This window comes from Pseudopodoces humilis, chromosome 21 (genome assembly GCF_049639895.1).
Source record: "Pseudopodoces humilis isolate 2021_Gansu_Grassland_sample_001 chromosome 21, ASM4963989v1, whole genome shotgun sequence".
NCBI lineage: Eukaryota > Metazoa > Chordata > Aves > Passeriformes > Paridae > Pseudopodoces > Pseudopodoces humilis.
In genome coordinates this window covers 7,683,358-7,825,938 of record NC_142220.1, presented here as the reverse complement: position 1 = coordinate 7,825,938, position 142,581 = coordinate 7,683,358, and the positions used below count along the sequence as shown (strand labels likewise).

At 45.6% G+C, this 142,581-nt stretch overlaps 1 protein-coding gene and 1 pseudogene across 11 annotated transcripts; one reads left to right on the top strand and one right to left on the bottom strand.

Moving 5' to 3' along the window:
• Positions 1-29,486: 29,486 nt before the first annotated feature.
• On the top strand, positions 29,487-127,133 carry TNRC6C (trinucleotide repeat containing adaptor 6C). Of its 11 annotated transcripts, XM_088065611.1 has the most exons (25): positions 29,487-30,077; positions 30,231-30,886; positions 49,879-49,978; positions 50,805-50,826; positions 72,870-73,205; positions 89,958-92,543; positions 99,558-99,767; positions 100,974-101,140; positions 101,773-101,877; positions 102,320-102,400; positions 103,024-103,081; positions 103,289-103,434; positions 107,782-107,955; positions 109,204-109,350; positions 109,775-109,897; positions 111,247-111,330; positions 111,647-111,878; positions 113,496-113,663; positions 114,729-114,920; positions 115,060-115,203; positions 117,914-118,030; positions 120,243-120,437; positions 121,733-121,803; positions 122,520-122,659; positions 123,885-127,133. In XM_088065611.1, the coding sequence occupies exons 3-25, from the start codon at positions 49,916-49,918 to the stop codon at positions 124,243-124,245; spliced, it is 5,922 nt and encodes a 1,973-aa protein (XP_087921737.1). In that variant the 5' UTR covers positions 29,487-30,077; positions 30,231-30,886; positions 49,879-49,915; the 3' UTR covers positions 124,246-127,133. The 11 variants fall into 11 exon arrangements, with proteins under 11 accessions (XP_087921737.1, XP_014111343.1, XP_087921739.1 ...); XM_014255868.2 differs by having other exon boundaries at positions 29,487-30,886; positions 99,561-99,767; XM_088065613.1 differs by having other exon boundaries at positions 29,487-30,886; positions 107,806-107,955.
• An 8,581-nt stretch (positions 127,134-135,714) lies between these two features.
• LOC102109485 (GTP-binding protein Rhes pseudogene) lies at positions 135,715-137,230 on the bottom strand (annotated as a pseudogene).
• Positions 137,231-142,581: the final 5,351 nt, after the last annotated feature.

Genomic DNA, 142,581 nt, shown 5'->3' with positions numbered 1-142,581 from the left:
ATGGAAAAATGCCTGTCCTTCCTTGGGTAAATCCCACCTCACCTTTCCCATCCCTCCAGCCCAGGTCTGAGCTGTCCTGTCGGGGGGCACAGCCTGGGGGACTGGCAGGAGGTGAGGAAAACCCTGCACAGCTGGAGCCTGACATGAACTCCACAGATATGAACTGTGGCTCTCTGCAGGGGTTACACAGTGCCCAGAGTGTGTTTAACACCCAGAGCTGGGACAAGGGCAGCAGGACCCCCAAAGCCATGCCCAGGCAGGGTCAAACCCTGTTTGCTCACTCTGGGTCTGCAGGGATGAGGTGCTGAGGCTCAGACCTTGTTCCTCAGGTGTTTCCTCCTGGGGCAAAGCAGGGAGAAAGGAGCTCCAAGGTGCCTAGGGCAGGGATGGACATCACCAGCCAGCCCTGCCACGCTGCCTTCCCTTGTGGCAGCCCCAGTGCCAGGTTTGTCAGGTAAATTTTAATTGTCCACATCCCTCTGATGCCCACTTCAATAGGCTGGGTAGGCTGCCCCAGGATCCAGCACGTGAGGAAGGTGAGATGATCCTTTCTTAAAAGGACATTGCCCAGTGATTTTTCACAAGGCTTTGAACAGTTTTGCTGATTCTTTTATTTTTAATTGGTTCCCCTTGGAAAACTCGTGCTGGAATTTGTGTCCTTTCATGGTTTTGTGCTGCCACTGATGCCAGCAGTGCACTTGGAGCTGTGAGGGGCTGGGGTCACCTCAGACATCCTGTCCACAAACTAGGTCAGCACCTGACAAAGGGATTTTAGCTGGTGCTGCCATCCCAGTGCAAAGCCAGTGGGGGTGGTTATGGGGAGGTTTGATTTGAAGAGCTCCATGGGAAGGTTTTCCTTGCCCTGAGCAGCGTTCTTCACCTCTGGGGTGGGTGGTGTGGGGTCCTGGGGGTCTGCAGCCATTCCCTGGCACCAAACCCCAGCCTGGAATGACTGTGTGGATCTGCTGTGTGGTGGGGAAAGGGAAAGGCAGAACTGCCAGCCTGGTGCTGGGGTTAAATGGGGGCAGAGCTGGGACAGCAGCACCTGGCGCCCACCACCCCCTGGCAGGACCCTCCAGCCCAGGAAAAGCCCTGGGGCAGCATTTTGGGGTTGTGTCACTGGGTCTCCTTCCCCCTGGGCTCCACATGGGCTCCTCTGGATGCCCTACCTGCAGCATCCTCACCAACCTCAGTCCTGGCCTCAGGGCCACAGTCTGTGGGTTCCTGTCCCCTGCCAGGCAGGAGGGTCACCCACAAGAGCAGCTGGAGCCTGGCACAGGAGGAGGGAGAAAAAATACAATGAGATGATTTTTTTAAAAAAAAAAAAATTGTTTTTAGAAGACAATGGTACACAAATGCCCGATTTCCTTCACTTGTGGTCGGGTCAGTGCCATGTGGGTTTGTGTGGCTCAGCAGTGATATCTCCATTACCTGAGTGGGTGCAATGAGGCACCACCCACACACCAGCACTGCCACTTTGCCTTTCCTTGAGCTGAGAATCCCACCTGGGCAGTGCTTCCCTCATCCCCTTCCCCTCACTGCTTCACTTGTTCCTTGCTCCTCAGAGCTCTCCTCTTATTTAACCTCCCACCCTCTGAGCTTCACCTTTCTCAGGCTGAAGGGCTCAGTGCAGCCCTGTCCTGGGGAGCGTGGCTGGAAGGGACAGATGGGAAGGGGGTGTTGAGGTTTTGGAATAGAATCACAGAAATCCCAGAGTTGTTTGGGTAGGAAAGGAACATCCTGTTCCATACCCCTGCTGTGGGCAGGGACTCCTTCCACCAGACCAGGTTGTTCAGGGCCACATCCAACCTAGCCTTAAACACTTTCAGGGAGGGGAAAGGCACAGCTCCTCTGGATGGTTTGTACCTTAGTAAATGTAATAAAATATTGCTGGCAGTCAGGAGTGGGCCAGTGGAGAGAGCTGGGCAGTGCTGCCCATGCACACGAGCAGAGCTGGTGTCCCACACCCTGCTCAGCTTCAGAGAGGAGGCTGATGTGAGGCTGTGCCAGGGCAGGGCTGGTTCCTGTCCCTCTGTCAGCTCAGCAGTGCCTGGGTGATGGGCTGGGGGCTCAGACCTTCACCCTGACCCTGGTGTAGTCACCACCTTCAAAAACAGCTTTATACTCCTCACTCATTCCTCAAAATAATACAGTTTGTGGCTTTTTGGAGTCCATTAGGGGAGCTGTAGATGTTTTCCAGCACAGGGGAAGTTTTGGTGGGTCACAGCAGTGCCAGATCCATCGGTGTGTCCGGGGATGCTGCTCAGAGCTCAGGGATTAAACTGGGGTCAAACCCAAGGGGCTCAGCACCAGCTGCTGTGAGCAGAGACCTCTGGAGGGGCAGCAGCAGGGAGCAGAGCACCCCCAGCACCTCCCAGCAGGGCTGGGCAGCAGGAACCCACCGAGGGAAGGCATCACCCCACAGACACAGAGCGGGGGTGACTGTGCTGCTCAGGATGGCAGCCTGGAGTGGAGGGAAGAGCATCCTAAAACCCAGCAGGAAAACAGAAATCCTCTGTACAGCAAACCACCTCCACTTCCACCCTCGCTCCCTCAAGACAAAGGGGATGGTGACACTTGTCACTTGTTTCAGCTCACCAATGCTCCTCTTTGCTCGGGGCAGGAGGAGGTGAAGGGTGTCCCAGCAGTGGCTCTGGAGCTGGCTGGGGATGGAGCCTGGAGCCAGGAACATCTCCGTGCCCCTCCACCTCCCCCAGGCAGGCTGCCTGCCTCCGTTCTTCCTGCTGCCACAGACCTGCCTTTTACCAGTCTTTAAAGATAATGAAAGGACTTCCAAAGCTTAATATGAGTCAAAGTGTTTTCAAGAAATGTCAGCTGCCACATGTCTCTATTTAAATAGGGAAAGGGGTTTTTTGTTGGGGTTTATTTTTTTCCCATCTGTAAAGCACAAAACCACACCGCTGTGTTAATTCATGAAAATGCCATGGAATGTGGTGGTGAGGAGTAAAAAGGGAAAAATGACCAGGTCAGCTCCACTGCCAAGGATGAGTGAAGTGCTGAAAGGCTGAACAGAAAACGCGGTGTTTGAAGAGATTTGGTGCCTGATTTAACGCCGTCCTTCCCTCTGTAGTTCCTGTGCTATTGTATCGCACAGGATGGGCCCTGGAGCAGAGGCTGTGCTCCAGCCAGCACTTTTGTACCTTCAACAGGAAAGAAATATGCAAAAAAGGATCTTTTTTTTTCTTTTTTGGGGGGGTGAGTGACATTTTCCTTTAATAGTTTTTATCTCCTGTCCTTGTGCTACAAATCTTCTCATGCCCAGCTCAGACCTGCCCGAACTCTGCAGCCTCTGGGTGTTTCCCAGCGCAGACCTCAGACCACAGGGCTCCCTCCGGTTTTGTTTGCACGTGGAAAAGGGCCTTGCATCTCCTCCAGGGAGACTGGATGTTCCTCTGAGCAGGAAAAGCCCCTCTCTGTGGCAGGAAGGACCCTCAGTCCCCACCAGCTGTGTGCACTAGCTGGGATCCGGAGCTGGGATGCAGAGCTGGGATCCAGAGTGGGATCCAGGAGCTGGGATCCAGAGCTGGGATCCAGAGCTGGGATGCAGGAGCTGGGATGCAGAGCTGGGATCCAGAGTGGGATCCAGGAGCTGGGATCCAGAGCTGGGATCCAGAGCTGGGATCCAGAGCTTGGATGCAGGAGCTGGGATGCAGAGCTGGGAGCAGCAGCTGGGATCCAGAGCTGGGATGCAGAGCTGGGATCCAGAGTGGGATCCAGGAGTTGGGATGCAGAGCTGGGATCCAGAGTGGGATCCAGGAGCTGGGAGCAGGAGCCTGCAGCCCAGTGGCTGTTTGCACAGTGAAATTCTATTAGCTGAGTTACTGCTGTAATTTCCTGATGGGACGGGGAGCGTGCAGGAAATGATAGAAGTGTGTAATTAAACCAAGCCTATCTGAGGATCTTCCATTAGGCCATGGTAATTTCTGGGTCTCAGCATCCTTCTCTCCCTTTTTTAGAAGTGGGAGAGAAGGGAGGTGTGAGCATGGCGCTTTTCCCTTGAAGCCGTAGGTAGCGCACCTTTATGGTCATAAATCCCTGCTTATTTATGATCCAGGGAAGTTAACCTTCCAAATCAGATTACACAGATAATTCTGTTCCTTGCCTTTGCCTGGCTGGCAGGAAGAAGAGCTGCCAGGGAACAGGCACTTATTCCAGCAGTGGAATCTGTTGTGTATGGGAATTTAGCAACATCTTTCTGAATAAATGGAGAGCTCTCCTTTGGGACTCACTGTTTTTTATTGCAGGAGCTATTAAAACACTGTGAGAGCAGCAGGGATCAGGGCAGCAGGTTTGGTCTATTTGTAGAGGGTAGTTAACCTGGTTATTTAGAGTCCAGCTGTAGATGTTCCTCCATATTCCTGCAAAGACTAAAAGCCAGAGCAGTTTGCAAATTCACCTTCCACGCTCCACTTCCAGGACTTGCTGTTCTCTGCCCTCTGCTCAGGGACCTGCTCCTGACACTCAGGGCAGGTCTGCCAGTACCTGGTGTGATCAAACACTGCCAGACCCAGCAAAACATCACAGCACACATGCACAGTTCCCACTGAAGCAGGCAGGAGCCAACATTTTAAAGACAAAGGCAGGCAGCCCAGGTTTTGCCCCAGAAAAGGTGCACTGGAAGATGCCAGGGGGCTGACAAAAGGAGCTGTGCACAGAACAGAGGTGGCTCCTTTAGGGTTCTTCTGGGTATTCTTCTGAGGTGATTGATGTCTGACACCTTCAATGCAAAGTTCCTCTTCACTGGATCTGGTTTTTGGCAATGCAGCCCCTCGGTTCACAGAGAGGTGAGCACAGACTTTGCCCATCCAGGCAGCTTAGAATAAAGCACTGAGGAAAGTGCATCTGCACTGGGGAAAAAACACCTTTGCCCCATCTTTTTAGTGAGCCTGATCTTCAAACACATTAACACAGCCCCATCCTCACTGGGAATATCAGCTTTTCTTACATCCTTGTCCAATTTATAGTGTTATTGTTGGGACAGGGTAAACAGTTACTTAATGCAAACAGATATTTTATGGCAAGGAGGGATCTGAGATGCAAAATTTAGACTCATAGGAAAGCAGAACATCCCCAGAGTTGCACTGAATTGGATTCAGGGCTCCTGGGGTTATGGTGGGACAAGAAGAATGGCAGATTAGCACAGTCCTTCTTCTCCTTCAGTCAAGTATTTCATCACTTTGATGCAAATAAGTGATCTGTGACCAACTTGCTGAGATCTGTGCATCTCACTGGCAGCTGGCAGAGTTCTTTGTTATCCCATAACTCTTGCACCAACATCCCACACCCTCCTCTTCCTTTGAAAACTTTGGCTCTCCTGCTAATTACATGGCTCTGCTCTAGCATCAGCATGCCCTGATGGGACCAGACTCAGCAGTCATGTGAAAGGTCAAAGCTGGAGTGTCTTTTTTGAGGAGATACTGGGCACACTGGCAATTCGGGGTGAATTTCCTCCTCTCTGCCCTGTGTTAGTTTCAGACAGGTTGGAACACAAGGAGAAATGCAGAATCTCTCCCTTCAGAGACAGAGCAACCACCCAGCAGGTCAGACATGCAAATCTCCATTTGTGGAGTTCATCACAGCCTGATAATATTGGCTAAGGGTGGCAGAGAGGATATTCCTCATACAGCCTGTGCGAGTCAGTTCTGGAAAGGAGCAGATCCTGGTGCCTGGATTTCCTGGGCAGATTTTACCACAGAGACAGGAATTGGTTTGAGTCCAGCAAACAAGATCCTCGAGTGATCTAAGAGCCATTGGGGTGTGGCCCTCCAGAGATGATAATGGAATAATTTAGGTCAGAAAAAAACCTTTAAGACCATCAAGTCTGACCATTAACTGAGGTCAAGGCCACCACTACCCCATGTCCCCAAGTGCCATGTCTAATGTTCTTTTAATACCTCTAGGGATGGCAACTCCACCACTTCCCTGGTGAGGGTAGAGCACATGACAGGAAAGATGGGAATCTGACAAAAACACCTCCCTGCTACATGAAATGAGTGTCACTGCATGAAATGTGTGTCACTAGCACTAAGAAGGATGGGAGAAGTAAAATGAAAACAGCCCAAACACACAGAAGTCTGTGAGGTCTCTGGAACCCCACAGCTACTTCAGACCTGCCTGAAATGCCGAGTACTTGGCAAAGACAAGATCCAGGCAAGCAGGATGTTATTCTGCATTCCTATCAGAACATTCAGAGGTTTGTATCCTTAGGTTATTGGCATCCTGGGACTGTGGATTATGGAGCTATAAATTACCACTGTGAACTGTCACAGACGTGACTGAAGTGCCCAGCTGGAGACAGCACACCCCAGTCAGCCACTGCAGCACCCAGGACCTGTTCATCCAACATAACACCATAACATAACATCACCAGCTGGACCCATCTCATCACCTGCACTAATGTAACAATGCTGGAAGGAGAGGTTTTCAAACAAAGACTTCTGGTCTTTCAGCAAAGGGTCCCAGCTGGAGGTTTGGTGGTGGCAGGAGCTGTGCAAAGGGACATCTTCCCCACTGCTCAGGTGCCTGTGGATTCACCTGCTGTTGCATTCTTAGAGAGGTGCTGTGAAGTCTGTGAGCAAAACAAGGCTGGATTTCGGTGCTTGTCCAGGGTTACCCTGCAAAGAGGCTGCAGGTCCCCATGGTGCAGCAAACCCTGCCCTCCCCACACACCCTCAAATTGTGCTGGTGCTAAGGAGCACGATCCGTGCTGCAGCCTGGCCCCTGCACAGGGAGTACCCATTGTGTGCTGAGGCTGTGGGGCAGCACTGGGGTCAGGGAGGCTCAGGAGGTGAAGCTGCCCCATTTCTGAATGCCCAAGGAAGGGTGTCACATGCTCTGCTCTGTGACTGCTGCAGGGACAGCAGCGAGGTAGAGATGAACAAACCAGCTCTGAAAACGATAGCCTTGCCTTTCCACTTAGGAGAGCACTACCCCTGCACCCTGCTGGGGGTCTGGCTGATGAGAAATGGGTGCTAATGGCAAGGAGGGAGTAGATCTGCCAGTCATGGTTCCTGTTACCCATCCCTTCCCCAGCTGTGGGGGAACCTTCATCCTCTTCATCACCTGGGGAAGGAACATGAGAGGCACACCTGGGCACACAAGGCCCCCTCTCATTCCCAGGGAGCTCCTGACACCATGGATCTTGTGACCTGCCTTTTGGATGCAGCTCACCTAAGCGCAATTAAACTTTTTAATTACTGAAAGCTCATAAGCAGCAGTGAAGGAACACGTCTTTGGCATTTGCTTGCAGCGTGGTTGGTGTGTCTGTGCTTTGCAGCTCAGCCTCGTTGGAGTTTTGGTTCCCTTTCTCTGCGTGACTACAGCAGTATCATTCTGCAAATTAAATCTATTTTAGTGGTTTTGGTTTGTTTTGTTTTTTTCTGGAGAAATTCTCAGCATCAAAACAAACCTGGTGTGTGGGTAAGTGAGTGATGAGTGAGTCCTCTCAGCTGATCCTCACCATGAGCAGAAAATGCCAAATTTTGGTACAGTTTTGATCCAAATCTACATCTCATTTTGGATGGGGCTAGCCAAACCAGTCCCTCCAATCTCCAGGGCAGGTTGTAACTCATAGGGAAAAAAGAGAAAAAGGAGCAGTTACTTTTTTCCTTTCTCCTTCACCAAACATGCAAACCCCATTATTTTGGTAATTAGTCTCAAACATGTTTTTTCTCTTCCCATCTATTATTCCTTACCTGAGTAATCCCCACCCATTGTATGGTGCTTCTTAGATCAGACATTAATGTGTTTCTCAAAGGTAATCTTTAAATACCCAGGCAGATTTTGTAAAGGGGAAGATGTTGTTGGTCTTTCCTAAATAATTTGTTTTGAGGGAGGAAAGGTTATATGTATTTATTATGAAAATGCAGTAACATTTTAATGAGAAAATACAGCGTTAAATATATTTCATGTGTATTTACTTCTCAGAAAACTCATATTGTTCAGTCTTTGGGTGGGAGCCAAGCATTTGTAGCAGTTACCTGGCATGATGTGGCCCCGTGACAGAAAGTCTAATGAAGACTTTCTTGATAGGATTGTAATTGTAAAGGAAAAAAATGATTAAAAAATTGGTTCCAGTGCTCCGTGATCCAAGAGTTCATTTGTTTCCTCATTCATGCACTAAACAAGTCCCTAATTAATCTTGAACCTTGGAGAAAGGAGACTAGATTGGCATCTTCTGAGTACGAACGTACTTCTCATTTTGGAAAGTTTGAAGAGGCTCTTAAGCATTCTCTTTTAATGGTATTTTTGCAAGGGTTTAAAGTGGCTTCATTAGCCTGCCAAAGCCACTAATTGCATTACCATATTTTTAAACTTAGGAGATTCCTTTTTTTTTTAAAAAAAAAAAAAAAATTAGATTAATTTGCTGGCTGAAAGTGCCTGAAGTGTTCAGTGGCTGTCACGGTCCTCAGCTGGAAGCAGCGTGGCACTGAGCAGTGTGTGGCTGCTGGGGCTGTCCCCAGAGGTGCCACCCCTGCTGTCCCTCCTGGGCAATCCTGGCAGCAGGATCTCTCACCTGGGCACTGCTCTGCCCATGGAAACCTGTCTGAATTCCTGCCAGCCTCCACCCGAGCTGGCCAGGGGCACACCCTTGTGCAGGGGCAGAGCTGTGCTGCATCTGTTTGGGGCAGAAATGCAGAACCAACTGATCCCTCCCACATCAGCTTTAGGGGAATAACGAGCTGGTTGGGTTTTAAGCACCTCTTCTCCATCAATGGGGGGTTCTCAGAGAAAGCCCCCCCAGCTCTGGGGGTGCAGCCCATGCTGAGCACTCCCCCTCCAGTGTCCAGCAGCCAAAACCCTCCTGCAATCCCTTCTGGAGGAAAAGTGGTGGTGCTGATTAACTCCGGCTCCTCCGTTCCTCTGTGCTCTGAAGTGTGAAAGGGATGGAGTCAAAGCCTCAGATGGAAAGTACCAGCCAAGTTCAAAGTGTGGCTGTGTTAGTCCAGCTGTTCTTATTACAGTAAATAGGTACCTGAACTGTAATGAGGTCACTTCCCTGGATCTTGCTTGTGTGTGGCCCCAGGTGGCTTATCTAAGGTAATATGAATAATATGAACAAGATAAGATAAGGCTGTTAGCCCCAAACAATATTATCAGCCTGTGATTTTAGCTGCCTACCTACTCCATCCTGACAGCGAGGGATAAAAGAAAACCTAAAACTGCAGCCTTGGAGACTTACAAAAGCCTTGTTAAAGCCCGTACGAGAGCTCCGAGAAGAAATATTACCCTGTCTGGGGGAAGGGGGTGGAGGAGAATCAAGGGCACCAAGAAGAAAATACAGCTCACGGTTGAGGGAGTTGGGTTTTTTTTCTTCCTTTGCAAATGTGTTCTTGCTCATTTCATTGTGAGCACCACAATATATTATCAGCTTTCACAGAAGTGAAGAGTCGCCGAGGTTTCATTAGTTATGTTTATGCCAATAGAAATAAATCTCTGCAGTCATCAGAACAGGTTTGTTCATACTCCGGGTCCTGACTGGGGAATTTCACTGGCCACATCCCTGTTGTGCTGGTGGAGCAGATATAGTTTGAGATATACTTTGGCCTTATTGATTTGAAGGCTTCTTCATTACTTCTCCAGCGCTGCAGATCAATAGCCATGCCTAGAGCAGCATAATAGATTTTCTTAAAAAATCAATTAAACAGAATATTTTTAACAGAGCCCAGTGCAAAATTCTGTTGCATTTCGATATATGTGTGTTTTAAGCCTTGCTGCATTCACCTGCAGACCCTGATGCCTTGCTAAGGACTGGGAGTCTTTGTTTCAGCATCTCTGTGCTGAGGTGTTCAGCCTCCAAAGGAGGAGGAATGACTCAAGATTAGAAACAAGAACCACCCAGCTTTTCTCCTTTGAAACCCATATTCATCACTGCAGCCTCACCAGAGAGTGAAATAATGTTTGTGGTCTTGGCTCAATCCCCAGTGGACAATAATTCAGTTAAAATATACCAAAATCTGTCATGCTTTTTCCTTGCTCCGTGTCTCTGAACACCAGGAGATGAGCTCCTCTTAAATTAGCTTTCATGCTCGAGGGGTTTCCTTGTGCATGCAGAGCCTGATCCTGTCCCCCCTGGGGCTGGTGACAAATTCCCTATTGATTTTGGTGGCCTGGGAGTGGGGTCAGGCAGCCCTGGCTCTTGCTGCCATCCCAGAGCTGGCAAGAGCAGCTGCTCCTGTCCTGGGGGACTCTGGAGGTGGTGCCTGGCCCTGAAAAATCCTCTGTGGCAGGTTTTTGCAGCAGCGCAAGTGGTTTTATAAGAGAGGCAGGTAAATCCTTAGGGGAAGGAAAACACTCATATTTTCCCCAGCAGAAGGATGGAATGAAGGACTCTGGTGATGTTCTGAATGGTGATGCTCAATAAGAGCTTTTCCCAGTCACAGGTCCCTCAGATGGGGACACTTAAGGTCACCCCACAGGCAGCCAAAGCCAAATTTCCCCATCATTATTCCTCCTTCTCCCTCCTTCCCACCTTTTCCAGCTCCACCCCAGCTGCTCTGGGCTGCCTCAGCCACTGGCCACTCTCCCACCATTTCTCCTAAGCCCCAGGCTGAATTATTTCTTCAAATTATTTATTTGCATGGCAAATGACACAGTTGTGTATTTTCAGACCTTGCCTTGTCACAACCCAGCACAGCAGCTGCAGCCACGTTGGGTTGGTTTGGTTGGGGACTTTTTCCTTTGCAAAATGCAAATATTTGTGGCTGCACCCCCTGAAGCCCTTGGAGCTGCAAACTGGGAGGGTTTCTCAGAGATCCAAGCCGGGCCTGCACACTGTGGCCCCGACACAGCAAAGCTGAGGGCACGGTGCAGATCCCCTCCCACTGTCTGAGTCCAGCACCAAGGCAGGCTGCTCCAGCCCCATTCCCAGGGAGATGCTGTCCCAGGGGATGATTTGGAGGAGACAGACATTGCTGCTGTAGGAACAGCTTGGCAGGCAGGCAGGGAGCTGAGAGAGGCTCATCGGACACAGCCTCAGATGTCTGCAGCTGGGAGGTCTGGAAGCCTCCTGGTTTTCTTCTTCCTGTCATCCACGCGTGTGGGGGATGTGAGAGCCTCTTCCAGAAAGCCATGTCTCCCCTCTGCTCCCCTGATTTTAAGTTTAAACATCTCATGTAGTCCAACCAGCTTAAAAGCGTTGTTTAAACCTGGGAAGGGAAGCGGAGCGAGGCAGAGCCTGAGCACAAGGGTTGGATCCCACCCAGCCCATCACAGCTCAAGTTTAAAGGCCAGAGAGGTGGTTTTTGTGTGGATGTGAGCTGGGGAAGAGGCAGCAATGGCAGGGAGCTGCCAGCTGTGCCTGGGGCTGGGCTGGGGGCTGCCAGCCGGGGTGGGCTGTGCCAGCAGGGCAGGTCGGGCGGCAGCGCTCGCACACGCGCTCTGTTCATTCATTTTTCATGCCTCATTTTCAGACCTGCCTGATTTATGAACCTCATTCTTCCTTCCCCTTGGTTTAAATTTATCTTCAGAAAACAAAGCCAGGGTTTAGAGCAGACCTTCCCCTCCCCTGAGACGGAGAAGCCTGAGTTGGTTTAAGGCCACCAGCTTTAACCAGGGCACGAGTGATGTCCCAGGGACCTGGAGCCTCTTGGGTGAGCCCCCAAAAGTGATCACCCTTCTCCAGGTCCTGCCCTCACCCTGAGGCCTATCCAGTCCTTGGCAGGAGCTGAGCCAGCAGAAAGCCACCCCACTTGCCAGCAGCCAGGTTTCCCTGGGAAGTGCCAGAGCTGGAATCTGGGGCGGGCTGGGAAACTGGACAAGGAAAGGCAGTGAGACAGGGAACACGGAGCCAAGGGGAGTGGCTGGATGCTGTGGGGATGGGAGGTCTCCTGCCCCACCTCTGACGCTGCTCTCGCTGTCCCACCAGCCTCTGGCTGTCCCCACTGACCCTCAACAACCCAGCAGGGACCAGGCAGGGGCTGCCCCAGCCAGCAGGGCAGCTCCAGTTCCTCACTGGTGCCAGCAGCTCACTGATACCCTGCACCGGCACAGCTCCTCTGGGACTGCCCCATCTGCCCCTGGACTGGGAACAGGCACAAATTATCCACCTTCAGCTCTCATGAATTTCACACAGATATCCAGGGAGCAGAGTGAGGAACCACAGGGCTCTGGATTAGAGGGGAAACAGCCCATGGAGCTGAGATGGGACTTGCAGCCAGCCTGCGATGGTGGCATTGCTGGAGCTCAGCTGTCCCCTGAGCAGCCACACACGAAAGCCTTTCCCTGATGGCTCAGGGCCACCTGGGGTTTGCCTCTTCCGTGCTGCAGGGCTGAGTGAAGTCTCTGGCCCTTCCAAGGGTTGCCACGAACCCCCAGCATCCTTCTCTGCCGCTGCTGCGAAGGTGTCAAAGCTGGGGGCAGCAATTCCCACGGTGGCACTGCCCTGGCACAGGTCCTGGCGTGCCCATGCATCTCCTGCCGGGCATCACTGACCTTCCCATGGCTTCAGCAGCGCCAGCACTGTGGGTAATTACTCAGAGAGCTAAGAAAAGACCTTGTTATTAGGAAGCTTTTTTTCCCCCCCCCCCCAGTTATCTTTCAGCTAATTTTTCCCCAGTTCTTAATTTGCGCCTGGCTCCTCGGAGCCGTTTCAGATCTGTCAAGTGCTCTCGGTGAAACGCTTGTTTTTGTTTGACTAACACGTTCTGGGGGAGGGGACCGGCGCTGCTTTGGAAGAGCCGGTCTGTTTGCTTTGGTGATAGCAGTGATATTTGGGAGAGACAGATGGAAGGCACTTTTTATTTTCTGCAGACACTTTATGATCCAAGCTGCTCATATTGTATAAGAGAGGCCAGATGCCTTGTTAATTCATAGACATGTTTACAGCATGGAGCTTCTAATAGGTGAATATGAATACTAAATAGTGATTAGTGCTTGTCTGACAGACGTCTCCCTCCTGACTGAAATTGGATCTAAGTTTGACCTTTGGTGAGGGAGGAAGGTATTCTAGTATATTACAAGCTTTTTTTTTAATATAAATATCTCTTCTCTGCAAGTAGAAAGACAAATCCTTCACAGGCAAAACCTTTTTCTTCCCACTGAAGGATGTATTTGCCCTAAAGACACACCAACCTGCCAAGCTGGGCTGTGCCCCCTGTCCTCGTGTCACTGTGGAAATGGAGGGGGAACCCCCTGTTTGAGTGTTAAGAAACTGCATTAAGTGGGGGGCGTGAGCCCAGTGGTGCTTTAGAGCCCTTGGGTGGCATTTTGGCTTTGTGAGAGGGACTGAGGAGCACCACGGCCTTCCCCCTGCACCACCAGGCTTTTCGGGGATGTTCCTGGCTGGACAAAAGCTGGTGCAACCCCTTGATGTCCGTGCAGGAGAGGAGGCTGGAGCAGCAAACCAAACACGCAGCATGGAAGGGTTATAGACAGGAGAAGGGAAGGGCAACATGGAGAGAAAATAATTAGCCAAGAGACTTATTTTAAGAACAGCCCCAGCAGTGCTGGTGGAAGGGGCCACCAGCTCTTTCAGAGGATGGAGCAGGGTGCCAGGGTCCATGGGGCTTCACAGCACCTCCCTGCAGGACCCAGAGCTTCATGCACATGGAAAACTCTTTGAGGAGCAGCACCCAATGTTAAATTGTCCTCGATGTGATGTGACACCCCAAAACAAGAGCAGGGCCAGCACCCCAGGATGGGAGCACTGCTCTGGCACGTGGCTGGGCTGCTCCAGAGGCAGCAGAGGTGGGGGGTGGTTTGTGGGAGAGAAAGCAAGGAAAGAATAAACAGGTCTCAAAAGCAGGTATTGGTGAACTGCTCCTTAAAGACAAGTAAGCACAGACATCTCCTCTTTCCTTAAGGAATCGCTCCCATTTGGGGAATTGCAGGCTGTCTTTGGGAGGACTGCAAAGCTGAGGGAGAGCTGCAAGGGGCTGCTGGCTGCCAGCAAGGTCCCCACAGTCTGGGGCTGCTGCAGTGGCACTGAACCCAGACGACCTGGGGAACACAGCAGGGCACCTGCACAGCCCCAGGAGACCAGTCTGGGGCTCCCCAGGAGCACCCCCTTGACCACACCATCTCGTTATGGGCACCAGGGATTTCCCAGCCTGCTTTGGCTGGGAGAGCTTTGTGATGCTCAGAAAGCTGGTGGGGCTTTGGGAAGCAGTGAGGATGCTGAGGGAGAGCTGTGCAATAGCACAGCTTCCAGGCTTCATGGCTGTGCTAAGCAGCCAGGGTGAGGGGCACTGCTGTGTCACCAGCTGGGCACATCCACGTGGAGAGATGGTCCTGAGCCAGCAGGAGAGCAGAGAGCAGCCAGAGTGTGGAGTGAGGGAAGAGAGGTCAGGCCCTCTGTCCCCAGCCAGGCTTCCCACCCCCAGTCTGGCTCCCTACAGTGGCAAGGCAGCAGCACTTATGATGTCCCCCTGCATCCTTTAATTGATGTAAAATCTTCTCATGCCTGTCCAAAGCACTTTTCAGGCTGCTTTGCGACCGAGGGACCGTGTATGGATTATCACCCCACTAATCTGAGCTGGGCTGCACCCAGGATCAGGGAGACTGAGCTCAGTCCCTCACACCAGCACCCAGGGTGCCCCAGCTCCTCCCAGCACACAGCACTTCCCAGCTGAGGCTGCCCATTGTTTCCCACGCTTTCCCAGGTTCTGGTGGCAGCAGGCACAGGCTCCCTGAGGCTGTGTGGGGCAGAGAAGGGCCTGACTCCTGCCACAGCCCCACTGGCTCGGAGCAGATCAAGGCAGAGCTGCTGCTGCTTCCTCTGGAGATGCAGCCCCAGCCTGCTGCCTGTGATCACGGCTGGGTGCAGCGCTTGCCTCAACTCGCTTTCATCCCTTTCCTTTTCACTTCACCCTGAAAATTAGATATTAAGTTTATTCCCCAATTAGACCAGGAAAGGATAAAATGTTTGGTTTGGGGGATTTTTAGGTCTATTTTTTCTTTTAAAGGCTCGCTCTTGCTGTGAATTTATTGGGTATTGCTGACAGCAGAGGAAATCCTGTGGTTTTTGCTTTCCCTGCTTGTTGTTCAGATGTGAAGGTACAGAGGATGCCTCAACCCTTGAGTGAGCTCAGCTCCCACACGAGGCAGAGAGAGCACAAGGATTGAGCAAAATCAGTCCCCGACTCTTGTTTCTGATCTCAGCCTCCCCTCTGCCTGGACTGGGAGCTGAAGCAGGAATGTGGTTTTGGCAAACAACCTTAAAAAAGTAAATTGCTTGCTCTGCGGACTGAAAATCCGCACTCTTTCTGCTCTAACCAGCTCCTCTCTGCAGGGAAACAAGCCGATAAATGAACAAGGAATGAGCCCTGGCCTCGAGAGCTTAGCAAAGCAAGAAGGTGGCAGGTCATGGAGGCTGCTCCTGCAGGATGGTGGGGCTGATGCTCCTGCCCTGCTCTCACCCCAGAACCAGCCTCTGTCTCTGGAGAGGAGGAGAAAAGGGATTCACCACTTAAAACAGCATTAAGGACTTTGCTTTAGGTACCAGCTGAGTGCACTTTGGTGGCCACGAGCCAAATTATGTATATCTATTATGTGTGTATGGATAGAACATAGAGAAGCTTGTTGCAGGTTCTCTCGAGGCAGGCTCTGCCCCCTCCCCACTGGAAGGGAGGGAAGGAACCGAGGTCCTCTTGCTTAGAGGCTTCCCCAGACCAGCCTCCCTGGGCTGTTTGCCTGTGCTGGTGTGGGCTGGTGCTGCCAGCTCAGGCTGGTGGTGCTGCCTGCTCCCACCCCAGAGCTGCTTTGGGTCCAGTCCACATCCCTTCCCAAAGCGATGATCCGGCAAATTCCAACACCCTCGTGTGCCCTGGGCTGGGTGGGACGAGGGCAGAGGTGGCAGAGGGGCTGCAGGTCTCCCAGTGATGCTCTGCATGTATTTAAACCCCTCCAGGCAGCAGGAGAAATATTCTTTGCCTTACCCAAGCTCCAAGTGACTCCTCCGTTCTCTGCCTGTGACATTTCCAGGGGGGCCCTGGCTGCCACGCAGGGCTCTGGCTCTCAACTCTGCCAGAAAAAATGATGGTGTTTGGAGCTGGGGTTTTGGCTCAGACCCATCTTGAGCAATATTGTTTCTCTTGTTTTTGAAACCATAATGCACTGCACTTGGTGGTGATGTCAGGTACTTGTGGATTGTAATTACTGTGTAACCCAGCAGCCTGGAGAGGGATGTCTCAGGAGGGGCAGCCTGAGGGTAAGGAAACTTAGTGCTTTATGAAATGCAGATGTTTTTAAAGGGCTATAATTAACTGGACTGGATGCAGAGTATTGCAGATATAAAAGTTTAACAGGCTTTTGATTTTAAATATTTGATGTGTGCTCCCAGGGGCCGCTCAGCTCTGCAGTGCATGATTTCAGTCCTGTCCGTGCTGCCCTCAGCGTCACCCTTGTGCTTCAGCTTCAGACCTTGCTGCCGTGCTTTTTCTTCTCCACCTGAAAACTGAGGAGCACCTAAACTCTCTGTGCAGGGCTGTGTCCCTCAGCTCCGTCCCTCGGCATGGCACAGGCTGGAAAGTGGTTGCAGGGTGATGTGGAGAATGAGGCAGAGCGGGCAGCATGGAAAAGAAAAACAAAACCCCCCAGCGCTCGTAGCTGAATAGGAGCGAGCTCTCCAACCCCAAGTTATGAATTTTGTCAATGAAATTAGCCAACAATGTTTGGGAAAGAATAAAAATAAAGCAGGGAGGGCTCAAAGGAAAACTAGCCGAGTCCTGGGATGTGAATGGGGGCTTTGTTCGGGCTCTGGGCCCTTCAATAGGCAGCCTGAAAGCCGGTGAGTCACGGAGCTGCTGCCCGGGCGCGGGGCCTCCCGGAACGGCCGGGGGAAAATCCGCCTCGTCCCATCCCGCAGGCTGACCAGCAACAGGATAAAGTTAATTCACTGTTAAAGTTAATTTGTTGGGTGAGAGAAGGGAGAGGAGAAGCATGTTATAATAAAGGCAGCAGCAGAGAGGCTAAGGAAGTGTCTGAGCCAGGGCTGTCCCCCGTGTAACGGGTCCACTGTGGTTTTGGGTCTCACGGTGCTCCGGGGCACAGCCCAGGGACCCCAGGAACTTTCTCTGCTGGGAGAAACCTCCCTGGCCCAGGAACGCCCTGCTGCAGCAGCGCTCTGATGCCAGCGAAGGGATGCGCGTGAGCCCGGCCACATCCACGGCTGAGCTCCCTGGGGACAGCCCCGAGCCTGGCCCTGGAGCCCCAGAGCCGTGTCAGCCCCACATCTGTCAGCCCCACATCTGTCAGCCCCACATCTGTGTCAGCCCCACATCTGTCAGCCCCACATCTGTGTCAGCCCCACATCTGTCAGCCCCACATCTGTCAGCCCCACATCTGTCAGCCCCACATCTGTGTCAGCCCCACATCTGTCAGCCCCACATCTGTCAGCCCCACATCTGTGTCAGCCCCACATCTGTCAGCCCCACATCTGACAGCCCCACGTCTGTGTCAGCCCCACATCTGTCAGCCCCACATCTGTCAGCCCCACAGCCGTGTCAGCCCCACACTCGTGTCAGCCCCCGTTTTGGGGCTGCAGGGCAGGAGGGGCAGGCAGCACCCTCGGCCACACCGGCTGTGCTTTGCCCACGGGATGGGCTCTGTGGGGCTGCACAGAGCAGCGCCTTCCCAGGCTGTGATTTCATCCCCATCCCTGGCCACACGCTCCAGCCTCTGGAGAGCCAGGATATGCTCCTGCACAGGGTGAGGATGGCGCGGGGAGGGGGAACAGGGACCATTTTTTGTGCCACATTGCTCCCGTGTGTGACATGGGGGTGTGCGGCGCGGAGCCCTGCGCGTGGTTTGGTGGGAGTAGCTGCTGTTTCCAAACAAAGGGCTCTTTTCTTCCCAGCGAGCAGAGGTAGCTGGTGTGAGCTGAATACAACCTGCCTCCAGCCTTTGTTCCGTGCTACATCGCCCATCCCAGCACTTGGTGCTTGGACAAATATACAGCAGGAAAGAGACGGTCCATCCCCCGCGGGGCTCGGAGGAGCTGCCTGGCTTTGTCCCATCACTTCATCCGTGGCCTTTCCCAGAGCCAGGCATGTCCCAGCCGAGGCTGCTGCCTGTGCAGGGTGAAGGACTCACCTCGGTGTGCCGGGAGCCCTGCAAGCACCTGTCCCACAGCTCCTGCCCCCTGTGCTGGCCCTGGGCACGCTGGCACGCTGCTGTGCTCTCAGACAGGCACAGATTGTGTGGGGAGGCGGCTGCTGAGCGGGGGAACTGCGGCACTGCTGGGGTGTCCGGCTGGAGAGCGGGGCTGCTGCGGGGGGAGCGCGGCAGCGGCACCGCTCAGCCCTCGGAGACGGAAAGATGGTGCCAAGAGCCAGTGCCATGGACTGGTGTGGATGTCCAGGCTGTGCCCAAACACTGGTGTGGATGTCCAGGCTGTGCCCATGGGCTGGTGTGGATGTCCAGGCTGTGCCCAAACACTGGTGTGGATGTCCAGGCTGTGCCCAAACACTGGTGTGGATGTCCAGGCTGTGCCCAAACACTGGTGTGGATGTCCAGGCTGTGCCCAAGGACCGGTGTGGATGTCCAGGCTGTGAGAGCCAGTGCATGACCTAGTGTAGCTTTGACAGGGCTCTCCTGCTGTCCAAAGCACAGATGTCCATATCACCATGCCAGTCAGTATCTGATGAAGCAGAGAGGCACTAAGATAGTTTCTGGCTGACACATCACTTGGGAGGAAATTTTAATGGTTTGTTACAGTATTGTAAAATCTGGGTTAAGCCCAGAAATGGCACAGAAGAGGTAAATGTCAAACAGCAACAAAACGGTGCCATCTCCCCTTCCCAGCTGCACAAGGCCATGTTGTGACCGAAGCAATCCTCCTCTCTGCTCAAATCACCTTTCCGGATTTATCATTTTAATGTTCTCTGGGCCACCAAGCCCCACAGCTGTAAATTAATTTTTAAAGTAATACAGGTTTTAAAACTTCCATCTGCTTTAATGAGCTTGGGGGAATCCTGTTGTATTAAAAAACATGCATGCAATTATTTTTCCATCTTGGGTTTCACCAGTTCCCAGCACCACTCGGTGATGACATCTTCTTCCCCTCTCCAAAGTGTTTTCTTGTGATAATGTGGCATTGTATCCTGATTGTGTGTGTGTTTTGCTGCACGTGGGCAAGGCTAGAGAGGACTTCTCTAAGGACGAAGCAGTATCATTAGCAGGTCCCTCGGTGGCTTCCCAGTCACCTTTCCATTAATCCAGTTCTGCATCACAGAATTACTCAGCGGCTAATGAACAGCTCCAGCGCCGGGAGCCTGGAGGTACCGCATTAACCGGACGTCTCTTTGAACTCTCTGATTTCTGGTGGGAAAACTTCATGGAAAAACGAGATTGTGTTTGTTTTCACAGCCTTCTGCATCTGTTTTTAAATATTTGCACACAGTAGTTCTGGGCTTTTTTTCTCTCTCTTTTTTTTTTTTATTAGCAATTAGCCTAATAAGGCACCTTTTCATTGCTTTGCATGTAGATTAACCACTTCAGAGAGTACAAAATAAACATTTTGCGATGCATGCATGTATCTTCTGGAAAAGATGAGTAACTTGCTTCCACTGAGACAAAGTCCAAAGTCCTCTTAACATCAGGGTTTTGCTCTAATCATTAGTGTCTGAGATTTTTTTTTTTGTTTGCTCCCCTTTATTTCCCTTAAGACAACTCCTTACAACGTTTGTTAACCTGAATTTTTAACACAATTAATTATTGTTTAGCCAGTGCATTCAAAATTATGTTCTTTATAAGTAACAAATATAGAGCCTGAGACTGTGCAACTTCCTTCTGGTATTTGAGCATTTAGAAGATAAATCTCGATCAGCCTGGCTGGCTCTCAGTCAAACCAGGGGCACAGCCAGCCAGTTGCTGTGCGCTTTGTGGAGACCCTCCTCTAGCTCTTTGCCCCCATATTTGTAGGATCTAAACCTTTTCCTGGCTTCTCTATAGATGTCCCCCCAAGGAGATGTCCCCCAGGATGTGTCCCCAGAATGTGTCCCCAAGGATGTGTCCTCAGGATGTGTCCCCAGCATGTCCCCCAGGATGTGCCCAGGATGTGTCCCCAGGATGTCCCCCAACATGTTCCCCCAGGCTGTCCCCCCAGGATATTCCCCCAGGATGTACCATCAGGATGTGTTCCCAGGATGTCCCCCCTAGGCTGTCCCCCCAGGCTATCCCCCCAGGATGTCCCCAGGATGTCCCCCAGGATATTCCCCCAGGCTATCCCCCCAGGATGTCCCCAGGATGTCCCCAGGATGTCCCCCAGGATATTCCCCCAGGCTATCCCCCCAGGATGTCCCCAGGATGTCCCCAGGATGTGCTGGTGGCCGCTGGCTCCTCCAGGCTGGCCCGGGCACAGCCCCAGCTCTAATAAGATCAGTGCCGTGGCGCGTTCCCCGAGCAGCAGGAACAATGAGCCTCTGTCCCACACACTGCCACAGTGAGAACAAGAACCAGGCTGAAAAACAGCGAGAGGAAACAGGAGCAGGGGAGGAGAAAGATCTTCATTTCTGAGTGAGGCTGAGCCGCTCAGTGCCGCAGCCACACCATCACTTATCATCACTGCTGAGGGACGATGTGGGGTTTTCCATTAGCCACCCCCCTCAAGGAACCCTTTGCTCCTCTGGTGCTCACATGGCCCCTTTCCAGAGGGGGTGACAAATTCCACATCATTGCAAAGGGATTTCCTTTCACTTCCAGAGATACTGGACCGGGCTGGGTGCAGTGGGACAGCCCCTTCCCTGTTGGCATCTCCCGAGGGGGGTTTGCTGTGCTGCCCCAGGGGCAGGGAATGCCTCCTCCTCCTCTTCCTCCTCCTCTTCCTCCTCCTCCTCCTCTTCCTCCTCCTCCCATGAGCAAATGGGGTCACTGGTCCAAACACAGAGGATAACCAAGCAGTGAAATGGAGATGGATACATGGACACCACACCATCCTAAATCATGGAGTCACAGAGTGGTTTGGGTTGGAAGGGACTTTAAAGATCATCCCGTTCAATCCCCCACCACGGGAGGGTTGGAACTACTTCTGCTGTTGTTCCAGGCTTTTGCCTAAATGACAGCTGCAGGTTCTCGGGGAATTCGATCTTCCTCCCACTCTCAGGGCTTGGGCAAATCCGAGGTTTCCCGCTGAGCTCCTGGCCCTGCTCCAGGCTGGCTCTCCTGAACACTCCTCACCCTCCAGGAGTGTGGCCACAGCAGAGCCCAGGGCTATCAACGGGACAGTGACAACCTTGGACCAGCCAGGCTGTGCCAGCCCCACAGGATTAACAGAAAATCCGCTATGGATGTTCCGTGGAAAGGTTTTTAGGAGAGAAGCTCTCAGGAGAAGGTCCTTCCAATGAGGCAGGAATCGTGCTCTTCCCTGCTGCTTTTTTGCCTAAATCTTTCCCCCGGGCCAAGCAATTAGTTGGTGTGACTCAGTGCCTTTGATGGAGCACTGCTGATTTACACCAGTTGATGAGCTGCTCTGATTTCCTTATAGAAAATCACAGTTAGGCTGTTACACTTAACCTGTACTAAACTGTGCATGAATGATTTATTGTGAACTTCTCATGCAAATGGCATTAATAGACTCTGTCATACATAGGAGAAGATGCTAGAAGATTACTAAAAGCTGCTGCACTTAAAAATGTTTCAGAAGAAAATAATGTCTTATATTGTATTACCTGAGAAATCCATCTGAATCTCCCCTTGAAACGTGAACATGAGAGCAGTGTGAAGGCTGTGCTGCATCATGTGCAGTACCTTGAGGCTGTAGCAGAAAAGCTACCAGAAGTATTTTAAAGGAATATGTATCGATACCCAGAGCTGCATTACGAGCAGGGAGAGAGCTGTTTCCCTCACACACATCCTTCAGCCCGCCTCATGATCCAGGAGTGTTTGATGACTTCAGGATCATACTGCAGAGAAGGAACAAACCAAAAGCGGTCCTGTCTAATTAACTGAACATATTTACATGTGTAAAACTCTCCTGTAGTCCTCCTAATGACTAATGCATAATTATGCGCAGACAAATCCCCACAGTAAACACAAATATTTTTGTTTGTGATTATTTATCTCAGGAGAGCTCGGCAATTTGTCAGGGCTTTGCTGAGTTTCTCAGCTGAGCCCAGTGAGGTATGGGCAGCAGGTGACTGCTGTGGTCACCCTGGGAGCCCTTTCAGCCATGCAGCAATAGAGGAGAGAAGCTTTGGGCTCACAAAATGCCTTTGCCTTGAGAAATGTAGATTTATGGAGTCAGGGAATTGTTTAGGTTGGAATCAGGTCCAAGCATTAACCCAGCACTGCCAAAACCACCACTAGACCGTGCCCCTCAGCACCACTGCTACACATCTTTTAAATACCTCCAGGGACTGTTTGGATCAAAACAAAGTGTTTTGCAAGTTTACTCCGACTCCATGGAAATACTGTGATTTCTCCCAATTTTAAACAACATTCACAACCTTTCCATTCAACAACCCTCTCTCTTTTGTGCTGTCTCCCTCAGACTGCTGGGATGAAGCAGGCTAATGTGTGCTCACCTTGTCCAGATGTTACCAGGTGATGTTTGGCCACAGAGAAAAGCCATGTCCCGGTGGCTCCTTCCTCTGTCCATGTTCAGTTATCTGAGCTGTAGGAACCAAGTAGGTTTTGTACTTTGACTTCAGCTTTTGCTGTCTGGCTCACCCCAGGGCATATCACAGCTCAGCTGCACAGACAGGGAAATCTCCCCTACCCAGCCCCTACCAGGGCCAGTTTGACACCAGCCCTGATGCCCCTGGTTTCAGTGGGGTATCTGTACCAGAAAATCCATCGGGTTTTGATTCTGCACAGCACATTGTGGAGGGCTGGAAGGCTGTGGGGAAGGAGAGCATGGGGAACCATCCCCAAGGCAGCACTGCAGCAGGCACAGGCAGCTGTGGGAGCGTCTGCCCAGTGCCCTGAGCTTGTGTGGGAGCTCTGACCCACCCCACTGGTGTCACATCTCCTCCCTGACCTGCCATCACCCTGCCTGGGAGCCGTGTCTCACCTCACCCCATACCAGCCTGCTCCTGCCTCACCCCCCAGGGCCACCAGCATCTCAGTCTGCTCTCCGAGCCCTCTGCGCCCTGTCATCTGAATCCATGGAGCCAAGCAACCCCCAGTGATAAATTCACCACTTAGTCACCGGCTTTCCTCCTAAAATCCTCTTCAGGGAACAATTCTCCCATGTCTGATACAGTGACTAATTGATAACTTTCTTTAAGGGGACTGCACGATAACTTTCTTTAAAGCAGTATATTATCATCAGTGGGTTTTCCAAGGAGTGTGCTGCTCTCTTAATTCTCACCTCCATTATTTTAATACCTCTGTAAAATGGATTTCTAATGGATCTATATTGCCATAAAACTTTAGGGATGGTGGGTGGGTGTCAATAAATTCTTTGCAATCTGAGCAGCTCCGCCAGCCGCGTAGGGAGCAGAGTGACAGGCTCTGGGGAGAAGCCAGGTCTTGACTCAGGATTGCAGCTTCCAGCAGCGTGACCTTCCCTGATTTGACCCCGTCCTGCTGTTTCTGAACACCTTGCAAAACTTCATTAAGCAACATGACTAGTATCTGTCACAAGCAATTCCTTCTCTCCCACCTCCTCACCCCAGGGATAAGTCATATCAGCTCTGTCAGGAATACAGACGCTGCCCTAGGTACAATCCAACACCAAGTGTTGATACCTGGTGAGTCTGTACAGAGCAACAGTCATCACATCACAGCGTTTTCACCCAAAGTTCCCAAGGCAGGCAATTAATGTGCATTATATTGGCATCAATCCCCTTCAAAATGTCCTCTGCCACTGACAGAGAGGGAAGGCAGCAGCCAGGATGCCCAGCTTAATCAAAGAAAGAAAGAAGTGGATGTTATGGCTCTCTGAAGGTTTCACAGAGGCCAAATTATTCCCATGTGTATTAGCCAGGACATTGGGAAAAAGTCTTTTACCACTGGGTCCATCACTTGGTCTCATAAAAACTGCTCAAGAATCTCAATTTTGTCTCATCCATATGGGCTCTCATAACTCATTTTTACCTTGAACACTGAAGCTGCTGGCCCAGCAGCTGCTCAGAAAGGAGATGCAGCTGTAAGCATTTGCCATTCTGCTATCCTTTACCCTGAAGAGCTCCCAGGATTAGGAGGTGATGGAGTGAGGGTGATGCCCACACTCAGCACATGTGATATAAAGAAATCCTCTAACAGAAATGTTGGAGGCTGAAATCTGTTCTGTTGTTCCAATGCCAGCACTGGATCACTGATATATATTAAAAAGTCCTGCTGCAAAACACCACCAAAGGCTGGTTTGTCCTAAGGAAGTGGTGCTGGGCTGCCACAGGCACTGCACAAACCAGTGTGGGAGCAGTGCCTGGCCTGAAGACTGGGGTTTATTTTTTAAGTATTTGCAAGTTCTTTCACCACTGCTTTGATAGCTGGTGGGGTGCTAGAAGGTATTCTCCCTAGCCCTGGTTTCAGAAGAATTTTCATCCCTTAGGTGTTTCTTGGGTGCAGCTGACTGAGCTGCCAAAAAAGGGCAGGCTGGAATATACAGCAAATTAATCTTTTTGTGGCCTGCCCCCAGCTGGTTTTTTTTTCCATTGGGGTGAGACCCTTACAAACAGGTAGGGACACCAAAAGCAACTTGACTTCATCAACACATGATGAAAACAGCTCCAGTGCTTCCCATATGTGCAGGAGGCTCTGTGTGGGGTGAAGATAAAAATTCTACAACTGAAGGAGACTTGGAAAAGGCTTTTTGGAAAGGCTTGTTTTCAGCAGAGAAGCACTGGCAGCTTCCTCCCAGTTCATTGAAATGTTGGGTAATCAGGAGTTTTTCCCTTTCTGCTGCAGGATTTTTATTACAAACACTTGGCTTGGTGCCCCTGCCAGTGCCAGAGGTGACAACTCCAGTATTTCACTGGGGGTTTGCATGCTCAGCAAGGGTTTTCTGTACAAAACCAGGGTTTTCTGTAACACTTGCAGCCATGCCTGGGTGATGAGCACTGTCTGTGCCACTGGAACAGTCTGTGTCTTCCCTCTGCTTACTCCATCCCCCTTGTACCAATAAGTGATGACCTAAAAACCAGAGGAAGAGAGGCTGATTAATGGCAATACTTTTATTCTCAGAAGCACAACGGGAAATTTGCATCTCGACACATTCCTCCAGCCTATAGACTTAACTGGAGGTGCCACATTCACAGGTTCCAACCTCTAAACCATTGCTTCCTCTCCCCCAAAATAAGCTATGGGGTGAGCTATGGGGTGAGCTATGGGGCAAGCAAATCCTGAGCTCTGAGCCCTCTGTTCAGGGCAGATTATGTATTTATTGTAAAACAGCTATTGATAATAAGCAGAACGTGTTATCACTGCTGCTGTGGCAGTGTAGGGAGTCATGTGCTTCTTGCTCGCTTTTTGGCCTCAGGACACTTGTGTTCCTGTTTGTACAATAGCTCTGCTTGGAGAGCAGGAATAAAAAATACCATGTTTTCCCCCCTGCCAGATTGCTGTTTAGCATTGTGCTACATCTCTCTCGTGGGAAATACAGGTTAGAGACTCTGGGGTTGGGGAGGGAATTGAATCCAGATGTTGGGTTTTCTGAGAAAATGTTTCAAGTATTTGGTTGTTGCACAAAAGAAAAGGGGAACCAGCTCATCCAGTGCAGGGTAAGAGGTGAACTGTCACACTCCTGACCACAGAGGGTTTGCTGATGTGAAATATCTGTGGCAGGCATCACGAGGAACATGGGCTACCAGGTTTTCAGGAGCCCTTTCTGCTTCAGGCCAATGCCATGGAGAGGACATTTCATAACCCTGATGTGGAGGTGTCACAGCAGGGCATGGTCCCAGCAAGTGGGAGGAAAATGTGGGGAAAGAAACAGTTATGAAAGTGAGTTTTTCCAATAAAAAATGATATATAAGTACAGTACAGTTCATTAATGGTTGAATCAAAGATCTTTGAGGTCTTTTACAGTTTAACAATTCTATTTAAGTGTTCACCATAAAGACACAATTTGTGGTAGGGTGGCCAGGAGGGATGTCCTTGCATCCTTCAGAGGGACTCTGTACAAATGGCTTGCACATTCATATTTTCCTTGGAAAACTTGGAAAGAGCCTGTGGTATCCTGGATCCTGGTGATCCTGCATCACCTCAGACAAGGGAGAGCCTTGGAGCTGTAGCTTCACTTTGTGTGGGCCCTGGGAAATCCTGTCCAGCATCAGAGACATTTTGTGTGTGCTCATTATTGCCGGGTAAGAAGTGCAAGAAGCGCTTGGTGACGATTCTGCACTCAGTTGGATGACACAGAACCAAGCAAGAGCTGTAAAGTCTACTCTGGAGGAATATTTTGCCTGGGTGTGGTTGAGCCACGCCAACACAGCCCTGAATGTGTGAAGACCTTTGCTTAGCCTGGCTTTGTCACTCTCAGCAGAGAAAACGCTGTATCTGTGTGAGTGCCTGGCTCTTCGTGCTCACAGCCACCCACCCAACACTCCCAGCAGCCTGGGGACACTTTGGTCACAGCTCTTTCCCTGAGACACCGAGGCAGACTGGGCAAGTGCAGGTTTACAAGGCAGCAGGAGAATTCCTGCTCTGTGAGCTCCGAACCGCTGGCATCATCTGTCCCTTTTCCTGCCCTTCACAGCAGCTCACATCTGCTCTTACTCACCTGTGACAAAAAGCCACTACCTGAGCGCTGGGGGGAAGGAGAGGCTTCAAAGGCAGCGGTGCTGGAGCAGCTCTGGAAAAACACAGCTCAAGGAGAAGCCTGTGCCCTGCCAGGGTCCTGTCAGCTCAGGCCAGGAGCACTTAGGGGACAGATGTACCCTGAGTGGTGACAGCAGCCACCAGCTGATGGTGCTGGGGGGGAAAACCCACCCAGATCTGTGAGAGCCCCCAAGGAGAACAACCAGGGGAGTGGGAGGGCAAAACCCCAGTGGGAGACCAAGGTAAGGGGGGAAAAATCAAAATTATGTTGGATAAAGCCCTGTATTCAATGGTAAAAGAGCTCAGGTAAGACGAAAAGTTTACTAAAATGTGTTTTTATCCACAGAATAGGGGTGTCAAACACAACTCTGTGTCTGTGGGGCTGTGGTTATATCATGCTTTAATTTCTCCAGGGCCAAGAAAACAGATTAATACACAAATCACTTTCAGTTTTAGTCCATTGTGACATTTCAGGGTATCCAGCGACTTGGCATCACTCTGTGAAGCCAGAAGTATTTGTGTGTTAAAAGTGTGTTTTGAATTACAAATATTTCCACGTTCACAACACGTAATTTTGGGAACCAGGAACATTCCTCGGCACAATTGCCAAGCAGAGCTTTTGGGGCAGGGCAGCCTCCTGTGGGTGCAGGACGAGGATGGCATGTGGTTTCTTCTGTTCTGCCTCTCTGGAGTGGCTTATTAGGAGAGTAAAATCTCCTTGGAAAGCAGCAGTGGTGAGCTGCTGCAGCTCCAGGGCGGGTTGGGAAGGAGTCTATAGGTGCTGACCTACATTTAAGTAAAGGAGAGTGAGGGGAAGCTGAGCTGGCCCTTGGGATGACACAAGGGCATTTTCTCTCCAAGCCAGGTCTGCCACCATCCTGGCCTATGAATCCACTCCTGCTGAAAGGTGCCAGACTGACATTCAAAATATGGGAAAAAAAAAAAAAGAGCCTTGTTCTTAATAATTCCTTCTCTCCTTTGTGCTGATGAAGTACAATGGGACATTTAAATCTGATTTTTATAACATTTTGCATTGCTGTAGATCACGGTGTGACCTGGAGAAGACACTTTGTTCTGACTACAATGATCCGGTATTTCATATTTTAGCATTTATTTTTTGTCTTCCCCGTAGTGTTTCTGTTGCATTCTGGCACAATATGGGCTCCCTCCAGTGGTCAAGGGGCTCCGGGCTCCTGGTGTCGTTTGCCCAGGGGCTGGCACAGGGTGGCTTTGGGGCTGGCATCACAGATTCCGAAGGGAATCAGAGTGGGGCTGTGCTTCTTGCACCCCAAATCCCCCTCTGCGGGTTCCATCCCAGAGCAGCATTAACAGCCCTGCTCTGCACACCGTGCTCCATCCACATTAAAGGGGAACAGCCTGAGCAAAGAAAGATTCAGGTTCTGGCTTTCCTTGCAGTTCCCAAAACGTTCACTGCAGAAGGGGGAGAGGAGAGGGAACCGGAGAAGATCTGTTGAAAGACCCAGACACAACAATTTTTAGCAGAATATGACTCATTTTTTGCATTCCACTCTTGCCGTGGTATTTTGAGACCAGATCCTGACTTTCTCCAGACAGAAACAGTTAATGTGGTTATTGTGGGGGACAAGTCAACCGCTGCCACTGTGAAATGTGACATTTCCATCTCCCCTCCCGACTGCACAATTCCCGGCGGCTCCCGGCGCTTCCTCAGCCACGGGTGCATTGTAAATACCCGAATTATTTTTGGAGGCACCTGGGTGGGACGGGGATCCCCTGCGATGGCCGAGAGCCCAGCAGGGCTGTGCGGGAAGGTGTCCTGGAGGGCTGGGCCACGTGCCTGGATGTCCCGGCTGGGTGTGTGTGCTCGGACACGCACAGCCGTGCACACTGCTCGTGCCAGGGTGTTTCCAGAGGGATGGATGTTTAATGAAGGGATGCTGGGGGGGCCTCTTGGCAACTCGGGGTGCAGCAGGAATGTGTTTAACACCCCTTTCCACCCCTGAACCAACCCCCGCAGAGCCTCAACCCGCGGGGGTGTGTGAGGAGGGGTGAAGGCACCGACCCCCATTTGCACGGGGGGGGTGTGAAGCCCCTCTGTACCGCTTGGGAGATGGGGGGGGCACAGCTCTCCCGCCCCCCCCCCACCTCCCCGCGGGGGTGTTGGACTGAGGAGTGAATGCTCCGACGCCCATACGCACCGGTGTGTGTGCGTGTGCTCAGTTCTGCACCCCTCCCGGGGGGGACACAGCCCCTCCACAGGCTTTTTGGGGGGACACATCTCTCGCCCTCTCTGCCCCCGCCCTCGGGAGGGTTGAACTGCCGTTCGCCCCAGCCGTTGGCACGGGGGCGGGCCGTGTGTGTATGTGTGTGTATGTGAAAGCACCGACACCCATTTGCCCGGGGTTGGGGTGACCCCCCTGCACCCCTTTGGTTTTGGGTTTGGAGGGGGCACGGCCCTCTCCCCCTCCCCCCGCGGGGCGCGGGCTGCGCGCGCGGCGGTGGCGGGAAGGCGCGCGCCTGGGCGGGGGAGGGAGTAGGGGGGCGTGGCCCGCGGGGCGCGCGCGCGGCCTCGCCGCTGTTTGGCTGCGGCAGCCGCGCTCATTTGCATATCGGCGGGGGCTCCCCCGCCCCGCCCGCGTCACGTGGCCGGGGGGCCGGGGCGGGGGGGGGGAGGGGGCAGCGCGGCACTTCCTGTTCGCGGCCAGCGCGGGAGGGGGCGCGCGCGGATCCGCCCCGCGGTCTCGCGCTGCCTGGCGGGGCTCTGTCAGTCAGCGACAAAATGGCCGCGGCGGCGGCAGCGGCGGCAGCGGCTCCTCTGCTCCCCAGGGCGGCACCGGCGGCAGCGGCGGCGGCGCGGAGGAGCGGGGGACCGGCCCGGCAGCACTGAGCTCGGCACCGCCTGCCCTGCGAGCGGACGAGGCGAGAACGAGCGGGAGAGACGGCGAGCGGCGCTGCGTCCCCCCCCTCCCCCTTCAGCACCCCGGCGGACCGACCGACCCTGCCCGAGGCGCTGCTGCGGCTCCCCGGGGACACGCCGCCGCCCCGGCTGCCCCGCTCCCCGCCGACCCCCGGGTCCCAGCTCCTTCCGCCGCCCACCCGGGTCCCTGCCGGATCCCTGCGGAGGACACGGAGAGAGCCGCGGGATCTTCCCCCCACCCCCGCCTGCTCGCGGATCCCGCTGCGAGCCAGGCACACAGACTGTCGGGTTTCCCCGCTCCCTCCTCCCTCCGTGAAAGACTTTGCTGGATCCTCCTCCCTGGATCCCCTCCCCTCGCTCGCTCCTTCCTGCGGGAGCGGCTGCTGGATCCTCCTCCCGCCCCGGATCGCCCGCGGGGTCCCTGCGGAGCCGCGGACCCTCCTCCCCTCGCCGAGACACCGCTGGATCCTCCGCCCCCCCGGACCTCCCGGCGGGATCCTCCTCCTGCCCGCAGCCCCATGTGAGACTCCGCATCCCCCCGTGCAGCCGCGGTGGTGGTTTATTTTTTTTTTCCCCCCTCCTCCTTTTATTTTGAAGGGGGGATCCATCTTAAAACTCTTTTCTGGATCCCGGTTTCTCTTTTTTGATTTGCACTTTTTTGAAAAACCCTCAGATGCTCCTCCATGTGGACTGAGAACCCATCAAGACACACACACGAGAACTCATCCCGATCAACTCCAAATCCTGGCTTTTCGTGGGTTTTGCTGCAACACATAAAAGCAAACTTGTATTTAAGACACACTCGCGCAAAAATTTAGCTGGGGACTTGAACGTGTTTTTCGTCTTGGTGTCTTGGTCTTGGTTATTTTTTTGTTGGTTTTTTCTTTTTTTTTTTTTTTTGCTTCACTGGAAATCAAAAGCTTGTTTTGGAATTGGACCTGCTTTTGCTGCACTTCTCCTCTGGGCTGGATAACACTGAAGCTCTTTGCTTTTCTACTTGGATAGTGTTTTCCTGTTGATCTGTTGGGTTTTTTTTCATCTCCTGTGTGGCAGACTTTTTTTTTTTTTTTCCCTGAGGGGGGTAAACAGACGACGACGACAACAAAAAAACTTAATTTTTTTGGCCGTGTGAGATTTTTTTCGTATTCATATTCGTGAAATTACGGGTACACTTACAAAAAATTAAAAAAAAAAAAAAGAAAAAAATTAAAAATAAGAAAGGAACACGTCAGAAAGACCCCTACACGGTAGACAAAATACTCACTCGTTTCCTTACAGCAAGACTGAATCGAAAGCTGCCAAAGAGCCCCATAAAGAAAAGACTAAAAGGTAAGAAGGGGTAAGATCCTCTTAATGCAGGCACGGTAGAAGTTAAGAGGGGAAGAGACCTGCAAAGCCGGTGCATACCTCCTTTTTCACAAGTCTAAACGAGATTGTTATTATTTTTAAACTGCTTATTAGTTAGCGAAGCAAGAAACACCCCAAAACATTTCAAAATCCATTTTATTTTTATACCATTTTTAAAAAACGTGAACAACCTCCGGATTTTTTTTTTTTTTTTCATTACTGATAGAATTAATTCCGTATTTTTTCTCTGTCCGGAATCGCTGTTTTTCTCCCCGAACAGCAAGCAGAAAGTGCCATTTGTGAGCATGTTGTGCTACTCAGACATGACATGAAGGCAGCTTCTGCTGCAAGGCATGACCGTGTGCTCTTGCTTTAGAACTTACACGTGTGAAAATTATCGCAGAGCGGCTTGGAAATGATCCAAGGGCTGGAAAATTGTGGGCAAGGCCAGCAGTGCTGCCCTGTGGGCGAGCACATGAGCCCCAGCTTTGTCCTTCATGGCTGCTTTCTCTTAAAAGTTAAAATATCTAGATTTGGGTTATTTTTTCCTCTTTCCCCTCGCCTAATGAGATTGTGGGGATCCGCGGTAATTTTCTCCTGGGTATTCACAGAGAGATCTTGTCTAAACCTGGAATGTCCAGGGGGAGAAAGAACATTAAACAGAGTTTATTCCTTTAACTGCGACGCAGAAGGGGAGGAAAATGGGGAGGGCTCAGTTGTTAACCTGAGAAATCTTGAAACACTGGAAGTTTATTAAGTGTTCGAGGCTTCTTTGTTTGTATCACAAGTTTGTGTCAAAGGTTAATCTTCTTAATATGTAATTAGTTGAAGGTTCAATTATGGGATTTATTGAACTCAATTGGGTTTTCCCCCCTTTTTGCCCATTAAAAATAATACTGCAGGTCTTTGTGGCTAGTTTATTTTCTGCTATAACTCGAGTGTATCCGCGAGAAGAGATTTATTCAATTATTCTAACAGGCAGTTTAAATTTAGAAATAATCTTTGGGACGTCATACCCGTGTCTGTTGCATATTTTTCCCTCTCGTTTGCATATGTATGTATCTGGCGAATTATGCTAATTTATGTACAGAAATTTGCTGTGGACATTAGGCCGGTTAAGGTAATTAAAATTCCAATAAATCCCGCTGTTATTGGGCTGGCCGGTGGTGCAGAGATTTAAATCAGGTGGGTGTCGGTGGTGCTGTGGACCTGAGGACAATGCCAGAGCGGAGGAGCAGGAGAACATCTGCACTGCTGCTGGATGCACTGGGAGAGCGAGGCTTGGCTTCCAAATCCTGCCCTCCTTCCCTGCGGTGCGTGGGTTTGGGTTTTTTTGGATTCCCCGACGACTGAGAATTTAAATGGAGTTTCCTCTCGTGTATTACATTTTTTTTTTAATAATAATAATTTCGAAAAGGTAAACACAGGTTCTCACTGATTCCCCTGGTGTTTTCCAAGGAAATAGGAGGTGATTTGCAGTGGGTGCAGCCTGTGCTTAGCACATCACAGAGTTTCCCACAGCCGCGGTTCCTCGGGTTCAGGAATCCCTGGGATGTCTGGCTGGCTGCTCCTGTGTGTTATTTGTGAGCTCAAAATGGTGTGCTGAGGAACAGCCCTCGGATGCGCTGCCGTCCCTACTCTGGTTTCTGGAATTCTTTCCAGAACGTGAAAGCATCAGTGATAGCCCAGTGAGGAAACTGCTGCAGCCTCTGGAAGCTGGGTCTGCCCTGGGTAGCACTGTGGTGCTTTTTGGGTGAGCCTGGCTGGTGGATAACCTAACCTGGCTGCTTCTGAGCCGGCACTCAGTCTGTGAAAAAAGCTGTAGTAAATCAGATTAATTTGAACTTTTTTTAGGGAAAACGAATGCTTAAGGGCACCAGCAATAGTGTAATAATACCCTGTGTGTCTTTGTCCTTATCTTCAAAGGGGAACGGATCATTTCTGACTGGAAGTGATCTGCCTGGCTTCCTGAGATGAGGAATGTTCATTACAGCCCAGCCCCCGGAGAACAGGTGCTGCCGTAGGGAAAGCTCTGCAGCCAGGGCTTGCTCCAGGGCGAGAGGGATGGGTGTTAGTAGGGGCTGTATTTTAGGCAATATTTTGTACTGTTGTCTAAAGGTTTTGTTTGTAGCAACGAAAGAAATAAGACAGACAAACCTTTTTACTGAGAGCTTCTCTGGATTGCAGCAGGATATGTTTAGGATCTATTAATGTTCCTGTTCTATGTGTAGATTCCCATATTGACAGGTTTAAGTCTGGGTATCCATCAGATTAAAAGCTGTTGTTGCACACGGGTGGTTTGTGTGTGTTGTACATCAGCTTTCCAGCACATGGATTATTTGGGAGCTGTCAGTGGTGCAGGGCGTCAGTCCCAGTGCCTGGGAATGTCCTTGTGGGCAGCCTTGGGCTGTGCCATTTCCCCCTGGCCACAGCAGAGTGGAGTTTGCTCTGGGGCTCTGCCCTTGGGCTAAAAGCCATTCAGGGACTTGGAGGTTCATCCTCAGCCATGACATCTTGGCTTCCTCCAAGATCTGTCTCTGATCACCTGTGAGTGGATGGGTTTGCCCATTACAAAGCCTGCTGGATCTCCCCAGGGTCAATGAAAACCCCACCTCTGCCTTAATTTCTGGTTTCTTTTCCAGGATTTGTCTTTTCTAATAAGATAACACACTCTGCTTTTGATAAGTTAAGATCTTTCACTTTGAAAGTGAAGTGAGGGAAGTAAGGTAATTCTGTACTCTTTTTGCTTGCAAGAGGTTTTTAAGACTTGGAAGATAAGGAGATGAAATTTCCTTAAAATGAGGAAAACATAATTGGGCATAAGACTACTTTTAATCTGAAGATTCTTAGTTGAAGTTCTCAAAGCTGCCATGTTCCGTACCTTGCCAAGTATGGACTAACAATAAAACAAGATAAAGTGAAAGGTTTTGTGAAGCAAGAGTTTATAATCTCCTTGTGTAGTGAAGCAAACTGTTGCTGAGTGGCAGTCTTATAGAAAGCGTAGCTTTAACTTAGTCTAGAAATAAAACCGCTTATTTTTCAGTTTTTCATTCACTTCATTCAGAAAGGCCAGGAATTTTATTGACAGAGTTACTGCCTGCTGTTCACTGAAAATGATCTACACTTCTGCAGCCCGTTCAGACGCTCCATGCCGTGGAGATTCCTTTTCTCTTTTGCATTACATTTATTAAAAGCCCAATGGCAGCGTTTACTTTCAGTTTTAGCTATGAAGACTTAACCAAGAGCGGGGGATGTGGGAACGGGTAATATGTTAACTTAGCAGCTGGCCTTGCCGAGATAAACATGCGCTTTTCCAAATGCTGTCATCTGGCTCCTTTCCAAAACAAGCTGAAGGAGGAGGTCAGGGGTGGAGCCATCCCCTGCTTCAGTAAAAAGAGGCTTTCATTTGGAAAGAATTGCCAGATCGTATTGACTGAAAGAACTGCAGATTTAAAATAAAATGACCAAACCTTTCATGAGTAAACCGAATGGTCTCTTTTGATGGCTTAAATTTAAGTGCCTTGTTACAATGCTGCTTCTCTTTGAAGGTTCAGCAGCTTCAATGCAGAGTGCATATTTCTGCCTTTTAAAAAAATTCTGTGCTTTATGTAAGACTTTGAACATGACAACCGATGAAAAATGTATCATCTTTGGTTACAGTAGAGACCTGCAACACAAAAGTGCTATTGTTTTAATTGTTTAAAATTCAGATTACAAGATAATGGTAATACCATTAGAAGGTTTCCCCTTGGCCTAGAAGCTGCAGGTAGGAGTGTGTCGATCCCTCAGTATTAAAGATGAATGATAAGGAAACCTCTTAAATGCCTGTGACGGTGCAGTCTAGCCAATTTAGGATCAGCTGATGCCTTCTAGTGATAATGGCTTGAGGTTTTCAGCTGTATTATGAAGATATCAGCCAGGGCAAATAGTGTTTAGAAGAGAAGTATACTTTATTGAATGGGGAGATGATCTAGAAATGACAGTAAATTGCATTACTAAATGATCTATGTGCTCTGTGCCGTCTCTTCACTGGCAAATGCTGTTGGTAAAGTGAAAGATGGTTATTCTTAATGTATGAAAGCAGAGGAATCAAAGTATTATTTGATCTCCCTTTAGGAATCTGTGCTAGTTAGGAAAATTGTCAATGGAAAGCTTGGCTAAGATGTATGTCTTAAATGCCAGAAGTAGATGTACTTAGGCTTATTTTATCATTACTTAATCATTGTTAACTTCACTGTGGATTCCCAAATACAGTTACAACTGTGTTTTCTGAAGCTTCATTTGTGCACCTTCCTACCTGGTCACTAATACGTTTTAAAATCTCCTGCCCAAGATAAAAATGTCTGGATTTGATCATAAACAAACCTGTTCTTGCACAGAACAGTCACTGTGCTCTTTGAGGTCATGTCAAAGATGGTGGAAAATGCAGCACTACTCTAAAATATGCATCTGATTCTTTTGTCTTTTTTTTTTTGAAGAGTAGCATGTCTCTCTTCCTCCCATTAAAAAGGCTTCTCTCATTGAAGGCAGCTGTAAAATAACTGGCTGTTCTTGCATCTCAAGGTTCAGGGTACCAGGCAAATCAGAATGAGTTTTGGTCTCAACCCTGGGTGTGAATCAGTGCTGTAATTTTTCAGCACCGAGGTCTTGAACGTAGTTGTAATTCAAGTTCATAAAATATTAGAAGCCCTTACGGTCCTGAGGTCTGGTTTCTGGAGCTCTTCCCCGTGGGTTTGCAGCCAAGGATGGCTGAGAGCGAGAACAGTTATCTGTGCTGCAGCAGTGATGGTTTATGGCTGGGTGCCCAGATTGTCTGGCTTTGCACACAGCTTTATAGTTTGCCTTTGAGGGCTGTGGAGGAGGTGGAAGTCATTTGTAATAAACAGCTATCTGCAGCCTGCTTTTTCTGGGGCTTGGAATGTACAGCCATTTAAAAAATTGCAAACTAGATGTACATTTCCCTAGGTTTCAATCAAGAACATCTAGGTTTTAGGAGCTTGATTATAAGAAATGGTAACAACTGCTTATTGCTTTGTATTGAGAATACCTAATATTTATCCCTTGGATGTTTGGGCTGGTTTTTAAGCTCTGCATTGTGGACAATGAGGCTTTTCAGGTTTCTTTCTTTTTTTTTTTTTATTTGAGAGAAAAATTGACTTGTCAAACCGGTTGGCATCCTTTGTGGTAATTAAGCCCCAGAGAAAAAATGTTTATATATCTCAAAATAGTTATCATGCAGCTACCATATAGGCTCATTTAGGAAAAGATAAAGCCACCCCCCTTCCACTGCAAGGAAAACAACCACCCTGGGCTATGTTTAGTGGCTTCCCATGGGTGTTTTCAGAGGGAGATCCATTCTTTCCTCTACTTGTCTCCCCTCAGCTTCTTGTTCATGGGGTCTGCCTGTTTTCCCATGCTGATTTTCTGAAGGGATGGTGGTGCTGCCTTTGTTACCCAAGAGGAGTCTCTTAAAATGACATTACCTGATTTTTCTTAGATGTGCTGTTTTCTTTCCTATTCCTTTCTTCCCTTCCTCTGTTCTGTACGCACAAAGTTTACAGTTTTCTTTCTCATCCTGCATTTCCAAGGCTTCCTGATGGGAAGTGGGAGAGCTTTTTGTTTCGCTGGAAGCATAGGGATCTCTTGCCTTGCCTTGGATACATTCTGGGTGGTCAGTACATCCACGGATCGATTGTTAGTCCAATCTGGCTGGCTTCTGCCAAGTCTATTTTAAGCTCAGCCAGATATCTGTGTTGTGTCAGTCTGATTTCAGTCCTGCTCCAGCCTTCGGCTCTCAGGTCTTTTAATTCTTCAGAATTCCAAAGTGTTTTCATGGCTGATGCTCATGTCATTCATTGGTGCTAACAATGGAGATCCTTGTTTTTAAACAGTAGCTGGTTACTGGTAAACAAAAGAGCATCAGCCCAGAGCTTTAACACAAACCATTCTAGAAAAAAGGAGCAGTTCAGGGAGAATGCCAAGGAAAAAAAATCAGCTGTACAGATGTATAATGTGCTGACTTTTCCTGTGTTCCTGCAAGGTCAGTAATAGACCATAGAAGGTGGTCTTGGTGGTGTTTGTAATGTATTTGCATGAACTCAGTGTATGTTCACAGTAGCCTTAAGGATGATGCTACACATGAAATATGAAGCTAAAAACTTTCATAGCACTGCTGGCATAACCTAATGGGGGGGGTGTGTAAATCAAGTAAGTCTCTTTACACAAATGTATTACCAAAGGCAGGAGCAGGATTCCTCATTATCCCTCTGCTTACATCATTCTGTAGATCTGCAGGTCTCAACTTTCCTCTTTCCTCAGCGTTTTTAATTGCACTTACCAAGTGCTCAAACTTACTTAACAAGGGAGAATTGCTTCCAGCATTTGTGTTGTCTGAATTTTTACCACATTGTCAGCTTTGAAATGGGTGCTGTGCTTGAAATTCTTTCTCTTACAAAAGGTGCTCCATCTCTGCAAATCTAATCATCCTTATCTCCTTATGCTATGTGGCTGGAATGCTGTAAGTGCCCAGTACTGTACCTCATTCCTGTTTTGTGATGCAGAAGAAATTGCTTTAAGTTAAAAATAACCTGTTGGCTTATGTGTGCTGTTCACATCTTCTTGCCTATGAAATTATTTGGTTTCTCTTTGCTGATGTAAACTATAATGAAGTATATGTTTATCTTGAATCTTTCAAAAAATAAATTAATATGGAAGATGCAGCACCCTCTGATAAGAAAGGAGAGCCTAGTGGTAGCAAACTAAATGCTGTTTAATATTTTCTAGTATGATTATATGTCTGATACGGGTGTGGAGCTAAATTTGGTCTCACAGTAATAGAACTGCTGCTGTTAAGGAGCAGAGTCTCTGTATAAATAGCACTGTTTCAGGTGAAAGATTTATTATCTGGGACTTAGTGAAGCTTGGTGAATGTGTAATTTTTTACTATTTCTATTCTTCTCATCAATGTCATAGAACTCAACTCCTTCACTTGAGAAAAGAATGGTCCAAGTAAGTCTCATTACATCAGCAGTGCATTAGAGATGTCAGTTTTTATATTTCTGCTTCCACATTTACATGTAATAATTGAATAAAGCAATGGTTGGCTTAGTGGATGGATGTTTACATAATGATTCGCTTAAAAAAAGACCCTCAACTTTAATTTTTTCTTACATTTGTGAGAATGAAACATGCTTCACAAATTTCTAGGTGAAATACTGCAGTATGATGACAAAACTCGCTGCTTTTGAAGCCAACAACCCAGACTGATAGATATAATCTATTTTATCTGGGTGGTATTGCAACACTGATAGTCCAACTGTACTGCAATTGTGCTTCCATCCTCCCCCATCCCCAATCCCTCAGTCAGCATCCAGACAAGCAAGAGCTGCTCTTTATGGAATTCTGTCTGCATCTACTGATCAGATAACATACTTGGAGACATATTGGATATATTTCTGAGAATATTTGCTCCCCTGAGCATTTCATGCGCTAAATGAAGGCATAAAATAGTTATTACTAAGATCATAATTGACCATAAATTGATTTCCAAAGTGGTATTTACTGCAACTAGTTTTCCTGTCCTGGAAGATCATTTATGGCTATTTCCTTTCCTCATCTCTCCCCCACCCTGTCTCTCCTCCCCCATGGAGCTGCTATTCATTTGCTAAGTTGAAAAAATGGATGATGGGCCATTCTGATGCTAGGTCTGATATTCTAATTTATGCTTTTACTATGGAAAGTGAAGAGGAACAGAGAAGTTTATTTCCATTAGGTTCATCAAGTTTTAAGGATTACCCTTTTAGCAGTTCAGAGCTAATCTTTTAAACTCTGGTAGGTTTTTGGAAGGAAAGGTGCTAGCATGAATTATGCTGTCTCCTTAATTTTGGATGATAGGATAAATCTTTAACTGAATCCAGTTTCCAGCCTAAAGATAGGTACAGAGTAATTGTTTCTTATCTCACTCAAATTATGTTGCCATCTTAATATTCAAAGCAGCCTTGCAGCTGAAGATGCAGTGGAACAAAAAAGCTTCAAAATTTATTAAAAGCTTCAAAAAGTATTTTATTTAAATGACATGATTATGGTGAAGAGCGTGTTTTGATTTTTGTAGTGAAATACTAGGAGCGTATAAAGTGCACAAACCGAGTAGTTTTTCTTCATTTGTGTTTAAACTTTCACAAATTTGCAGTGCACAACTTTTAGTACAGTTTATTAGTCTATAGTGTGTTTTGTCTTCCTTGACTGGGATCAAATTTGGTGTTAACCTCCTGCCGAGAATTCCAGGACCCCTGACATTTTATTGTGACTCTTGATTAGCTCACCAGGGTTCCTGCTAAGAATTCTTCTTTCATTCATTTGATAAATTGAATTCCCTATTCACAGTGCCTTTAAATAGAATGGTATTTGGAAAACTTGAAGACAGCAGCTTGAATGTTCAATGAGCTCACTCAGCAAATTTAAAAATGCAGAAGAAGGAGATTATGGGTTTGTGTATTCTGAAATCTTCTAAAAGAATAAACATCTTACAAAAATTTACATCTCCATCATCGTGCTTACTTTAAGTGTTGTTTCCCTTTTGGTTTCTAAGACATGGAGTTCTTTTGACATCTCTTTTCCTGTTTTCATCTTGTTTTGCCTTGTCAGGAGCTGTGTATTCACCTTACCTGTCCATGTAGGAGCAGGTATGATGAGGTGACACAGCGCAGAGGGACTTCAGCTTCCCAAGTGTGGAGAGACCACCTCATCCATCCCACCCTGGTCTCTACAGCATGAGGAACAGTGTCTTTACTTTTTTTCTGACTGTAGATCTCGTGGCACCCCTTCCCTGTGAGGCTGCTGTCCTTTGATTTCCCCATCCAGGTCTCTCCATGAGCTTGCTGGAGTTGGGGCTGCAGCCGTGTGCCACCTCTTGTGCCTCCAGAGGTGACACCTGGAGATCTCAGTGCTGTGGTAGCAGAGGCTCACCCCCTGTCTTCCTAGAGATTGGCTTCTACAGCTTCTGCCACACATCTAGGCAATGATTTTAATATCACAGGAAAGCCTGGGCTGGAGGGGACCTTAGGTCATCTCAGATGAGTGTTCAGGTTTAGTGACACGTGTGTGTCCGGTCACTGCTGCTCCTCACTGGCCTGCTGGTGCGTGTTGCTGTTATTCTTGGACGTGCCTGGTACAGTTTCCCTGCCTGTGGGTAGGAATGAGAGCAGTGTGTGTGCATTTTTCCACTGTGCCTGTGGCAGGAAGTCTGCCTAAGGAGAGGTGTTGCTCACCTTCCTGGGCCTGTTTAATTGCACTGGAACCATTCATGAGCAGGGACACCAAGGGACCTGTGTGCCTGCTGTAAGCTGGGCGTCTTTTGCTGAAGGTGTCAGCACTGCCTTATTCCCAGAATAAGCATGAGAGCAGCACCATAACATACCTGTCCTCAGGGTAAATTCTGTTTCCTGCTTTTTGATGCTGTAGGTTGTGTTGTCCAGCCCCACCTGTGTGAGAGCACCAATTTGGTCTTCAGCTCTTGCAATAAATAAGTTCACTGTGCTTTCACCTGCTGCTGACAAAGTGTTTGGGCTCAGAAATAATGGAGTACTAACTGTGATGGAAGGGGGAAAGGAGGATTAGGTGTGTTGGAAATCCCTACAGGCATCATTGTAGTCACACAAACTTGCTTTTCATTTTTTTTAGCAGAGGAGCATAAAGGCTTAGCTGTGCTTGCTGGAGGGCTCTGCAGGTTTGCTGCACAGTGCTCCCAGCCTGTCCCTCCTGACCCTGTTGTCCCTCCAGGGTGACTGACTGGCTTCACCAGCCTCTGTCCCTGGGAGTGGTCAGCTCTGAGCCTGCGTGGCAAAACATCCTGTGGAGCTGTTGCTCCTGTTCCAGTTTCCTGGCCTCCTACATTGCAGTATCCCCGTGCAGCTGCCCCAGGAAGCAGTGCTCCTCTAAAGTGTTCTTGGAGTTCAGCTAAAAAGAGTCAGCAGAGCTTGTCTGTGGGTTCTGCTCCTGCTAAAGGGTGACACTTGGTCAGTGAGGGGGACTGGCACAGGGCTCTCATCTTCTGGAATATTTACAGACACCAAAATAGCCAACGGTATCTGGAGAAACAAACATGCTGTGCTCTTGCTGAGCTGCTGGATTCCAAAGCTGTTTGCATTATGTCCCAAGAAGACTGGGGACGAGCTGTGCAGCAGATGCCAGATCAACTGCTGGTAACTATCATCAGGCCTGGGTGGGAGGCAGTGCTGGGGAAGTAAATCTGGTTATCTGCACTCTTCACAGTGTGTAGCTTCATTTTTCCATCGGTCTGTGTTTGCTGGGGGAGGAGAGTTGTTTTTCATAGCATGTTTCTTGCTGTTTGTAGCCTGCTTTGAGTGACTAATTTAATGCAAACTTTTTTGGGGTGTGGGTTTTTTCTGTTGGTCCTTGCATAGCCTGAGTGCTGCCCATGGTGGGGTACTGCTGGGGTGTTGTCAGCAGATTGAGGGAGCAAATTCTGGTGTGGTTCATGCCTGAAATACATAAATTAGTGAGGTTTGGTGTACAGTGTTTGAGCCCATGCCCAGATTGACCTACTGACTCCTTAAGCTGCCCCATGTTGGAGCTTGTACATGCACTAATAGGCCTGCACTGTGGAGAGCAGCACCTTCACAGGAGAGGGGATGTACCTGTGTGGTGGCATCCCTGTGGGGTTATCTGCATGAATCTCTTCATTTGGATTGGAACTTCCATGATTGATAAGTGATTGTCCTCACTTGCTGTGCTTTGATTGGCGTCATGTGTCTTGGAGTGCAGTTATCAGATTCCTTTTAAGTAAATGCTGCTGGATGATGAGTTCCAAGGGTGCAGTTAATGCTTTCCTGCTGCATGGGAGCAGGCTGGAGCCAGGCTCCACCTGAAACAAGGATGGTGTAAATAGGAAATGCTCTGCAGGGATAGTTTTACTCTGCAGATCCACTCTGGTGTGCGCTACTTAGTAATGAAGGGGTAACACTCATCTGAAACATTCCCAATTCTACTCCAGTGCTCTCATCAGCACCCATCCCTCTCAGCCAACACACCAGGAGGAGCTGGAGTGTTAAACAAAACCAAAAGGAAGTCTCTAGATAAAAAACAGAAACTCCAAGCCCTGCAAACATTTACTGGGCCTTGGCAGTGCTCAAATATGGGCTCTTCAAACTTCTGGCTTACCAGTCATAGTTCATCTACATCCTTAGTTTATAAAACTTTTTCTCTGGAATTTCCTTCCACTTCTAGTCATTGATAATAACCAGCAGAAGCTAAAACAAGGCCAGGTCGGTGTGCTTTTGAAAAAATATCTTGAATTGAATGATAATGACTACCTGTTCTGCTTTATTTTTGTTCTAATCTAATCTGCTTGAGTGGTTATTTACCTTACGTGTACATAAAGGAGGGTCACAATAAGTTAACACTGGATGAAGTGGAAACTTCCAGTGGGAGCCCAAGTCCTGCAGCACACACCAGCTGGAATTCTCCTTTTCTCTCCTTGGGGTCCTGCCAGGATTTTATTGCTCTTCAACCAATACTCCAAAGTGGCATCTTAGAAACACTGTGTGCTACTGCTGGAAATGCAGCCCTGAGACAGAGCATGGAACACAGAAGCTCTTTCTGATCCTGGAATTTCTATTTTACAGGTTGTAGGAGCAGGATTATTTATTTAATAATAAATTTAATCTGTTGGACAACCTAAAATCTGCCTCTAGTTTCACCAATTTTAATTGAATGTGTTGCTTTTCACTCCATGTTCTCAGCTGTGATGTTCTTGGTTAGTTTTGAATGGCAGCTACACTCTGCTCCTGCAGAGACTCCAAATTTGGTGGAATTTCCTGGACTGCAGGAATCCAGCTGCTGCCCCACTTCAGGAGATCAATTTTCTGTTACACACTTCAAGATAACTTCACCAGAAACTGGAGATATCAAAGTCCCAGCCCACATCTGTTAGCAATGGGTGATATCTTGATGTTTCAGAGGAAGGAATTCCTTGTCAAGGCAAATAATTTATTAAGGAGGGTTAATTACAGGACAGGGACATAATTGGACAGTGAGAAACCCCAAAGCATGGCATTACAAATTAAAGAATAAATAGAAAGAAATCATACATTGAGGTTAAACAAAAACTCTGATTGAACGTCATTTATGACTCCCCACAGGAACAAATTTTGCACCCAGACTTTCAAATGCCAGGGTGTAGTTTCAAGCTGTGTGCTCACAATTGTACATGGAACTGTTTCATGGACTTATCTTGTCCACAGTGTGGCTGGGGGCTTCTTCCCACTAATTCCCTGGAAAGGAGATTGTAGGATTTCACTTTGTGAATGGGTAGAGGCCTCCAGTTCCCTGTCTAATTGTTTTTGTGTCTAGGAGTCGATGTGGCCTTGTATCAGTGTTGATTCATATAAAATAAATCTTCTTTTCTTTTTGTGTTTTTCCTCTTTTCTTCTCCAAATGTATATTTATAAAGACTTGGTATACATTTTCATGTTGGGGGTTTTTTAAATGCTTCAGTGTGGAGGATTTTTCTTTACTCCTAATCCAAATCTTCTTTGTTGCAATTTAAATTCATGCTACTTACCACAGTGAAAGGAGAAAGATTTTACTCCATGCTTCTCTACCTCTGTCTTTAACACCTTTTTGAATAATAGGGTTGCCATCTCTTCAGATTAAGTGAATCCAAGTCTGAAGTTTTTTCCCAAGGGCCTGTGCTTTTTTGATTTCCTTGCTGGTTTTGGGCTCTCTCCGGCTGACCTGTCTCTCTTGCTGTAGATAGTCCCACACTGGACACAGCGCAGCAGCTGATGAATTTCTGACCATCTGTGACGTTGTTGCTTTGCCTTTGCAGTGAAATCCGCTGTAGCACCTGCTTTTTTTCCTTCCCAAAACTGGTGTTCTGCCACTTGTTCCCTGTGCTGTATTTGTACAGGATTTTCCCTGCCAAGCATGGTACCCTGCACTTTTTCTCACTAATTCTCTGCCTTTTTTCTGCATTTTGAGTTCATCAGGGTGTTCTGAATACTGTGCCTCCTTAATTGTTTTGCAGCTCTATGACTTGATATATTCTGGAAACTGAGTAAGTGGACACATTTTTCCAGCAGCAAAGTGGTTAATAAACATTTTGCTGCTAGACATGAGGCACACTGCAGCAAAAATTCATCAGGTCCCTACCTTGTGGGAAGGGTTTTGTGGGTTTTTATTGTAATTTTGTTATGTACCTTAAAATTATTAAATAATAGTTCTTAAAACTTTTAAATTATAAAGCAATCATATCCTTAGTAACAAAAATCTTCATGTGGATTGAAAAGTCAGTTACATAGTTTGGTTGCTTTTCTTTCATCTTTTTCAGAAATACTTGGGACTATGCTGTAGGGAAAAAATCAGGCTTGCTTTGTCCTCCACAAATCCTTGTTAGCTCTTGCTGATGTTTTTCTCTCTTCCCTTGTAAGTTATATGCAGTGTTTGCCATGTGCTGCTCTTCCAGAGTGCCATCCATCCACGTCCTCGTGCTTTAAGGTAACCTGCAGTGATTAGACGTGGTTGTTCCTCTGGTAAATGACAGCAGGCCCAGCCAGTGGGGAAAGAACCCATTTCTCTCAGGAATTTTTAGGATGTTCTTGCCTTTGTTGGCCCCATTTCTTCTTTGGAGTGGTAACAAAATGTTTAGCTCCATCTTTTCTTCCCTGCCATTTCATGTGGGTTTTTCTGAGAAGCTACATCATCTCAGACTTTGGGAAAAGGGACTTTTAAACACATCTTGAGCGTCTTTCCCAGAGCTATAACCCAGCAGCCCTTTGAGGAGGAAGCCAGAATGGAGCATTGCAGTGGTGGAGGTGGAGATGCTGGGGCAGGAGCAGCCTGGCTGTGGGTGCTTTGCTGCCCCTGGCACCAGTTTGGCCAGAGCCCCATGAAATCCCTGGGAGAAATCCCTGGGAGAAATCCCTGGGAGAGGTGTCGTCATCTGCGGGCTCCGCACCAGCGCCGGCGGTTGTTGGCCATCTGTTCCCCGCTGACCTCTTTAGGAAGGGCTGAAGCAGAAAGAAAAGTACTGTCACTTCAGCCCTCACAGGGTCATCTGTCACTGCTCGCCCTTTCCCACCCAGAATCAAAACTAATATTTCCTCTTGCATGTTAATGAAGCACTTAAAGGTTGATTTGTTGTTGATTTTTACACACACAGTGCTCATATTTTTCTGGCCTTTCTCAATTTGTCCCTGTGTGTTTGTGCTGGGTTTTTTTTTCCTTTTTCATATTTCCTTCTTATTTATTTGACCTAGTTTTGCGTGCTGTTTTCTTTTTTGAGGTGATTGGAGAGCTTGTAATTAGGGACCAGCTTGACTCTTCTTGATTAATGACTGAGCCTGGATATCAAGGGAACAAAGCTGGCACTTTAACAGTCACACCAGCTCCTTCCCTTCACCCATATTTATTCTGGAAAGGTCAGAGAGCTGAGCCGTGTAAAGATGAAGCAGGAAACAAAATTAGCAATAGGCAAATACAGAATTTTATTTTATCTGTTCCAGTACTTGTGAAAACACGGATTGCTGATGCTCTTGCTTTGTGTAGGATTCCTGCCATGCATGTGTGTATCTGCTTTGTTGTTTAGATTCCTGGTGATTCCCAGGAAACAGCACCTGTCTCTTCATGTGGGACAGTATTTCAGGTGTCCTGAAGGAATCAAACCCTGCCTTTCTAGAGTTTGATGCTCTTTTTTTGATGTTAATTTTTGATCCCATTTCATCACCACCCTTCAAGCTGTTTTCTGCCTTCAAGATTTCAGCCACTTCTTTCTTACAATCAGATCTTGAAGACTGTCCTAAATAGTAATTTTCTTCCTTTCTGTTTGAAACTGTATGATTTTGGTGAACTTGTCTTTGAGAGCTCATGTCTACACTGTCCAAACCCTCTGTTATCTGTTCTCACCTGTAACAATGCATGGATCTATTAATTCCTTCCATAAAGCCTCCACAGCCTGCATCTGGATGGTTATTTGCCACTTCCTTACAATTCTAGTTTAAAGATTTGCTTTTTTTCCTTTTTTTTTCCCCCTCCCATCACCAGTGTCAGGAAAAATGTCTGTGTAGGAATGCACGATGGCCTCTTGTATGGTGAGGGAAGTCAAAACCAGAGCTGTGTGGAAGTTGTAGGATTTCTGTCAGTAAGAGCAACTTGCACAACTGTCAGGGCAGTTTATTCCAGCATAAAGTAGGATTTATGGTACAAGAGGTGTCTTGGAATTAAAGTGTGGTGGCTAAGCCAGACAAAGGCATCTGTAGGCAAACATTAGGAATGCTGTGCTGAAAAGGCAGTTTTCCTATGTTATTAAATTAACCTTCAGTATCTTGCATATACAACAAAATTAATGAGGTTGTTGAGGTTTGGAGCAGTGTGACATAGAATGAAAAGAGAGGCAGGTCTCTGTTTAACCCTCAGTTCCTGCAGGAACTTCTGAACTCTAAAACACTGTATGGACAATATTACAAATGAACTCTACCTGAAGGTTGTTGAGCACTATTCCCAAAAGGAATATTGCAAAACCCTGTCAGGATGTCCTCTCAGTGCTGATCCACGATACCAGCTGTGCCTTAAGCTGTGGAAGCAATCCATCTAGAAAACTCAAGTTCTTACTTAGCTTAAAAAATAAATCAGCCAAGATTTGTTAATTTTTAAAAGGAATTAATAAACTGTTCAGCAGCAGGCACTGACTGAGAGGCCAGTGCTCGAGCTGTGGCCGTGACCTGCAGCTCCTCTTGCTTTCCTGTTCCAGAGAGCTCTCAAGCACTTGCACTTTAGAGATAACCTTGGGTTAGGCTTGGATTTCATAAGCGATTTGCAATCTGTGAAAACACCACTTCATTCTGTAGTAAAACTCCTTGCTCATAAAAATCCCTCCCAATTCAGATCCATATGTAAGAACAAGGCAAACTCCTACAGGGATATTCTGAGACACTCCTGCTTTAGAACATGAGCTTTGTATTCATAAATGTTTTAGCGTATTTCCTGCAATAAAGATTAAATTGTCGCTCAGGAAGTAAAGCTGCAGCATGTGCCTTTGACAACGTAATCAAACTTTATATAGCCATGTTTTTATTGTTTTCCTTTTGTTTTGCTCTTAGATGACTAATTTCTGCCTAAAAGTGACAGCGAGAGTTGCCATCTGAAAGGCCGCTTGGAGCTTTATTTCTATTTTAAGCATATTTAAAGCACATGTATTCAGAAGTGTCATTATGTAAATCAGTTTTGAAAATTGAGCTCCATTAAAAATTACAGTATCATTTTCTGAGCTAATCCGAGGCTATTTTAATCTCAGAAATGAAAAAATAAGCCCACAACCAAACCTCAGGTTCTTGCGAGGGGTGGCATTTCTACCTCTGGTGTTGTAATTGCTGTGCTAATATGGTAATAAAATATTGTTTTCTTAGTGGAGCAAAATGTTTGCCCTTCTTGGATTTGGAAAATCCACTGACATAATGCATTGCCTGGAAACAAAAATTGATAGTGGAGTCCAGTGTAAGGAATGATTTTGGCAGTGGTGAAAGTTGATGGCCAGGGTTGGACACTTTAAAGGCTTGGCTGGACCAAGAAAGGTTGGACCAGATGATCCTGGAGATCCCTTTCAACCTGGTATTTTAGGAAAAGAGCTTGATATTAAAAAAAAGAGGCCTAACAAGGAAGCTGAGTAATATGTACTTTTATAGCTTAAAGAAAACTCTGCATGTTAAGCAAAGTGGTGGTGGTGGTTTGTTTTAGTGTGTGGTTTTTTGTTTTTGTTTTTAAATACTGCCCTGAGTATTGAAGGGGATTTAAATGTAACTGTGGTCTTGTGGAATTGCTGTAATGGCATGGGGTTTCTTAAGTACTAGCAAGAGGAAACCAAAAGTTTCTCATTTTACACGGTCTTATTTCATTCACCTGCTTTCAAAAACCAAAAAAGGCTGAACTTCCTCTGGCAATAGTCTGACAGCTTGGGGGAGTTCACTGGAACAGGGCCTTTGTAGAGTCTGCTGTGACTTGGGTAGGGAGCACTGCAAATGAAGGGACTGGATGTTGTTTCTTTGTAGTTCCTGGGATCCTGGGGACTTCTGTTCTCCTGCGAGCTAACAGGAATAAAGGCAAATCTATTACAGTTTCAACTCAGTTTCTTTTTGCAACCTAAGTCATCACTTTTTGCAAAGTCCTAGAAGAAGCCATTTGAAAGTACACTTCAAGAAGCCATTTAAAAGTACATTTCAAGCACCTTTGTCTTAAGTGCAATTTGACACGTAATGCAAATCCCCAGCTGCAGTTCCTAAGGGCAGGTGTTTCCCAAACCTCAGCTTACAGGGCAGGGTTTAAAAGGTGGCCCTTGGAGCTGGCGTAAGCTGAGCAGTCCTGCAGGTGGTGATTTTTTGGTCAGAAGGTGGATCAGTATTAAAAAAACCAGATACCTAATGCCATTTCAGCTGTCTGGACCTCCAGTGGTGTACCAAGAACTCCCAGATGTGCCCAACCTCTGGCTACTGTGCCAGACCCTGGGTCTTGCTGTATCTCTCACTTCTGTAAATAGTCTGAGTGCTGTAAAGTGACTTTAAAAGGCACTAACACCTAAGTTTAGAGCTGTGAATTGCTTGCTGTAGTGTTTATAGTTTGGAGTGACACAAGGGAAGGGAATCTGCTTTTAATTTAGTCTGGAGCTCCATACAGGATCTGTGTAAGCATTAAAGCATCTGCAGTGGCCAGCATCAGTATTTTCAAGCAAGTGAAAAAGCCGCATCCCAAAATGCCCTTCAGCACCGAAATATCAAAAGGTTACAATGTTCCTTTTTTATAACAAAGGGAAACTATGTAGGAAAAGGCAAAGTTGTTAAGAGGTAAAATGTTTCCGGGAGAATGTTTGAAGACACAATGTGCAAAATGAAGAGTGGTTGTTTACTCCTTTAGGTAAAGAGCAGTCTCACACACTGTGACCAAAAAAAAATAAAAATAAAAATAGAGTTTTGTAACTAAATAACTCCTTTTTAACTACAACTAAGATCCAAACAAAGAAAAGGGAGGGGGGCTGCAGGCTTTGGCAAGTTCAATGTAAAGCAATAGTAAATTAGGCTAAAAGTGGTCTTGAGGAGTAATTGGAAGACATTGAATCTAATAATAGTGATGGTAATGGCTTCAGCCCATCAGAAACGGCCTTCTCAGATCTGTAAGGCTGATAAATGATCAGGACCTGAAGAGCTGTCAAGGAAGATAAAGTAGTTATAGAGAAATAAATGAATTATTTGCATTGGTATTTATTGAAAAGGATGTCGAGGAGGGTCATAGCTATAACCATTTATTTTCGTGATGGACATAGGAAGCAGAGAAAAGAAGGTTTCAAATAGGTTTTCTTGATTTGGAACTATGCAGGTTAATTTTTAATCAAGATGATACTGGAACAGTCTTGTTTTGCATTAATGCAAATTCTTCAGCTAGAATTTATAGGATGAACACAAAATATGATTATTGGAATTCATCTGGGCCTTAGTTTACAACTCTTGAGAACCAAATTGATGCGCATGGAAAATTAATGCAGCATGTGTTTGATCAAAAAGAGAGAAATAGTTGCAAAGTAATGTATTTGCTCATGATCTTCAAGGTATACTGTGAATCAGAGCTGCTGAAAGCCAGCAGAACTTGCATTAATTACTTGGGCTTGTTCCTTTTTTTTCCAGTTTCAAACTTACTTTCCCTAGAACATGCTAATATTAATCAGTACTTATGAGTGATTGTAGAAAGAGGTTCCAAATAAAATCTATCCTTTCTGAATTCTCACTGCCTGCTATTTTATTTGTTATGAGTTTCGATTTTGGAACAGCTCTTTTTTAGTGCTTTTATTGCAGCATTAGAAGCAGCCTTTTTTAGACATGAAATGTAGAAAGTTAGCAATGCAAATATGGATTATTCACCTTCCTAGAGAAACTTCATCTTACTGAAAAGCTCTTGCTAACCTTTGTTTTTATCAGGGAGAAAGAACAAGAAACACAAGAAGAGGAACATTTGATGGAAGAAAAGAAAAAGAAAAAGCAGGAAGAAAAGAAAAAGAAGGAAGGTGCTCAGAAAAAGGTTTGTTCACGTTCCTGTTATAATTGATCACTTTTTAATGTGAGTGTGGGTACTGATGCTGCAGCTTCGCTTCTGGGAGTGAGCCTGGCCCAAGTGATCATTGCCAGTGGCTTGGGGAGGAGAGGCTGTGCTCACAGAACCCCTGCCCATGCAGCTGTGCCAGGGCTCTGGCACTGCCCTGCTCCCCATGCCCTGTGCCAAGGGGCTGCTCCCATGGCAATTCCTCAGCCACAAGTACCTGGGTCAGTCCCAGAGGGTGCTGCAGGCACTCTGGGACCCCAGGCTCATTTTCACTGCTGTGCATTCTCCTCCCTCATTTTCTGGATCGCACAGTTAGTTTTAATTTGAAATCAGAATTGATCGCTGTCTTTTCTGGCATAAAAATCAAGCATCATTAAAAAAAATGGGTACATTCCAAACAGATTTAAAAATAAACAGGTCTTCTGTGAAAGCTGATAGTGTGGGTGGATTCAAAGGGATGCTGGACAGTCACAGAAATGAATTCTGCTGGGTTCACAGATACAGTGGGGGTCCAGGAAGCCTCTGACCCTCAGGAAAGGGAAGGCTGGGTGGCTGGTTGGGGCTGCTGCCCTCTCTTGTCATTCTTTACGCTGCCTCTTTGGCATCTGCTGCTGGCTTCAGTCAGAGGTTGTCATTCCCACACTCCTATCACATTGGACTAACACTCTCTAGTCCTTGGATGAAACAAATGCTTGATTTATATAAGCAGTTTCTACAAAAAACTAGGCCTGCAGCCCTGTAATTATTAGGTATAATTTGCAGTATTGACAAGTAGTTGATTTGTTTTGTTCTTCTCTTCTTTCAGGCTGCTGAACAAAAAACCAAAGGTAAATTCATGTTTATTCTTTGTGAAATGTTTGGTAGTTTTATAAGCTTGTTTAAAAATGTGCCTGTAGTTTTTATTCATCGTGTCTGTTTAATGAGGGGAGTATGTCTTACTAGGATTGTTATGTTCCTAAAGTTTTCTTGGGATTCTCAGCATAAGCTTTGGCTTATCTTGCTGGGTATTCTACAGCAGCCTTTTGACAAGAATATATGGATTAATTTTCTGTGAACCATAACACAGCATGTGTCATCTCTTTTGTCAAGACAGATGCAGTTTTCGATTTAGTTGTTAGTAGTTATTTATCTGTTTCAAAGACAAGTAATTGCCCCTTTCCCCTTGCACAATTCAACTCAATTTAATGTGTAAACTCAATTCATGGAGCTTAGTAGAAACTGTTTTCCCCGCTGCCAGCACTGCCTGTCTTTCTTTCTGTGTGGGTTTTCTGCTGGGAAGTGAGTGCTGGTTTGCAGCAGGGGCAGGAAGCAGCAGAGGTAAGGAATGCCTTCCCCTCTGGGGGCAGTGGGCTGCCAGGTTCCTTAGGAGAAAAGTTAATGAAGCTGTGGCTTTCAGAAAGGTGAGGAAGAGAGGCAAGGTAATGTCTCTCTTCTGCAACTGATGGATTGCAGATCTTTTTGTGTCATCTGTCCTTTGATTTGAACAGTTGTGAACCAGCTCACATGCATTGTCATTTTTTGCTGGGTAATTAGGTGACAGACAGGCAAGTGGAGCTTCCCAGAGTCCTAAAGACTGAGAATTAGAGAAGAGCCAAGCCGAACATAAGGGGTGGACTAAACAACTTACATTTCAAACACTTCTTATGATTTATGCAGCAGAAATAAAGTACTGCTTCAGTAACATGAATTCAGAAAAATAAAGTAATAACTGAATGTTGAAGGTACTGTAACTTAATTTATTGAAACTGTCCTTTTCTTTCTAAGTTTTCCCTATGAAGAAAGTGAGAGGTCAGGAAGTTTTAAGTTCAAATTCTTTAGCATCTGCACTGTGAGATCTCATGTAGTTTATAACACTGGATTTTACTTTCAGGAGAAGGGAGCAGAGGTATGTGAGTACCACCAAAACTTAAGTACATAAAAAACATTGGCATTAAGATCCATGAGAGCAATTTCTATCTAAACTGGATATTTCTGTTTTCACAGTATTGCTTGTTTTGTTCTCTGTATCAGCTCGTTTCTGTGTGAAAAGGTTTCACTGTTCTATAATGGATTATAATGACTTTTTAATACCACAATTCAGCAGCAGATGTTTTTGCTGTCAGGGTAACTACATTCATTTTCACGTGTTAATGCAGTGGCTCTTCATTTCTGTTACTAGTGAGACACAGAGCCTTCTGCTTTCCCTCTGTGGGATGTTACTATTTCTGTCTCTGTTGTGACAGCTTTGCTTTTAATTGCTTGAAACTGCCACGTTTAAGTTTCTAGTTAATAACTTCAGATTTTCAGGTATGTTTGTGAGTTTGTTTCTTTCAAGTTTAGGGAGTGCATTTCTCCATCTGTTGGGTTTTTTTTGGTTTGCTACCCATGTATTTAAGCATCTTCTATTGCTATAAAACGTGAATCAAGAAGAAGACAGCAGTGAATAAGGGTAGTTATGTTAGAGATTAAGCAGCTTTAGCATTTATTGTTTGATCTGTCAGAAGCAGTGATGCAGCTTTTTGTGGTTCAGCACATGCTGGAAGGGGAGACCTGTCCTCCAGAGAACCCAAACCTCCTGTTCATGCTCAGGGCAAGGGCCAGGGGTTATTTACAGTCCTGGAAGTGACCCGTCTTTGAATTTCCTTTGTCTGGCAACTACTCGTTGCTTTTCAGCTTCCTCTGTGGAAATGATTTATTTCCACTTTATAGTGCAGTTCTGTACATTTATCTTTAGGAGGGGTGTCCATCAGCTTATGAGAGGTAGCAGGAATTTCTTTAAATACAGAAAATATTAATACAAAATTAATGAGAGGAAAAATCTGACTGAACTTTTTTGCTACAATATTCAGAGTTGACTGTAAACTTTATTGCAGTGCTGCACCAAGTGTGTTATTTGGATACATTTTCAAGGTTGAGTGACAAATGCTACTAGAACTAAAAGGCAACTCAGGGATTATCATTGAATTTAGTTAATTTATTTCCTATCTGGGACACAGCAGTTAAATTAGTTGTGATGACAGGATGGCATGGTAAAACTGAGTGAATGGACTGCAGCAGGTAATGCATGCCAGTGGGCAGGATGTATTAAATCAGAGATTAAAGCTGGACTGGAACAGAACATTTTGCAAAATGTAGATTTTGGTAGATGAGATCTTTATAAATATGACTTAGTGGAGCTGCTTGTGGTAACTTTAAAAAAAATTGCTTAATTTTATGTGTGTGTCACCGAGTTCTGCAACTGGGTTGCCATGGCAGTGAGAGGTGCTTGCACCACTTGGGTCTTAGTGGAGAAAAAGAAATCATACAAGTGCAGATGGGATGTGGAAGGGTTTTTCAGTTTGTTTTTCAGCCTGGGCAGGGTGTTTGTACAGTCCCTTGTTTGCTCTCAGCAGTGTTTGTGGAGGAGAAGGCTCTGTGCTCAAGTGGGTAACAAGGGCCAGGTGGTGCGGCTTGAGAGGGAGGGAGGGTTTGCCCTTTGGGTTGGCTTCGTCTGTGCTAGAAACCTGTGATCAAGGTCTAATTCTTTTTAATTAATAGTAAGTTTTTAATGGATTTGTCTGTCACAGAGACGTGGAGTTGCTGTCCTGGCCAGTAATGAACTCATGTGTTCTGTACATGTAGCTCTGAGCTGATCTGGGCTGCTGCAGGTTCAGTCTCTGCTGGTGAGGCCTCAGGAAAGAGAAGGGAAGAGGAAGGAGGTTTCCTGTGGGGGTGTGTTTGTGGTGTGTTGTCAGTTCAGTCTTGCTCTGAGGCCTCAGCCCCAGCTGAATGTTTCCATTTGTGATGTGGAGCACAAACCCCTTCCAAAATAAACACACATTTCCACCCTTAGGGGAAAGGTATGTGGCTGCTGCTGGAGTCCAGGGCTAGGAAATGCTCCCTCACACAGCTCTTGCATCCACTGAAACAAATTATTTTTTCTGTTTAAACAATGATCCAACCATTTAAGTCTTCTCTACATTCTCTACTGCTCCTTCAGTTTCTATTTTTTTTCCCTGCAGCATTGTTTGCCTGAGTATTTTTGTGAGGCTGGATCTTTTATAAATACCCTGTTGGCAACAATTCTAGGGAATGTGTGAAAGGAAGAAAGATTGGAGGGCTGATAAAGACCTGAAATGTTTCTCAATTACTTGAAAACAAATGAAAGTAGTCTTCCTGTTCAGCTTGAGAGAAGCACTGCAGAATTAGATGAGGTGGGAAATGAGCAGGTTTTTATTGCACATTCAAGTTGTTGTTCTTTTATGGTAATTTTTTTGAGAGGAGGACTATTGAGCACAGGCTATTAGTGTTTATTTTACATATGTAAACTCTTGCCAGTTTATGTGCACTTGATCAGGAAACTTTGTGTAAAAAGGCTTTTCTAATGAAAACATTCAGCTGTAATTGTGAATTCTGTTCTGTATGGTAGAGGGTCACTAGTATGGGAATGGCTGTTATTTAATAACTACAGGGGCTTTAAGGGAGCTGTGCTTGTCATGAATATTATCAGGGTGTGTTTTGCTGCCTGCTTCTCTTCTAGCCATCCTCCTGCAGGTTTAGTCAGCACAGGTGATCAGTTCCTTGCCTGCTTCACTCCCACCTCAGCTGAATGCATTTGTCTAAAGCTGGTATAAAATAGCTCAAGTGGTTTGTTACTCAAACATCCACCCTGGTAATTGAAAGGCAAAGTATCCATCCAACCCTCCAGCATTATCTGCAATAAAGGTAAGTGCTAAATATGTAAACAGGGAAGTAAAAACAGTCAAGTCTGTATACCACAGTTAGTCTAACATAGAAAGTATTTTGGTAAATATTTTGATTAGAAATGTTAGCTGGAAAACATTTTTATCCTTTTACTGTACAGCAGAGATGGCTAATCTGCCTCCATGATCCTCGTAGGTCTGTCTGGCATGTTCATGGAGCAGGAAGGGAGAAGTGGGTTTTCCAAGGGGAAAATGGGAATTTCAGCTCACTGCTGGGGGATGATGAAGCAGGATTGCAGAAGCTGGCATGGCTGCAGTGATCCTGGGATCCAGCAGGCTGTCCAGCAGTGCCCATCCTCTGTTCCAGTGGTGCAGTGGCTCCTGAGCTGAGCATCATTCCCTTCCATCTGTGGTCTGTTGTGGAGCTGTCCCCTCCCCCAGGCTGTCTGGGCTGTGTGCCCTGGGACTCCTCAGAGTGTGATGATTTTAATATGCAGCTCGCAGAGTCAGGGAGGTTGTCTGCAGACTGGGAGATTATTCTGCCAAGGTTTATGCATTCATACGTTTTATTTTGGGGGACTGAACAGGAAACATTTAACAGTTTAGCATTTAACATTTAACCCAGTGGTTGCTGGGTAAACCATTGTGGTGTCACAAATGTTGGTATACATCCTTCAGGTTATCTGTTATCCCACAAGCAGTGCTGTATATTTTACCTGGAGGAGCATGGCCCACTCTATTAGAAAGGGGAGTTAAAAGGAAAAAAAGAATGGATGAAAATATCTGAGATCCCATCCCCTGCTCTGGCATTTCTGTCGGGATGACAGGAGTAGCAGCATACCTGTTTCCAAAGCTGAGTTATTTTCATTTCCAAACCAGCCATATAGATTATTGCATATTTTAAAATTGATTCTCTATTTACCCTGCCCAAATGGGCTGTTAGAATGTTCTCTGCCTGTGCTTGTGTGTGTGTGTGAATCACCTTCCTGTAACCTCCATTCTTCTCATACAGAATTGAAGTTTGTGTATATTGATAATGTGCTCCTTCTGGCTGTGGTAGATATTACTGATGTTTAGTGGTAGTTCCATAGGAAAAAAGAGATAATGAAACTTTTTAGAGAATCTCATCAGGACTTTAAGTAGAATTATGACAGTGTGTAACACAATCAGTCTTTTTTAAAAAGAAAAGTCTTGAGTTTTTCTGGTTCGTGTCGTATTACTGTAGGAACCAGCAGAGGCTTTTTCCATAAGATTAGAAAATGTGTTCCAGCCTACAAATCAGGTATGATTTACAACAGATTTACAACCTCTGACTCATGTGAGTATTTATAGCTTGTGCTTGAATATCTGCCTCTGTCATCTTGTTAGTTAAGTGCTGTGTTTGTACTGAACTGCTGCACATTGTAGTGACAAAATGTGCCATAAATCATCATTGCAGAAGGAGGGGGAGCACTGCAATAAGTTCTTCAATTAGATCTTAATATGCAGTCACTTGATAACTTAATGATAACCTGTGGCCATACGTTAAGGCTTTGTAACACAAAAATGTTTTCTTTTTGATAAACGTTATCAGGGGGGTGTTTTGCTATTATAAGTATCTTTAAACAAACATGAATTTGTTCATAAAACGCACTGAGATATCACTTCTCTGATAGAGCAGTAATTACCATTTTACAGCCCGCACAGAATAGAGGATGGAGGTAATTTGTGAGTCCAGTACTGGGTGAAGAGGACTAGAAAATACAAAAAGGTTGGAGCAGACAAGAGGAGTAAGTTTGCATAGTCAAGGAGACAAAACACAAAGGATGAGCTGTGAGAGTTGGAGTTAAATACTAGAGAAAAAACTTTGGTTTCATACCTGCTTTTCTTTCAAGTGGAGTGACTGTGACAGGCAGTAGTTCAGTGACATTTAATAGGCTTTTTGCTCTCACAAGTACAAGAAATGTTCTGAATATCTTGGAAGCTGTAGATTCCCCAGCTTTCAAAGAAATGCTCTTTTCAGACAACAACACACCAAAACAATTAGTACAGGATTTTGGGAAAAACATTTCTCTCTTAAAGAAAAACAGACAAACTTATAACTCTGGTGTTATTTGAAAATAAGAGTAATCATGAAATATATTATTCCTAATGTGCTCCAAGCCTGAGCTGGATTTACAGGACCCTCAGTTTGATGTCCTTTTCTGGAGTTGCTGCTGCCTTGCTCCAGTAAAGCACCTCCAGTCCTGGTCAGTGCTTGCCTTGTCAGCTTTGCAGATTCCTCATCTGGGAATGGAAAAGTAGGTAAGGGCTCAAAGTACCTGGTGCTCCTCAGATGCTTTTTATTCTCCTTAGGGATGGTCTGTTGTAGTTCACTGTTACATAGATTCAGGCATGTGCTCATAATATAAATACAGACAGAATATTTCTTTTTCTGTTTCCTCAGTTAGGAATGATATGGGTTTATCAGGTTGAGGATGGCTAGAGCCTGACCTGTAAATAGTTAGCTGTAGAATTAGATAGAAATAAGAGCTTTCCAACACAAGACACTTTTCAAATGCTCTAGCTTGTAAGGGTTGATGCCCTGCTTGAAGGCAGCAGGACAACATGTGCATGATCAGATTTCTCTTTACGCTGGCCATTGTCAAATGCATTTGTAGCCTAGGACATTATGTCTCCAAGAATACCCTTTGAAGAGAGAGTAAGCACAGACAGGACAACACTAGCTAGGCTTTTCTGCTCTAGACTAATTATCAGGATGCCCCTCAGTGGGAAGTGCTCTCAGATAAATCCCACTTTGCTTGCTCAGCAACAAAACCACCCATACAGTTGTTGACAACTGGATATTTTAGAAGATAAATTTTAACCCAGCTGCACAGTGGTAATGGTGTTGCTTATGATCAAACTGCACGCTGGGTTATGGGTGTTTATCTGCCCACAGAGGGTGCTCTGCTCCTTGCTGCTGTTCCCCAGCACAGTGTGTGGAGTATGTGGGCTGTGAAATGGTCAAACTGCTCCTCTTTTGGCATTGCAGCACCTCAGACATTGGCAGATGCTCCATTCTTCTGTCAATCTGCTTACAAAATAAGTGTTTTCCAATTATAAATAAAATGTTGTGTGATATTTGCCCTCCATCAGAGCATATATGCCCCAGTATTCCCTTTGTAAGGTGCCACTTTTGTATCTACTGATAGCACCAAACACCCATCCCACATCTCCTCCCCACCCAGCAGAGTCTGAGATTTGTTTCCTTAGAAGTGACTTTATAGCACAGCTCACCTGTTCATCAGCATGCTTCTTTCTCCCTTTACTTTCTGAACTAGTCGGTTTCTCACTTTTATTCATCTTTCAAAGAAACATGTCCACAAAGGCAGTTTCTTCTCTGTCTTGAGGCCTGGCTCACGCAGGTTTTCATGGAGAGGGCAGCTAAGAGTTTACCATGAAAAAATGACCTATCATCTTTATCTGCAGTGTGCTGACCACTTTCCATTATTAGATTATCATCTTGCTACCTGGAGGAGGCTTGTAAGGCATATAAATATAATGTTGATAAGATCTGCACACTGTGAGCTGAAGGAGAGGTTCATCAGGAAATGTATTGGCTCACTTTGGTAATGATTGTTTTGAGATACATGCTGGGTTTCTAAGGTTACCTGATCCCTTCCTAGGGAAGGATGAAATCCACTTTGAACTGTAACACTAGTGCTTGCTCCTGGAATAGTTACTGTGCAAATGCTGAAGAGGATTATCCTGGGAAAAGGAAGGGAATGAAAACGTGGTTTTGATTCTTTTACACTGTGCGTGAAGCGTTTGGCCTGAGGGACCTTGTGTTCTCTTGTTGACTGTCTGGTGTTGACATTCCTCTACTCTGAGAACCCTTGGCTTCCCTGTGTTTTGTTAGATTATTTTAATGTTTTTCCTGAGTTGTTAAAGGTGGTAGCCCATACTTTACAAATCCTACAAGACTACTTAAAATGTCTGTTTAACCAGCTCACATTGTGGTTAATGCTCCGTAGCTTCTGCTCAGGTGTGCATTGTGCACCTGATCCTTCAGGTTATTCCTGAACTGGTTCAGGCAGTGCAGAGTGCATTAGCATCCAGGGAGGAGGTGATTCTCCCTGCAGGCATCCTGCCCCTGTGGGGTGGCAGCAGTGGCTCATGCTCAGCTCTCTTGTGGGACCTGTGTTTAACAGCGAATGCCGCAGATGCTCCTCAGCTGCCCCGGGCACGGCACCCTCTGTTATTATTGCTTGCCCAATGGGAACAGCTGAACTTGGTGTGGCTCCTGGTGGCCTCTTCCCATGCTAACAGAAGTTGTCCTCTGTTTTATCATAGTCTCCTGAGGGCCTATCTCCTGTTACCAGGATGCTCTTAATATTTCAGGCATGGTTTCTGATTTGGGTGATGTTGCTGTCTTTTTTTTATCAGTTTTTATGAAGCCAGCCAGACTTTTCAACTTAAGGAGGCCAGACAGGCTCTCATGAACTGTTCGGAAGCACATGAGTTACTCATCTAGAGAACTGATGATTCTTCAACTCCATTAAAAATTCAAATGCCACCTTGAGGTCTTACTATCACAGGGTTAGATATATCCCTTAAGATGAGCAAAAAGGGATGGTCTTAACTCCTCTCCCCTCTCTGACAGGCCCAACAGATGTTCCTGAAAGAAGTTTTGATTGTTGTTGGAAAGACATCTTCATATTCAACCTAAAAGTCCTTCCTATTACTTAAGCCCTGTCTTTGCTGGCTGCTTGGCCCAGGAGAGCTGATCTTCCCTTCCACTGCAGAGGCCTTTTTGTGTCTCCTGTTTTTTACTTAACAGCTCAGACAGTTTTCCTTTGTGCTAGTGTTTCCAAACCAAAATAATTCATGTTTTTCTTCTTTGGAAGTCCTTCCAATTAGTGCAGAATTATTTTTTAAATTCAATATCTGTATGTGGTTTAGCCCCAGGCAGGAGCTCAGTCCCTCACTCACTCCCCCCTGGCAGGATGCCGAGAGCATTGAAGGAATAAAAGTGAGAAAACTCGTGGGTTGAGATAAAAATAGTTTAATAAGTAAAGCAAAAGTCACACACACAGGCAAAGCAAAACAGGGAGTTGATTCCCCACTTTCCATGGCAGACAGGTGTTCAGCCATCCCTGACAGCAGGGCTTCATCACAGGGAACACAAACACCATCACTCCAAACATCCCCATCTTTCTCCTTCTCCCCCTGCTTTATATGGTGATCATGGCACCATCTGGAGTGGAATATTCCCTGGGGTCAGCTGGGGTCAGCTGTCCTGGATGTGTCCCCTCCCAGCTCCTCGTGTCCCCCCAGCCTCCTGGCAGGCAGCATGGGGTGAGGAGCAGAGCAGGCCTTGGCTCTCTGTGAGTAATGAAAACACCCTGGCTTATCAGCACAAATCCAAACCACAGCCCCACAGCAGCTACTGTAAGAAAATGAACTCTGTCCCAGCCAAAACCAGCACACTGTCATTGGAGAGTTAAGTAGCCTTTGAGTTAATCTGTAGACAGTAACCTGCTGCTGTTTACAAATAAAACCTAAGGCTGATTTATTTTCTGTGCCTTTCAGGCTCACCCCTTTGCACAGCTCTGTAATCCAGGCTGTTCAGAGCAGTGCTAATTCTTCTTTTTCACTTTTCTCTCCCTAAACTCAGCTTGCTGTGAGAAGATTTATCCCAAGTTTCAGATACCGTATTCTTTAAAGACCTTGATTTGAAAATGTGCAGTTTCTTCTTCACTCCCCATTTCTCCTGTTCAATTGCTTCCCATTTTCCCTCTGCAGGTGGTCCCCTGAAGTATACATTTAAATATATTCCTTGCTTTAATTTCCTCAAAGTTTGCAGTTGTTTAGGCTTGATTGACAAACCATGAGACCCTTCCTGCAGGTGCTGGGGATGTCAGGCTGTCCTGTCCTGCACTGGCAGCTCTTTCCTGCTGTGCGTTTCAGCACCTAGCATTTCCTTTCTCAACAGGAGAAAGTCTTCAGAGTGAAACAGGAAGAAAATAAAGTGCTCAGTGCCACCTTTCTGGCATAGGCTCCATCATAATTCATATCTTGCTACAGCTTCCATATCTTGCTGCCAGTTTCCAAGAGTAATAATTTAATTTTTTCCTTTGTTGTATAGTTATCTCTAATCTTGTCCAGTGATCACTGTGAGAAATCAAATGAGAGGTCACCTTCATCCTCCTCAGTTGTTCAGCTCTTCCTTCTCAGGAAAGATCTGTGGAAGACTGATTTGGTGCCTTATTATGGCTACTATGACTTTAAAAAAAATCTAATTCTAAATTAAAATCTGTGGATAACAACTTAGATATGTAATAACATTGAACACCTAAATCCATAATCCCATTTTACTGATACCTGGCATATAGGTTGGATGTTGAAGCTCATCTTGTTCCACCCCAAGGCTGTCACAGCCTTAGCTCACATCTGCTGGAGATTCAGGGAGTGTTTTAATCCTCATTGACCATTTCTTTTAAAGGCAGTGCTGCCTTTCCTCTGGGTTTTGAGCTGAGCTGGTGCTCGGGGCTGACATCATTGTCACCCTGTGTCAGTGGCAGATGTGACAGCTCCTTGTGCTCCCTCTGCTGTCACCAGCTGCCTCCTCAGCACAAACACAGCTTCTTCCTGAAAACTAAATAATGGATAAAACAGAATCATGTGGTTTGTAATTCTGAGAAGTGATTATTGTTAAATAGCCCCCGTTTTTGCCCAAAGTGTCTTGGTGTGTTAGGAGTTAAAGTCAGGGTCATGGGGACAACACAAACACCATCAACTGGCAAATTTAACTTTTTATTTACATGGAGCAACTGGCAGCATCTTAGATTTGCCTCCCAATTGCCAGTCCTCCAAAGTGCAAGAATCTACTTTAAAAAACAAACTTAATAATGCATTGTTAGATAGATCTGCAAAGCCATTGAAGGGCTGTTATTTCTGTACCCTGCCTAGGCACACAGGGTGTTTTCCTCTTGGGTGGCAATTGTCTTTACTGCAAGACATTTTCATTTTTTTCTGCAAAAAGCAGAAATGAAACTCTCTGGAAACTGGACACACTCATTGAAAGTGTGGAATTCACCCATAGTGTGAGGGGAGGAAGAAGCTTTAGTTGTCACTTCTTAAACCAAGCTGTATTTCTTCTTAAAATGCTGGTGTTACTTCTTTTAGCTAAGTCTAAGCCCATTTCTATGAAATAACTGTGTGTAATGCATGTGGACTAATTAGGTATTCCTTCCTAGTGAGGGGAAGACATGTGTCTAAAATAAACTGAGCAGAATTTTTGAATTAAAATGAAGTAATAATATTAAGTTATTATTAGTAATCTTTATTAAAACATCTTTAATTTCTTTTAACATTCATGTAATAGAATCTGATTTACTGGGAGTGGCATTTAATTAATTTAATTCAATTTAGAGAGTTAACTCTATTACATATTAGTACAGAAAATTACCTCTGAACAGTCATTTCTCACTGGTGACATGCAATAAGTTAATTTAGCTCGGAGTTCGTTTGGGTGCATTGTGAGTTCTGGGTGGAAGTTGCTATGGTGACAGCCCGATCACCCAGGGCTGTCACTGGGACAAGAACCCCACTGCAAACATGGGATGGATCCTCTGGGCCTCTCCTTCCTGCTCAGGGTGGGTGCTGGAATCCCAGGAACAGCTTCCCTGGGTCCTGCACAATGTGCTCAGCAAATCAACTCACTTTGGGTTTCCTTTGGTTCCACCTTGGCTGCAGGGAAATGATTGCTGAATCCCCATCAGGTTTTAGGCTGCTTTTCTTAAAAGAAATTTTCCTGAAGAACCTGAATAGGAGAAGGTCTGGAACTGCTTTCTTCATGTTTTTGAATAATTTAAATCCTGATTTTCATATTATGCACAATGGCACTGGAGACAAAAAATCTGTTCAGCTTAAACTGAATTAATGAAGAGTTTGCTTCAGATTTGGTATTGAATTAAAAATGAAGAGTTTGCTTCAGACTCTCCAGGTCTGACTGTCAGGTAGGGAGTTCCAAACAAAAACCTTCCAGGAAAGAGGCCAGCATTGAGAAGCTCATTCAGAAAAACACTATTGCATATGAAATGTCATGTTTAGGTTTAAAAGGAAGTATTAAAAAATCTGAAATAGAATTTTTAAGTTCAGTGTATTTTCTTCCTCCCTCCCCACTGCAGGACTTAAACATTCATTTGTTTTATCTCTAGAACACAACTTTAATTTGGTTTAGCTGAATAAAGGGATCACTCTTCATTTTGGTCTTCAGGTTCTTCACGGCTGCTTCTTTCTGAAGGCAAGAATGACATTTTTACGTCTTTCAAATGCTAAGAACTGCATCCAAAGAAGGATGTAGAACCCCAAACAGGTTCTTATGATAGAAATTTTGTAAGTACAGTCCCCTAAAGTGATAATGATGTCCCTGTGGGTTCTGTATGTTAAAGAGCAACTTGCTCAAAACTACAATTTTCAAAATGATTTGGTGAAATATAAATGAACACATCTTCGGTTATCCTAATAAGGACACAAGTTTTTAACATCTAAGGCCAAAATATTTCAGGTTCACCTTTGATTGAGTTGGCTCCATGCACAATTTCTCAGGGTGATGCTGGCTGGAACTTGGAATAAATCCACACTGCCCAGGAATGAGGGAAGCTGGTCCGTGCTGGACACTCTGTTGGCTCTGCTTCAGTTTTTCCTGCTGATTGATTTAAAATGATAACTCAGATTACTCTACACTATCTTTAGAGCTGTAGTATAAACATATTAAGTCTTCTTTTGAGATAGAATGTGAACTGGAAGGGTTATGCCAGAATTGCAGAGGCCTGGTTGCTCACAAATTCGTTGCTATTTTAGTGTCGCACATAAAATATTCATTTGGTACCATAAATGTCCATGACAGGAGGGCCGAGGCTTTGTGTTTGCACAAGCCTTTAGTCAGTGTGACATGTGTGCCCAGTCCCATGATTCCAGCAGCACAGCAGTGTCAGGCAGCATTACCCTTCCTAGCTGAGCAGCAGCCCTGTCACCTGCAGGCAGCTACAGCGTGCTTCCCTGGGCATGTCTGAGAGGAGTTACATAGCAGTGCAGCCTTCTCCTCCAAAGCAGAAATGGAATGCCTGGAGGAGCTCTGTTTCTGGTTTTCAGGAGAAAAACGTGTCTGTGTGTAGTGATGTGATGTGTCTGGGCTGTTGGGCCCAGAGTGTTCACACTCTCCAGCCCTGGGGCTCCCTGGACACTGATTTTGGGCACTCAAAATCACACAGGCTGCCTGCACAGCTGGCAGCTCAGAACTGTCCTGCACACATTGATCTCTGTATCCACGTTAGGATATTGATCCATAAATACACACTGGCAATTTCCAGGCATTCCAGAAAACAACCAGAGAGCCCTTATCTTCTTTCAGATTTCAAAACACAGTGGAAAAAGAGGTTTTACCTGCTCTAGCATGAATGCTTAGTATTTGCAGTTGTTCTGAGTGGGATGACAGCACTGACTATGCCCTAGGACACCCTGAAACTCCAGGAACATCCACCCTGCATGGACAGACTGTGGGTACAGCACAAATCCCAAGTGTGATACAATCTGTGCACTGTGTGCCAGCACTGAGTGATTTCTGTAGAGGCAGCCCCAGATAGAAATGATAGGGATATGGAATATCTTTACAGTACCCAACCACACCTGGATGAAACTGGAAGCGTTTACACTGGGATTCACTCTTCAAGCCCCAGCTGAAGAGTGGGCTGTACCTGTAGATCCATCACTGTTCAAGGTGAAGGAAATTTCAGGTTCTTGTATCCAGTAAATCAGCGGATACTGAGGCTATCCTCATTTTCAATTTCTTAGGAATGTACTATTTGCTGGGATTTTGCATATTTATCTGTTTGTGTGTGTGGTTTAACAATTGGGTTTCTGCTGTAAAGAATATTTACTCCTCAGTCTGTGCCTGGAAGTGATCTGTGGAAAGGAGTAAGAACACGTCTGGTGTGATGGCTGTGCCATTTGCAAATTTGTTTTTAAAAAATTCTTTTGCATATGAAAACTGTGTCAAACATTGCCTAATGAGATTAAATGCACACAGTTTAAAATTGAGGGATTCACTTCCTGGGTCTGCCCAGACTTCTGTGGCTCTGTATGAAGTTATTTAATCTGTTATTATATGCTTGAATTTTCCCACTGGCACTTGTGGTGATGATAGTGTTGGTTTTGTGTAATTTAACTTTAAGCTGTTTCCTGTCTTCTCTGACTTTTTTATTGTGTAGTTCCTGCTGTGGGTACCTTGCCTGGAGCAACAGTGAGGAGGGTTTGGAGGGTGAGATGGAGATGGAAGGGGGGAGCACATGCCCGTGGCTGCCTCCTGCCATCCTTTGCTGTCTTCCTGAATTGTTGGCATTGTGTTTGTGATGCTCTCATGTCCTCTTGGTGGGGTAGAACTTGATATGTGTCCCCAGTGGGTCTTTATACAATTAGTTGGTGGAGTTCAGATGTTCCTAAATACTCTGGGAAGGAATACAAGATGTGAATTCTCTGTGAAGAGTTCTGAACACTCTGTAGGAAAGTCTTATATAAGTCTTAACCTGAATATATTCTGCCAACATTTCTAACCATTTGCTGTGAGAATCCCTCTCTTAATTCCGAGCTGCCCTCTCACTTAAATTTTACAGTAGTAATTTCCTGCACCAGTTAATTTGTCTCAGCAATGACACTTATCTCCCTCCTGTCCTTTTCAGACAGTTGTTAATGCTGTTGTTTTTTAAAGTTATTAATATGAGTGATTAAAAACTTCTAATAGCTTCATTATTTTCCTTTAGAATAACCAAGTCCTCTTTCTAAGGCCAGTGTATTGCCCTGCTCTGGAGGTGGGAATTGTGTTTGCAGGAGTCTGAATTCCAAGTTAAATGTGTGATGTGTTAAAAGAAATGCACCTGATGCCAGAGACTTCAGGACAGAGAGCAGCTTCTAGTTAGGTGAATTTATTTATTTATCTGTTGCTTTCCAAGGGGTAGCATTTGGGCAGGTCTGTGTGCAGGGAGATGTACATGATTAATGCTGGTATTGGAGTTGCCAGCGCCTGCCCGTTGGAGAACTCTCGCTTGAGAGGAAACAGATGAATTGTTAAGTCTTGAAAGTTACCATCTGTTATCAGTTCACGTCCTGCAGGAATGCAGCTCTGTGAATTTAACTGTTCCATTGCCCACAGTCCTGGTTCCTCGCTCGGGCTGCTGAGTTTGAGGCCTGATGTGTACGGTCCAATTTGTGCTCATCAATTAGCTGATGGCAAACCCCATGTGTGTGCACTCAGAGCTTTCAATAAACATGAGGGAGTTTGGCTTGCAGAGGGAGAGCTTCGTATTTGCTTTGGATTATCAATCTATTGTTGATGACAACCTATCAACCTAATTAGCTGTACCATTTTTAATGGCACAACTAATTAATTGTGAATTTAAAATTAAAATTATGATCAGTGCTAACATGGAGGAAAGCAGTGAGGAAAATATCAAAACTGTTAAAAATACAAGTATTCTTCACAAGATTGCTGCATGTGACACCAACCTGAATAATGTAGAATAGGATTTAAAAAAAAACTTAAAAATACATGTTGAGTCACCCAAAACAGGTTTTGTATCTTTCTGTCAAAAGTATTTGTCACCCTCTCTGCTGACAGATCTGAAAGAAAAAAATGTAGATGCTGTTCCAGAAAGGGAAACAAAATCTTGTGTCTGAGCTCTGAAGTATTCAAGAATCTTATGTTTTTGTTAGGAGTATCTCCAGCTCTTAAGAAAGAAGTTCAGTTTGTGAATAGAGTTGGGCTCTGACCCTTTGCTGCACAGAAGTTCTGCCTCAGGGTGGGCTCTGCTGGGCTTACACAGAGGATTTGCCACAGTGGCAAAGGGATAAAATGTCACTCAGGATTGATACAATTTCAAATTTACATTGGTCAAGAACAAAATGGAGAGGATCTGCAAGTGAAGAAAGTCCGCATCTGAAACTGATTTGAAAACCAGCAGAAGCTGGGGGGAGTGCTGTGACTATCAACCTGAGATAAAAAGGATTTCTTTGTCATGGCTGAGGGAAGTGAGAGAACTGAGTAAGATGGATTTGGAGCTCTGTTTTACATGTAGAGTGGTAGAAAATGTGCTCTAAAGGTTCTTGAGAGGTCATTTATTCCATCCTCTTGCCCTCAGACAAGATCACCAAATCTATATCATGTCTGCAGATAATCCTTAATCATCCTTATTGTTGGAAATGTAAGTCTAAATTTCCCTGACTGCCATTTAAACCCAGCAAGTCTTGTCTTATTCACTGTGGGTGGAGCAAATTACTTTGTCCTCTTTCTTTGTATTTTTTCTTAATTTGTGTTCCCAGTTTCTTGTAGACTGACTGCTCCCTTACCTCTGCCTGCTGTGGTAGTTCCCATTTCCAGATTCCCATTTCCTTTGTGCCCTTTTCAGGTGCTCCAGCTCCATCTGGGAGAGATGCTCAGCTGTGGGTACAGGCTGGGAAGGCTTTGTGATGCCAGGTTCCAATAGATGGGTTGCTGGATGTTTATCCCATTCCACCACTTGGCTTTTTCTTCTTGATTATCTTTTCCTCCTCTTTGGTTTGTGATCTGCTAAAACATTGCTTCTTTTTCTGCAGAACTGCTGTGGGATGAGTTGTTTGCTGTTCCACATTTAATTCCTCGTGCCTAATGACATGACTTTCCTTATTGAATTGTAGCAGCTCTGTCACATCACTTCTCCAGTTCCTCTCTGCTGAGCTCTGATCCTGTCACACAGTGATCTGACCACCCCCATCTTCCTTCTCCCATCTTGGTGTCATTTGCAGATTTAATAAGGATATTCTCTAGTCCATCATCCAGCTGTTAACGAAATATTGAACAGCGTAGGCTCGGATCAAGTCCCCGTGGAATCTCTTCTGAAACATATTCTGTTTTGACAGCAAGCCATTGATTCTCCCAGAGAACATTTCAACCAATTTTACATTTTGCTCACATTTCCCCACTTTGCTTATGACAATATCAAGTAAGAATGTCATTTCAGCAGCTATTACATAGTTAAGATACATAGAGCGAGCTTTGGCTGGTGGGACATGGGCGGGAAATGTGAGCAAACAGACAGAACTTGTTTGAACTGAGGTGAATGACTGGGTCTGAGGGGAGGAAGGAACAAAGGAGTGGCTGGGTAGGAGCCAGGGGTCAGCTGGATTTGTGGATAAATTCCTTTAGAGTCAAAATGGAGATGGGGAATGAAGTCCTCAGTGCTTCTCTATTTCATACCTTTGCATAAAGCCAGCAGTTAAGAAGGTAAGACCTTCTTTGTTGAGAAATCCTAATAACTGATTTAGAAGTTTTCCATGAACTTTGCAGCTTCCTATTAATTCCTACTCTGACTTCCAGCTGGCTGTCAAAAAAAGAAATCAAGTTCTGTGTAGAAGGTCCAAGTTGGTAGAAGTGAGAAGTCTGTTGTGAGAACTGGGTTATAGATGAGATTTTAGAACTGGGGTGGTGAAAGACTAAGGAAAGAAATGTTGTAAAAGAGAAGAAAGTGGAGAGAAAGCATCTGGAAGAGGAAGCAGAAGAAGCTGCACCATGGTCAGCTGTGAGAGGGGAAATGAAGTTAAACCAGGAAAAGTCTTTATTTGTTCTGAGATTAGATAAATGATATCATCAGGAATTGGCCCAAAGTCAAGGCGTTTCTTTAAATAAATGGTGACAAGCTCTAAAGCCACAATAACACGTATATTTTTACTTTAATCACTCAATGTGGGCTTTGATGTCAAACAGCAGTTTCTGGTTACATTATTAAAGCCATTATAAGTTTTAGGATTATCTTGGTGTTAGAATGCAGGGGTTTTTCCCCCAGAAGTTCATGATTTTGGGGGAAGGGATTATCCAGGCAGAAAATTTGGCATTTTTTGTGTAAAAACATTAGAAGTGGGTTTTATGCAATAGTTCTGAGCACCTTTGCTGTTGCCAGCAGATGTCACTGTGGATAGCAAATCCCAGCACTTAGGAGACAAAGGAGGTAATTTGCTAAATGAAAATTCAGCCTTTGAAAGTAGATTTGGGGGGGTAGGGGTGGGGGCAAGAATATTTTCCCACAACAGACTTCTGTGAGCAAATAAAAATGGGTTTCTCACTAATGAGGACTTGTGGTTTTGCCCACTCTAATGCTGTGTTTTGTGGCTGTCTCCACCCGACTTGGGTAAGTTCCTGGCGCTCTGTTTGACCTCGGAGGGGCTGTCTGGGGGATTGTGCTCCTCAGCTTCATTTGGAAAGCCTTTTGGAGGGAGCTTTAACCAGCAGTGGATGTGCTGCAGTGTGTGTGTGTGCAGGGAACTGGCCGTGGAGGAAGTGGCTTCATTAAGTTTGATTTGGAGGGGGGGAACAAGATGGGGAAAAAAATTGCCCATATGATTGGCTGGGAGAATAGCTCTGAATTATGGGATCCATCTGTTTCCTGTAATGAATTCATAAACCCATCAAACAATGACCTGAACGAATTGCTGAAGGAAAAAAATAATACACTGGCATGATATGTTTAACGCACTGAGGCATTGGCATTGTATAATCAAAAATTCTCCTCACATCCAGCACTTTGTAATGGAGCTGCTGTGTTTAATAGAAGCTGTAAATAAATCCTGTCACAGTAGCAGCCAAGAATGCATTTCTGGGTTTAACTGTTTCTCTTCTGGAATGTCTGGTCCTCAAAGGCTTTAGAAATGCAAGTTTTATAGAGCTTTTGTGGGGGATTCTGAAATACAGGGAAATGTTAATGAGGTGAATGAAAGGAAAAAGCTGCCATAAATCAGTATTATGTGGCTTAACCAGTTTCTTTCACTTATGCATGTTCTTTCCTTATGTCATAGAAATGTACTTAAAAGCTATTGTTGTAATTGAAATCTGTTAGACTGATCCTATTCATTATATTAATAAAATCCACCTACAATTGCTCGTAACACTTTTTTATGCAGTTGGGATTCCCGAGATTGTAATCATCAAAAAGCATATGGAGTAATTATTGGATTTGTTTGGGTAAAATTGGATTAAGAAGTTTAGATACCATTAAGTACTGATAATTATTACAAGCAAGCTCATTGTTTAGTGTATGTACAGCTTGGAATGGAGAGTAAGCAGATACCCATCACAAACATCTTAAGAGCGAGCAATCTTAAGGCTTTCATTTTACGCCTTTAATTGTATTTTTGCAAGAGGCTTTCCACTTAAATGTTTTTGCTTTAGCTCTTTAATCACGTGCTGGTTGTGAAAATCACTGGGTGTTAAATCCTTTCCCCCACACGATTTAAACACCATTTTTTTGCATTCAGGCAAATTTAGCCATAAAGCTGTGTTTGAATTCTGGCTCTCCAGCAGCTGCCCACGTGCCATTAGCCGTGCCAGCGGATTCCTTGCAGGTGAAAGGGTGCTCAGGCTGCTCCTGGGGGCTGCCAGGGCTCTCTGTGCATTGGCAGCTCCGTGGGGCTGATGAAAGGCAGAGCTCCCAGTGCCCAGGAGCTGCCTGAGAGAGGCTCCTGCTGCTCTGCCTTTGTGCCCTGCCTGGGGAAAGCCCTTTGCACCCTGTGTGTTCTGCAAGGGACACCCATCGTGGCAGGGGGCATCCCTGCAGGGAGTGGAGCAGCTAAAGGCTTTATAAAGATGCTGTTATTGCCAGTACCACACAGCAATTCATAATTAGGACATCCAGGGCAGACACTTGGAACATTTGGTATTTCTCACAGTGCGTATCAAGTGAAAATTGCTGGTTAAACATTGCTGAGGATGACTTTTAGAACACAGTCGTATTGTCTTTGTAATATATATTCTCTAAGTATTGTTGCTGTTTTTGAAGTGTAAATTCCAGCCTGGTATGAAGCTGGAATTTAGGGCTCAAGCCCATTCATGTGATGTTGTTCACTCTTCTTGCTTTATTCCCTGTCATTGGTGTAATTAAACAGTTCTTTTCCAGCTATCATGATTTGTAGACACAGTATTCTTGCAAGAGCTTCCATTTAAGTACTCTTCAAAGAGATTTTGATGTACAAAATAAAAATTACTTTGCTGCATTGATTAGAGAAAAAGCAGCAGCATGAATATGCAGAAATATTTTAATTCTAAAGTACAGTGATATTTTGATTTTCTTTGTTCTTTTCTCTCATCTGTGATTCCGATATGTAGAGAGAACATTGCCCCTAACGCTGGGAAAATGGGTTTTTCTGGCCCCACCTTTGTGATGAAACACCTTTGTTAGTTTATACTAAAGTGAAAAGTGTTGTCTATTCTATGACTTGCATTAGTGATTTTTAAAAAATGAATATATCTGTATACACACCTCTTTGGAAGTATCAGGTGTGATTTATAGATACACAATATTGAGAATATAACGGTTTGTAAAAAGCTGCCTGCCTTCCTCTCTAAAATATGTTTCCAATTAATTAATATTCCTCATGAAAATCTTGGGGCCAGACAAATCCCAGCTCTGCTGGCAGTGAGTGGTTTCCATTCTCTTGTCCTTTTCCTCCTGTTCCCTGGCATTCCCTCTCATCTGCTGGCACCAGGGGGTGTGTGCCTGCTCTGTCAGCTGAGCTGGAGAACCTCCCTGGCTGCCATGGTGGGTTATTTTTGGTTGATCAGCCTGTGTCTGCAGTGCTCTGGGTGAACATTGTGGTAAATGACTTTGCAGAAATCCTGAGTCCTTCAGATCTCCCTGTTTGTAAATGTTGGAGTCTCTGTGATGGTAGTGGTAGTAGAGGTAAATGCTTACATTGCTGTTACAGTAGTAGCAGAAGCAATAGGAGCTAAAATTAACCCATTACAATGAAGTCAGACTTATTTTCTATCATGTGAACAACAGATCTATTTGTATTGTGGAAATATAAAAACAGAATAGTTTTCACATACATATTGAATATGCAGATTTGGTATTTGAAAATAATTATTCTGCGTTCCACAACATTTTCTATCTACGTTTTAAATTTCAAAGTAAGGATAAACAGTTTGTTTCCAAAGGTGATTGTGTATTTTGTAAAGCTAAGGAAGGTTTATTCTCTGCTCTTCAGGTAGTAGTGGTACTTCAAAATTTTTAATATACTTAGAGTTCCTTTTTTGTTCAGACAGAATCGCAGGAGAAATTATTTAGGCTTCCAAAACAAACTTCTTGGAGAAGTGCTGATGGTTCTGTCAGACTTTTTGGCATATTTTTGCTTGGTCAAGCCCCTGCTTGCTTTTGAACCCACCCTCAGCATTCCCTTGGTGCTTTCAGTGCTGCAGCTGTAGAAGTTGTTCAGTTTCCTCGGTGTGTCAGAGCCTGGAGAAAGGCTGAGTGTGGGTTTATAGTGTCTGTGACAGAGTTCAGGCAGCATTTGAACAGCGTTCTTGGGCATGAGCTGTGACTCCTGGGGAGAGTCCTGTGCAGGGCCAGCACCTGGGTGCTGATCCTTGTGTGTCCCTTCCCACTCAGCATATTCTGTGACTGTGAATGAGCTGGAGCAGTGCTTGGTTCTGTTCATCCCAGAAGCTCAAAGAGTTTCTCTGGGTGACCTAAGAGCTCTGGCAGCTGCTGCCAGGTGAGCTGAGGGTTGGGGCCAGGGCTGCTATCCCCCAGCACTCCCTCCTGCCTGTCCCGAAGGGACCTGGTGCTGCTGGTCACTCGTGCCAGCTGTGGCCTGGCTGCCTCATTGCAGGCTTAGTGTGGGGGGTATCAGATGAATGGCTGGAGGACTGGGATGTCCTGAGTGTTTGATGCAAAGGTTTGGATAAAAACCACAAGAAACCCAAAGTGTGAGTGCTGAATAAGCTGGTGGATCAGGTCTTTTAGCTTGTTTTTTTGGGAGGTTATTACAAGACTGAAAATGTTTGTTATCATGGCTGTAGGCCCTGGGATTTGATGTTAATATTGGCAAGGTCGCCCCCAAAACTGCTGAACTGAAAAGGCAGTGGGGGCTCAAGGTGGGTGCAGCAGGGTGCCACACACTTTAAACAAGCATTCTGTTCAATACTGGATTGTCAAAGCTTTCTTTTGTCCTCCCTCTTGTTTTAAACCATACAGATGATTTGTTTCAGTAGGGCATAAAAGCTTCCAGTACCATCACAGAAAGTAAACCCACGCAAAAAGTAACACACTCTGCCAACTTTCTGGTGGCTGCAAAACATCAGTTCACCAGTTACACTAAAAAAAAACCCAACTTGATAGCTTTTCAGATCCTAAACCAATGATTATTATTTTCTTTTGCCCTAGTGCCAGAACCTATTAAGACCAGTTTAAGCCAGCCCCAACCTGCCGGTACCGGTACCAGTACTTCCACCAGCACTCTCACCAACAGCAGCAATGGCAAGCGCGCGTCTGCTAACGGGCAGCAGCCTGCGGCGTCCCGCTACCTGCCCCGAGAGGTGCCTCCCCGCTTCCGCCAGCAGGAACAGAAGCAGCTCCTAAAGCGGGGGCAGCCACTGCCCACCGGGGCTCTGAGTGCCCCCGGCCCGGCGCCGGGCACGGCAGCAGCGGGAGCCAGCCCTCCTCCTCCTCCTCCTCAGCAGGGAGCGGCGGGACAGCAGCATCCCGGCAAGGGCCAGCCAGGTAAGAGCGGGACCCCGGGGGAGTGGCTGTGGAGCTGCTTCCTCCGCTGTCAAGATTGTTTTAAAACTCTGTTTTAAAATTCCATCCCAGCTATTACTCGTATTCTGGCACAATGTGCCATTTCTGGCATCCGCTTGTAAAAGATTTTGTTGTTTGTTCACGTGCTCAGAGCTGTGGGGTCTTGCTCAGTTTAGTTTTTTTTCCCCTCATGTTCCTTTGGTAGCTATAATAGATCTTCAGGAAGTGTAAATATTTAGTGATGATTCTTACAGAAGCATTGGTAATTTGGTTATTTACAAGTTGTATCTATCATTGTGATAGTTTTAATGCTCCTTGAACAGTGTTTTGCATGTTTGTAAACAAGGAATAGGCACTTTGCTTATGTTCTGTCGTGACATTTTTGTACCTTTGCTTGCTTATGCTCTCAATAATTTTCACCTTAGGAAAAGAATACTTCAGGAAAAGTAGTTGGGTGTCTTAGGCCTTTCTGCCATTTCATTCTGTCCTTTGCAGGTCACAGAATGCTTTGAGTTGGAAGGGACATTAGGGAACATCTATTTCCAGCCCCCTGCCATGGCAGGGACACCTTCCACTGTCCCAGGTTGCTCCAAGCCCTGTCCTGGCCTTGGACACTTCCAGGGGCAGCCACAGCTTCTCTGGGCACCTGTGCCAAGGCCTCAACACCCTCACAGGGAAGAATTGAATCCCGATATCCTATTTAATGCTGCCCTGTGCCAGTGAGAAGTCATTCCCTGTGTCCTTTTCTTCCATCCCAAGTCCCTTTCCAGCTCTTCTGCAGCCCCTTTAGGCCCTGCAAGGGGCTCTGAGCTCTCCCTGGAGCCTTCTCTGCAGGTGACCACCCCCACCTGGCTCCAGAGCAGAGGGGCTCCAGCCCTTGGAGCATCTCCATGGCCTCCTCTGGACTCTCCTGCTGGATTCTCTGCTGCTCTCCATCCTGATGTTGGGAGCCCTAGAGCTGGACACAGCACTGGAGGTGGGGTCTCAGGCAGACACACAGGCCTTTCTTTGGCTGCTGGAAATGGGGTGTTGAAGAATAAGTCTCTTAGCTAGCTTCATTTTCCTGAAGCTGCTGATGGGAAATAACAGCTCTCTTGTTATTTGCCCTTCTGTGCTAGAGGTGGTGTGAGCTTTGCAGTGGAGATGAGCTTGGTGGTGCAGATCCCCTTTTCCATCTCTGCTTTTTGTGGATGTCAGGCAAAGCAGGGACTGTTCTGGCATACAGTTATCCATGGCTTAAAAAAGTCATCCAGACTAAATCATAAAGGAGGGGTTTGGTATCTTGAATATTAGTCATTTCTGTGTGATCTCAAGTGTTGCTCATTATCACTCATTAGCACTGTCAAACATCACAAAATTTGGATCTGAACTGTCTGCAGTTTTTCCCTTTGGGTATTAGCAAATCTTTCACTATTTTTGCTGCTGAGCAGAACTACAACAGAGAACATTTTTTGGTGTTGTCCTTAGAAGTTTTAGTTAGATAAGAGAATAATCTCTCTCTGAAATTACAGCTTCTATGATTATCAAAATACATTTGAAAATATCACTCAGCTACTCCCTAGAAACCCAAAACTGAACAGACAAAATGAAACAATTGATTATTTATTAAAATGGTTCTTTTTTAGGGAGAGAAGAGGTTCTACTTCTGTATTCTCAAGTATTTGGCTTTAGTGAGATGGAAACTAATAATTTCCCAGCAGTTCTCTAACTTTCTGACAGCAATCTTCATTGCAAATCCCAGTTCATCAGGGATGGTTCAGACATTCTTGGCTTTTTCTGGATTGGGAAATGTTTGTTAACTGTCAGACTAATGTTCTGTGTCTGACATAATCTCTCATAAGAGATATGTTTATTATTTTATTTTCAGAACTCTGGAACCATAGAAATCATAGCTGGAAGGGACCCACAAGAATCACCCAGCTCAGCTCCTGTCCCTGCCCAGACACCCCAAAATCCCTGGCAGGGGTGCCCAAAGGCTCCTGGAGCTCTGGCAGCCTCAGGCTGTGCCCATTCCCTGGGGAGCCTGGGCAGTGCCAGCACCCTCTGGGGGAAGAACCTTTCCCTGAGATCCAACCCAAACCTCCCCTGGCCCAGCTCCAGCTGTTCCCTCAGGTCTTGGGGAGCAGAGATTGGAGCTGCCTCTCTCATCATTATTTATGTGGGACACAGAGCAGCCAGCTGAAGTGGCTCAGGGTGCCTGAGGGTCAGGAGGTTTCTTCCAGGCATCGGTGTAGATGTATCTGAAGCATCTGTGTTTGAGTTTAATGAAACAAAGACCACTGTAAATCATAACATAACTCATAAAAGAACTTTGCTTGTAAGAGTATAGTACGAGCTGTCTGACTTTGATCTTGCCAGATGCATTTCTACCTTGAGGCTTTTACTTTTTTCCTATTTTAACTTGCTGTATGTGTATTATGACAGCCAGTTTGGCGACCCTCAGCAGATGTTTTACGCTGTTGAATTAGTTCAGGGTTTTTTATTATTTTGCTTCTTTTATGTTACCATTGGAAAAATTCAGAGAAAAGCAAAAGTTAGTAGAAGTGAGAAGAAACAGTGCTGCTGCTTTTCAGCTTCATTTTATATTATTGCTCCAAATAAGTTAGCCTATATCAAACTTATAGCAAAAGTGTTACTTAGCATCATAATCATGGAATGGTTTGGGCTGAACCTTAAAGCTCATCTCATTCCACCCCCCTGCCATGGGCTGGGACACCTTCCACCAGACCAGGCTGCTCCAAGCCCCATCGATCCTGGCATCAGTGTCTCACCACCTTTAGAGTGAATTGCTTCCTAGCATTTCATCTAAGCCTACCCTTCTTCAGCTTACAGCCACTCCCTGTGTCCTGTCCCTCCATCCCTTGTCCCCAGTCCCTCTCCAGCTCTCCTGGAGCCCCTTCAGGCCCTGCAAGGGGCTCTGAGCTCTCCCTGGAGCCTTCTCCTCTCAAGGTTGGGCATTCCCAGCTCTCCCAGCCTGGCTCCAGAGCAGAGGGGCTCCAGCCCTTGGAGCAATTCCATGGCCTCCTCTGGCCTAACTACCCTGTGAGTAAATAATTTCTTCCTCATTTCAAATCTAAACCTGCAGCTTTAATTCCTCAGTAGCAGTTTGTACATAGAGTCACAATTGTTCTGTTTCTCTTTTCTCTGTAAAGTCAAAACAAAATGTTTCAAAAGCACCACAAGATCTGCACACTGAACAGACCCCTTGGAAAAGGAACAAGCTGAATCTTGGCTACCTTTCTGTCTGCTGACACGAGGTGGTGGTTTGAGATGTCACTGATGGCCTTTTCCACGCAGAAAGAACTTGCTGAATTCTGGAGCTCACGTAGTTCTTTCCAGCAGGTGGAGCATCAGCTCATTTACTAACTGCAGGCACGGGAGGAAAAAAATAAATGTCCAGCTTGGCTTCTAATGACAGCAGCTCTGTGCCTGGCTGCCCTGGGAGGCCAAGGGAGGAAATCTCTCTCCTGAGAGACCTTTGTAGCCACGAACTGCACATATTCACAGTCTTACTCAGTCTCTCATACAGGCTTTTGTTTTCATCTTGTGGAGCATAAAGAGCAAAGAAGTAGGAAAAGTACCCAGGGAGAGCCAAAGCCTTTTCATCTCAGCTGTTGGGATTTGAGTGACTGTTAGATTTAGAAGAAAATAGGGAGTTCTATATCTTGTAAACATAAGAATTTTCCCAGAAATCTTACTCAAACTGGTATTTTTTTGTGAACATGAAAATGAAGAATTTTAAACAGAAGGATTCTTACTAAGAAATACTTTATTGAAAGGAAACTTTTTGCCATCCTCCTCTTAGCTTCAGTAGGAACTGTTTTCCTTTAAATGTCTGTCTCTGGCTCCCTGGGTATTTCATTTACTAAAGAGTCTCGGCAGGTAAAAGTTCTCTGGGGAAATGATGGGAAGGAAGAAAAAAAATCCAACTTGTCCAGAAGAGTCAGTGTAGGTACTTCAGCTACATGTGAAGAGGAATTTTGTCTGCCTGAGCAGCACCCGTGCTGTGGGACAGGGATCCCTGTAGGGGCTGTATTGGACATCCATCAGAGTCAGGATTGCCCTACCATGAGCATCTTGTATCCAGAATCTGCTTGATGTGAGTTTATGTTTGTAGCATTTCTTCTTACAGCACCATGTGCCTTTAGAGTTGTAATTATGCATCCACGCTTCTTTCAGGCCTTATTTATAACTACCCAGGTACAAGGAATACTGTCAGAGAGTCATTGCTGGTCTCTCCACTCTAAAAATCACACTATTTTATCTCTTTATTCTCTTATCAGCAGCCCCTGTTATCTACTGCCTTGGCCTATCCAAAACACTTATCAGAACTCAACTGCAATGTCATGAATTAAAAAGGATGTTCTGCCAACGTGAGGCAAGTGGGAATTAGTGGCCACTAATATATTCTTTGTCAGATTTATCACCTAGAAATATCAGTGAAGTGGATGAGAGTAGGGATTTTTTTGTTTCTCTCTTAAGGTAATCTCTAAAACATTAACCAGACAAACTGTTTTGAAATTAAAACATTTCAGATTGCATAGAATATTTTAGAAATCTTACCCCTTGAGAACAGTCTTTTAGACATTGTTAACTATTATGGAACTGTTTTCTCAAGTACTTTCAGAGTAGAATAGTTATTTGCCTGAAACATCTGACTTGAGCTACAGAGCTTGTTCTTGACCTGCCCTCTCTTTAATCCTCTCCAGGATTACACTGAAGGAAAGCTGTATCTCTAATTTATGAGCAGTATTCCATTATCTAGTCTAGTTTGTTATTTTTACTTAAAGATGGGACTCTTTATCTCTTGTCATCTAACTCCACTAAACAGGTGATAGTTAACTTCTCTCATTAAGGTATGAAACATTTTCCCATTAACTGAATTATTGGAACAATCCTTTGCCACATGATCCAAAAGAATTAGGATAACTTCTGGAATCTACCATGGGAGATTAAAAATAACAAGTAATAGAGATTTCTTGGTTTCTTTACAAATGATGAATTTTATATAGGAGTCTCCAGGCAACCAGTGTGTTTGATGATTATTAGAACAGAGATCAGAAGTAGTCAGTTCTCCTTCAAGATATCTTTGACTTTCCTGTATATCAGCAATGTGAAACCACCATCTGTCAACTCAAAAGCAACCTACCACATCCTGCAGGAGTCAGGGTGGAACTCGTGCCCTTCTTTTTATTGGCAGGTAGAGTATTTTGCAGAACAGATCCATATTGTCTGTTCCCAAAGTCCAGAAAGAAATGAGAGCAAGTAACTCCTGCAGTAATCAGAATGAGTAAACACACCAGCATTGTGGGAAGTCGAGTTACACTCTTAATTTGTTCTGTCTGTTGTTTGTTGTGAAGTGAGAATTTGACAGCAGTTACAAACAGAGATGTATTTTCCACATGTGGGCTGATGCCAGATTTCATGCTGAACTTTATTCTTTTTTTCTCTGGAGCTGGAAGGTTTATTTTGTGTTTGAAGATTTCTTTAGCTGCAGTTGAGAGATTGATGCTCATGGTGTGGTGTGCACCTTGAAGTGGGCAGCTGGAAGTTGCTGAGTGCTCTTCTGTGACAGGGTACCTCTTATTATGAACTTTGGTTTTGATAATTTTTTAGGAAGCAAGATTAAAATATGCTGGTTACTGTTAAAATCTGACAATACTCATTCCAAACAGCAAATCCTTTAGCTGCAGTTACTTCAGAATTCCCTCAGATTGGGCAATTTTATATTGTTGTAAAGTCAAATTTGGAGAAAAGTTTTAGAGAGAGGTTGTCATGCCTTCTAAAGCCAGTCAGTACAGCTGGAAAACACTGAGAAGCTTTGACATACAGTTGTTTCATCAGATCCAGCAAGGTAATCGAGACCCTTCTGCTAAAGTCATGCTTAAAGAATTCAGCTTGAGCAGTTCAGCTCATTGTGATTTGTGATGGCTGTAGGTAAGGCATGCACGTGCCAAAGCACTTCTGAAATATATTAATAAAGCTTAATTTCAAAAGTTTGAAATAAGATTTAGCTCGATCTCCTGGAGGCATTGCAAACAGGCTGAGCTTTGACAAACAAAGCACATGTGAAAAGTGCTTTTATAGAAATGATTTGCTGAACTTCACCTCTTTGGGCCCATATTCTGAAATTCCATTAGCAGCATATCTTTGCTGGCAAAACATTACTGTGTTTTTGCTTTTAGTTGGAAAGTTACACAAATAAAACCAGAAACTTTTAAAATGCATTTATTCTAGATCTCCCAGAGCAGAGTTTTTAATATGTAATAGTTAAAAACACTAAAAGTTTTAAAGTAGAAATTAGGTAATATTTATTTATTGTGTTTTGCACACTTCCTATGTATATAATATCACACTTTATATAGAAAATACAGTTTTAAAAAAAATGTTCTCCATAATACCTGGATGATGTGCTTCATGATGGCTGTTGACCTCGAATGAAGAAAGCAGCACGGTGATGTTCCTTTGGAAACACAGGAATTGGATCTTCATGCTGCTTCAGTGGAAGGTGACTCTGTATGACAAACACACAATTCCATCAAGCCAAGAAACTCCTGACAGCTTCAATCCTTAAACACTTCTGCTGGCCACGATTTGCAGAGCCATCCACTGTACAGCTCATCACTGCACACACATTTCTCTAACGTGGCTGTGGGAACGTTTTTCCTGCTACTGGGATCAAAACTTGGGAAAAATTGCCAGAATTTGGCTTGATGACATTTTTTGCCACTGGTCTCACTCAATTAGTGCTGTAAATGGATGTTCAGGTGGAAAAGGTGCTTGTGTTTCTGTCTTCTTGTGTTGTTTCTCAGGGCTTTGTTTAGCATTTGGTAGTGCTTGATGTGTGATCTGTGGCCCTGGAAATCAGGCAGTGTTCCCAGAGGTCTCAGGTGCCATGTGTGTATTTAGGGAAAAGGAAGTGAAAACATCACACAAGGCCATAAATGCAGCAGGTAATACAGAGAAGGGATCTAACCCATGGTTCTGTCTCCTGGATGATGGACATTTTCTGAACTGCAGTGGAAAGTTGTGGGAAGTGAGTCTCAGCTAGTTTAGTTTTGTCTCACATCAAAATTTTCAAAAACTCCTTATAATACTTTGAATACAAGGAAGTGGCAATCTCTGAGTGGCCCAAATACGAGCATTAGGAATGAAAAATTATGGTAAAAACTCATCAGTAAACTAATCTTTGGAACGAATTTTTCTGTATTGTGGATGTTATCTGACATCAGGCAGCAGAGCATGGAAAAAAAAATCTGCTGCTTCAAATCTCTTTGACAGTGATTAGAATTCTGCAGGGGAAAGAAAAATAGAAATCTGTGGAAGGATAAATAACAGGTGCTTTTGTAGTTTTGCTGTCCACTTTGAAAGAGTGGGGCTGTACAAAAGCTTGATGGCTCAAATGTGGCTGCTTTTGCTTCAGGAGCTGCTGGGCTGCATCTCCAGCTTCAGTGTGGATGGCTGTGCTGCAGGGACAGCCAGGGATAGGAACTGCCCAGGTGTCTGTGGGGAAAGAAAGGCCAGGAAATAGCCTGGCAAGGTGGTCAGACATGCAGGTGACAGTTTTGTGACAATGTGAAGAGACCAAGCAGCAGGACCTGTCCTGGTGGTGGAGAAGTAAAAGGTAGAAAGCGATGAAGGTCAAAGTGACCAGGGAATAGACAGGAGTTTAGTCCTTGGGAAGAGGAGGAAGTCCCAGATGCACACTAAGGTCACGTGAAAATCACAGGAAAGCTGAATTTGTACACATCAGGAATTATATATAATGCCACTAGAAAGAAATAAAAGACATTTGTAGCAGTTTGGAGGAAAAAAAAGCCCCAAAGAACAGAAAGCTAATTCTTTCATAATGACTGAGTAGTAAAAGCCAGGTCAGTGCAACAGCAGGAACCACTGATGGATGGCATCAGGAATACTTTTCCCCTTCGCCTGTAAAGTTAGAACTGAAGCTACAGCAAGTTAGAGCACTTCAGGAAGTAGAGTTTCCAGCTGTCTGGAAATGATGACATTCTTAGTAGACTAAGCAGAGGATGGATTGAAGCAATGTGGTCACTTTAAGAGTATGAAAACTACGAAAGAGAAAAAAGCCAACCAAAGTCAAGAGGTGAGAAAGTTAGAACTGGAAGTTTAAATTAGTCAGAGTAACTGTTAGAATGATCCTAGGGGGGAAAAACCTCCAAAACAGCCATTTCTGTGCATGTTGAACTTTTCAGGAGAGAAATGCAGTGTCACTGGGGTTTGTGGAGAGCAGGTTATGCCAAAGGGGATAGTTAAACAACAGCCTTCAATGAATTTTTGATTGAGACCAGCTCCAGAAGAGTGCTAGGCAACAAAAAGGCAAAATGATGGTATGGAATAGCAGTGACACAACTGTGTAATTGGCTAAGAAATGAAAAAATAGGAAAGTTTCTTTATTTTGGCCAGAGCAGCTCTGTACCCTGATACAGGTGTGTGGGTCTCATGCTGCAAAAGGGGATCTGGTCACAGGGTAAACTTGATTAATGTGTTAAAAAAGGAACACTCACTGTTCAGGAAGGGGATAGAGGCAGCACTGCGTCCCGTGGGACATGTGGGATAAGGCCTTTGGACATTCCAGCTGGAGGTACTGTGCTGCAGAAGGAACAGCTTGGAAGATGCAGAGGAATGCAACAGGAATAGAAAGATCCTGGAGAAAAGCTTTGCCAAGAAGGAAGGAATCAGAGCTCCTCAGTGAAAGGAAGATTGGAAGTATAAATGCTGAGATACCTAAATGGCTGCTGCAGGGAAGGAAATGATACCTTCTGTGTGCCTGTGGTGGATCAGATAAGAAATTATGGGCTTAAATTTCAACAAGGAAGATTGAGGGTGGACATTAGGAAAATCAATGCCAGTGTGAAAGCTGTCTTGAGAAGTGAGATAGAGCACTTGGGAATGTGCAGGCTCCATTGCTGGAGGCCCTCCTTGCTGGATTGGGATAATGTCACCTCATGTGTGTCAGGAATAGATCCTTAGACCAGGTGAGTGGTCTAAGGAGAGCATCACCTCTCAAATCCCCATTTTTAGTCTTCAGGTATTAATAATTACCAATTTCAAATTTATGAGACACATTCCCTATCAAAGTTGGCCCAAGATAGGAAGGGAATGGATGCGCTCTGGCAACAGTTGGTTGGAAGCTGCAGTTTATTTTGCTCCCAAGATTTTTAATGGGCTGTGACTCATTTCTTGGGGTTCTTCTTTACCTTACTGTGTACCCTGATTGGTAAAAACAGTCCCCTTCTATAAGTAGGCCCCTATATAAGTACTTGCCTTCATAAATCAAAGTTGATTATAGGAAGTTATGTTACGTATAGGAAAAATACAAGGAGCCCGGTTTTGATGTAGTTTTAAAGGAATGTAATATACCACAACAGTAGTTCCACTTAAAACTGTTCTTGCAAAATTGACTCTCAAGCCTAGTTCCTGAGTGCATTTGAAATAATTTTCTGAATAGAAACAAAAGAAAACAGGTTTGATTTCCATTTATCTGTTGTTTCTGAAACGAGGTTGAACCTTGCCGGTATTCACAGACCATTGCAGAGAAACAGAGAATAAATGTCTTCAGGAGGAAACAAACTATTTTCAGGAGTCCTTCAGTGGAGCAGTTCTCGAGCCAAGAATAGCAGCAGCGATCGTGCCTCGGTGGTGGAGTGGCAGCGACCCTGAGAGCGTGGCCGAAGCTTTAAAGAGCCGTCGGCGTGAGATCCAGCACAGAGGGGCGACACCGCTCCCATGAGCCCCTGGCAGGAACTCAGCAAGATTGAAACGTGCCCCATTTACCACATCATTAATATGTATTTGGGGCAGGTAGGAGGGGAAATAATCGTAAAGGATGTGCTGGAAGTTTGTGTGAATTAGCCTTCGAGATTTGCGTGTGGGCACTGATAAAAGCCCTCTACGTGCAATCTCAGAATTTATGACGATCTTTAGGCCCTAAAAATGTAAAGCTGACCCCATTCTGCTAGCTCTGAGTGTTCCTGAGCCTTGGAGGCAGCCGAGGCTCTTGGCCCAGGCTGTTCCAAGATGGTCGGTCCCACTGTGCAGGCGCAGCCAGCGCTCGCTCCTGCCGCATTGTTCGGGCAGCTCTTCCCTGCCTCTATAAACAACTGCGCCGCTGATTAATGCGCTCGTGTTTGCCACTTAGAGCTGGTTTAGATAGAGGCAGGGAAGTCATTAAGGGCTTGGCAGCAGTCCAGGGTACATCTGGGACTTGGGAGCTGCCGCTGGGGCAGGGAGGAGGGCGGCGGGCGGGAGCTGGGGCAGGGAAGAGGACGCTTGGCACAGGAAGGAGCCGGGGCAGGGAGGAGAACGATGAGGCACGAGCTGGCACTGGAGCAGGGAGGAGGACACTGGGCAGGAGGAAGGAGATGGGGCAGGAGGCAGGAGATGGGGCTGGGAGAGGGAAGAGGACACTGGGCAGGGAGGCAGGAGCTGGGGCTGGGAGAGGGAGGAGGATGTGAGGCAGGAGATGGGGCAGAAGGAGGGAAGAGGATGTGGGGCAGGAGGCTGGAGATGGGGCAGGAGATGGAGCAGAAGGGGGGAGGAGGATGTGGGGCAGGAGGCTGGAGATGGGGCAGAAGGAGGGAGGAGGATGTGGGGCAGAAGGCAGGAGGAGGACTCCGGGCAGGAGGCAGGAGCCAGCGCAGACATTCGGCAGTGCCTGCGTCTTCTCTTGGCTGACTTTCAAAAGCGGCAGAAAAGCAGCTACGGCCGCTAATTGTAGCTGGGTCCCAAAGTGAAAATGTTTTGTGACAGTTGAAAGAATTTAAAGAGGAAGGAAGATCGGTTTAGTGTCAGCTGCAATTAGATAATCAAAGCTTAAAAATCCTGCTCTGTTGATACCTTCACCTAGAGCCGGGGAGCGGAGCTGGGGAAGGGGGAGGAGGGCTGTGCGTGGAAAGGGCATTTCCATAGCCAGTGCAGCCGAGGCCCGGCCGAGCTCGCAGGTTGTCTGGGCGCGCGCTCGCACACAGAGATTTTCTTGGCAGCTCTACAGGATGAGGCTTACACTGTACACAGCCGACATATTGAAGCCGGGAGCCCTGGAGAACGTAGAGGCAGGAGTAGAAACAGCTCTGCACACAATGTAGCGTCTCCTAGGATGGTTGGGCGGCTCCTTTCTTCAGGTACTTTATTACCCATCAGCCCTTTTTAGAGCCAAAAAAAGAGAGAAAGTAACCCTAACCCTGAGAAAATAGCATCTGCTTCTGTTAAATCAATTTATTACATAACATTTCAGCGAGAGAGCAGCAGCACAGCGTCCTGAGCTTTTGGCTGCGTTTCAGGTTTGATAAAATGGCGTCTTCGCAGCGAGCTGCTTGTAAAGATATGTTGCACTGAGCAGAAAAATGCAATGATTTGGTGTTTTCTACTGCTGCTTTTGTGTCAGAGAGGTAGCATGTAGTGGAATCTCTACTAATAATGAGAAATCTTGTTTATTTTTGCTTGTTTTCTTAATGCATTTGAAAGCTTTCAGCATCAGAGGGAAGGAACTACATTTGAATGTCGTAGTGCAGAAAATGAAAAAGGGATAACAGGCTTTCCCCCGTGTGGGCTTAGCTATGGTTTAGTTTTAAAATAAATAAAGCTGCTTTATTCAATGCTTCCATCTCTTCTTTGCCTTTCCACGTTGTGTGTGCTGTGCAAGATTTCAGCTTCCTCAATCCATGAGACTTGTTGTGAGTGAGCTTTGTAGGGGATTCAGATAGATGCCAGTTTTCAAACCTGTCTCTATGCCTAGAGCTGGATGCAGCAGGTAGCCTGAAATGTTAGCACTACAATGGTCAAATTTTCTGCTTTTTTATATTTTGTGCTTCAGAATAGATGTTTATGTCATGTTTTCTTTATAAAATTAAGCTACGTTTGATTTAGCACTTAAAATGTTCCTCACAATTCCTATTTAATTTAGATTTGGAAAAACTCACTTATAGTATTTTAAAAATCTGCTCAGGTTGAATTGAAAACTATATTTTGAGGAGGAGAAAGAATTTTTTTTTTTTCAAATATTCTGACTCAGGATCACTAACCTTTGTGTGCCAAGGAAAATCCCCAGTGGGACTGTCAGTGGCCCTTGAGATTTTTCTGTATTCTGCATGTCAGAGCAGGGAGCACCGTCTGTCATCTGTCCTTTGGGCAGCACAGGGCGAGCCAGGGGGTCTGCTTGTTGTTACGTGACAAACGTGGACTGAAAAATAAAACTAGTAATAAGAGAGGAGTCTCTGTTAGATCTGATTTAAAATGGGGTGGGCACAAATTATTAGTAATGTTCCATTAAAAGTTTATTCCAGGCTTTGCCATTTTGTAGCCTGTGTGTACTGTGGTTCCAAAGTCAGCTGAATGTTGTGATATAGTTGGGGAGACAGCACAATTTGAATGCACAGCATTTGATCTAATTACTGCAATGGAAGCTGTGGAGATACAGTTACTTTTAACTTAGCTGAATAAAAAAATTAAATATGATTGTAAATGAGATTTTCGGAGGAGGAGGGAAGTTTGGGGTCAGTTGTTTGTGCAGGCAAAGTATTTTGCTTTTCTAAGAAATGCATGCAACAGCTTCTCCCATTTCACTCTACTCATATTTTGCATTTGTAATCTATGTAAACACTAAACTGATTTTGCAACTAATTATTCATTACCCAGCACAGCCAAAAATGTTTTCTGGTTTTAATAAGTACTGAATTGAAGCTGGTCAAATGTGTTGGCTACAGTACGTAATAACAACAGCAATCTCCTCCCACCCCATTAAGGATATTATTAAAAAAAATAATAAATCAGCAACCCAAAACAAAACAACCCCCTCATGCTATTGGTTATACTGATCAGAGCTGTGCATTTTTCAGGTCATGTGTATGGTTGCAGTTGGACAGAATTTCTGTGCTTGTTAAAAACAAATCTGTGCCATTATTCTCAAATTAATATTTCCTTCCTGATTGCTGAAGAAATATTGATCGGGGGAATGATATTTTATAAAAGATGCATAATTAAGATTTTGAAAAATAAAATATTAATTTAAAAATTGTTTTCACTTTGTGGTGTCCCAGCACTAGGATTTGCTAACACGGAATACCTGTGGTTCCTGTTCCTTGTGCCTTGTTTACAGTCTTTGCTCAGCTCACAGAGGAGGAATAGAAATGCTTCTGGTGGACTCAATGCTTTTATTTCACATCTTTGCATAAATAAAGAGGAACTGATTCTTAAGAATTTTTAAAATGGGTTTCCCATTTCAGTCTTAACAAGTCTGAAAAGAAAATATTGGGAATTTCTGTGAAGAGTTAGTTTCCTAGAAAGTTGGAGGAAATCTGCGTTAAAAAAATAACCAAACAAACAGAAAAGTTCTCTAGATTTAATCATATAAAACATTTTGCATTCATTATTTTTCCCAAATGTGTAAGTTCTTTACAGATTAAGTAAGACTGTCCTACTCATTATTTATTTCATAGCAGCAAGCCCTTTTTAGTTAAAAGAAAATGGAAAAATGCCTTTTTGTTATTCGCTTCTAGAGACAAGAATATGAAACTTACTCTCTTCAAGATCTGTATTCAAACTCTTGGTTTGTCTGAGAGCAGAGTCACTTTTTGCAGGTTTCTCTTCATTTTGTGAATTTTTTTTCCCCATTCTCTTCCTCTGTCCTTTTTCTTACGAGCTCTATGGCAGCAGCATTTGGTGTTAGAACCGATTGTTCAGTGGGTGTTGGAGACTCTGAGGTTATTGCATAGTTTGTTCTCTGATTTTTGAAGCCGTGACTTGCAGAAGGCACCAGCGGGATCCCGCTGCCTCCGGAGCAGGGAAGGCGCAGCACAGGGACCCGCTGCTCCAGAGGGGGATCGCTGGTTTCACATCTCCTACACGGAATTATTGTAATCCCTACCAAAGTCACCACTTTCAGATTAGCCCAGGGTTATTGTTGGTTGAGGCAATCATCTGAAGCTCGGGTAGAGTGACTGTGCCGATGGGACAGGAAAGGGAGCACCTGGATTTGGGAAACCCAGGGGTTGGAGCTGTGTGTTCCTGGCAGGATCAAGCCCAGGCACTTGGCCATTTTCTACTCTTAATATGGACATCTCTTGGGTTTTATAGTTCTTCTCCATCATAATTTTCTTCTCTTCTTGGTTTCTCTTACTGCTCCTCAAGATCTGGTCTTTTAATTTTGCTCCCCCTACTCTCAGCAATCATTCTAAGCTCTTTTGTCATCTTCAATCCCACCCCTTCCCTTTATTTTGTCTCCTAAGTGCTCTCAAATTTGAGCACTGCTTTAACCACCATCTTTGGGGGAGAGGAGAAAGGAACTGATTAAACAAGCAGCTCTCTTTCATCTCATCTTGTCGGCCGCGGTGCTGTTCCTGTGAGAATGGAGACGTCCTGGGCTCTCTCCTGATCCCCCTTCCCCACCTGCCCTGCACAGCTCTGCTCTCCCAGCACCCTCACACGGAGCAGAGCTTTCGGCTTTGACAAGACCTTTCAATGGAACAATGTATTTCCAGCCACTTTCAAATCCTTCTGTCAAGGCTCAAACACAGCCCCGAGTCGCACCACCCACAGGGTTGAAAAAAATCTCATATAACTCCTCTTATCTGATTCCTTGGTCGCCTCAACTTCTTATCTTCTGGCCTGGCCTGCTGCTGCTTTTTTCCCTTTGTTCATTCCTACTCTGCTAAGAATGTTCCTCGGCTCATTTCTCTGACCCTGCTGACCCTTTTTAAGTCCTTTCACAGCCTGCCTTCCCCTTCCATGTCTTATCTGGGATTCTGGTCTCTGTTTAACACCTGTGAAACAAATCTAGATCATCAGGTAAATGTTCAACCTCTGTGCTGTAGCAGTGGCTGTATCCAGGAATAACAGGATGCTTTCTTCCTTTCCAGCCGTTGCATGTAGAGGAAGGAATCCAGGTAAATCCAAGTGGTTCCGTTCACATTCTTTCAGATTTGTCATGCACTTGTCATTTATTGTGGAAAAAGTTCTTCCCTGTGAGGGTGGTGAGGTACAGGGTGCCCAGAGAAGCTGTGGCTGGTCCATCTCTGGAAGTGCCCAAGGCCAGGCTGGACAGAGCTTAGAGCAGCCTGGGATAGTGGGAGGTGTCCCTGCCCATGGCAGGGAGTAGAATGAGATGATTTTAAGATCCCTTCAAACACAAGCAATTCTATTTTCTCTGATTATTTAGGTCTTTCTGTGATTTAGGTATTCTCCTGTTATCGTGAGAAGATAGGTGATGAACTAAGAATGTTTTCCCTTCCTTTCTCTAGAATTCTTTCTTTTGCTTCAATTAATTTAAATTTTAAAACAAAAAGCAATCTGGGTTGGTTTAGCATGTTATTTCTTCATCTTGCAAAACCTTCATAAGGCAGCCAAGTAATCACCTTAAAAAGCTACAGGTGAAATGTGTGAACAAGACTTTGTCAGAGAGTGAGCTTTTTCTAATCCTGGGAGTAAATTTTTCACAACCAGAACACCTCTAATTGGAGGAGCTAATACACCAACTTATTTGTGATTTAAATTAATTCATATTAGGCATTCGTTGTTAACAACTTGTTTGGGAGATTTGTTGCATCCATCTTCCCCACAAAAATATTCATTTTATTCACAAATCACAAAGAGTAGAAGCCATGTTTCAACAGATTTAAAGGAAGTAAAAATAATTGACATCCAAAATTTGTTACTTTGATACGTGCAAGCAGTTAAAAGAGGCTTTTCTGCAGATTGTTTCCCATACAGATCTCTTGGATCAGAGTGAAATACTTGTTATCAAATTTCTACCAAAAGAAACTAAGAGAAATAATCTTGTACAGAGCAGCTGGGATGGAAATAAATGCAAAACCTTAACCAAAGCTTGAGTTCTTAACATGAGACATGTTGTGCCTTCCAGTTTATCGTCATGTCCTGGCGAGCAAGCAGGTGCTCAAGAGCTTTTGGTTAATTTTTTGGGTTAGTGTCTGTGTTTGAGGATGTGACAGTGCTGAAAAGACACAGCATCACTTTTCATTGGCTTGGGGACCCAGGGGATTGTGTGTACAAATGCAAAATTATGTTTAAACCACAAGTAAAACCTGTGAGAGGTAAGTTTCTTGACAAAACTGTCAGTTATTTAGAGATGCCCAAGTTCTCTGCTAAAATATACATTAATAGTGTTTATAAGTGGCACCTAACAAAAAGTTGCTGTCTGTCTTTGTTTCTTTATTTCCAGGAAGGGGTTGCAGTCCTAAAAGCAGTATGAATTTAGAGTGTTGTGACATGGGTGTGTATGTAATAACTCAGGGCAGGCAGACATTTTACATTTTTTTTATTGGATGCTCTTTCTTTGTGTTTCCCTGAAGAATGAGAATTGAGTCAAAATAAATGGTAAGAGTCTGCTAGATACTATTCAGTGTTTTTTCCAAATTTGCTTTTTAGACGTTTCATGTAGATTAGTATATTTTCTCTTCTTATTTATTGCCTGCTTATTATTTTTACTGGTACACTGGGGGCTACAAAACACTTGCTCTAAAATGAAATTTTTTGGTTATTTTAATTGAGAGTCTTGCCAGATTAAAAAACCACCAAAAACCAATAAATTAATATGAGCATCCTGCTCCATTGTAGTGAAGAAAATTGCTGTATTATGTTAGAGAATGTATTCTAAATTTTAGCAGAATGTAGTGTTGTAACTAGTGATGTAAAACAGTGCTTAGTAGAAGGCTTTTGCAGAGTTTGAACAGTGGACTCATTTTTAACCTTGAATCCTTTCAGATCTCAGCCACAGTGGATTGGGAGACCATTATGAGAATTCCCACTGGGGACAGCAGCCCGCTTTCAGGAGTGAAGGCAACTGCAGCTGGGATAAAGTGATAATAGACAGGACTGACAAGGAAGCGTGGCCTTCCATTACCGGAGCTGAGACTGAGTCTGCCTCAGAATGTACTACAGACACTGACTCTGCCTCCAACTGTGGCTCAGAGAACAGTAGCATGGCTACAGGGAGTGCCCAAGGCAACTTCACTGGACATACAAAGAAAACTAATGGCAATAATGGCGCCAACGGAGCACTCGTCCAAAGCACTTCTAACCAGAGTGCCCTTGGAGCTGGTGGAGCAAACGGCAACGGCGGCTCGGCCAGGGTGTGGGGGGTGGCTGCGGGCTCCAGCTCTGGCCTAGCTCACTGCTCTGCCAGTGGTGGGGATGGAAAGATGGACAACATGATGGGAGACGGTAGAAGTCAGAACTGCTGGGGTGCTTCCAACTCGAATGCTGGCATGAATCTTAACCTTAACCCTAATGCCAATCCAGCTGCCTGGCCTGTACTTGGACATGAAGGAACTGTGGGAGCAGGCAACCCTTCCAGTATTTGCAGTCCAGTCAGTGCCATAGGTCAGAACATGGGCAACCAGAATGGGAACCCAACAGGCACCTTAGGTGCTTGGGGAAACTTGCTGCCGCAAGAGAGCACAGAACCACAAACGTCCACTTCTCAGAATGTGTCTTTCAGCGTACAACCTCAGAACCTTAACACTGATGGACCAAATAACACTAACCCCATGAACTCTTCACCAAACCCTATCAATGCAATGCAGACAAACGGACTGCCGAACTGGGGGATGGCCGTGGGCATGGGGGCCATCATCCCGCCCCACCTGCAAGGCCTTCCTGGTGCTAACGGAACAGCGGTTTCTCAAGTCAGCGGGGGCAGTGGTGAAGGAATGGGCAGTTCAGTATGGGGGATGTCCCCAGGTAATCCTGCCACAGGAAACAGCAATTCTGGGTTCAGTCAGGGGAATGGAGACACTGTGAACTCAGCATTAAGTGCTAAACAAAACGGATCCAGCAGTGCTGTGCAAAAGGAAGGAAACGGAGCGAACGCGTGGGACTCGGGGCCTCCCTCTGGCCCCGGGGTCCTGGCCTGGGGCAGGGGTGGTGGCGGGGTTGGCAGTGTGCATTCTGGAGCCTGGGGCCACCCCAACCGCAGCGCCAGCAACGGTGTCAACGGCGAGTGGGGCAAGCCCCCAAACCAGCATTCCAATAGCGACATCAACGGGAAAGGATCAACAGGGTGGGATAGCTCGAGTGTTACCAGTCCGAATCCTGCCATGCAGCAGGGCAATGAACAAATGAACTCTTGGGCCAAAGCTGCGGCATCTGGCACCACGGCTAGTGAAGGAAGCAATGACAGCGGTGGGAGTCAAAATGAAGGCAGTACTGGGAGGGAGGGGGCTGGAGAGGGCAGGAGGAGAGACAAAGGGATGATAGACCAAGGGCAAGTTCAGTTGCCAAGAAATGACCTTGACCCCAGGGTCCTGTCCAATACGGGGTGGGGACAGACCCCTGTGAAGCAAAACACTGCCTGGGAATTTGAAGAGTCCCCAAGGTCTGAACGGAAGAATGACAATGGAACTGAGGCCTGGGGTTGTGCAGCTACTCAATCTTCAAACTCAGGGGGGAAGAACGATGGGTCCATCATGAACAGTACAAATACCTCTTCAGTATCTGGGTGGGTCAACTCTCCACCGGCAGCTGTTCCAACAAATACAGGTTGGGGAGACAATAACAACAAAGCACCAAATGGCCCAGGGGGGTGGGGAGAGTCAGCAAGCTCTACTACTGTTAATAATGCTGCTGCTGCCAAAAGCGGCCACGCTTGGAGTGGGACCGCAAATCAGGAGGACAAATCACCTACCTGGGGTGAACCTCAGAAACCCAAATCTCAAAACTGGGGAGATGGACAGAAATCAAATCCAAGCTGGACTTCAGGAGGTGGAGACTGGACAGATTCATCATCTGTTCCCGGACACTTGGGTGATGGGAAGAAGAATGGATCTGGATGGGATTCTGATAATAGGTCAGGGTCTGGCTGGAATGATTCCACAAAGTCTGGGACCAGTGGGTGGGGGAATGGCACAAACAGCAAGGCTAATACAGGTACAAGTTGGGGGGAATCTTTAAAGCCAGGCCCCCAACAAAATTGGGCTAATAAACCCCAGGACAACAATGTGAGTAACTGGGGAGGAGCTGCTTCTGTAAAACAGACGGGGTCAGGGTGGGTTGGTGGGCCAGTGCCAGCCAAACAAAAAGAGAACTGTGAGGCAACTGGCTGGGAAGAGCCATCTCCACCGTCCATTCGCCGCAAGATGGAAATCGATGATGGTACCTCAGCTTGGGGCGACCCAAATTACAACAACAACAAGACTGTAAACATGTGGGATAGAAATAATCCTATAATTCAGAGCAGTACCACAACCAACACCACCACCACTAGCACCATTATCAACACCAACATGGTTGAACCTCAGCCATCGCACCAGTCAAGTGCCCAGCCGAACCGGTCCCCGCTGCTTGGCCCAGGTATGACAACAGTTTTGTGAAATCCTTCATAAAACAGGTTTATGAGATACTTTTTACCAGTACCAATTGCTGAATGCTGTTTGTCTTATTGGTGTGTGGGGTAGAAATCCTGTATTTATGTCCAGAACAGGCTTGTTCTTATCCTCTGAAGCAGTCTCGTCTTGAGGGCAGAATCCATGGAACCTGACACAAATTTCTGTAATCCAAATGAATGTAAGAAAGGCTTGAAACAGTATTTGGTCAGTAGCATGGTAGGTTCTTAGATTGTGGATTCGTATTTGTTTTAACATCTCTTCCACAGTTACTTAACACCTTTTAATTCAGCCATTTGAGAGGCTGGGGAGTTTTGGCAAACCTTTCTTCTGTTATTTGTCTGCTGTCCCCACTGCACAGGCTTGGTGTGTTTAGACAGTCTGCATCTGTTTCTTTTCTGGAAAACAAATCTTGGCAACAGATGTTTGTTAACAATTGCATGAATTTAGGCTGCTGCTGTTTCTCTGTCCAGTTTGTTGTTTTTTATGAAGAAATGGTTCTCAGGGGTCAGGCACAGGCAGCATCCTGGATTTTGTGTGGTTTTCAAAAAGCAGGACTGGTTCAAGATGTTAATGTTCAGGGTGGCTGAAGTTAGCTTATCCTAACTTCAGCTGTGTTTCAGCATTTAGGTTTTAGGCATTCAGGAATTTTCTAATCAAAGGCAAGGTGCTGTTGTTGACAAAGCAGCAAGGAATAAAAATGTGTAAAAAGTGGGAAAAATGCTTAAATGAGAGATATTTAAATAAGTTACACTAGTGGCCCCTATCTATATAATGACCACAGACCTCTCCAAAATAAATTTAATCATGCAGTGCTCTTTCAAATTCTCCATCTGAGTTTTGTTTCCAGGTTTTTGTTTTATTGTGGTCATGGCTAAGTACTGACTTTTTAACTATGTTTTTCTCCAAGTGGGATTTTCTCTCATTCCCATCCTTTTTCTCTTTGATGTTTTGGAATGATTCAAATTTGCTTTAATGTCTGTGTAAAAATAGTATTACATTCCCCATTCTGATCAAATATTTTAACAGTAGAGAGTACCTATTTTAATAAAATAACTCACTCCAGAAGGAGAAATCTTCAAATGGCTTTGTACTTGGTCAGCCCAACATATGTGACTAGCTTGTTTAAACTATATGTAAAACTTCACCCATGAAACAAGAATTCAGATTCCTGAATTGTAATGGATGTATCATGGAAGTGGATCTTTGGTTGGGTTTGGGTGAGGTTTTGTTTTTCATGGAGGTGATTTTTGGAGGATTACATTGGTGCTTATAAACCTGTTCATACACAGCAATGCATTGTTAATGTTATTCAAATAATTAACACCTTATAGAGGAAAACTTAACAGTCCTGAGCCCTTCAGATTTTGAAAATGGAATTTAAAAGCTGGTGTTAATCAGCAGTGATTCCTTTGGAGAATGGACAGTAGCACAGGAAGGGTTTATTTGAAGCAGTATGTTTCCATATTCAGAAAGCTGCCTATGAACACGTGCCCAACCTGCTCAAGCTGCCCCCTGACCAGGTTAAAGTGAGTGTTGGGCTTCTTGAAAAATGTGAGCTAGAAAGATTCTAAGATCTTTTAAGATAAACAAGTCTTTCATCTTCTCTTTTTCTTTTAAATTTTCCAAGATAAGCAAAGCCAGCTCTCAGAATATACTTAAGTCAGCATGCAAGAAAGTATGAAATCAGTAATAGTGAAGGTTATTTAAAATAACAGTTCTGATACTAAAATTTAGATCAAGTTGTAGCAGGCATAAATTTATCCTTATGTATTTTTGCGCCATACACTTAATACAGTACAAGTATAAAGGCCAAACATGGAAATATTTGGAAGGATTTTTGTTTAAATGGAAGCGAGGAGCAGTCAGTCCCCTGTGTCCTGAGCTCTGCCCGTGTTTACTGGTGACTGTGCCAGAGAGGGACCATTCCTGTGCTTATCCCACCCCGAGAGCAGCAGTGCAGTTCCAGGTGATCCCAGTGGACTGGACTGGGGATCCAGTGATCCTGGACTCCCTTTGGGGAGTGCAGGAGGCCCTGTTTTCCCAGAGCAGGCAGCACATGGCAGCTGCACAGCAGCATCCTCACGGTCTGGGTGGGAATGTACACAGACCTGAAACATCTACAAATCATCTCCCAGCTGGGACAGCCAAAACATGGCAAGCAAGTAGTGAGTGTCTTCCCTCCCACGCAGACAGGGCCCTGCACTTCAGAGCTGTGCTGTTTAACTCTTTTTCCTACTCCAATTCCCTCTCCACTTGGCTGTGTGTTCCCAGCCTCTGCAGTGAGGGAGACAAGAATCCTGTGACCAGGGGACTTCTGCAATCCACAACCAAAGTTCATCCAGTAGCAGCTCTTTTCCGTGCAAGGCGTGATTGTGTTGTTAGAGCCTGTGCTGTAGGGCACAGTTAAATACTTGTCTAAAATCTTAAAACTCTTGAACTCCATAGTTACCACAGGCATTTTGTCACCTGTGTGGGCCATGACGTGCTCTGCCAGTCATATTCAGGGAATATAATGAATAAGGAACCATGGATTCCATTCCTGTATTAGTAGGGAGGAGTGGTGCAGATGGAAGTTGTCACCGTCACACATGCTGCAAGCAAAGAAATGGATTTTAATTTTGCCACACAGCACTAGTTAGGGCTTCACAAAGGATTAACAGTCCCTTTTGGGATTGAAGTTTATGCTTTATTAGTTTGGAAATAGAGGCCAAGTTACAGTCCTGTTATTAGATTTGTCACCCATCCCCAGAAGTTCTCCAGATCCTTTGAAGGCAGGCTTAAAAGCCATTGATGGGAAGCAGATGTTGGTAAACACTTGATGAAAATGAAGAATGCTCTAAGGAGTTCCATTTTCCATTGGAAAAGAAGGGGAAAAAAGGAGGGGGGAAAGGGATAGATAATGTGATAGATACAGTCCTTGCTGGTTATAGGAGTTTGTTCTCAAGGCAGTGGTGAATTACTTAGAAAGATGAGCAGAAAGCTGGTGGGTTTGAGTTAGATTTGAGTTTAATCTAAATAACTTGTGCATAATTCTTCCTAGCACTTCTAACTCATGCAGCTTTGATATGAGGGGAATAAGAAGTGAGAAAAGGTTTTGCAGACAGAGGCAATTAAAAGAGATTTTTGGATCCCAAACAGCATCAGATCCTTCATCCAAGTGCTGAGGAGTGGGCTTGATGCTTTCCTGCTCTCATTACATCAGAGAGCCTGGCAGGGTTCCAGCATCCTCCAGCTGAGGAAAGAAACAACAGAAGATAACACAGGCTTCCCTGTGGGGATTCTAGGTCACAAATTAAGGTCTTTGTGGTTACTAGAGAGTGAGTAGCTTAAGTTTTAAAAACCTGAACTGGGTCTAAGTTCTGAAAGCTCCAAACATCTCTGTTCCTTTTACAATCCTGTGCCACCAAGTGGCAGCTCACATGACAGTGTTTGTCTTACTTTGAACTTCCATCAGAATGGATTTGAAAGCAGCTCAGCTTTGGGCTCCTTTAGGGTGCTCATGTGAAAACCTAAAACCCTCTGGTGGGTGCTCAGCCCATGCACAGCCAGGTTCTGGGGGGCAGCCAAGTGATGCTGAGAGAGCTGCCCTCGATTTTCACACAAGGGTGATGTCACTGCTGAAACCCAAATTAGAGCTTTCTGAATGCTCAGTGATGAGCTGGAATCCCTTTCAAAAAATGAGGATTTGAAAGATTAAGGGTTGTAGGTGGCTCTTAAATTTATATATAAAACCCACAGTAACTAGTGTGTAATTAGTAAACAACCTCTTTTCTGCCTAATGTCTTCCTTTTTTATCTAGATAAGGTTCTAATATTTTGGTTTGCCTGTATTGTGCTCATGTGCTCTGGTATTTATCACGGACCAACAACTTGAAGGAAAACAGTTTATGCCATCCAAATAGCTATAGGGTTATTTTCAGGGAAAACAACTGCATCCTGCCACAGCTTAGTTAACATTTCACTTTCCCTTGAGGATTTCCTGTTGGCTGTGACCCAATGTTAATTATGTTTTTATTTCTATAAAACAAAGCTCTGCCAATGTGTCCATGTTTATTACTCACTGTGATCTTTTCATTTCTTGCAATTCTAAGAGTGTTTAAAAACTTCAGTACTAAAACCTCACTTTCTTGCCAAAGAAGCCTTTAAATGGAGCACATTCTGTTGTGAAATAACATTCATGCAGATCTGGGTGGGTTTTAAGGAGCTTTTTACCAGGAGAGCCTGAATCTATTTTATTTTCATCAGAAAATAGGAAGTTTTTTTGAAGCAGAACTTCTGAAAATGTGTGGCAGGTTCAGGTTTTGAGACCACTCAAAGGTCTTGGTTTGCCTTCCCAACAGCCATGGAGAGTTTTGCATCATTTCTTCAAAAATGTAACTTTAAATATCCTAAAACAGAATAATTTGGAGACATAGAAAGTTAGCCCAGAGACAGTAGCCTTGGGTCAGCAGTATTTGCACAGATGGGAAGCAGGTTTGCAACAGAGAAGTGCTCTGGAATTTACAGACAAGGTAGTTTTTGCAGTGCACAGGTTTTTTCTCCAACAGCCTTCAGGTTTTATTTATTAATTTCCTGCACTTAATTTTATCTGTTAAGATAAAATAGTTTTGGAAAACTTTTTATTGATTTATTTTGTTTGCTTTTATGTACTTGTATTATTTTCCATTAGTAAAGTCTGGTTCCCCCATTATTTGTAATCCCATATTATTTCCTGCTCAGTGCATTTAAAAGCACTTAAAATAATTTGGACATTACACATCTGTGGCTTTTAGTTGAAGTTGTTGAATTTATAAGAGCAAGAGAGGAACCAGGTTTTTTTTGAGGTTTTTATTCTATAACATAGCACACTTTGGCTTTTTAATACATAAATTGTGTTTTAAGGATGATATCATAAATTGAATTAGGTAGAGCTTGCAGCAGAGGTTGCATGAAGTCAGGGAGATGTTAGTACTCTGCTTTGCAGTCTGGTTTGTGCTGTGGAGATGTTTTGTTTTCTGTTTCATTTGCCTGTAGTTAATCTTTTTCAGCTGCCAATATGATTAAATACACGCAGTTGTCTGCCAGTTGCCTCCTGAGTAGTGAGGCAGAAATTCAAATAAAGCCTTCCTAAATAAAGTTGGCTTGAAGATACAAGCAGGAACCTTGAAATAAACATTTCAGGTGCAGCATCAAGGAAGCTGTCATGTTAAGTACAGGTTCATTTAGGTACATCTGCGGATCTGCCAGTTTATCTTCTTTACACACCTTAAAATAACCAGAAATGTAAGGTACGTTGATGGAGCCTAAAGCACGGTATTTTTGTTTCAAATGGAAATCACTTGAATGAAACAGTGACATTCTGGGTTGTTTCAGGAGTTTTCTTTAAATTCAGTGCCTGTTGCTGGCAGAGAAGGAGTTTTGTGGAGCTGCAACACACCAGTGGAGAGTTTGGCCCTGGGTTGTGCCACCTGCACTTGCATCAGTGTCTGAGGGACGTGCAGTGGCTGTGGGGAATAGAGCCTAAAATAAATACGTAATGCAGGAACAGGGAGCAGTGCACAGCTCTGGGCCCATCTATTTGATTGTTTTCTCTGCCAGGCACTGTTTGAGTTGTTATTGGCAATGGATGTTGCTGCAGTTTCTGGTAATGGGAATTCTGTGGAACTCAGTGAGGTCTGCAAGGACCTGGTGCTCGGTGAAACACTATAGTTTGATTATTCCAATGTATTCCAATGTATTTCAAGGTACACTCCCTTGCCATTGCCTACCAATTCTGGTCAATTTGTGGAGAAAAATGTTGTTCTTGCTTTTTGAAACCTTTCCAGAGTATTTTTACAGATACCATTGTGGAGCAAAAAAAGGAAATAGTGCTGTGGCAAAGCAGCATCTGGTCATTCACTTCCAAAATACTCATCTTAATAACATTCATCTCCAATGAAAAGGGAACAAGTTCCTGATTTAGCAGCCTAATTACCAGCTGAAGTTTTAAGCAGACTGAATTCTACAATATTTGTTGAGATCTCAGCTGTCACGTAATGGGATGTAATTTTTTTTACAATTATAGAAAAATAGGTATCAGGTGTCTATGAGAATTTTGTTCTCTTGCTTGTCGTGCCTCTCTTTGTGCATGTTTGCAAAGTACCTTGAACTCCATCTGTGATCCAAGTTCTCTCTCCAGAAAATCTCTGGTACTGATGGTTGTAAATTGAGTTTACCCTTTTGCAGTGTTGGTCAGTGTTGCTCTGTAGGCTCAGGAGCCCTGTGGCTGTTCTGCCACGTTCAGCTGCAGAGCTAAAATCCTGTCAGGTGGATTTAAGCGCATTACATTCAAGCCAAGCCAGACTAAGGCTGTTTCTTACGTCTTCAGTGAGTTCATGTAATACTCTGTAGGAAAACAATGGCTTCTACCTGCCATTCCCCATGGTTTGATTATGGTTCCTAATTGCAGTTTTGATTAGTTCCCCTTAAAATAATATTTGTTATAATGTAGAGGGTCAGTGATGAGGGATAGGGAGGTAACCATGAGCTATAATTAAAGCTTTAAGGAATACATTCAGCACAGATAATCTTCACTCAAAGTGGGAACAAAGAGCATCTTACTGCCAGAGCATGAGAAAAGAGATTTTATAGTCTGAAAACAGAGAAAAGGAATCAAAATAGGTTAAAATCTTTCAGTGAAGCAAGGCCCAGCTGACTGGGGTCCTGGTCTCTGCAATGCTGTCCCTGGGCCCAGTGTGGTGCTCACTTGGCAGCCTGGCTGCTTCTGGCTATGGAGAAAAACCCTCTTTCTGTGTTGACAACTTGGCATTAGCATTGAATTAAGAAAAAACTCTTGAGACCAAATTTAAGGGATTTTTAAAAACACATTTAACTCCAATCACTGTATGTACTTACTTGATTCATGCTCTTTCCTGAGAAACTCAAGTAAAATTTAAAATTTTTTTGAATTAATTGATGAAGAAACCTTTCCTCTCATCACTCTTCTCCTTGCCTTGCTCCAGCAGGCTGGGGAGAGATGCCTGCTGTCCACACCAAGAGCGAAGCTTCCTGGGGAGAGCCCTCCTCCCCTTCTGCTGCAGTTGATAATGGCACTTCGGCGTGGGGGAAGCCCCCCAGCAGTGGCACCGGGTGGGGAGAGAATCCTGCCGAGCCAGCAGGGACCTATGGAAGAACAAACACTCCAGCTGCTGCCCCAGCACTGTGCAAACCAGGTACACACGGGCTGCCACTGTCCTGCCAGGGGAGGGGGTTTGCTTCTGCCACTTCTGCTTTTCTGTGCATTTCAGTCACAGCCTGTCCCTGTGGTTTCATTCTCAAAGCTGTGTTAGCTGTCACAAGGCCACGTTAATCCAAATACCCAATTAATTCAAAAATATTAATTTAGCGCATCCATCTGTAAATATAAAGGAGAGTATTTTTGTGTGTTTGGAAAGCAGCATAGCAGAGGTACAGGAAACTGAAACTGAATAAGAACATGACTAGGACTTAAACCCTTGGTGTCTAAAAGAAAACCTGTATTGGGATGAGAAGCAGTGGAAAACAGTCAAGATAGAATTGATTCTGGTAGGAAAAGCAACACTTGAGAACCACTAATCATAGCAACCTCATGTTGGGTTAAACTGAGTGGGTGTTTTCTTCAGCCATTAAAATGGTTGCCAGGTTCAGGAACATCCTGAACTCTACTTCCCACTTCGTGATTCCTAACTCATGGTATTTGATAATATCCTCCATCTCTGAATGTCCTGAGAGCCATGGAGATTACTTTAGAGTCTTCTTTTGGCTATTGAGGTTGCCTAGAGTTTCACTACAAAATACCATAGTGAGATGCGGTTAGAAGTCCCAGAAAACATAAAAGGAGGAGCGAGAGCTCTTAAGATGAGTAATCCCAGCTTTAAACAGAGTAAACAGAATAAAATGGACTGAGGTGACACAACCTCGTCACTGAATATGAAGCGTTCCCTGCAGCCCACGAGCTCCTTTCAGGTTCCATTCTTTGAGATGGGAATGAGTTTCTGAGCATGAATGACTTTGAAATTTGGTTTGTTCATGGAAGAATGTGGTAGGTAAAATGGTGAGATTCATTGAAATCAAAATAGCATTTAACAAGTGTGTGATCATACTTTGGTTCCTTGTTCCTAGGAGAGTGGAGTGGCCATGACCACAGATCTTACTGGTTCTGGGAAAAGCAGGACTTGCAGTTGCTGGATGTTTTCTTCTCTGAGCATTTAGAGAACTTTCCTTTTTTTTTGCTAGCTTCAAAGAAGACCTTCTTATCTTTTTAATGCCAATTAAGCTATTTGATGAGCTGCTTTATCTCTTGAAAATACTCATGCTAACACATTGGATATGGTACAAAAGGCTATTTCTGAAAAATTTGCAGGAAACTGAGTAAGATTTTTCTTCTTCTTTCCTTCCAGCTTCAAAATCTATGCAAGAAGGCTGGGGCAGTGGTGGGGATGAAGTGAATCTCAGTACTAGTCAGTGGGAAGATGAAGAAGGAGATATGTGGAATAATACTGCTTCACAAGAGAGCAGCTCCTCCTGTAATTCCTGGGGGAATGCCCCGAAGAAAGGACTTCAAAAGGTAAGACAAAAATAATGACGCTCTTCAGCAAGAGTGGAATTAGCATAACATTTGTAGAATAAGTTGTCACAAATTTGCTGGTGCATTACACCTGAAATTAAACCTCTGACATCTGAACACAAGCACAGCTTGCCACTACAGTGGTTCAAGTACAGCCTACCTTGTTTCCAGGGGAAAATGGGAGATCTTTGAATTTAGGCATGTCAGATGCTTCGGGAGTTTTGTTGTTGCCTTTGTTTTCTCTAAGCTTCCATGTATTCTAAAGAAATGATAATGTATTAACAGAAAGAGGAGAAGGTGTTAAGGGGGCTTTCAGACACTTCCCATGGTGGTGGAAAAGCAAACAGTAGTTTGTGATGGAGTTGTTTAACAAAAAAAGCTGTTTTCTATTTGTGAGGACGGTGTGTGTGTGTGTGAGAACAAAGCGAACTTTGTGTTAATGCTGCATTCAACCAAGAACGTAGACAATTGTGTGAGGAAATTTTCCATTGCACAGTCTTTATTTCAGGACAAGGCCAGGCTGTAACTTAAAGGAATTGGGAATGCATTTAGCCACTTTGTTTGTTATTCCATTAGCCAACAGTTAGGCCGGTGATTTGATCAAGTATGGTTGTTTCTTGTACTGTCCGCAGCCCAAAACAAATCCGCGCTTGTCCCTTGGTACTTTCTGGAGAACTGAAAGGAAGAGACTTCTTAAGGATTTTGTGATAGAAAAGCTGCACAGAGATCTTTTAAAGGTGTTTATCTAGACGCTCTTGTTTGTTTTTAAGAAAATACACTGAGTAACATTCTTAACTTCAAGGTTGCAAACTTGTTTTTGGGAATGTTTTTCAGGAAGTGTTGTACTATTTCAGCTTTATTTTGTTATATTTTTCTGCCAAGGATTAAAATGAAATATGTAAATTCAAAGGTGGCTTTAATTCAGTGGCCAGCAAATCAAATACTAAATAGTACACTGAACACCTATTCAGCTGAGATAAAATTTTACACTTTTGGGGGAAGAGAATCGTAGTTGCGTTGCTCGGAGGGTTCTTCAATACTTTCTGAATTAATGTACTAATACATCTTTCAGTAGCATGTGTTATTAATAAAAACCACTTACCATTTCTTTTATGTACATCTCACTACAATGAACGTGGCAACCAGCCCATTAATGGAATCTCCCATTTATTTACTAAGGGCATGAAGACATCTAGCAAGCAGGATGAGGCCTGGATCATGAACCGTCTGATAAAACAGCTCACAGACATGGGCTTCCCTGTGAGTAGTGCTCAGCCAGCACACTGTGCCTTAGCATTTAGCTTGTACTTCTGACTGTGGCTGTTTCAGACTGTAGCTACACCAACATCTTCAGTGTCCAGGCCGGGAAGCAGCTTTGACCTGCATTTAAACACATACTGTGATTTCAGAAATCTGCTGTAAACCTGTAGAGTGCTCTGAGATCAACTGGGCATAAACTTTCCATGAGGACATTTATAATATTTGGAAGTTTGTAGTTTTATAACAACAGGTATTACTTTGAACTGCAGTAATAATGCCCTTCCATTCTTCTTTTTTTATTAAACAGGTGAAATGAGAGTATAGCTGGGTTGTTTCTCAAAGAAAGTCATGTCATTGTGATATTTGAGTTGCTCATGGAAAACAGGAAGATGTTTAAACACAACAGTGTGTTTCACCTTGTAGAGCCAGTGCTTCCTTGTCAAACTGAAATACCTGAATTGTGGGAACTGCTGAAAGCGGAAAAAAACACACAGAGACATTATTTAGGCCGCTGAGTAAACATTAAACCCAGTATTTAAGAGATGTGTCTGTTTTCTCAGGTTACTTTGAAATCATATGAATGTGATTACTTTTCCTCTTGACACAATTCCTGTTTTTGACAGAGAGAGCCAGCGGAAGAGGCCTTGAAGAGCAACAGTATGAATCTCGATCAGGCCATGAGTAAGTATCTGTGTAAGTAACTTTTTTGTCTTTAAAGCTACACAGGAACCCTGCATGATTCTGAGCATTTGATTATTTATATTCAGACCAATTGGATAAGATTTTCTTGCCTTCCTTTTGTAAGCAAGATGTATTTCTCTTAACTGCTGTTGGCAACTTTACTCTCTCTGTTTCACCTTTTCCAATGTATTTCCCCTTTCTGTGCAGGTGCTCTGCTGGAAAAGAAGGTGGAAATGGACAAGCGTGGAATGGGAGTGACCGACTATAATGGAATGGTCACCAAACCCCTTGGCTGCCGCCCACCACCAATCTCCAAAGAGTCTTCCATGGACCGCCCCACCTTCCTTGACAAGGTAAGTTCAGCAACAGAAACATTCTGCACGACTCAGAGTGTGCACAGTGTAGAAATACTTAGGATTTTCACTATCTGCTTAGAAAGCGTGGAAAGAAATGTGATAGATATGGCTTTATTCCTTTTCTTGTCTTTTTTCAATCTGGTGGGGAATTCAGTCCTTGTGGAAAGGATCAATGATTTGATTCTCACATAGAAATAAAGAATGATCATCCCCAGTTTTACACTTGAAAACTTGTTAGGGGATCAGTAACACAGTGGAACTAGAAATAGAAAAAAGAGCAAAAAAATTAAGCCACTCTGTGAGAGTCCAGTGATACTTGCCCAAATCCACAATCAGGCAGGACCAAGGCTAAAATCTTCCAAGCATTAGGCTCTTAATTTTTCTTATTTTAGATTTGAGCTTCATAGACATTTCAGTAAAAGTTCAGCAAGGAGGAGCTCAGATATTTTTGTTAAGTCTCAGAGCAGACATGTGCAGTCATTAATAGCTTTTCCAATGAGCTTCCCTTTCTGTGATCACACATGACAAATTTCCCAGCACTATTTAATGACTGAGGAAAAGGCTTCAGAAGCTTGTGGTGTGTCCAGGATTCAAAGTGTCTAAAGAAAAGAATATACAGAAAAGTGCAGCCAGATCTTCAGTAGGAAATGGGATTTAAAGCCTTGACAGAAAGTCCTGCAGAAACGTACCAAATCACCCAAGAATGCCCCTGAAAATATTGATAAGTAAAGAAGAATCTCAGATGTCATTCTGTATTTCACAGGTTATTTAAAGGTTCATACAGATGGGTGGTGGAGGATTCTGAGCACAGAAATCAGAACACTTTTGACAAACTGTGCTGAAACCAATTCATTTCACATGAGCTGTGTACAGGCAGGGTGTGAGGCAGCAATGATATCCACTCATATAAAATTCATTCTTAGCCATGGCAGACTTTAATGAATATGTTAATTGAAGGCCACAAAAGATGTATGCATACCAGTTAGCCTCTCCTTTTCTTGGATAATAATATCTTCAGCAGTAAAGTTCTTGCCAGAAGAGAGGTGCATTATGTGCAGCATGATGCATAATTCTGGAAACATATGTTAAACACAACTATTGAGAAGGGAGTACTAAAATCATTAATATTCATACAGCGAGTAAAATCTATCAGTCTAGGCATAATCTGTCACAGTGACTTGGCTCTAACAAAGGAAATAATCCCACACTGTATTTGTTAGCTATCACAGTGTTGAGCAACTTGCTAAGTGAATTAAATAAATATAGTTTCTTCTCTAAGAACACGGGGGTTTTTTTTCCCCAAAGAGATTCTTTCCAGCTTTCCAGCTCATGCTAGCAGAGCAACTCCTCCAAAACCTTTTTGCCCTTTGAGGTATTGTTTTCAGAACATGAGTCTGGAGCTGTCTTGTTTCTGCTTAGGTCATCCTCGGTGAGGAACAAGCTCTCCACACAGCTGGACAGAGCACTCCAGCCAACATTCCCTGTTTGACTTACTGCTCTGTCAAGTCATCATTCTTTTGTTGGCTTTGCTGAGTCTTCAATAAGTTCTGCAAGGTTCCTCTTGATGAAGTTGTAGTTTGGGTTGGTGTGCTCATTGTTACCACTCTCTCAGCTCACCTGCATTGACATTCTGTCATTTTTCTCTGAACAGCTAAAGCCAGCCCTTACTATTTTTTTTAACTTTATACATTTGAGGAGGGAAAATTTCCAACCCTGACATTTGCTTCTGTACCCACTGAAGTGTTCTCCTGGATCAGGAGTGGTCTGTGCAATTCAGCATCACCTTTGAGTGTTTGCTTTCTCTGCTTGCTGCAGGTGCTCTTTATTCCGTGTCACACTGAGTCAATCTTTGGCACTTAGTGCTTTGTTAATTTATTATTTCTCAGGATGTTATCTTGACCTGTAGCACCTTAAGAGGACAAGGGAGAAAATCCAGTGACCTTGAGTGAATAAAGATGAAGCCCTGATACCTGATCTCAACCACATCTCACTCTCGGTGGCAGGTGTGCTGTGCTTAGGTGTCAGGTTTGCCTGAAAATGTTACTTGGTGTCTTCTGGAGCCATCAGATTTGTAAGAAAAACATGTCAGACTTTCCTGGAGGCATCCTTAAAATACCAGAAATATGACTAGAGAAGAGATCTTTTTTTTCAAGTATAGAGTTTGGCTCTATACCAGTAGGATTTTGTGGGTGTGTCAAGCCCCTTCAAAAAAGTTGAAAGCAGTGCTGAACTGAGCATTAATGTGATGATTCAATTTTTAATTGAGTAGCCTGAGGAAGAAGTGTAGCATAAATTTGTAAGAAAATCACTGAAGAGGAAAGGTTATGTAGAAAAGATTGTTCTTCAGGAAACAATTATTATATAAAGGATCCTGAGAAATAATGGGTTGGAAACCACTGTGAGCAGTAAAATTATCCTCTAGTCTAGCTTGAAAATGGCTAAAGGATGCTTTAATTTGACCAACTAAAATGCTTCATGTTAAATGAATTGATTTTAGTTCAGTTATAGAGCACAGATTTGTGCAGCACAATGCAACAAGTTCAAATTAAATAAAATAGAACCAGGTGAATATGAACAAAGTGTTATAAACTTACACAAAGCCATCTGCTGCAAATCAGCCAAGGAACACACTTGTAAAGGAGTCTGGAAATGAAATGCCTGAGTCTCCAGTGCAGCTTGTCCTCCACCATCCCTGGCACTGCCAATTTCCAAATTGAGAAAAAATAATGTCAGTAAGGCAAGACTTGAATAAATCTGGGGCCAAGGAGGGTCTTTCATGGTCAGTAGGTCTGTTCACATGGGGAACAATGGCATCTGAAGGGGAGAGCGAGCACCAAGCTTGAAATTATTTTCACTTTGAAGGGGGAAGGGTAGAATTGTAAACATATGTCTGTGATCTAAAGAGAAATCCTTGAACCTGTTACTGTCATGCAAGCTGCAGTTGTTTGTGGAGTGTGACTGATGTCCAGTAGAATGTAAAATATCTCGAGCTGAAAGGCCTTGGGGATATCATTAGAAAATGTCAGTGTCCCCCTCAGGATAGTCAGATAGGATGTCAAGTGTCACTTTGCCTGATGGTAAAGAAACTTTTCCTTTGCATCAAAGGAGAGCTGTAGAAAATGCATTTTTCAGGATTACCTTAAAACATACAATTCACTGAGCATGCTTGCTGCATTAGGTCATCTGTTTGGGTATGTGGTAAGCAGACTGGGCTGCTTTTTGAACAAAGGAGGTTCACCAGCATCTCACAGTCTTCTGGATTTATTGGATAAAATAACCTAGCTTCTCATGTTTTTAAAAAGCCTTTCCTTGCAATGAACATAGTGCCTGAAAAACACCAGCCCAGCACATTGCAAATTAAAGCTTTTTCTCTCTGCCTGTTTTTTTGGAGCCCTACTTTGTACACAGTGTTATTTGATCATGCTTACCGCAGGCTTCCCAGACATCAAAGCACAGTTTGAGATAGAACTCAGTGCCCCACTGAAACACAAGCAGAGATCTACCTGTTTGATTGGGGCTCTCTAATTTATTTTATTTTCTGCCTTGCTGTTTGCCCCCCGCGGGGGCTGCCTCCTGTGCCTGGGATCCACGCTCAGCCGTGGTTCCTCACAGCCCAGTTAGCACCAGAGGCTCCTCCTGCCTTGCTAAAATCTGCCTCCTCCTGGGGATGTTCAGGAAGGCTGCCCAGCCGATATTGTCAGGACTGGTTTGATGGTTTGTGTTCGTTGGCTGCCTTGCAGTGTAATGTTTCAGAGTGGGGTATTAATAACTCAGTGCTGTGTGAATATTAAAAGAGGCTCGTGTGTCTCAGTTAGGAAAGGGGATTAATGCAAAAATGCTTTTTTAAGAGCAGAGCTATGATGTGGAACCAAATCCAGACTGGTGTCAAATAAGCTGATGTTGCCTTTCCCAAATTTTGGGTTTGTTAAAGTGCTGGTTTATGTCTGTGCTCTGCTGCTGGAGTTTTCCAGACAGACAGAGGGCTCCCCTAAAATGTGCTGGGCCTCTCCCCCTTCCACCTTTCAGTCTGGTGGAGAAGAAAGGAGAAAACCTAAGTGGGGAGGAGGCCATGGCCACATGATAGCTCTGCAATCAGCTGCTAAAATTCTTCCTTTCCGCTGGAAAGGTGGGTGAGGGTGATTGAGCATTTGGGGATTAAATGCAAAAAAGTTATAAAAAACAGTACCTTAATCCTGTTTCTCTCTTTCTTCTCCCTTCACTCCATACTTTCCATTCCTGTTATTCATCCCTTTTTTTTATATATCTCTTTTTATTCATCCACACCCTTCTCTGTCTCCATGGGACACTGTTTTGTGCGCTGTGGGCTCCTGGCACCGCACACAGCTCACCCTTTCTTTCTCCAATCAGGATGGCGGCCTAGTGGAAGAGCCCACTACTTCACCATTTTTGCCTTCACCAAGCCTGAAGCTCCCCCTTTCAAACAGTGCACTCCCTAATCAGACCCTGGGCGGGATTGCCTCAGGGCTGGGCATGCAAAACTTGAATTCTTCTAGACAGGTAAGGCTGTTGGGGGAGATCCCCAGGGGAATTTCGGCTCTCTTGCGGTAGCTGCTAGTGCCTGTCAGCCGCTTCCCCTGGAAAAATGGATTTAAACTGGAAGTGCAGCAGCTTCGTTCATGTGAAATATCAGAAGAGTTTACCTGCTGTGTAAACATTTCACCTTACAGGACATAACAGAACTGTATAGTTGTAATTACCTGTTGATGACACTTATCCATCCAGAAGAGACTGCAGTGTTGTGGATTTATACCCCTGAACCCCAGTGTGGCTCTGCCTTCACTGATGGGAAATCTCATTTTTTGAGGCATTGCTAATTGTCACAGACTGTAAGGCAGTGAGATTGCTCTCATTCATTTTTCCTGGCTGGTATAATTATTCTGTGATGAGATGGGGGAGAAGTGATGGGGGCTTTTTTATTCCTGCTCCAAGTGTCAAGGCATCTCATAGTTTTAACGGGTGGCAAGAGAGAAACTTACCTTCCAGCACCTGGGTCAGGTGGAGCATTGAGTTAAGGGGGTGTTTTGGCCCCTGGGTAGAACAGGCTGAGAGGGAAAGAAAAGGAGAGGAGCTGAAGGGGGAAACTGATAAACCTCCATGAGAGTGAGAAGCCATAAAGTACTGTTGACTATGACAAAGTTATTTTTGCCATCCAGCTGAAGTCCCAAGATACAAAATGACAGCACAGAAAAATTTTGTCATTCTGTTGTGGCTCTGTATTACATATATTCTTTTAAAGTCAGTTTTCTTAAAGCAATACTTGTCCAACACCTACAGCCCATTAAACACATCTTTCCAAAGCAGTCTCCACTAATAGCATGTCCATTATCAGTAGCTTTGTAAAATGACTAAGTAAGAAAACTGCTTAGCCAGCTGGAGGATGGGGTTACTGTGGGTTTAATGCCTCCATTCTCCTGGCCCTTGCTATACCAATACGAACATTTTGAGCAAGTACTTTTGATTGTTCATCTTGTGACCCTCCAGGGTTCTGCATCCTTATAAAAGGCATCTTCAGCTGCCTTTTGTTCAGGCATCTGTACCAAATTTTGGGGCTTTGGGGTGTTGGGTACACGTCAATCTTTGCCCTGCCCCATTCTAAACCTGGTTTTCAATACAGTTCGTATGTGCTGGTCTCTTGATTTGTGCCTGTTGTAATCACTAAGAATAAAGCCTCCACAGCCAAGTAACACCCAGGTTATGTGCTGAGTGGTGGCATTAAGTGCTTGTGTCACTGTTGTCCTGCTGCAGATACCGAGTGGCAATCTGGGTATGTTTGGCAATAGCGGAGCAGCACAAGCCAGGACCATGCAACAGCCGCAGCAACCGCCAGTGCAACCTCTTAATTCATCCCAGCCTAGTCTTCGTGCTCAAGTGCCTCAGTTTCTATCCCCTCAGGTCAGACAACACCTCACTCATACGTTTTCCCTTTCCCTGGAACTCTTCCCATGTGCTCTGTCGTGCTCCTGAGGCTTTGCAGCCGCTGCTGCCTGGCCGTGTCTGTGGTGTTCGTTCCCTAGGCAGGAAGATGTGGCATGGCTGAGGTGTTCTCACATGTATACCATATAATTACCTCGTTCTCGTGCTTCTTTTTGCACAGTGGTGTTTCTGAGGAGCTTTTCTCATCTCTTTTTTTTATAAATGAACACTTGATAATGGTTATTACGATTGTATTAGAGCCTCTTGCTAATTTTTTTGATAGTTCAAGGTATTACTTCTAGTAATAGTAACATTTTCTGGCTGATGTGACTGTATTAATAACTCACACAGTTGCCACTGTTAAAAATAAATGTTCAATGTTTAACACTCTTCTCTTCCTTAGGTTCAAGCACAGCTTTTGCAGTTTGCAGCAAAAAACATTGGTCTCAGCCCTGCACAGTTAACCTCGCCAATTAATAATCCTCAGCATATGACGATGTTGAACCAGCTCTATCAGCTGCAGCTGGTAAGTTTAAAGACATGACAGATAAGCTCTAAATCAGAATTGAAGGCATGAAGATAAAATAGGAGAATGACTAAATTTTTAAATTACATGACAGATCTTCAAAACAATCAGCTGCTGATTTCTTTGGTGGAGTTTCTTTTTAAAGAAACACAGTCTTTTTTTTGCCTCAGGCTTTATAAATAGTCATTTGTGGAATAATTATCCTTCACAGCTGATCAGTGGAACTAAAAGTCAGTTGTCTTCCTACTGGTATGAATAACACAGTGTGTTCTCAAACAGCACTGGCTGTGTTACATGTCAGTAGGAAGATTAAACTGAACACATGTGTCACAACATAACGAGAGAAATCTTGGCAGTGCTGGTCACCTGAGTTACCTACAGAACTTCTTCACTTGCCTCACTGTAAAAATAAAGTATAGGGTTAATTTGTTTTAATTAATGGAGTGTATATTAAAGATGTCATGTGATAAGAGCTGCTTACTACTGTGTGCTTCTGCTGTGTTTGCAAATTTGACATGGATATTTTTAATGCATATGAAAATGCTTAATTGGCTTTAAGAATATTTTAAAAAGAGATACTGTGAACTCAGTATTGGCCAGGGGTAAACATAAAATTACAGATGAGGGACTAGTTTGGTTGCTGGTCTCAGTGTGCTAGTCAAACTCTTTTATTAATAGCAGTTTCTGATACTATTACTCATTTCTGATTTTTTTCTCCAGTCTTGAGGAGCACAACATTAGTCTCATAATAATTGAACAGTACCCAGCTACTTGAAAAATACCTGGATAACAATCTTTTGGACTTTGAATTCATGTGTTTCAGAGAAACTTACCTTAAAAAAATTTGCTGCCTAGACAGCTATTTGAAAACTAGATTTTCTTCACGAGTAAAGCAGCGCAAGTGATTTAGCTGCAAAGTGCTGGCAGAACTCAAAATGGCCAAACCAAAAATAGCAATTGTTATTTATACTATTCGTATAATATTATAAACTTGTATTTTAATTCTTGCTTTGTGTTACAGTTATTTCAGAAAAAAAGTGGGTTCCTATCTTTAATGACCATTTCTGGTCATTAAAGGAATTTTGGTCATTAGGAACCAAAGGCTCCTACATTCAATGACTTTTTGCCATGTGGAACATTCAATGACTTTTTGCCATGTGGACTTAGTATTTTTTTTTATTTTTTTAAATAAACACTCAAATAAATGTATTATAAAATACATTTGTGACAGGATTATTACTGTTGCTTCGTGGAGAGTTTTCAGAACATAGCAGAACATTTTCTGTGTTGTGGTGCAGTTGAAGGGGGTTGCTGTGTGTGCTGTGTGTGACCTGTCCCTGTCCCCGCAGGCGTACCAACGTTTACAAATCCAGCAGCAGATGTTACAGGCTCAGCGTAACGTTTCCGGACCCATGAGACAACAGGAGCAGCAAGTAGGTGTCCCTGCCAGCTCAATCTCTGCTTTAGGGTTTGGTTTCAGTAGCTCAGAGAGGCTCAGTGACATTACACCAAGGCAGCTAAAATCCTTAAATCAGGAGTGCAGTGCGTGCCTTGGGTTGCTGGACAGGGAAGGTGCTGAGTGATAAAGCTGATCCACAGCCTTGCTGGAGGAAAGCTCTTCAGCCCTTTATGCCCAGTTTGTATTTGTAGGGAGATGCAGTGTGTTATTTCACTGTAGAGAAAGGCAGAGAGATGCAGTGTTTTTGTGGATTGAGCACTGACAGTTGTTTGTTGGCTCTCTCCCTGCAGGTTGCACGTACAATCAATAACATGCAGCAGCAGATCCAGCAGCACCAGCGCCAGCTGGCCCAGGCCCTGCTTATGAAGCAGCAGCCTCCCCCTCCACATCTATCTTTGCACCCCTCTGCAGGCAAATCAGCCATGGATAGCTTTTCACCCCATCCCCAGGCTCCCGGCCTTCCTGACCTGCAGACCAAAGAGCAACAGTCTTCACCGAACACCTTTGCTCCTTACCCTCTTGGTGAGTGTCCTCCTACAGCAGCTCCACCAGGGAGTCCATCTCCTTAATTCACATCTCAGTATTGTGCTCCACAGTGTAACAAATACAGATATAAATCTATATATAGATACATAGATAAAACAGCACTGAAATGACAAATAAAGCCGTGCCTATGTGGTAGCTGTTATCTGCTCACCTGTGTTCTGCCTACAAATATCCAAACAGAAGATTTATTAATTAACTACTTACATATGTTGCTATACACAAATGTCATGTTGATAAACAGGAATATGGAATATCATCTGGGAAAAAAGTTGTGCAAGGTCATCTTTCTGCTGTAACCAGCACTGATGAGGCATCAGTTTTGGTCAATGTATTTCAAGAAATTTGTGGGTCAATTTGAAGTGTAGTGGAGGTGATTACACATTTCAAAAACACAACTGTTCAGGAAAAAATGAAATCCTCTGCTCAGTAGTCTAAAGAGAAGATTTAAGAGACATTCAAGAATCTTCAAAAATGTAAAGGAGAGCTAGGAAGATATTTCTTTCATTTCTTAATGCAAGAGGTAATAAACTTAAGTTGCATAAAAGGAGATCTAGTTAGACATTAAGGATCACTTGGTTTAAGCAGGGTAGAGTACTGGAATAAATTGTCTAGGAAGTTCCTGAAATCATCTTCACTAGCATTTTGTGGTAGGTTAGACATAGATCTGTCAAATATGATTGAAGTCAAAATAATTGATTGGGCCTGGATACAGAGTGAACAGAGCAGCCTTTCAGACCTGTTTGCTGTGTGATTGTTTGATGTATGCTGCAGACTTCTTTTATGACATAAAGGAATTAATTTAATCTCTTTGTGACTCTCTTTATGCTGGGTACAATAGAATTGCCAAGCTTTATCTGCCATGCAGCAGTTAAGAAGGTAATTCTGACTGCTGTGGTGAGCTGTTGTGGCTGGGAGCATCAGAAGGCAAAAAAAAATTGTGAATTAAAGGCCTAAGTCTGAGAGGTTCTTAAGATATCTCAGCTTTCTGTGATCTGCTAAAATTCAGGATTATATATAAAAAAAGACCCAGATTCATGTCACAGAAGCATGTCAAAATTATTCCCTAAGTAACAGTCTGAGTGATTTTGTTCTGTGTATACAAAATGGAAGCCCAGTTAGTGCAGAACCTGCTCCGATGAACAGCAGCTGTTTGTCTCACCTTTAATTGGTTCCTTTTGGGGGGGATTTTAGCAAAATGAAGTGGCAGAGATTGTGGGGGGGTGGTGGGGAGACATTAGGAATATTTTAGCTTAGCCATGGAATGGTGCAAACTTGTTTAAATACAACATTCCAGTGCATTCTAATGAGACAAGTGAAGAGACTGCAAACAGAGGCACTGACAGCATTAAAATGTTATCCCTATATCTTGTTTCCCCCACTTTTTAGCAAGGTTTTAACTTTTTCTGGATTCATGGGAGTTCTATTGGTGTTTCGTAAAAGCAAAAGTATTTGAAAATGTGCATTGAAAATGCGGCACGTGCATACAGAAACCTGAAAATCAGTGTTGAGTAATTTCTGCAGCTGGATTTCAAACACAGCTTTTCAATCCCTCAGTTTATGATGGATATCTAAGGATCTCTTTCCCTCTCCCAGCTGGACTGAACCCGAACATGAATGTAAATAACATGGACATTACTGGTGGTTTGTCAGTGAAGGACACTTCTCAGTCCCAGTCTCGCCTTCCTCAGTGGACACACCCCAACTCAATGGATAATCTGTCTAGTGCTGCTTCTTCGCTTGACCAGAACTCCAGCAAGCACGGTAATGTCCCCTGGCACCCCTGCCAGCCTGGCTTTTGGTGATTCCAGCCACAGTGCAATTGGAATTATTTCCCTCATGTTCCTTTTTTGTGTGAGTGCTCACAAGTGGTTGGTACCGAGCTCCTCTGAGCCCATGAGATTTTATTTATAGATGATTTCTGCAGTGAAGGGCTTGCAGCTGTCACTCCCTGCATGCAGCAGAGGAATGTTTCTTTTCATGTGCTGAATTTCGTTGCTGGGATCATGGAGTTCAAGTAAAACAAGCCTTAAGTGTTGGCAAAACAAGTCCCACAATCTTCCCCTTATTCCAGACCTGCTTACCTTCAATCCAAAAAAATTTTACATTGGTTTTCTTCCACAGTTTTTCCAGTATCATCAACCTTTCCCTGAACAAAGTATGATAGATTACATAGTTACTCAGCCTAGAGTTAGGGACACAGACTTCTTACTTTTCCAGGAGTAATTGCTCGTTTGTTTGAACACCTTTTTCCTTAACATCCCCAGTATCCTGAGCCAGTTATTCCTTTATTTCCTGTACCAAATTTATTCTCTTAGAACATGGGGCTCTGTTAACTTCATTATATCCTGGATTTTATTATGAGCAGCATGAATTATTTCTTCTACAGCAGTTTTTTATTCTGCAAGTAGCTGCACTGCTGATGCCAAATTGTTGTTTGATAGTTTGTAGGAACATGAGAACAGCCATTTCAAATCGTCCACCCTGTCACCACTGAATTCCTAGGGAAGGATGAGATCAGGGATATTCCTTGGTATGCTGTCTCAGCAAGTTCCTATTTACCATCAGTGTGATGATTTGAATTACTTAGTCTCCTTTTGGCAGGAATTTAATGCAGAATTCTTTAACTTGAGTGTCTAGATTGTACCAGCAGAGTGTGTCTCAGCTGTAATCCCTGCTGAGGCTTCAGATGCAGTTAAGCTTGGTTTACTGTGTTTGCATTTTAGTTTTCTTTTCATCTTTGTAATACAGAAAGAAAAAAAAAAAAAAAAAGAACAAAATATATCCTGATGAAATTCCATACCCAAACCCCCATTTCACTCCTTGCAGGTGCTATCCCTGGAGGTTTGAGTATTGGTCCTCCGGGAAAGTCCTCCCTCGATGACTCCTACGGCCGCTATGATCTGATCCAGAACAGTGAGTCTCCTGCCAGCCCACCTGTAGCTGTTCCTCACAGCTGGTCACGTGCCAAATCCGATAGTGATAAGATTTCCAATGGCTCCAGCATAAACTGGCCACCAGGTAACACAATCCAACCCTTGGTGTTGGACTGATGTCCCTAAAACGCGCTGTTGGGTGGGTTTGATGAGTCCTTCTGATGCACAGGAGATTTGGAGAATTACGACTTCACACACTTCCCTTTTTATTGTGTTTGAAACAGAGTTTCACCCAGGAGTGCCATGGAAAGGACTGCAGAATATTGATCCTGAAAATGACCCCGATGTTACTCCTGGCAGTGTTCCAACTGGGCCTACCATAAACACCACGATACAGGATGTGAATCGCTATCTGCTCAAGAGTGGAGGTAAACACACAAACTGCTTCCACATCTGTGCAAGCTTTCTTTTCCCTTCCAAAAAAGGGTTGGCCTCATTTGTTACAGATATAACATATTTTTTGCATGTGCTCCTAATTTAATAATGCTTCTGCTCAGAACTGTCACTAAATATTCAGAAGTAATTGTTTTAAAGGAAGGGATCAAGAAGCTTCTCTGTTTTCCATGGGAATGTCAATATTTTTATATCGGAAAAGGCTGTGAGATGTAATTTAAACTTCTGTGGTCACTGGAAGTTTTTCTAACTTGTATCAAATGGTTTTGAACAAGATTTTGCTCTCCACACTGCCCACCCTTGTCCATACACGTTGTGAAATTCTCAGAAGACTCAATGCAAAAGTTCCTGCTGAGACAGCAGGCTTCAGGTACACTAATCAATTGTAGCTTTGTTAGAAGATCAATAAGCAAAATAAATTAGAACTGCTTTATCTCCCAAACCATAAAAGAAAAAAAATGGGAATTGATTAGTAAACTAGTATTTCCCAATGCTATTTCCATTCTTTTTGTCTTGGCAGTGCTTACTTCAGAATAAAAAGGGAATTCTCTAAAACAAGAAAGCATTGTGACTGTGCTACTTGTTAGCTACATGTGCTGGAAGTTGATCAAGGGAAAGGTGGCTTGGTTAATTGTGATCTGAGTGCCCAAACAGCCAAGGTATCTGCACTCTGTCAGAGCTCTGCAGCTGGCACAGGAATAACATAATCAGGCTGTCCAGAAGGAGCTGTCAGGAGGAAAAATGTGGGGTTTGTTTTAACAGTTTCATCTGTGATGCCAACACAGATTGTAAATCAGGGCTGTCCTTGAAGTGGGGGTCCAGCTCTGGGCTTGTTACCTCAGGCAAGGGATGTGAAACATGAGGGAAAGGATTCCAGAGTGTTGATTGCCAGCAGTGATTTTGGTTGTCTTTTAACAGGAAGCAGCCTTTCTTTCAGCTGAAACATGAAGTATTTGGGTAACAAGTAATGTTGAATTAACTTCTAATGACTCCAGAGTGCTTCCAAGGGATTGGGCAGGTTTGGAGTTAGCAAAAGAAAAGCTGTAGGATGTAATTCAGTGACACTTCAGATACAGTGCATCCAAGAAATACTCCTCAGGCCAGAAGCCTAAACCTCCAGAGCTGTACCTGTAAAATCAGATGATAACCACTACAGGTATTGCTGCTTTGGAGAAGAACATTAGCTCTGTTGGTGCATAAACCTGCCTGTGGAATGAAGAAATAACTCCTCTCCTTAGAGAGGATCAGTAGAGTCTTTGCAGAGGTAAACAGGCCCTCAAGAGGTCAGACCTTCTGAAGAGCAGTGCCTGTGGGGGTCAGTGTGTGCTTCTTTTCCTCATTAGCTTTTTAGCTTGGTAATAATAGAATTTTAATAAAATCTACAGTTGCAGAATCTGTTTCTTTATGCTTGTATAACTGCAGCCTGAAGCACAGAGCTTGTGCTGACAGAGCTGCTCCCCAGTTAGAGGGGCAGGCTGTGGGATGTGCTGTCCTTGCCCTGTGCACTTTAAAACAGGCAAAACTTCACCTTTTGAGTCGATTTTTGCTTTGCCCTGTTTGCTAATGAATCTTTGGAGGGTCAGCTTCTATGAGCTGAGAATTGCAGCCACGAGCAATCAGGACCATTTTCAGCTCTGTGGGCCTTAGAATCTGCTATAATTCCATAGTTCCTGCCTGGGGAATAGATTATTTCCAGACAGGGCCTGATCCAGAGTTCTGTTGCTTGCACCTGACGTCTGTGTTGGTGTCCCTTGGAGCACAGGGAGTCTGGTTAAGGTAAAGTTTGGTTGGTTCCTGTTCCAGCTGAAAACAAAGCCTGCGTGTTTTATTGAGCTGTGAGGGATGAGATTGTCCCTTTATATCCTCCCTTCTACCTCAACACAGTCCTCTTTGCTACAGAGCTCACCTATTTTTATTAGTTAAAGATGTTTCAGAATCACAGCCCATCTCTGTGTGTCAGGAATGATAAGTCACCCAGGATACACACTTGATTTTGTTGGTGTCTAGAGAGAATAATTCCAGCTCTCCTAGACTTTGCAAGGAGGATTTTTGATTTTATGTTCAGTTTCTTTCATTTGCTGCCAGTAAGGAAATTGTACATATGCTTAGATAGCTGCTCAGATTGTAAATGATTTACTGAGGTGGTTTTGTGCTATTTCATTTACGTTATCAGTTTGAGAGAAGATTGCTGAAATACATCTTCGCTTTTACTGAAAGTCTGTGAAAATATAAAGATACTTGTGGGCACTAGGGTATAGGGGAAGTGTTTACATTGAATAATTTAGGACAGATCACCCGTGGTAAGAGGTTAGTTTATCATACACATCTCTGCTCATCAGTTGCCATTGCCTAAGTCAGCTGGCAGAGGACCTTTATAAATGAAGCCTGTTCCTCTGAGACTAAACACTTTAACTCTGACTTTTTGAGTCATGTGTCTTAAAGGGAATGCAGAATTTACCTTCTGCACTACAGTTGTTCCTGTGCCAGCTTTCTTCTCTTTCCTTCTAAAGACTTCTGCCTCACTCTATCACGTTCCCAGTAACATTTCATTCCTAGACTCCGGAGACCAGGCTAATTCAGGAGAATGCCTTGCATGGTTTGTATCTGCACATAATAGATTTGCTTATGTCACACCAAACATCATTATGCCCATCTTTCTTAGTTGCTTCTCTGCTGGTTCTGCAGGGTCATCCCCAACATCATCTCAGAATGCCACGCTGCCTTCATCGAGTGCCTGGCCGCTTAGTGCCTCCGGCTACAGTAGCTCTTTCAGCAGCATTGCATCTGCACCTAGCATTGCAGGTACGGCCTTTCTGCTTCCACAGCTTCTGCATTCCCAGGAAAAGGCCTAGGGAGTGCTCTCCCAGTGCTGCCAGGAGTGCTGCCCCAGGCAGAAGTGTGTTTGTAGCCCTGTGCTGGGTGGCAGCTCTCCTGGCAGCTCTGTGGTGGATGGTGTGCCCGGGACTGTGCTGAGGAAAAGTGGATTTGATCCCTTTGGTGTCACTCAGTGCTGGCATCGAGATCTTTGGGGGAGGAACACTGTCCAGGACCTCAGCAGGAACAGACCCTTCCAGGAAGAGCTGATGTGAAATTTGTGTTAAAGAATTCACTGTTAAAAGTGAAACATCTTCAGCTCAGAAAAAGCTTCAGTAGTACCTCCAAGGGATTATTTTTGCATGGCTCTGGGGGGTTGGGTTTGGGGATCTTCAGTATCTTTTAATAGTCAAGCCAAAGCCTGATGCTCCCCTGTGTAGGTGAGCTAAATAATTACCCCATTTTCTTCACTGAACTCTAAATTCTGGAGCTTCTTTTTGCAAAACATGGAAACTTTGCTTGCAGACTAGCTACCTAAACATGCAGTTTGTCCCATTATAAAATTGTGTTGTGCTGTATAGATGGATTAGATAAGAAAATGCTGATCCACTGAAAACCCTGCATTTGTGTGAAGGTGCAGCCTCCAGGTTAGGCTGCAGAATGCAAAACAAAAAGGGCTTGTTTGGGATGTTTTCCTCCAGTGAAAGGAAAAGAAAGGAGTGGCTTGCTTTTCTTTATCTGCCATGCATTTCTGCTTTATTTGCTGCCTTTTTTTTTGTTTGTTTTTGTTTTTGCAGTGTCATTTAATGTTTGTGTTACTCCTGTGAGAAGCAGTGGCACAGCAACACCTGGCCTGTGGTGCTGTGCCTGTGTTGGGTGCCCCATCACAGGCTGGGCTGCTCTGAGCCCTCAGACTCAGACCTGCTCCTCTCCTCTCACCATTTTACACTCATTAATGTCCTCATTGTCATTGTCAAATTGTTTTTGTTGCTACAATTTGCCAGAAGATGGGAGAGTGGTTGCCCTTTCACTTAAATTATTATGATTCCATATGAAATAATTGAGTTAAACGATTTAGATAAATGGAGGCACTCTGGGGAGTGTGTGTGTATGTAACTGAGTCTGTGATTTTGCAACTGGTAAATTTGGCTCTGGGACTCAAAAAATTCCTCAGTGCCTGCCTGATGTCTTAAAGCACTGATCCAGTATAAACTTAAATCTGCCAAGTCTAGTTTTATAAAAATTCACAAGATCTTTGCATCTTGGGCTTTATCAAAACAATTATTGTTCTCTGCAATCAGCATTAAAGCATTAGGGCAACACAGTCACAGCATCATTTACTGGAGCAGAAGCTGCAGGACTGTGTCCCTCTCAGTCCATTCCAGCCCCCCCTGTGCTGTGATGGGGAAATTGGGCTCTAATTGCACAGCACGTGTTGGTATCAGGAGGAAAGGCAGGGATGTGTAAGTCTAAAGGTGAATAAAGATTTGTTTTGTTATCCATTATTTAAATCAAGTCACTCTGCCCCTCTGGATGCTATACTGTGTCTGTTGTTCCTGGGTTTGTGTTATTTTATAGAACTTTGAGCTGGCAGGAACAGCAGTAAGAGTTTGAAAACTGGTCAGGGAAAGAACAAGCAACAGCAGAAGGTTATAAAGACTGACAAGTTGTGGTGTGGTCTGGTCTTCTGAAGACTTTTTCTCAAAAATACTTGGAAAAAAGAGTATAAGTTACTTCAAATATTCAGCAATAAAGTTTTTGTTGGTCCTTAATCTTTAGAATTTTAATAATGCATCAGAAGAACATATGGATATACTGAATTCTTTATATTAGGTAAAATGAGTTGTGTTAGAAAAAGAGTTTAAGTCCTATTAAATCTTTAAGAGAGACAATCTTGATATGTTTCATTATAATTTTGGTGAAATCAGAATTCAAATACCTATGTCCATTTTCTGGACTTTTTCCACATATCATCTTTTACAAGAAAATGAAACAATAGATTTTCAAAAGGGAACTCGTAGCAGGTAGTGTGAGGTTCACTAGACACAAAAATACTGGAAATTGTAAACAGTGGTTTCAGTAGGTTCAGAGAACATAGGATTTGCAGCAAGTTGTTCTTTTCCTCCTGAGAAGCTGGGAGGGTGTAGCCCATGATAGCCATTAGTGAGGAGTACCCAAATGTGCTGTTTCTCTGTTGCAGGTAAACTGTCAGACATCAAGTCCACGTGGTCCTCTGGCCCAATCTCTCACACCCAAGCCTCTCTGTCCCACGAACTCTGGAAGGTACCCAGAAACACTACAGCTCCGACGAGACCTCCTCCAGGCTTAACCAACACCAAGCCATCCTCCACGTGGGGTGCCAGTCCCCTGGGCTGGACCAGCTCTTACTCCTCTGGTACTCACAGCTCTCTCTTCTGCCTTCTTTCCAGCATCCTCTGCTTCTGCTCTGCGTGTGAGGCTCCAGAAACCAGAGCTGTAACACAGCTGGAGTGGTTCTGCTCTGGGGATGCCTCTCCTGTCTCGTCATTTCACTTTGAATAAGTTGTAAATGAAGCATCTTTCAGCTGGTCACGTTAGTGATTTTACTTAGGAATTGCCTTATTTGTTTAACTCCCAGCTAGGATTTTTTTTCCCCAGTTCCTTAATTTCTAAAAATGTCTTTCAAACACGTGTCCTGTTCTGTGGTGTGATCTAAGACTTCTAGAGGAGCCTGTGGAATTTAATATGGAACACATGGATGTGAAGCATTTAGGACCTGATGGCATTGCAAGGTCCTCAGGGAATGCCTGAATTTTTACATGCAGGCCCCTTTTTTTTATATACCTTTGTTTGCTTTAATACAAATATGAGAAGCCATGGATCTGGCTATATATATATATATATTTAGATCTCTTTTTCTATATAAATATAGATATAGACGCAGGTATTACTCCTATTTTATAAGACTGTTTTAATAATCTGCTTACACTAAGTTGAGAATTAAATGTTCTTCCCTCTTCCTGCCATTTATTTTGGATGTTTCTTCACCAAACCCCCACCTGGAAGTGCAGATAAAGCTGCTCCCAGGATTCTCTCTGGAGCACCCACAGGATCCACTGTGATTCTTAAATGCCACTCATAAATATCAAGCTTGTACAGCCTCTCACTGTAAACCACCAAGCTGCAAAGCACCAGGCTGAGGTCGTTAGAGCAGGTTTTGTTGGTTATGTCTTTGTATCTTTAATCAGGGCATTGTCAGTGCAGAAGTACCTGTTTTGAATAAGTCATACACATTAATCTGTCATTGGCAAGAGAGCAGAGTGCTGCAGTGCTATAAAAATCTTTATTAGCAAGCAGCAATCTGAGCTTGGACATCAGAACTGTCTTTAAAATGTGTCTTCCAGATTAATTCTAATGCATCCTGAGGATCCAGTTGGTTGCAGTGCCATACCTGCATCTGTTAGTTCCCTAATAGTTACTGTGGGAGTATGAAAAATGCCACAGATCTTTGAAATGTAACAAGAGCAGCTTTTCATTCAGCAACCTTTCCTTCCAAGGAAGGCAGTAAATCAAGATGTGAGGAAGCTGCTGTAGGATTTGTTTTCAGCAGCACTGAGGCTTGTTAGTGTGTTGTGATTCCAGATAAATTTGCCTGTAAGGCGCTCTCCAGAGACCCTGATCAAATGTTGTGTTGTGGAATTTGTGTTGCAGGTTCTGCATGGAGTACTGACAGCTCAGGGAGAACAAGCAGCTGGCTGGTTCTTCGGAACCTCACCCCCCAGGTAAGTGGAATTGCACAGAACTGGGCAGGAAATGACACTTGCATTTAAGAGATGATGGTGAGAACCACATTTAGCAGCCTTGGCCATTTGATTCATTTGAAAGAAGAATAATTATTCTGCATTTATTACAAGTATCTGTCTTCTACAGGGAATTTGTTAAGTTTTCAAAGTGCTGTCAAATGAAGTATGAACTATCAAGCCTGTAATCAGTCATTCAGTGGGCACACTTTCTGTGTGTGTAAGTTTGGAGGTGAATGATGTAAAGCACATACAGAGATGTAAAATCCAATTTTCCTATGGGTTTTTTGGGTTCTTCTTATATATCTGTCACATCCTCTACTACCAGGTGTCATTCCAAAAGGAAGAACATAAGCCACAAAGCCTTGGATGCAAACATGCAAATTAATCTGGGGGAAAATTTAATTACATTTATGAAGTGTATTTTCCCTTTGACTCATTTCTGGATTTCTGTGGACATCTAATGATAAATATAATTTGTATAACCTAAATTAGGAAAACCTGTGCTCTGGACTGTAGAGAATTCTTAAAAAGACAGGATGTCTCCCTCAATGCAGAGAGCACTAAGTGTGTAATTAAGTATTTCTTTCTTCCTTTCACTTGTACTCACTCTTTAGCTTTTAAACACTTGTTAATTAAGCATTTAAGGCAGGGTCACAATACCACAGGTAACCTTTGGTGCCCTTGCCTCCTCCCAGATCGATGGTTCTACACTGCGGACACTGTGTTTGCAACATGGCCCTCTCATCACATTCCACTTGAACCTGACCCAAGGGAATGCTGTGGTCCGATACAGTTCCAAGGAGGAAGCAGCCAAGGCCCAGAAGTCTCTGCACATGTACGTCTCTGCTCCCTCTTTCTTTTGGTACAAAGCCAGCTCTAACTCAGAAAATATTTTCTTAGGCATAACTGGTCACTGGTTACTTCAAGCTTGATTTTCAAGATTACCTTATGAGACAGAAAAAAAGTTAACTGGAGGTTAGATACTGAATAAAAGGGTATTACAAAACTTTATTCAGCAAAAATAATGCCCTCAGTTAGGACTTGTCACCTGTAAGGCCACAAAGAATTTGTAGGACATGATAAGGATTCCAAAGGAAGCTCAGGGAGAGCGCAGGACAAGGTTTTAGCTTTAGAGAGAAACATAGATGGTAAAACAACACTAAATAAGGAATGTGGTCACCTTTTTTTAAAGGAGTTATGAGAGAAGTGTATGACAATAAAATCTGCTTTTTAGGAGTTTAAAACTCCATGGAACTAATTGGCATAAGGGGTGGGGATTTGGAGTGGTAAAATCAGTGTCTTTGGCAGGATGAAGAATACAGAGAGGGATGTTTCAGGAGAATCACTTGGGTATTTAGAGCTGGAAAGCAAATCCCTCTGTCACCGGGTTATGAGCATAATGAGCATAATGAAAGTACTGAGGCAAAGAGAGCATCATGTGGCTGGAGAGCTTCTGTCCTTATCCCTGAAGAGAACTGAGGCTCCAGGATGTGTCAGTTAGAGAAGGTGGTCTCCACATGTGTGGATTTGGGTGTTTGTGGATATAGAAAGGTGGATAGAAAACAGGACAGAGCAGGTTTGGTTGAAGAGACAGGGATTGCTCAGAGTGGATGTGGTGGAAATTTTCGCCTCGATTTCAGCTTGGGGGTTGGATCTCTGTCACAGAATTGCTTGGGTTGGGAGGGACCTTAAAGCTCATCCAGTCCCACCCCTGGCATGGGCAGGGACACCTCCCACTGCCCCAGGTTGCTCCAAGCCCCATCCAGCCTGGCCTTGGACACTTTCCAGGGGCAGCCACAGCTTCTCTGGGCACCTGCCAGGGCCTCACCACCCTCACAGAGAGGATCTTCCTCATATCCCATCTATCCCTGCTCCCTGTCAGGCTGAGGCCATTCCCTTTGTCCATAGTCTTTGTCCATGCTCCCTGGAGGCTCCTTCAGGCACTGGAAGGCTGCACTTAGGTCAGGCCAAACAATCCCAATTCCCTCAGCTTTTCCTGACAGAACACTCCCCAAAACCCCCTTTGCACCCCGTACCTCACATCCTGCTTGTGCCCTCAGGTGTGTCCTGGGCAACACCACCATCCTGGCGGAGTTTGCCGGCGAGGAAGAAGTGAATCGTTTCCTGGCGCAGGGGCAGGCGCTGCCGCCCACCTCCAGCTGGCAGTCCAACACTGGATCCACCCCGAGCCGCCTGGGCTCCTCGGGCAGCTCCCACGGGCTGGTGCGCCCCGACGCCGGCCACTGGAACCCCCCGTGCCTGGGGGGCAAGGGCAGCAGTGACCTGCTGTGGGGAGGGGTGCCCCAGTACTCCAGCAGCCTTTGGGGCCCCCCGAGCGCCGACGACGGCAGAGTCATCGGGAGCCCCACGCCCCTCAACACCCTCCTGCCGGGGGATCTGCTCAGCGGGGAATCCATCTAGGAGACAGAGAAAACAGAATGGAAATAACAATCATCAGCACTAAAGGAAAACAAAACAAAACAAAACAGAAAAAATTTTAAAAAAATTTAAAAAATAATAAAAATTATTAAAAAAAAAAAAAAATGGTAACCCTTTCCAGTCCCGGGCTTGATGAAGAATCCAGCTTTAACCCATGAGACTGGCAGCCCTCCTTAGTACCTCTGTCCAATATCGAATCTGAAACTGCAGAAGTCCTTGTGAACTGTTCCTGAAACAGTATGGGCTCCTTTGGTCAGTGTCACATGCTAATGACAGGTTTTACTTTTTTCATGGCTTTTTTTTTTGTTTGTTTTATGTCGTCTTTTTATGTTTGTATGGTGATTTTTTCAAAACCAAGTATAAAAGCTGCTTAGAATAGGTCTATCATGAAGGGCACTTTTCAGAATTTGGGCTGGAAAGGGTTATTTTATCAACTGGGGGGGGTGGGAAGGGGAAATGAAAGCCTATTTAAATGAGCCTGTGACTATTATGCACATTACAGAGGCGGACCCAATAATCAGAAAGGGTGAAGTGTGATATTTTACCATTGGTACAGAAAAGTGACGAATCCGAGTGGCAACTCTGGACTGTACAGGTTGAGAGGGGGGGAGGGAGGGCAGGGTTGGGGTATCTCTGTGTCCACTACTCCCATGGATCTGCCTATGCACATTACCCTTGTTTCATTACTTTTTCATGTCATTTTTTTAATCCCAAAAAATAGAAAAAGTAAAAAAAAAAAAAAAATCAACAAAGAAACAACAAAAAAACTTTAAAAAAAAAAAAAAGCAACAAACCATATCAACATGCAAATACTTGAATCCAGCAGGCCAATAACAAAATGTGAACACTTTCTAAGTTGAATTATTACACTTCCAGGTCAGCATCAGTACACAAAAAACAGGCTCTAAGAATTTTTTTTTTTTTTTTTTAAAAAAAAAGTTCAGACTCTATGTTTTTGTTGGGACAGATGTGAGTGTGTGTGTGTGTGTGTGTGTGTGCCTGTGTGTGTGTGTGTGCCCACGTGTGGTTTAACTCAACGTGTGAAGTTGTTTTTTTTTCCTTTGGTTCAGTATATGCTTTTTATTTGCTCATTGGTCAAATGTTTAATTGTTATTAGCTTCTAACTTTGCACTGAGTGTCCGCAGCCCTTCTTGTAGCTAATTCTGTAATGGTAAAAACACACAAAAAACAAAAAAAAGAAAAAAAAAAAAAAAGGAAAAAAAAAAAGGAAAGAAACTGATAGAAGGGGCCGGCGACAATTCACGTGTAAATGTTTACTCAAGGACTCTTATTGCATTTTAAAAATTACAGTGTGTATCTCTGGAGAATAATATGTATATCTACCTTTAGCGGCTTTTTATTGTGGACTAATGCAAGAAAATTATTACCGGAGTATTGCACCATTTTTCCATTCGGAATATAAAGTTTAAAAAAAAAAATACTCTTGTTGAACTGTGGCCATAGATAATTGTAAAGAGTTGATAGTTCCCTTGCAAGCAGGAACAGAAACAAGCACTTGGACATAAGTTTTGACTGCTTTTGGAGGAGCCAGGAGTTTTGGCTCCCACCTGTTTACAGACCTTTTTTTCTCCTTCAAACTTTAAAATAAAAAAAGGAATTAAAAAAAAAAAAAAAAAAAAAAGAGAAAAAACAAAACAGAAAAAAAAAAAAAAAGACTTCCATCGTAAAGAAAACTATTTTCAGAATGAAGATATGCTACTTCAGAGCTCTGGGATTGAACAGTGTTGTTGTATTATCCTTTTCTTTGGCCATTGCTGTGTACTATTTTTGTTGTTGTTTTCCTCCTCTTCGTCAAAGTGGCGAAAACTTTGTGATCACTATCTTGCACATGGTGGAAGATGTCTCAGGAAAGCCGGGTTTCCCGAGGAGCAACTCCACACCATTTCATGTATTTTTAAAACCCAACTCCTAGCACTGAAGATATTATTAAAAAACAAAATAAAATAAAAAAAAAGACAGTAAGAAAGAAGAAAATACCTAATCTAATGTGTAGCAGTTACATATTTACCAAATAATGGACTCAAAAGAAATAGATGTTTGAAGAGTGCTTTATATATTAAAAAATCGCTTTATGTTTAAAAAAAAAGATCAATGTTTTTGATTGTTTTGAAAGGAAGAAAGACAATGGAATAACATACACTTCAAGTATGTTTTAAAAATTATATGAACATTGTGCTCCCTGCCTGCTTGGATCAGGAAACTTGTGCATTACATTTTTTTTTTTTTTGGAAGATTAGCTTTTTAATGGTTTTATCAGATTTAAAGGGTCCTGCAAGATTGCAAATTAACAAAAGCTGGTTTTATAGAGGATCATGAACTATGCACAAACTGGGTTCAAGACTTGTTTGTTTTGTTTTTTTCTCAAGTTTTAGTAGTGTATTTAGCTGAATAACCTTTCCTCAGAGTAATTGCATCTCATTGCCATTACACGCCTCCTACATATATATTTTATATATATATATACACACACACACTTATATAAAATATGTATGTGTGTATGTGCGTGTTTACATACAATTTTCCATGCTGAAGTTTAGCATTGAGTTGTAGAAAAACTCCTGATATTTTCAAATTGGGAATGAAAATTTCTGTTGGAGGGGTTGGGGGGGACGGGTGGGTTTTGTTTTTAGGGGCTTTTGGTTTTGGTTTTTTTTTTTTTGCCTTTCCTTTTGAATTAAAGATGTCTGTAACTCTGAGATTAAAAAGAAAACCAACAATTGTGGCTTTTAATGTTTATTCTCCTCATAGAATGTGATTGTTAAAAGAACATGCACCGAAAGTTGCTTTCAAGAGTACGAAGATTCTTTGAAACTTAATAAATTGCAGTTTTTTCTTGGCTGTTGAAATAATGTGTATTTTTCTTTTACGCAGGGGATACAAAATATATATATATATATTGTTAAATCTGTGAAGGTATTTCATGGCAGGAGTTTAATTTTGATTGAGAATGCTGTGTACAGCCAGACAAACCCCCCCTGTTGTGGTCACCCCTCTGCTCTCTGCTGGTGATACTCATGAGCTTTTCCATCAATGCTTTGCACATCTCATCCAGGAGCAGCAGAACCCATTTTTTGTGTTCAGATTCTGTTTTTTGTCATTTATCCATGTCTTTAGGTGAGTTTGTTACCCCCTCCAGCCAGGCTGGGGCTCCCCCAGCTGCACCCCAAAGTTCCACTGATGTTTGTGAGGTGAGCAATCGCCCCTCCAAAGGGGAGACACAGCAGAACGTGTTCATGTTTGGCCTTGCAGGGTTTGAGTTTAGGAAGATGTTCACCACTTGAAGGTTCTTTCACCCCGAAGATGCCAAGCTGAGGCACAGGGGCTGCAGGGCTGGGGGTTCATGGAGAGATCCCAGCCTTGCTCCATCGCTGGGTGTTCTCAAAGCTGCTGCTGGGGGTGATGCTCAGCAGGGCTGGCCCCAGGTCTCAGGGGGGTGAGTTTGTCCAGGGGAGCTCATTCCCCCAGTCCTTTTGGGAAGGAAAATCTGGCATGAGCAGCTGGATTATTGAGAGTTGTTCCCAGCCCTGAGCCACCACCCACAGTTCCTGGGGTTGCCCATGAGCCACAATTCCATAGGAAAGACCCAGTGGGGCAGTCGGGTCTGAGTTGTGCTGGCAGATACGATACAATTTAAAATACTCAAATCCAGCTTTGGGGTAACTTCTGCTATGGAAACAGCAAAAATTCCCAGTCTGGAGCCTGTTCTGCCAATTTGATTGATCTGGCCCCAAAATCACACAGCTGTTTTTTACTGGAAGCTGCTTCCTCTCCCACTCTTTTTGTTCTTTTTTCTCTTCCAGGTGTTTGCAATGAAACTTGAAAGAAAGTTTTCCTTTTCCTTCTCTGATTCTTTTGTTTTGTTGGGCATTTTTGTCCTTGGCAAGGAGGGCTTTCAGTTTTGTTGCCAAGACATTGAGGTCCCTTATGGAGTCAAATGTTTTTTATTATTCCATGAGGTTGGCAGCGACAACTCTTTGCAAATCAGATGCAGTCTTAAAATTCAGAACCCTCCCCTGACACATTAAAGGAAATTTCAGCTTTTGGCCAAAATCAATCTTTTAGTGTCTGTGTAGCTCTTTTATTTTTTTCAGTGTCAGTCTTCAATGCTATCCAGTATTTCTTAAATTGTAAAGAAAGCTCCCGATGGTCAGGACTCACCCTCTGGCTGCAGAATCTTTACAAGAAACCATTTTTAACACTTTGTGTTTTCCTCTATATTGTGTTTGCTGTACCCTCCATGGCACCTTCATTGCATGGCTCCCTTTCTTTAGACCAAGAGAATCTCTCTTTCCTAAGTGGTCTGAAACTGTCAGATTTCTTAGTTCTTTGTCTAGTTTGTGGGTGGCACTGGCAGAGCAGATGTTTTGCTATTCTCCAAGAAATATATTATTGTTCTTGCTAATTCAATATATGATTGTGTATGTGAAGGAGCTTTTTAATTAAAAATAACAAAAAAATGTATATGGCTATCTGTATATGTTAAGAGTTACTGGAGTCAGAGGAGTCTGGAAATGGAATTGGAAGACATTTTAGGATTTGGGTTGTGGGCAGCTACAGCGTGGAGCTCACCTGTGCCAGAGGAGCTGAGGTGAGCTGAGCATCTCCTGCTATTGTACCTGAGCATCCCCTGCCATCATCACACCTGAGCATCCTCTGCCATCATCACACCTGAGCACCTCCTGCTATTGTACCTGAGCATCTCCTGCCATCATCACACCTGAGCATCCCCTGCCATCATCACACCTGAGCATCCCCTGCCATCATCACACCTGAGCATCCCCTGACATCATCACACCTGAGCATCCTCTGACATCATCACACCTGAGCATCCCCTGACATCATCACACCTGAGCATCTCCTGACATCATCACACCTGAGCATCCTCTGACATCATCACACCTGAGCATCCTCTGACATCATCACACCTGAGCATCTCCTGCCATCATCATACCTGAGCACCTCCTGCTATTGTACCTGAGCATCTCCTGACATCATCACACCTGAGCATCCCCTGCCATCATCACACCTGAGCATCCCCTGACATCATCACACCTGAGCATCTCCTGCCATCATTTCACCTGACCTGCTGCCGAGCGGGTCCGGCCGCGCTCTCTGTCTGTCCGAGGCGGTCCCGGAGCTGTGCAGGCGGAGCCGGAGCTCCAGGCGCTCGGTGCCCCAGCACTGCCCGCTGGAGCCGGGCTCCGGCAGCGCTGGAAGCGGCCCCGGGAGCTCCCGGCGGGTTCACGGCTCCTCCACCCTCGTGTGAAACCCCGAGAGCGGCAGCAGCGGCTCCCCCTTCCCCAGCCCCTCTGGCAGGAGCGCCTGGTGTGCCCTGGAGCTGGGGAGAGATCCCGGCTCCTGTGAGCTCCAGCTCTCTGCCCGAGGATGCCAACCCTGGCTCGGGTGGCTCAGGTGCCCCCGCTGTCCCGGGACGATGTTCCATTGACATTTTGGATGTTCCATTGACATTTTGGATGTTCCATTGACATTTTGGATGTTCCATTGACATTTTGGATGTTCCATTGACATTTTGTCCTGTGTGTGCCCCCCGGGCTCGTTTTTTACTGTCCCTTGTAAATTTTACTCTGCTGAAAACGTGGTCCCGGTGCAGTGATGATTTCAGGGTTATTAAAATGCAATAAAACACGATAAGCTGGGAGATTGTTTTGCTTTCAATAAATGTGGTTGTTAGTAAAGAGGGCTTGCCTTGACCTACCTGTGGAGCTGCTGACACCTGGGAGAGGTGTTTGTCTTCCATATGTCTGTCCTGAGTTAATACTTCATTATTTTAAATCTTCATTTTGTTCAGGGGATGGTCTTGCTAATATTCACAACTGTGAGATTCCTCTGTAATTTTTCTGTTGTTCAACCTCCTGGATCCTTTGCCCACTTCTTAATTTATCTGAATTTATTCTTCATTTATACTGAAAACATATTCAGGCAGGCTGCAGACTTGTGTGACTGATGGGGCTGGAGAAGAGCAGATTCCCTTTCCGTTTTTGCAGTAGGCCTCCTTGTTTCAGTTGTAATATTCAGGCTTTACAATTATGTGTTACTCACAGGAGTACCTGACAAGAGCAGGAAAAGCTCACTCCATTATTTAATCCAATTTCTGCCTCTCCTGTCACTCATCTCTGGCCCTCCCATCTCTTCCCTCCCTACAGATGACAGGGAACTTCTGATAAAGGCAGAGGAGGTGATTATTCCACAGGTAAAGAATAGCAGCTTCTCCCTGTGTGAAGTCTGTAAATTGCCTAATTAGAGCTGTAATCCCAGTGGGAGATTGAGCAGAAACAGAAAATACCTGAAAGACAGAGGAGGGGACAGACATCAGCCCCACAGCTAAGCAGCCCTCGCCTGTTTGCTGGGATAATCTCAAATCCTGAGGGAAAGGATTGCAGATAGCTCTGATCACCCCGTGATGCCTTTCTTGATGAGTATTTTCCAAAAAACTGCTGGGATTTTGTTTCCCAGCACATTTCCCCTGAGCCTGCAGCACCCAAGGTGGGATGGAGCTGGTGTGGGGAGGGTGGAGAGCCCAGGGACAGGGCTGGAAGGAATTGTACAGGGATCTGCCTGATTTATAGGGGAGTCTCATTTCTGAAAGAGCTAAAAATGACTCAAATATAAAAAAAAATAAAAAAATACAAAAAAATAAAACCCAAAACCACACACACACCAAAAAATTGGTTTCCTTGTTGGCTCAGTGCTGCATTTCTCCACAGCATCACTGTGTGAACATGAGCATGCAGTGAGGTGGATCTGGAGCTGTGTCCAGCTCACTGTGTTGGACTCACATCCATTTCTTGCTCCTCAGCTTTCTCTGCCTCTTGGGTTTGTGAATTATGGGTTCCACAGAACCCTGGCTGGGAGCACAGCTGGGAGCAGTTTCAACATCATTTCCCCAGGCTGCTGCAGCGCCTTTCTTGGAAAAATCCCTTTCCTGGGGTTTCTTCTGAAACACAAGACATCAAGTTGGGACCAGCAAAGGAACCCAGTGACTGCAGCCCAGGACAAGTCTTTGGACACCCCTTGGTGCTGCTTTTGAGCACAGATTCAGAGACTCAAACTGGGTTTAATGGAAATAAAGTTTTATAACCCTGTCTGCAGCACAAAACAATTTTTGTTATTTAGTGGGAGTTAAGCACAAAACAATAAACTCTCATAATATGACATTTAAGACACAGTGTAGGTAATTTTTGCTTCTGTCCTTAATTGGGCTGGGACAGAAGGAAAAGCAAAGTATTTAAAAAAATACAGGACCCAGTACAAAAGTGAGAGGTTGTGTCATCTAGTACAGACATCTCACAGCAGAGATAGTGATCCTTATGCCCTTACAGCTCAAACACTGATTTTTGATCTGTTTTAGAGAATTCAGATATTCTAGGACATGTGGGCACTGTCTTTAGATGAGAAAGGAAAACTTCCTGGAGTGAGTCTAAAGAGAATTGGTTGAAGTTTCCTTTTCTACTTGGACCTTCAACAAAGTTAGGAGGCCAAATATCACACTTTCCTAATGGGGTTATTCTCAGAGTTTTTGTCAATATGAGACATCTGAAGTGCAGCATTCCCCTGGCCCAGCAAGAATCGATGCATTTTTAAAAGTGGTCAGCTGGTTTCATTGTCAGTGGGACCACAGAGGGATCAGCTCTGTGTCCAGCTGCTGTCCCGTGTGGCACCTGAGAGCAGAAATACCAAATCAGAGGATTTATCCAGACTTCTTTTCTTTTTCTTTTACATATTTATCACTAATATCTCTGAAAGTTCCCAGCCTGCAAAACAAGAAATGGTTACCAGCACCTTGGCATCTCCCTGTGGGATACAGGGATGCAGCACAAGGGACACGGGGGTTTCTGCAGCACAGACAGCGCTGGGTTCTGCTGCCCTGGGATTAAGGCCAGAGCCAGAACGGAGATGATCAGCTGGGCAGTGAAAAGCTGGGAAGCCACTGCTTAGAGTGGGGATTCCTGCATTTTTGAAGGTGTTTCCCAGCTCCTCTGGCCCCAGGAGCTGCTCTGCCCTCCCAGGCTCAGGGGGTACTGCCCTTCCACGGCTCGAGGCATAGGGGAACAAACCCCACTTCTCTTGTTCTGCAGCAGCCCTGCTCATGTAGACCATGAGCCTGCAGGGTCAGAGCCCTCCCGAGGGCTGCCTGCATTCCCTGAAGGATGCAGGGCATGAACAGAGGTGTTTGCAGAGCAGCTGGGGCTCCTCACTGGAGCCTCTTGATTTTCAAAAGCCTTTGTATCAAGCAAAGCTCAGCACTCTGAGCTTTGAGCTGTCAATTGAAAGGCAAAGGACTGTAAATCCTCTTTGCAAACACTTGGAGCCCTGCCGTGGGTGGCTCCCTGAGCTCCTGCAGTCTGTTCTGTCGGGGGCAGAAATCTGCAGGGAGCCCATGCCTGAGGCACGGTGGGCTGGCAGTCACAGGGGTCAGTGGGACAGGTGGTCACAGCGGTCAGTGGTCACAGTGGTCAGAGGCTTCTGGCCACTGGGGTCAGTGGTTAGAGGGTCTGGCAGTCACAGGGGTCCAGTCAGAGGGGCTGGTGTTTGCAGGGATCAGCGGTCACAAGGATCAGTGGCCACAGGGGCTGGTGGTCACAGGGATTGGTGATCAGAGGTTGCAGGGGTCAGTGGCCAGAGGATCCAATTGCCACAGGGGTCAGTGGGGCCTGTGGCCACAAGAATCAGTGGCCACAAGGATCAGTGGCCACACGGGTTGGTGTTTTCAGGGGTCGGGGGTCATAGGGGATTGATGGTCTCACGGTCAGTGGTGGCAGGGGTCGGTGATCAGAGGGGTCACTGAGCAGAGGGTCGGTGGTCAGAGGGTCGGTGGTCCCAGGGGATTGATGGCAGCAGGGGTTGGTGGCCGCAGAGGTCGCCCAGAGGAGCCCACTGTCGCCAGGGCCGGTGTTGGCAGCAGTCCCCGGCTGCAATTCCCGGTGTCCCCACAGGGTGGAGCCAGGGAGCCGCTCCCAGCCCCGGCCCGGCTTTTGGGGGCGGTTTCTTTATAAAATTCTTTTTCTGGACACAATTCCGGGTGGATTTTGTGTCCGGGTGGATTTTGTGTCCGGGTGGATTTTGTGTCCAGGTGGATTTTGTGTCCGGGGCTGGTGTCGGAGGAGCTCCGTGTGCCGCAGAGCAGGAGCTGAGCGGGGCTGGTTCTGCGAGCGCAGGGCGAGCTGAGGAGACAGGGACAAGCCGGGAGCCTGTGCATGGACTCAGTCATGCAATCACCAGGGCTGGAAAACACCTCCAAGGTCATGAAGTCGTGGCTCAACCCAGCACTGCCAAGGCCACCACTAAGCCGTGTCCCCAGCTGCCACATCCACCCTTCTTTTAAATCCCCCCAGCGATGGTGACTCCACCTGGGCAGCTGTGCCAGGGCTGCACAAACTTTTTGGAGAAGAAATTTTCCCCAATATCTCGCCTAAACCTCCCCTGGAGAAACTCGAGGCTGTTCCCTCTCAGCCTGTCACTGTTACCTGGGAGAAGAGACCGATTCCCCCCAGCTCCGATCTCCTCTCAGGTGTTTTCAGCCCGAACCGGACGGTGCCGCCTGTCCCGGGGCAGCCCTGAGGATGCTCCCGCTGCCCTCTCCAGCGCAGGGAACTCGGCGACCTTCCAGGTCTTTTCCAACCTAAACAACTCCACGATTCTCCGAATCCCAGCCTGCCGGGAGAGCCCTAATGGGGCTCATGTGATGAGGTTTGCTCTCTGCAGAGCACTCAGCGTTTCCCCGGCGCTCGCTGGGCCAAAGCTCCTAAAGACAAACATCCTTAATCACCCCCTCAACGAGTGAGTGCCGCTTTTGGGTTTAAAATGTTTTGCTCTGCCATCGGGCGTCCTTGGCGGGGGTGTCGGTGCCGCATCAATCAGAGCCTGAGCAAACCCAGCAGAGCCAAGGGAGCACAGCCCGGGCAGCTGCGGCCCCGGCACGGCTCCCCCTGATTGTTTGTGCTCACTAATTAAGTGTGGGCATCTCGGGGCCGCTTGATGGGATGATGTGGAACAGAACAGAACAGAACAGGAGCATCACAGGGAGCTCCTCTCGAAGGGTGAGCGTGGGGACAGGGCTGGCTGAGCTGGTCCAGCTGGGGAAGGGTTACAGCGGGAAGATGTTCCAGATCTTTCTGGTATTTTGAGAAGGGAAAGAGCAGCCCTGGGTTCACTGTGATGTTTTTTGTAGAGAAAACAGCACCAGAGACCTCAGCACCAGCCGGGGCAGCCCTGGGGCGTGTCCTGGCACATCCCTCACCTCTCCACAGGGGCTGGGATTTCCAGAGCACCCAGTGCAGGGAGAGCAACAGCCACAGTCACCCACAGGGGCAGAGCCTTTGTCCCTCTGTCCCCTGCAGAACATCTCCCATCCCAGACCCCTCTACACATGGACATAACAACAGCCCACCTACAGAAAAACAGCTCCAGCTCAAACCTCAGCTGATCCCAGAAAATGAAACCCCTCCAGCCCCAGAGACAGGATCAGAAGAGCAGCCACTGCTGCCTGGGCTGTTGTGCCAGCCCAGCTGGTCACAGGGCTCACTGGAGACAGATTTTCCCTGGATTCTGTGCCCCTGGACATTGCAGCAGCCCCGACTGCCCTGGGCCATCACCATGGAGTCTCCTCCTCTACCCACTGCATCTCCTGTGCACTGGAGGCCTCGAGCAGCTGCTCTGAAGGCCAGAGCTCCTCCACCTGCTGCTCCCCTGACCCACAGGAGCTGTGAGTACCCAGGGTTACAGAAAACTCCTCTGGACAACCGGCTGCTTCAGGGCAGAGCTGAGCCAGGGCGAGCCTGGATGGATGTCTGAATGGATCCTGCTCTCCCCAGGCTTTCCCCCAAACCCCAGCTGCCCTCTCCTCCTGCCAGAGCAAGCAGAAGGGCAAATATTGCTCCTGGTGGCACCTGCCTGGCCCCTCTGCTGCCTGTCCCAGCTTTGTCCCACACCAGACTCTGGGAGGAGGATTTTGCCTGTCTGGAGGTCGCTCTGGTGGCTCTGGTGCCCATGGGAGGGGTGGCAGCAGGGTGCCCCACGAGGCTGGGCTCTCCCTGTTCCTCTGGGAAGGGGCTGGAGTCCCCAGGTGCCCCCCTCAGCTGAACACTGTAAGGCTGGGTTTGTGGGACTGCAGACCCCAAACTGCCCATCTCCCTTGGGTCTGGATCTGGGGGGTGACTCTTTAATCCATCAAGCTTTGTTATCTCTATTTCTGGTGTGTGTGTGTGGCTGCTGAGCAGGTTAAGTGCTCATTACAGCCAGGCTGGGCTGTGTGAGGGGAGAGTAAATCAGTTCAGGGCACGCTCAGCACAGCAAACACAGCTCTTCTGTGCCTCCCCCTGTGCCATTTATTATCTCCTTTTAACATGCTTGTGTTTTTATTTCAGTGGGTCAGCTGTCTTTTAATGGCTGGCTGTTATTTTCTGTACTCAGAGGTGAGAAGGTGTTTTATTGTTGGTTTCTGTTGCTTGGTAAAAACTTCAGTGTGGGTAAATTATTAGAAAAACCATGACTCTGAATATCCTGACACTGCCAGGGGAGGCTGGAGAGCTGGGGAGGCTCCTCCAGTGTCGGGACACTCCACATGAGGCTGGAGCACAGAGGAGGGAAGGCAAAACACAGTGGTAAAGAGCATAAAACACTGATAGCAGACACTGCAGCACCTGAAATACAGGAGAAAGAAACAGAGACATTTTCCAGCTCCACTTTGCTACAATTTATTTATTGGGAACGATTTAAAAAAAACCAAACAAACAGAGACAAGAGAAAACCAAAGTGATGCACAGACCATCCCATCACACGCTCTACACCAGGGACAGGCTCAGGACTGCTCGGACACTGCATGTGCTGTGGGTGCCAAAGCCGTGCCAGGAGGTTCCAGGTGCTTGTGCCCACATCTGCAGAGCCCTGGCGTTTGTCCCCCCTGCCCGGTGCCTGCCAGCTCCCCCACAGGTGAGCCTCTGGCTGTTTTGGGAATTGCCCCTCTCCCCACACCCATCCAGCGACCAGCATCCCTTCCAGCTCCCTCCTCCTTGTCACCTCCGAGCCCCTCCGCTCCTGCGGGCTGGGTGGGGAGGAGGAGGGAAGGGGTGGGAGCAGCAGGGGAGGTTTCGGCCGAGGCTGTCCCCAGCCAGCCCACCTGAGCTTGCGGCCGGTGCCTCCCGGGCTCAGCACACGGAGCAGCTGTTGGTCTTGTTCATGGGCGGCCTGAGCGCCTGCTCCTTGGGCAGCGTCTCCCTCCTCTTGCAGAGCGCGGGGCTGAGCCTGCTGGGCAGCTTGGCCTGCTGCAGGAGCTCCCTGAACACCTCCAGCACGTTCTCGTTGTCCTTGGCCGAGGTCTCCACGAAGCGGCTGTTCCAGTCCAGCTCCACCAGCGACAGCGCGTCCTCCACCGGCACCCGCCGCTCGCCGCCGCTCTCCGCCTTGTTGCCCACCACCACGATGGGAGGGAACTTGTCCTCCTTCACCTCCAGGATCTCCTCCCGCAGGCTCTTGACGCTCTCGAAGGACTCGGCGTCATCCACGGCGTAGACCAGGGCGAAGGCGTCGCTGTTCTGGATGGAGAGCTTCCTCATGGCCGGGAAGGAGTAGCTGCCGCTGGTGTCCAGGATCTCCACCTTCACCGTGGCCCCACACACCTCGTACTCCTTGCTGTGCAGCTCCTCCACCGTGCGCCGGTGCTTGGGCTCGAAGGTGTCCATGAGGAAGCGGCGGATGAGCGATGTCTTGCCCACGCCGGCAGCTCCCAGGAAAACCAAGCGGACGTGGTTCTTCTCCTTCGCCACCAGGGACATGGCTGGCACGGAGGGGACGGGATGCTCGGAGGCTGGTGCTCACCCCGCAGGTGTCCCTGGGTGGCTGCAGCCCCGCACGGTGTGTCCGTCTGTCCGTCCTCCCCGCCCTGACTCGGGGCAATGTTGGTGCCGCCGCTCCGCAAACTTCTCCCGCTTTGCCGAGGACTCTACAACAACGCCGGGTCCGGCGGATTTTTTTATGGCGGTTCCCCTCTGCCATGTGGCACCGAGCCGGCCAATCTCCGCGGCTGTGGGTGCCGGGGGAGGGAGGAGAGCGGGGTGCTCCGGGCCAATCGGCGGAGCTCAGTCCCGGCCGGCCGCCCCATCCCCGGGGCTCGGCAGCGCTGCCGGGAGCCCGCAGAGCCCCGGGGGCCGCTCCGTGCCCATCCCCACCCGTGGCGAGGCTCTGGCCGGGGGCTGGACACGACACCCGAGGCGTCCCCAGGGCTGGGGACTCGTCTGCAGACGAGGCTGCTGAGAACGCGCCCAAGTCTCCAGTGAAGCGCTGAAATATTCGGCTGGAGGGTGAAAATAAGCTCGCCCGTCTGTCAGAAGCTCCTCGTTCCGCTGTCAGTTAGCCGGTGTTTTTTGTGAAATGTTTAACCAGGGGGAGAAGTGAAATCTCCGGGAGCAGATGCTGGGAGCCGTGGGGAAGAGCGGCCCTGACCCGGGAGTGGGGTCAGAGGTGCTGCCCCATCCAGGTACTCAGCACTCACCTTCCATCCCGTGCTGGAGCTGACCCAGAAGCTGATTTATGCAAAGTGCAAACACAAAAGGAACTTGCACAGAAGTTCGAATAAGTTTCTACCCTAAATTTGTGGGTGTGTGATTTTTTTGAGCTTTAATGCAGGTTTTCTCTCCACAGCCAAATACCAGCTCCAGCATTTAGTCCTGGATGAATTTTTTCTGTTGATTCCAAACCCCTTTTCACTGGAATTATTCCTGCCTTTTAATTCTCCAGTTATTGTTACATTTTAGCCACGTTAGGAGCTTTCCCAGCTAATTTTATCATCAGGAGAGTCAAGAGATGATATGAGGAAGAGCAGAGTCCTGCCCTGGGAGAAGGGAAAGGTTGGATCCCCAGCAGGGCTGACGGTGGGATTGGTGTCCCCACGGCATCACCTGGTGCTGCACCTGCCCTCACCAGCATGAAGCTCTTTCTGGGGACACTTCCTGAGCCACGGGGAGATCCCAAACGTCAAGGACTGAGCCGTGGGAGCTGGAAGGAGCTGGGGATGCAGAAGATTTGATGGCAGGCTAAAAACCAGGAGAAGGGCTGGGTGAGCAGAGGGTGCACGAAGGAAGCAGTGATGGGGGTTTGGTGTGATCAGCAGCAGTGGAAATGAGGAACTGAGGAGAGCGAGGCAGCAGGGCAGGAGAAGTAATCTCAATCTTTGGAAGCTGTTTAAAGCCAAACAGCTTTTTTTTAGTAGGAAAGAATGATTAATACCTCTTTGTGTTTGGTTTTCAAGAGAGATGAAAAGGGTTTCCCACAGTCCCTCCCAGCTGCTACAGCAAAACTCTGCAGGCTCTCAGGATGTGCTGGGGGGGCTGTGGTGCCCTTGCTGCTGCTCGTCATCCCAGAATTTCGTTCCAAAGGGCCTCAAAACGTGGATCTGTTCAATCTCACAACACCCAGAGTCTCTCTCACAGGTGCAGAAATGATGCCCAGGGTGAAGGAGGAAGCCATGGCAGGAGGGAATGGGAACCCCAGGTTACGAGCACCCCACCCTGGCTCTAAACCATCCCCTTTATTGCTGGCACCCAGGGAGGGAGCAATGCCATCCCTGGAGGGCTTCCAAAGCTGGGCTTGAGAAGGGGACCCAGTGCTGTGGGAGCCAGGACTGGGTCACAATTGCTGTCCTTGGTCTGGGTCATTTCTGCAGAGGTGGAAGTGTCCTGCCAGGTGTGGGCAGGGGGGAGGGCCAGCCTGGGCTCTGAGACAAAGGGCTGTGGCGCTGTGGGCACACAGAGTCACACAGAGTCACACCCAGTCACACAGAGCCAGGCTCTGCATCCCCAATGATTTTTCACATCACTTGTCTCCCCTTGGTTCTCACATCTGTGCTGCTATGGTTACCGAGAGCCTGAGAGGTTTTAAATCTCCCTCAGAGCAATGGAGGATTTCAGGGTAATCTTGTTAGGAGATGAGCAATGAATATTTCCAAAGGCCTTTTGCATGGATAGCTCGTTCCCTATGAGCTTATGGCCCCTGACAGCAGGGAAAGCAAAGCACGGGGGACTGAGCAGGGAAGGGAAGAGACAGGGAAGGGTGAACACAGTCACTTGTTTTCCTCTGCAGCCCTTTGTGCTCAGACTAATGTCCCTAAATTCCCTAAATTTTCAAGGCTGGTGATCTTGGGTCAGGTATTATCCAAAAAAAATAAAATTTTCAGTCTGTATTTCCCCCAGGGAAAGACTCCCAGGGACTTTTTGGGCACTCAAGATGGGGACAGTGATGGATGAGCCCTACAGAAAAGCTCTGTACCCTGCCCAAGTGGGGCTGAGAAGGCTCGTGGAAGTGACCAGGATCCATCCCCCGCGGGATTTTGTAATCCAGGTGGAGTTTGGATCCTGCAGCCAGGGCACATGCTGCTCCCACAGCAACTGGAGCGTGGCAGGGGCAAAATCTCTGCCAGTGCTGAGCCAGAGCGTGCCCTGGGCTGTCCCCACAGGAGAGGGGACCGTGACGCCCCAGGGACAGAGGGAGGGAGGGAGGGAGGGAGCAGGGAGGGAAAGGAGCCCGGAGCAGGGCAGGGAGGAGGGCAGGGATGACAGCAGCATTGGGCAGGAGCTGGGATGAAGCAGGAGTGGGATGTGGGGTGGGTTTGGGGCAGGTGGAGTCACACCCCCGGGTCTGGATGGTGGTGTTGGAGATGTTTGTGGTCATCCTCACCCCAAATCCAGCCCTCTGCAGGCCCCAGAGCCATGGGGCACCCCATGGGAGGTGAGGGGTGGTCCCCAGGGTCCCAGTCAGTGTCAGGGATCAGGCAGAGCCTGGGATGCTGGATGGTCCCAGCCTGAGCACAGCCCCCATGGGCTGGGCAGCCTTTGGCAGTCAGGACAGGGCAGATTGGGTCAGAACACTGGAAAATGGTGTGTGAGCTGCTGCTTCCCACCGTGTGCTGCTGGGGACAGCTGCTGCAGGGACCAGGACCCCTGATCCCAGGAAAAGCCAACAGCACCCGGTACAGGAGAAACCCTGGGATCTGCTCCCCTCACAGGGTGTTTGCCACCGGGAATGTGGAACAATGTGGTGCCTCTCCTGTCCCTGAACCAGCCCACAGAGCTCCACTGCTGCGGGGGCGTGAGTGAAGCTCTCCCAAAAACCATCCTGATGTCCCGACAAGCTTTGTGACATCTTTTACAAACACTGATTTTTGGTTTGCTTTTAAGCTTATGTCTGGTGCCTGAAAGTGACCGAGTGAGGGGAAAGACAGAAGAACACAGCCCCCCTTCCCACTGGCCAAGCGCTCCCCAGCCCTGCTGCTGCTCCCAGATGGGAGAAAGACGATTTGCACCTTGAGGACCAGCCCGTGCTGTGCCTGGATGTGCTCTGGGGAGCTCCTGGCTCCGGGCTCATGTCAGGATGCTGTCAGGGCTCGGAGGGAATGGTGGCCCCGATGTTCTCAGCGCCGGAGCTGCTGGGGCTGGGCACGGCTCCAGCCCTGGACACGGTGCCCCAGATCAGCACACGGGGTGACACAAAGGGTGACAGCAGCCCTGGGCACATCGCTCCAGGCACTGAAGCATCCCTGTGGAGGTGGTGATGAGCAGGCTGCAGCATTCCCAGAAGCCTGAGCCAGCTTCTGGAAGCTTCTGCAGCGCTGCCATGGGCACCCCCAGCCGGACACGGGCAGTGAGCACTGCCTGGATGGGCGATCCCACCCCACACCACCCTGCCCCGATAAATTCACGGTGGGTGTGAGGACAGCCGCGTTTCCAGCTGGGTTTCCCGGTGTCCCGGCTGAGAAGGAGGTGGGCAGGAATGAGGAGCCCCCTGCGCACTGCCCGCTGTGCCCCGGCCGCTGCCCCTCAGCCTGCTGGGGCTGGATCATCGCTCCTGGGACGAGCCCTGGGTGGCAGCACAGGTGACACCAGGGGAGGGAGGAGAAGCTGTGGGCAGAGCCAGCCTGGGCTGTGTGAGACACAGGGAGAGACGGGGTCAGCGAGGCAGGTCCTCCCCTGCACCCGAGAGGGTTAAACCTGCCTCTCCGGAGATTAAATCCAAATGGCCTTTGATTTAGCGACAGGTGAGAGGCGAAACCCGAACCCTATAGCTCCCTCCTCAGCCCTCCGGGATGCATAGATGGATCAGCCATACGTGCTGCTCCCGTCTGGAACAGCCTGGCCCCGCACGGATCCTGTTCCCGGCCCGCTGAGGCCACCCCGGGGCACCTGCGGCTCCGAGGGGGAAAGCCCTGCCTGGGGGTCCCGGGGGTGCTGGCCCTGGAGGGGAGACCCCAGCCGGGGGCAGAGATGGGTGAGGCTTGCCCGCAGCCCCAGAGCGCTGTCAGCGGGGAGAGAGGAGACTGGGGTTTGGGGTTTGGGGTTTGGGGTTTGGGGTTTGGGCTTTGGGGTTTGGGGTTTGGGGTCCTCCAGTGCCACTGAAGGGGGTGGGAGGAGGTCCCTGCTGGCATCACTCATCCCTTCAGGGGAGCTGAACCCTCCGGGCACATCCTGCTGATGCTGCTCACAGCCAGGCTCACGGAAACCTGCCCCCAGCTCAGCCCCGGCATGGTGCTCTCCCCCTCATCACTCCTCCAGATCACGCCTTCCATGGCAAAGGGATCATCTGGGGTTTGAAACCCTTCTGTGAGCCCAGGCCCGTTTCCCGTCCAGCCCCTGTTCCCACGGACAGCCTGTACTGAAGCACCTCGGGAACAAAATCCAGTCTCCCCGTAAACAAATACCTCACCAGGGACTAAAGGGATTTAGTGTAGCTGTTCTCAGGCTCAGAGGAGTTCCTATAACATCTCTTATCTTGCTCTGGCTGGATTATTGGCTGCAGCAAAGAGCTCGCCTCTCTTGGGGCCACCGGCACGGCTTTTCCTTGGGTGACAGGAGGTGACACAGCAGAGCTCTCAGGTCACCAGGAGATGAAATGTGTGATGCCGAGGTCTCCCACAGCCCTGAGGTGCCGAGGGGGAGCAGAGCCCCAGAGCAACAGGCTGCACTGATGCCAGAGCCTGGCTTTGCCCACTGCGGTGGCATCGAGGAGAGAAGCCCAGACCTGACAGGTGCCTTAACCTCTCTAGACAAGGCTAAATATTGGTGCTGATCTGCTCAGAGGGCCAGGAGGGCCAGTAAAGACTGATGGGGTGTTATCAGCTACATGGACAGCCAGTTTTAGCTGATTTTCTGCACACTGCTCCGAGCCAGACTCCACATGGGATTGAGCCCTGAGACTCCTCCATGAGGGATTGACCCCTGAACCTCCCCCTCATGGGGCTGAGCCTCCTCCTCCTCGCTGCAGCCCCAAGGCAGTGGTGCCCCTCCAGTCACC

Excerpts from the sequence above, each read along its gene's own strand:
- TNRC6C (XM_088065611.1), top strand. The coding sequence starts at position 49,916 with ATGGAAGAAAAGAAAAAGAAAAAGCAGGAAGAAAAGAAAAAGAAGGAA. Across the intron at positions 73,206-89,957 it reads TCCCGGCAAGGGCCAGCCAG|ATCTCAGCCACAGTGGATTG; the intron begins GTAAGAGCGGGA and ends GAATCCTTTCAG. Across the intron at positions 111,331-111,646 it reads TGAGACAACAGGAGCAGCAA|GTTGCACGTACAATCAATAA; the intron begins GTAGGTGTCCCT and ends CTCTCCCTGCAG.